General features: G+C 41.9%; 3 protein-coding genes and 2 pseudogenes across 4 annotated transcripts; 4 read left to right on the top strand and 1 right to left on the bottom strand.

Annotated features, from left to right (window-relative positions):
• The first annotated feature begins 37,804 nt into the window (after positions 1–37,804).
• Positions 37,805–37,921, top strand: LOC145415784 (5S ribosomal RNA; annotated as a pseudogene).
• Positions 37,922–39,062: 1,141 nt separating this feature from the next.
• Positions 39,063–39,878, top strand: LOC145415587 (histone-lysine N-methyltransferase SETMAR-like). Its single transcript, XM_080284808.1, has one exon. The coding sequence runs from the start codon at positions 39,063–39,065 to the stop codon at positions 39,876–39,878; it is 816 nt and encodes a 271-aa protein (XP_080140934.1).
• Positions 39,879–41,313: 1,435 nt separating this feature from the next.
• Positions 41,314–110,838, bottom strand: LOC145415534 (uncharacterized). The gene is made up of 6 exons (XM_080284758.1): positions 110,750–110,838; positions 91,391–91,542; positions 75,953–76,105; positions 74,789–75,033; positions 59,702–60,914; positions 41,314–42,339 (listed from the first exon to the last, which is right to left on the bottom strand). The coding sequence occupies exons 2-6, from the start codon at positions 91,522–91,524 to the stop codon at positions 41,823–41,825; spliced, it is 2,262 nt and encodes a 753-aa protein (XP_080140884.1). The 5' UTR covers positions 91,525–91,542; positions 110,750–110,838; the 3' UTR covers positions 41,314–41,822.
• A 219-nt stretch (positions 110,839–111,057) lies between these two features.
• Ppox (protoporphyrinogen oxidase) lies at positions 111,058–143,117 on the top strand. Of its 2 annotated transcripts, none has more exons than XM_080284813.1 (4): positions 111,058–111,075; positions 114,318–114,515; positions 123,328–123,442; positions 141,992–143,117. In XM_080284813.1, the coding sequence occupies exons 2-4, from the start codon at positions 114,334–114,336 to the stop codon at positions 143,099–143,101; spliced, it is 1,407 nt and encodes a 468-aa protein (XP_080140939.1). In that variant the 5' UTR covers positions 111,058–111,075; positions 114,318–114,333; the 3' UTR covers positions 143,102–143,117. The 2 variants fall into 2 exon arrangements, with proteins under 2 accessions (XP_080140939.1, XP_080140940.1); XM_080284814.1 differs by having other exon boundaries at positions 111,067–111,075; positions 114,332–114,515.
• LOC145415795 (5S ribosomal RNA) lies at positions 123,852–123,970 on the top strand (annotated as a pseudogene).
• Positions 143,118–144,179: the final 1,062 nt, after the last annotated feature.

Raw genomic sequence — 144,179 nt, 5'->3', positions numbered from 1 at the left:
TGTGGTAGTCCCCCCTTCAGTTTTGTTTCTGTGGGATTTCATTTCTTGCGCCTTTGTTAGCTGGGTGTACCGACAGACTTGCTAACTCTGTCGTTAATCTAGTCATCTGTCTATTTACCAGTATATCGAGTTTCTATCCTACTCAATTGCCCATACAATTTTCTAACGGTGTACCGAACACAATCATAACCTACTATACGGTAATATCAACCTAACTAGCCTAAAGGAAAGTCAGATAAAATAGGGCCAACATCAAGACATGTTCAATGGAAATCCCTGGGCACATCGTATTACTCTGAGAGGAGGTCGTATGAAATGGGAGAGACAGACTAAGGAAAATTGTTTCACAGCTGACAAGTTTCACCGTAGCAATAAAGAACGCGATTAAAGGGAGTTGGTGAGAGCAAGCTGAGGAGACGAAACCCTTTAACTTCAACTTATATAACCCCTTCAGTCCCATCACACAATTTTCTGCTTTCCTTGGGGGAAGCAGCCTAGGTATATAGATAGATAGATAGACTTGTTGTTACCTTCAGATTATTTTTATCAACTTAGATAGAACCCATAGTAGTGAATAATTCTGTTCAACATAGACAGACCCTTAGTACGGAAGACGTTAGTGAAGACTATCAAATCCTTTTACATCGAAAAATGTTACTCCATTGAATAAAGTCGTCTGGATATAGCATGAATATACTTTAAAATGTCACCGACGTGAAGGCTTTAAAAGTAGAGAATTTCCATCCCCCCTCCCCCGGCCTCTTACATGAGAGCTCAACTCCTCTACACACTTGGGCGAATGACGCTCCTCTACTGAGTTTGCAGCAGTAAAAGAGCTAAATAAAGAACAAATTGTTTAATTACGGTACATATAACCTCTGAGAAGCTGATTCGCAGGAGAAATACCAATAACTGCTTGTCCACGACCGATCACGATAAACAGGGATACCATAAATGCCGAGAGATGATGAAAGACGCTATGAAGCTTTCGTGGTATAGCGCTCGCATTCTGTTCTGCATTTAATTAATTCTGGCCATCATTTCCCCAGTGGAAATGATCCAGTCCCACAGAAGACCATATATGGACTGACAAAGACAATGCAAGAGTTCAGTTGTGTGATGCTAAAAGTAAGGGGACAACATTATATCGTGGTGACGGCGAAAAAAAAAAAAAAAAAAAAATTCTCCTTTTCTCCTTCACCACACTGACGCTTTTTCTTATTTCATTAGTGGTACCGCAAGAAAAATTTACTCAAGTTAGGGGAAGCTTCTCGTCGTGAAGGTGTTAATGACTTCCAAAATACCACCCTTTTTACTAACCCCACCAAACCTGTCTGTCTACCAACATGCCAGCCTAACCTTACCAATCCATTAACCTATCCGTTTATCCTACTATGGTAACTAACACCCTACCATCCAAACCGCTTACCTGCCAACTAACCAACCCAAACACAGTACCTCTCCATCTACCTACCACAGCACCAAAAAGTCAGTTTACCTACCTACCAAGTAATTAACCTACATTCCTAGCTAATCTACCCTCCTACCACCATCCCTACCTGTCTACCTATCAACTAGGAGTCATCTTTAATACCTGTCTCTCTCCCGACCAACAAATCAGCCTACACACTTATGTAATCTAACTGTTTACCTACCCACCTATCAAAAAAACAACCAACTTACCTACCTGCCAATATACTAGCCTACACAGCTATCTATCCTACCTCTCTACCTACTGTACATGCCTATCAAATAACCAACCTACATACCTGCAGTCTATTCCATTCACTTTAACTAGGCATAAAACTGGCATCTCTCCACCGTGAAAGATAAGATGTAACAAGAAATTAACACTTGATTATGGTGCCAGTCACGAAAAAAAGTTATGTAAAGATGTAGAGCTGTAGTAGTTGTCCCATTTTGCCACTGAGCTACGGGAAATAAGCTGCAAAAGGTAAATAAATTTCCTCCTACTTCAGTGAATGAACCACACTTGTCTACGTTCGTTTTAAGATATCCTTCACCTGTAGTGAAGGCCGGGCCATACATTAGCCCGGTACTTGTCTACCTACATGCCACCTAATCAGAACAGGTTTATATACATGCCTATACCTGTCTGCCTACCTGCCTGCATATCTACCTATCCACTCGCCATTAGACGCCTGGTGATCTAGCGGTTGGGCAGTTAAGTCTGTTGTGAATGTCGTGCCCTACTCACAACACTCAGGTGACTTGAGGTTTATCTATCATGTCAGTCTTCTACCACTACCTCAGTCGGTCCGAGTATGCCATTTTCATTTCATTCTTGCGAACACCAATTTTTTCAGTTCAGGACAGTCACCTTGTATGTTGCTTTTGTTCTAGTTCGGCCTGACAGAGCCATCTCCATGCTGCATGCTCAGTTGTAATACTTTATAAATACTAAAAGCTGGTGCTAGTTATGAAGAAGTGGCATGGGAAGAATGCATGGCCACAGCAGTCTTTTTTCCTGCCACTGAGTTACTAAAAGAAAAAGAAAAAAAAATCTAGGTCGTGTGTAAAAGACCAATAGTGAAAGGGTTCAAATGAAACCTGCGTCTAACCTCAAAGTTTCTCGAAAGCTGTATAAATCATTTAGTGGTACCAAAAATATAAATGAATAAAAATGTACTAGGGTTGAATGGGTGAATTATCTGGAGGCCGGTAGACAAGCCCCAAAGTCCCTACATACACCATAAAGACTTATAGAACTGGCTGTTACCGTTTTACTGTTCATCATTACCACTTTCTGTAATACCCCGAAGTTTTAACAGGATTTTTTATTTTTTGTCTGCCTAATCATCACTGACTCTCTCTCTCTCTCTCTCTCTCTCTCTCTCTCTCTCTCTCTCTCTCATTACCGCTGCTTCTCCCTGACTCACATTTTACCAGCGAGCTCGGATTAAATGCACTCCCCTCGCCACTTTCTTTCACTATTTTTCGTTCACTCCAGAAACAGATAAGCAGTATACAGTATATTCATTTTTAACTGGTATTAATTTTACACACACACACACACACACACACACAAAGGAAGATATAAACAAGATTGAGAGAATACAAAGAACAGCAACCAAGATGGTCCCCAGTCTGGCAGATCTGTCATACAGAGAGAGGCTGGAAAAACTGGATTTGTCTTCCTTAGAGGAAAGGAGAAAGAGGGGAGACATGATTGTAGTGTTCAGGACCATGGTGGGAGTAGATAAAATTGACAAAGAAGATCTGTTTGTATGGGATAAGAGAGCAACAAGAGGACACGGAATGAAATGGAAAAAGTCAAGCTGCTTGAAGGATATCAAGAAATATAGCTTTCCTTACAGAAGTATAGACTTATGGAATAGCCTGGACAAAGAGATCGTCCAGTCTAGAAACTTAAACGAGTTTAAAGCTAAATTTGACTTATTGAGAAACAGCGACGGAAACCCACGAGCACAGTACATTCCGTGTACCGGGTATATCACAATTCGGTATATTAGGTAAATACCGGTACTTAAATATTTGGAACGACTTAGACAAAGAGGTGGTGCATGAGAAAAACATTCATGTGTGTAAAGGTAGACTTGATAAATGTGGATATGGAGACAGGACAACACGAGCATTGCTCAATTCCTGTATACTACAAATAGGTAAATACAAATAGGTAAATACACACGAAGACCACAACACAATGAGAAATAGTTGCAGTATTCCACGAGTCCTGACATGTGGCTGTAGGTGACTTGTGTTCTACGTAACCTGTGAAGTGCTGCAAATGTAAGAGAGCTGGGAGGTGCTGTAAGTGAAGTGTGAAGTGTTGTTCGTGACCTGTGAAGTGTTGTAAGTGACCTATGAGTTGTTGTAAGTGTGAGTGACCTGTGAAGTGTTGTAAGTGTAAGTGACCTGTGAAGTGTTGTAAGTGTAACTGATCTGTGACGTGTTGTATGCGTAAGTGACCAGTGAGGTGTTGTACATGTAAGTGATATGTGATGTGATGTAAATTTACGAGACCCATGAAGTGTTGTAAGTGATCTGTTACATTTTGTAAGTCACATGTGAAGTGATGTAAGTGTAAGTGACCTGTGAAGTAAATGACCTGTGAAATGTTGTAAGCGTAAGTTACATGTGAAGCTTTGCAAGGTACGCTAAACTGGGATAAAACTTGCTAAACTTGCTAAATCAGGAAAAAAAAAAAAAAAAAAAAAGGGGGGGGTTGCACATGCTCGGCTACACAACTAAGTAACACTTTTACTTGCAAAAGAAAAAAGAAAAAAAAGAACAGGGTGAATTTTACTACATTTCCGACGCCAGTTGGGCTGAAGTTCTCTCTCTCTCTCTCTCTCTCTCTCTCTCTCTCGGCATGTTGCACGTTCGGCACCATTCATTTCTGTCGTGATTTTTGCTGTAATATTTTCACTGGCATTTGTTGTCACGCTTGCTTACGCTGTCGTTTACTGCTGAGAGAGAGAGAGAGAGAGAGAAAGAGAGAGAGAGAGAGACTTTTTTGGCCCCTCCCATATGATGCCGTCTTTTTGTTATATTTTATGTTTCCTTCAGACGATTTTCCTCAGCTTAGGAGACGCCTCGTAATGAAGGAGTTAGCCTCCATTAATCCTTTCAACTCGAAGACGTTTTATTTTTTTATTATTATTACTTTAGTTTCTTCGTGCTACCCACAGACGATTTTAATTTGAGTAGGGTAGACGTTTCGAACTGAATGGGTTAACTAAAGCCTTAACTAACCCTTCACGAGTTGGGATCATTTCTAAGTTTAATCACGCCGTTCTTATGCAGGAAGGACAGAATAAGATTATGTCGTCTAAGTTAAGCTGTAAACCCCTCCACTACGATACTGTTATTTTTATTTTTATGTATTTGTTTATTTATTATCCTCAGCCGATTTTAACTATTCCAGTCCTTCGCAAAAATTACACCTTTTTATATCCTGCTACATCCAGATTATATTTTTTAACTTCGGAAAAAAATCTTTTATAATGAAGATATTAATGATGAGTAAAAAAAAAAAAAACTAATTAAACTCCAGGCTGAATAAAGTGTAATCGGTAACAACTAAAACGTCATTCTCACGCACAACGACACTGTTGAATTTAAACTGGAAAATAACTCCCTGAAGTGACATTTCCCAAATCAGCCGACATTCCTCACATGAACGGGATGAACGTGCACAATCCTCGACATTTCCTGATCGATTTACATGGTTTACAAAGAGAGGTTAACGAGAAAAAAAAAATGCTGTTATAACTTTCTTACCTGTACATTTCCTAACTGATTTTGGGTTACACAGCTTACAAAGGGAGGTTAACGAGGAAAATACTGTTATAATCGCAATATCGGTACTTACCTTGGCATTTCCTAATTGATTTACACAGTTTACGAAGGGAGGTTAAGGAGGAAAATGCTGTTATAGATGCAATACTTACCTCGACATTTTCTGATTTACAAAGCCAGATTTACAAGGAAAAAGCTGTTGCAATTGCAATAATTGCCTCGATATTTCCTAACTGATTTGCACGGTTTACAAATGGAGGCTAACGAGAAAAATGCCGTTATTATTACTATACTTCACCTCTACATTTCCTAATTAATTTACACGATTTGCAAAGGGAGGTTAACAAGGAAAATGCTGTTGTAATTGCAATACTTACCTCGATATTTCTTAATTGATTTACACGCTTTACAAAGGGAGGCTAACGAGAAAAATTCCGTTATAATTACAATACTTAACTCTACATTTCCTAACTGATTTACGGTACATGGTTTACAAAGGAAGGAACGAGGAAAATGCTGTCATAACTGCAGTTCTTCACCTCTACTCATTTGAACTCTCTCATGGCCGGTAAAACTTGAGTACTTTCATCCAGCTCACGTCAGACGATTTCATTCAGCGGAGTGTTGCACGGGAGTCTGGTGTTAGTACGGTCATGAACGCCTCTCATGGTCAGGGCAAGTCTAGTACTCTATTCCAGCTAACACCAGACGATTTTTTATGACGATTTTTCATGTAGCAGACGGTGAGTCAAGGCAGCCGGTGTTAGTAGTCACCATGAACTCTTATGCTGGAGACAAATCTATGGTCGGTTGGTTTTCATTTGTGGGAACTGGGCAACTCTCAACTTGAATACTGAGTCGTGGTTGCATGAAATCCGATGAGCCTTAATTATGAAACACGAATACGTCACCTTGGTTACTAATCTGATCATCCCTCCTGTCTGACTACGCTCGGAAATTAACCGATCTGAAAGCAGTTAAGGGTCAATGTCATACGAAAACAAACTGCCTACAGTACTGTACTCAATCCTAGCTCACTCTACATGATTTATTCAGGTGAAAGTGGGTCATAACAGCCAGAGTTTTAAGTCGGTTTGGTGTTTCACGTTAAGTTATAAAACCCTATGGTCGATATTTTTGTTGCGTGAGGTGAATTAGTCTGAGCAAAGGCAATGACTGACTCTGCATTACTCGACATCTCTCAGTTCACATAATCATAGCACAGAGAGAAGTTAGTGAACAAGACAGGAAACCTTTTTCTTTCTTTCTTTCTTTTTTTCTCCGGACTCTGGGCACAGCCTGACAGCCCGTTCCCGCTGACTCACCAATTCAGGTGGCAATTGAAGGTTTATATTTGACCTCTCAAATCGAAAAGTATCCCATAAACTGAATAAAATTGTCTGGAAGTACCAAAAAAATAGAAACGACGTCACCGAGCTCAAGAACTGAAAAACTTGTTAAAAATGTTGGTAAATACTATGGAGGATTATTTTTGAGGAAAAGGGTATGTAAAAAAAAAAAAAAAAAAAAAAGTCTTGAAATTACATTTGTTGTGTAATTATGTAATATCATATCACTTATCAGCAACCGATTGTGTTTTTTACAATCTGCTTTAAATTGCTAATTATACCTTCAAAAATCATTTTTACAGACAATTAATTTAACGCTGACATCTTAAAATCACCGTTTTTTCACCACAGCGAAGACAGATTTCGAATATCTTGCCTCTAGGACTTTTTAAATGTTCTTATTTTCCCCGCTACTCCGGTGGACTTTGCTCATAATACTGTGTGTGTGGGGGGGGGGGGTCTCCGCTTCTTTCGCCCAATCCGACCCCCAATTCTTTTTCACCCTCCCTTTGCCTCATTCCCTTTCTGATTTTGTCCTTGTTAGGCAAATCGCTTCGCTACAAGAGGCCTTCCCAAGCTGAATAAAATCGTCTGGCAGCAGCATGAATAAAATGTCAGTTAAAAAGAGCGTCATCGTACTTGGAAGGTTAACAGACAGCTTCATGCCCCTTCATTACCTGGGATCTCTAAGCTTAATAAAACTGTGGTAGCAAGAAGAGTGCCGTCATCGTACTAGCAAGAAGGAAGAATGTCGTCATCGTACTAACAAGAATGATGGAAGAATGCCGTCACCGTACTAGCACGAAGGAAGAATGCCGTCACCGTACCAGCATGAAGGAAGAATGCCGTCACCGTACCAGCATGAAGAAAGAATGTCGTCATCGTTCCAGCAAGAATGAAGGAAGAATGCCGTCATCGTACTAGTATGAAGGAAGAATGCCGTCATCGTACCAGCATGAATGAAGAATGCCGTCATAATCCTAGCATGATGGAAGTAAGAATGTCGTCATCATACTGGCAGGGATGATGTAGCTTAGATGTTACCCCGTTAATCTTCTTTCCCAGTTTCTACCATATTTTTCTCAGCGACCCAGGAAACTATTCACTACGATGGGTGGTAACCATATAACTAACAATACGAGTAGACGTCTGGTGGGCTAGTGGGTTAAGGTGGTCCAACTATATGTAACCTATAAAGGGTTTAAACTGAAGGGATAATTAGGGCTTATTACGAACACTGTGCCACTCAGGGAAGGGCGACTGGTCATTTTCGTCTTAAATGTCTTGAATAAGTTGCCTAACCCCAGGTCCCTACACTTGTTATGGGGTAATACAGGTATAAAGCCCTAACATCCTCGTTCATCCCCTTCCACCACCTCTCTCTCTCTCTCTCTCCACTTCCTTTCTCTTGTCCACTCTCTTTTTTCTTTTCCTTCTCTTCCCTTCCTCTCTGCTCCATCTTTTCTCTTCTGTGTCATCCTCACTTCCTTCTTTCTCTACTCCTTTTCCAAGATTCTCTTCCTCCCTCTTTTTTTTTTTTTCCTTTTTTTCTCCTTCTTTCCTCTCCACTGTATCTTTTCCCTTCCATCGTATCCACACTTCCCCTCTCTTCTTTTTCTTTCTATCCCTTTCCTACTCTTCCTCTTTTTTACCACTTCCTCCTTTAGTCCATCACGTTCCCTTCCTTCCTTGCCCTTTCAGTTATCTATACTTCATCTTTCCCCACCCACATCCGTCCTTCCCTACTCTTCTTATCTCTTTTTTCGCATTCCTTCTTCTCACCCTTTCCCTTCCTCCATTTTCCCCTTCTTTCTTCTTTCCCTCTTTCCTGCCTAAATCGTCCTTTTTCGATTTCCTTCTCCTTCTTCTTTTCCTTTCCTTTCCTTCCTTTTCTCTTCTTTCTTGTTTCTTTCTTTTCTATTTCTTATTTTTGCCCATTACTCTTATCCAAATTCGTCCACTCTCTTATCCCTTTCCCTCTCATTATTCCCTTTTCCCTCCCTATTCTTCCTCACACTGTGTCTCTTTTTCTCTTCCTTTCTGTCGTACTTCTCTCTCATCCCTCATCTTACTTCTGTCATTTCCTTTCTCTTCTCAATCAAACATTCCTTTCCTGTACATTCCGTCCGTCTTCTCTCTTCCTCCCTTTCCCTCTCCCTTACTCCTTCCTTACTCTTTCTTATTCCTTCTTCCTTTACTACTATACCTATATCTTCTTTCTCTTTATTCCTTCATTTCTCTTTATTTTCCATTCTTCCTTTACTACCCCTACCTTCCTCTCTCCTTATTCCTTCATTACTCATTCTTATCCCTTCTTCCTTTACTACCTATATCTGATCTCCTTATTCCTTCTTTACTCTTTCTTATCCCTTCTTCCCTTGCTGCTTGTATCTTCAACTCACAGTATCAGATGCCTCAGTCAAAATCTTAAAACAGACAGCCGCAGAAAACACCATTAGGTCTATCGCTGTCTCCTTTCCTTTGTACTGTTACAGACTACTTTCCTTTCCGCTTCTTTCATAATATCATCTCCTCAATTTACTCTTCTATTCCTCTTTTTCCACTCCACTTTCATTTCTGTTTTCCTTCCTTTTCCTTCCCTGTATATCCATATTTATCCCTACTCTTACTCCTTTTCCTTCCTTCTTTCTCTTCCCGTTCTCTCAGTCATTCTCTTGATCTCCAAGCCTTCTTTATCTTTCAATCCCTTTTCCATACTTTCCTTCCTCCCTCTGTTTACATGTCTATTTTTCCTTTCCCTTTCTCTTTATTCATAGTCCCCGTCCCTTTCATTTCTCACTAACCTTTTCCTTCCCTTTCTTTTCTTCCTCCCACCTCATAACCCTGATACTTCTCCCCTTTTCTCTGCTTCCTTTCCATTCTCCCTTCCCTACCGCATTCTTCATATCCTTTCTCCCGTCTCTACCTCCATTTTCTACTTTTCCATTTCCTCTCCTTTCTCTCCTCCCTCCTTTCCTTTATCCCTCTTTTACCTTTCTCTTCTTTTCTCTCCCTCTTTTCCATTCCATTCCATCTTCTCCCTTTCTACGCTGTTCTTCCCTTCTCACTTTCCCCCCTCCTCCTTCGCTTCCCTGTTCTTACCTCTCCTTTTCCTTTCTCCCTTTCCCTCCTTCCCATTACTTCATCCTAACTCAGCTCTTCATTTCCTTATTCCTTCCTGCTTTACCTGGTCTTCTCTTTTCTTCATCCAAATCTTGATTTTCCCATTCCTTTTCCTTCACTTCTTCCCTTCCCTTCCCTTTCCTTTATCCTTACCTCTTCTCTCCCTTTCTCTTTCCTTCCTCCCTTCCTTTTCTTTTCTCTCTCCATATTATCTATATTTCCCCCTTCTCTTCCTCCCTCTTGTCCTCCCTCCTCCCTTTCCTGCATATCCCTTTCCTTTCACTTCACCAGACCTTCCTTATCTCCTCACTGCTTTCTCGCTACCCTACCCTCTTTCCCTCTTCTCTCACCACTGTTTCCTTTATTTTCTTCACTTTGCCCCTTCCCCTATCCTTCTAAACCCGTATCTCCATTCTCTCCCTCCCTTTCCTTCCATTATTCCCTTCCTTTTGTTTCTGTTCAATCTTTCTCCTTCCCTTTTCTTCTTCTTCTCTCTCTCTCTTTCTCTGAAGGGGCCAGCTCATTTGTTGTGGAAGCAGGCATCCGCAGCTTTAGTATTTATGCTTAGTTGAATCTGTTGCTGTTTCATGCATATTCTTATGGTGTGTCCCTGACGTAGTGTATGAAATTTAATATTAGATGACTGTTTCAATTTGCATTATTAGGTTGTTATCTATGCAGATACATATCTGTCTATATTTTAGCTATCGTTATTCTGCTTTTACTCCTTTTTGTATGGCGGCAGCGACCTTTCTTGTTACGCTACCACGATCTTTAATCAATCCCCCCACCTCTCTCTCTTCCCGTACCCATACATGGTTTATAGGTTTTCCCCGCTATATATTATCAATATTTTATAAGTGATTGCACAGCGCTCAGTATTGGGAAACCAGGTGTGATGTGAAGGCATTTCCTCTTATTCGTTTCAGTCAGCGGTCCAATGCAATAAAATTTTCCAGAGACAGCCACACTAAACAGAAGTCATCGAACTGTTATCTCCAGTTAAGGAAAAGCAGGAACGGTCTCAAGGAAGGAAGGAAAGAGTTTGTATAAATGTTACTCAAAATTTCTTGGAATTATATTAGGTATCCCAGTCATTCAGTCATAGGCTCGTATTCTCGTCGGCTTAAGACGCTTTTTAACACTTCTTCAGCGATTTATTTTGTACAAGGTTTACCAGGTATGGTGCTTATGTGGTGGTGTTAACTGCCAGGTAATTATAGTGATGGTAGGTAGTATTTAGTCTTATGGTGATGTTATTGAGGTGGTGTTACGATGATGTGGTGGTGCTTATATGTGGTGGTGTATGACCATGTGGTGGTGACTATCTGGTGGCCTTTATGTAGTGATGTAAGACTATGTAGTGGCCTTTATGTAACAGTGTATGGCTGTGGTGATGTGCATGTGGTGTATATGAACATGTGCTGGTGTTTATGAGCATGTAGTGGTTTTTGTGGTCATAAAATGTTGTTTATGTAGTGGTATTTATGAACACACAGTGGGGTATATATGGTAGTGTTTATGCTGTGGTGCTCGAGTGTGTGTGGGGGGGGGAGAGGGTATACTGCACTCGTACGTTGGGAAGGATGGAGGAAGACGAATAGTACGCGTTAGATTTTGCTCAGTATTTATGATATTTCAAATGAAAAATATACAATCTAATTAAAGAAGGAGGGGACAGTGGTGGGGCGGGGTGGGGTGGGATGGGGATGGGTGTGGAATAGTGCGGGTCGAAAAGGAACCAACTTAGGGCTGCCAGGTTGAAACATAGAATGGTGCTCCTTTACCATGACAATAACACTACGAAAAAAAAAATATTTCGATATACTGTACATGTGCCCATTCCAGCAACTTGGACTTGAAAATAGTTATTTCTAAAAAAAAAAAAATGAAACATGCTATTTTTTCGGATTAACTGAAATGCAATTTCTTTATTTTTTCATCTAAAAATAAAAGTAACAGTTGAAATAAATGTATTCAAATCATATAAAAGGCATTATTTCATGAAAAAGAAAAACAACAGTAGGAATGGCATGAACAGTTGAACACATCAGAAGTCTTGTTTATTTTCACGCTTCGGGAACAAGCTGCGGGATCGCGTACACTGGACGAGCATACCATGACTTGATTCACGTCAAAATACTCTACTTGTGGTGGATATGACGTCCTTGATGCAGCGTTACACTCCTTGGGAATGGCAAGGGTACACGTCCAATACCGTATGATGGGTTGGCTTTCTTCCATTTGGTCCAGTCTGTTCTTCAGCAGTGGAGGAACTGTGGTAGAAGAAGGCTCTACCAGCTCAGTGTACTTCTTGGAATCGAAGTTTATCTTCAGTGCCGATTTTTCAAATATTCTAACTGCGGCTTGGTCATCATTCTCATTCATCTCTGCCTGTTTCATCAACCTGGATCGCTCTCGGGCGTACTCCAACATCTTCATCAGCAACAGCCGACAACAGGATGTTCTCTGGGTGACAGAAGTAGCTGTTATTGGCAAGCACAGGGCGAATGATCGCCTGATCCTCCAACGGCAGCTTATGAAAGAGCTCCACCATGAAGAAATTTTTGACTCCATCCTGACAAAAGCTGTTGGCTTTTGTGTGTGTGTGTGTGTGTGTGTGTGTGTGTGAACCACACAGGACCATAGTAGTTCACAATGAATGAAACGAAACGTTTTAGAGTTGGTGACATGTAAAGTCGCAGCACGCGATTAGCTTTCGTATGCCACCTGGCATGATTTAGCGGTCCTGGTTGTGCAGATGGTCTCACACCTTCACTAGTATCTCCACTTGGCAACTGCACTGCCAAACATGCACGGTACAGGTAGCCCTGATGTTTGTTGAGATCACTTACAACTCCTTCTGGGAGAATACAAGTTCTCTTCGGCAGCCTCGCGGACCTGTTGTCGAACCATCAACTGCCCCGAAATACCTTTGAAAAATGATTTCAGCAAGATGCAACAAACAAACAAGCCACTATAATGGTCTGCCAAGCTGTGTTTCGAGCTCACGGATCACTCCTTTCTCTTTCCAGTATTGACATTTTTCCCATCACAGACGATAGCATGCAACGAATATGTTGAATCCGTTTCTCGAATGACAGACATGACATCCTTGGCAATATCTGCTGCTCTTCCACTTTCGGGAGAAATGAAATGTGGTCGATGTAACCGGCGTCAGGAAAAGCAACTACTCGTAGCTACTGAGTAGTGATCTTCCTTCCCGATGCTCTGACAATCTGTCTTCTTGAGCGTCTGATTGATTTTTTCATTGAAACCGATGCAAACGATTTCCGTCATTATGGAGAATGTGAGTGCATTCAAGTACTTGGGTAGTGTGATGAGTAAGGATGGAACTCTGGGGGATGAAGTACGTGAAAGGGTACAGCAGGGAAGAAAGGTTGTTGGTACACTGAAAGCAGTGATGAGAAATAGGGAGGTGAGTATGGAAGTTAAGAAGTCACTGCTTGATGGTATTGTGATCCCTACCCTGACGTATGGAAGCGAGGCGTGGACCTTGCAAGAGTGGAACAAGTCAAGAGTGAGAGCAGTGGAAATGAGTTACTTGAGAGGAGCATGTGGAGTGACGTGGAGGGACAGGTTGACGAATGAAGAAGTGAAGGAACGTTGTGGGGTAGATGTGGATGTGGTTGAAAAGATTAGGAGAAATACACTGAGGTGGTTTGGACATGTGGAGAGAATGGAGAATGAAAGACTGACTAAGAGGGTGTATGTAGGTGAGGTGGAGGGAGGGAGAGGGAGGGGTAGACCGAGGATGAGGTGGAGGGATGGAGTTGAGAGGTATATGAGGGAGGGGGGGGTGAGTTGGGGGGAGGGGAGTCAAATGGTGGGTGACAGAGTGACTTGGAGGCGTTTTGTCTGTGGCCACCCTTTGCGGGATTAGGGCGTCGGGCTATAGATAGATAGATAGTGTGACATCTCTCCAGTATTTTCTCTGACGGTGGACTTTACTGGGACCAACTTTGTTTTCTTCACAAAGAATATTCATATTGTTACGTCTCTGTCCCCACACTGCCACAGGCTCCAACAGCAGTAGTTCAGTTTAGGAAGGACGTTGCCCAGTGAGTTGTTATTCCTATGGTCAGCCTTCAGGTGTGCAGTACACAAGATCAGCTGAGGCGAAAATAAACACTGGCTCCTTAAAGTTCACTGTCTTTATTTTCCAAATAATTCCACTTAATTCTTTCCAACTCCACTTCACTGTTCTCACAAGCACTGGAGCTATATACACTTTACTTATTGCTGCTACACTTAATGCTTAACAACACTTCACAGTTATTACACTTCACTGTTTTCTCAAGTACCAATGATATACATACTTCAGTAACTCGTCACTCTTTGCAACTGTTTTTACAAGTACCGAAAGTACACAATCTTCACTGACACCACACTGACACTGCACTACACCAAAACCGACTGCACTTCACACAAACTGACCTGAAACCCGACTGAACTCGTAATGTTGTTGATGATTCTCTCCTCAATTCGAGGAGACCGGGCCTTGCTGTAGCCCGGTTGCTGGTGGTTGTCTTGAGTAAAGGTAAGGGGGAAGACAGGGCCTGGGGAATGCCCAGCACACACGCCCTGTCTCCTGGCTGAGTTGCGGTGTGTGTGAACTCGTAATAAACTCTACCCCATCTTATATAAACTTGCATTGTTCGAGAATGATCTGTACATTCCACGAGAACAACAGTTGCCAATTCGGAGACAACCAAAACATAGGCCTTCCACAGTTTTCTTACATTACATAACACCCTAAATCATTTACCATACGAACTTATACTACATAATTTAACAAGCAATCACTTAAATAAAACATTACAGAGAAAAAGAGCATAAAAATAAATGGATGTTTAATTTACGAAATAACTACGCTCACAAACAACAGGCAAACTGGCAACTCTGATGACTCGTACTGGAACTAACGGTAAGAGAAACGTCTCGAAGGTACGAGACTACCTAACTGGCAAATCCCCCTTCATAACAATATCTTTTAGTGCTGAATTCACAATGGAGCAGTCTATATAGTAAAGCTTCGAACCGCCAACAACAAAATAATCATCTTTCGAGATCAACCCCCTAACTCCTTTCAGCCAGATACTATGGCTCAAAACTGAAAAAAAAAAAAAAAAAAAAAGGTTCACAAAAAAAAAAAAAAATACAGTACATTACAGTACTGTGCATCAAACGGTAAAGGACGAGCCAACATCCCTTGACGATTGACTGAAATGCCTCCAGTCACATCTTGGTAATCAAACCTATGCAAGGACGTCACTTCGACTTGGGTATTGTAAAGGGACCCATACACAGTCAATTATGACTGTACAAACATGGTGCATGTGTGACTGAAGGTTTTAGAAAATGATGGAAGGGTATCCATCACGGTTTGATATTTTCTCGTCAATCATTACACTTGTATAATAATGCCTGACGGTGTACGGGAATGATAGTGCATGCTGTAAAAGGGTCTCATATGTGACTTTTGATCTATTTTGTATTGTTTTTAATCCACACTTTCTTTTCTTCTACGGCTCTATTGAACTAGAACATGGGCGTTGCTTGGGTTTTAAAAATGGGGGGACCAAGTGGTTGCCATGTCTAGTTGCGGGGTCACTGGGGTGGCCCATGGAAAACTCGGGGGGAGGCTGGGATATTCCCCCGGAGATTTAGGGTGGCCAGCAGGCCAGGAATATTTCATGGGTGGCTAGTGTCACCATCGCCACCCCTCTGGCTACGTCAATGCTCATTACCAAGAATTATTGATATCATTACTGTGCTACATACGATAACTGAAGATTGCACAATAGGCTAATCGTTACCTTACTGTATATGGCAAAAATCAATGATTGCACAACCACCATGGTTGCGCAATCATGACTGACATTTATGGGCCCTTGTTAACCATTACGCCACAGGTCCCAGTGTACTATCAGAGCTATAAGTTTTTTCAGACTTAACCTTGGACTTCCTCCACTCACTGAAGTAGAAAAGCTTATGACAGGGATTACGTCTGTTCATTGTGTTGTTTGTGACACTCAAAAATTTTAAAATCATTTTCAATGCCAAGGTTCGGACCAAAGAATGTTGCCATCACAGAAGGAATACAATACCGTATTATATAAAAACTAAATTTTCAACGTTTTCATGATTCTCCTACGAAGAGTTCTGCATCACAGTTATAAAATTATTCCAGTAAGAATTTAACCAGCCTATTACAAAGAGGTTAGTTACCTACAAAAACTAAGTTAAACGAGAAAAATGAGCACGCTCTTGAATAAACAGGAACTTGTTTCAGTCTAACAGAAAAAAAGCTAATAAACAGGAACTAGTTTCACAGTCTAACAGAAAAAAAAGTTAATAAACAAGAACTTGTTCCATAGTCTAACAGAAAAAAAAAAAAAAGAGGCCAATTTAACGAACTTTCAATGACGTGACATTAAAAGAAGAGATTTTACATGGGTGGAGAGGAATCATATTAAAACTAAGTGTGGGCGGGTTAGGATGAACACAGAGAAGCCGCAAACTAATTTACACGTGCTACGACAATGAAAATAGAAGTAGGGGAGGAGTGTTGGTGGAGCCTGGAGATGGCAAGAGACAGATATTGGTGGAGAGTTCATCGAGACCCCATTCTTCCCGTGGGGTGCCACAGGATATGATTTTTTGACTGACCCAAAATACAATATACAGGACACACTTCTGCCCCTTTACCGTCCACTATAAACTATACGTGGAAAGTTAACAAATATAACAGAGCCTTTGGCCTACTTACCAAGGTTGCTGAACTTCCGACGTATTTCCCGTGTAAAACAGGTGTCTGCACATGTGGAGATCTGACATAATCCCTTAGACACTGCTGACCGTACTGTACATTTTTCAAAGCTAGACTATCAGCATCACTGGTTGTATCTCACCAGTCACCAGACTCCGTAAGACGTCGTTCACAAACCCGAGCAAATGGGTTTCCCAACTTTCCCTGTTTTTCGTTCTTGAAACCTATCACCTTTATCCAACCACAGATAATTATTATTGTGCATTTTAAAAACCAACTCCATATGACGCAAAATTAAAATAAAGGGAGGGAGATAGAGATATCCCCAAATCCAAGACTGTCAATAGCCGAAACCGAGTGTCGATTTCTTCTGAGGGTTCCAGTAGTTTTCACAGACATTACAGCTGGTACATGGAGTAGTTTTTATACCTTAATGACAGATGATTGTATATTAGCGTATGATTCAAGGCCTGTCCATCGCAGTACCCTCCTATTAAAACATTCCAACACTGTACTGTTCATTTGCCTTTAGTACGAGACTTTTGGTTATATTGCTCACTGATTTTCATACCTAGCATGTACAGTACAGTATTCATAAATAAGATAATCAGAACAGCAACAGTTAACTTCAAAAATCGCATAGTACCCTCAAACTAGTTTGGGCAATGAACGGGTAAACATAGCTGCACCAAATATAGTTTTTCTTATAATCACAGCAGTAATAATGGATACATACTGTCAGTCTAAACTGGCATTTTTGTTTAATGTTTCTTATCCTATTAATTCCAAAATTCATCGTCATTTTTTATGACACTGAAACAGCAAAACTCAGTTCAAGCAGCAGTATACGAAAATCAGCATAAAATATCGTCGAATATTGGGGCTGGGACAATCTTGTATTACCTGATTACAGTACCTTGAAGAATGTACAATATAGTACTTAAAGAAGGTACTGAGCAGTAGTGCTGTAAATGGGTAAAGGATGAAACAGGATATAAAAACATCAAACCATCGAAAATAAAACTTGTAGTACAGTATCTGATTACAGTGTCTTGAAGATAATACAGTATAGTACTCCAAAAAGAAGCTGAATAGTACAGTAAATGGATAAGTATGAATAGTGTGTGGTGGTGACCATCATCCACTCACTTTTTGAACTGCTGCCTATTTATTCCTTTACCTTAAGTCCTTTATCATTCTTTTTCTGTGTCTGCCTTCCTCTCTTCCTATTCCTCCTATCTTTTCTGTCACTTTTTATTTTTGTTTTTCTTTTTCAGGTTGCTTTACACTGAGTGACAAGCCTACCATTTACAATGCTGGATGGTAACCATATAACCAAACCATATGTGTTCCTTATGTGTCAACAAGTGGATTGGCAGAGAGTTAGTGCTCTCCCCATAAAACAACCAACTCAGAGACAAATGGCCACCCCTTAAGGAAATATGGCATCTGGAAAAAGATAGATAGACAGGAAGACAGGGTAAAATGGTGTGACTGAAAGTGAGGTAGTTCTTAAAGAAGGTGGGAGAAAAGGGTAGAGCATTGAGTTATTGAGAGTTAGTATTAATGAAATAATGATGCTCCAGTGAATAAACATCTTTCATGTCCATATTCCCAAGAGGATGCAAGGTCTACAGACATTTACATTACTAGTATTTTAAAAGGCAGTGTTCCACTCATGCACAGACCAGCATTGCTAACCTGACAGCTTTCCAAGTTGCACTGTTCCCTGACGCATCTCGGTCATGTCCCGCGACACTGCAGTCCCTCCTTAAAATCCCATTCCAGGTTTTACTTATCTTCTCAGATGGCTAACATTTCACTGTTACTTTTATACACTCTGTTTATATGTCCCAAACATTTCCCATCTTTATGCATCACTTCATTAATACACTCAATACCCATGAGTCCTGTTAATTCTCTACATCCTTTTGTACGTTCGTGTGATATTACATGTTCATCTCACCATTATTATTTCAATATGCTCAAATCTGTGGATGTCATCCTTTACTGCTTCAATTTCACTTCTCACATGTAAAGCATATATTTTCACATCTCACATGTAAAGCATACAATTTCCTTACTTTGGCAGTCTGAATCCCTTCATTATTAGTAAGGACAGCATCCCTGTAACTTTAATCAAGCCACTTCTGACTTATGTAACAGCTAGTACACCACCCCCACACTAATCACATCGGCTAGGAAGCAAAACATTTTCAGTCTATGCAAGAGCTACATCCAAACTGATAACTTCCTCTGGCCTTGAGTGGTACACATGATCCTCCTTGCATAAAAAATGGGAGAAATGGAGTTCCCCCGAGCTAAGCCCTGTATTGGACTATATAGCCCCGCTAGGGTTACAGGAGCGAGCTACCACTCCCAGCATGGCAGCCCGGGCGAGGCTCAAACTCGCAATCCCCCGATTACGAGTCCAGTGCGCTACCACTGTGCTACCGCGCTCCCCCCTCCTTGCATAAGACACAGGCATACCTGATTTTATGTACAAGCTACCTTTCATACCACTGTATCTCTCAAATACACATCCCCTACAAACATTACACAAAATGTAGTTGCCACCAACCCCTTTCCAGCATATGGCACAAGGCAACCGACTACTGCCTCATTCCACTTACCATAACTTTTGTCTTTCCCATTATCTCTCTCGGCTTTGTGCTAGGTGATATAGGCACTTTGTAGCAACTTTTTCTGCGCAATTTGTTGTGTGTACTGGACTACACCCTGATATTCTTTTTTATGTTATTTTTATGTTCCTAGAACCAACATAGTTTGCTTCAGTAATAAACAAAATGGAAAAGAATGTACTGTACAATGGAAAACTAATCAATAAGAATGTTCTAAGTCTCCTATGCTACCAAAAATACAGCCTTCAGTCTCAAAACCCTAGACTGCATACAGGGTAATTATACTTCCTTCATTTCCTGTCCTGCTACTTCAGACCACCTTCCTTGAGTATTGTACTGGAATTCAGAATCACATCTGCAGACACCAACTCCTACATCATATCAGGCCTGGTGTCCCATGTCAGTACTGTACTTCAAAAACTTTTCATAATAATAATGAAGTGGGGTCACAAGACAGACCCCTGATGCACACTTACTTTCAACCCTTTCTCTATGACTGACACAACTGGGTATTTTATTCAAACTAACAACAGAAAGCTATACAACTGAAAGAAATCCTAGCAACCTAAGGCATCAACAGTTATCTTGGGTAACCTTTTCTCAGCTGTTACTACATCTAATCTTATTATGGTCAATACTAAGTGACTTAGTCAAAAGAAATCCTAGCAATCAAAGAGTAATCACTGTACACCCCACTTTCACACAAGTTCCTGAACCATCTTATGGTACCTTATTACCACATAAACCAGCCAATCTTCATTTCCAAAGCTGTTTATTGCTCACTGTATGGTTCTCTGGGCATCTCATCAAATGACTTTGATTGACAAGACTTCATTTCCTTACCAAAACTGTCTGGTGTTACCTAAAAAAAGGTTCTGAAATATATCAACAGTAGAAAAAGGGTTGTCTGAGATAATTTACAAGACCTTTAACAGCTAGAATTTCACTCATCTGAAGAGAATTTAGTGTTCATGTAAATACCTAAGTGTAATAAGTTAATAACCATAATTAATAGGTTCCAGGTTGTATCTTGTCGAGTGTCATTCCCTCCTTAATCATGTTCTTCCAGTCCCTCTCAGCAACTGTCATTCCTGTATATAGTGACAGCTTCAAATTCCAACAGCTGCCAAGCTAAGGTGCATCTCCCTGCTTCTTGTAAACATTCACAAAATCATCAACCATTCATCCAACACAGTCCTCTCTTACCTTTGGACTACAGTAATTAATTCAGTTACTATCCTCACATTTGCACTGCCTGAAACCTTTAACCTGAATACATCATTATTCAATTTTTGCTGCGATCAGGCAATTTCATATAGCTTAGGATTTTCCCTAGTAGTGAATGGGTTAACAAGGGTTAAACCCCTCATTTTCAAAAATTCAAGTCACTCCCAGGGTTAATAAAATAATTTTCAGATAACACAAAGGGGCTAATTTTTCAATGACTAAGAGCTACATCTCTATCTATCTATTGCCAGATGCCTTAAACCCGTAAGGGGTGGCCACAAACAAATCGCCTCCATGTCGCCTTGTCCCCCGCCAATTCACTGCCCTGCTCCCAGCTCACACCCCTCTCTCTCATATACCTCTCCACTCCAACCCTCCATCTCATCCTTGGCCTACCCCTCCCTGTCCCCCCCTCCACCTCACTCACATATACAGTACTTGTAAGTAGACCTAGTCGAGGGGTGTAATTATGCAGAGAAGGTTATCTGGCCACCAATCTCAATAGCGTGGTTTTAGGTACTTGTAGTGAGATAGGGCACTTGATTATGGATCATTATGCTCAGCCAGAATTAAGTAGTGAGACGTAGGATCAACGAGGTGAGTTACAGCACTCTTGGGTTACAAAGTTTATTGCACAAAGTTATAAAAAAGGTGAGCTACAGTTTAGTAGAGCGTGATACTAACGTCGGACCTTCTCACCAGAACTTCTCTCCCCTTTCTCTCTCTAACCCCATTCTGATCCGAAGGGAATCTCTCCGACATTATATAGAGCGTGGAGAGGATGTGTATGGTAAATTTCCTATCACGTGGACTAACTGGCTAGGGCTGGTTACTCCACGTGTTTGGATACGTCGTGAAATTCTTGTTCGTCTGGCCCACGAGGAAGTTTGAGATACATCGTATGTTAAGAATTCTTGATGGTCTGAGACAACAAGGGTTGTGGATATACATTATATGAATTGACATTCCTGGTTTGTCTAGGCAAGGGGATGTGTTCTTTAACTCTTCCTGGAGGACTCAGACATAACTACCTGTTTTACATATTGTTACCTATAGCTATATACAGTAGTTACATATAGTACTGTGTTATATTATGCCTACATATCGCTCGGTCACACGAAACTGGCGTACCATCGACAGTAAATGGTCATAACATATTAATGGATACTAGATACACATTACAGTCAAATTGTAAGCAAAATACATAATACTGTGAAGGTTACATTATTGGGATAATGTAGTTATTGTTGTTATGAAATTGTACATGTGTAATTAAAATAATACAATGGCAAGTCTACTGTAGTCAATTATGCAATATATATATATATATATATATATATATATATATATATATATATATATATATATATATGATAGTATAATTAAAGTAAGCCTATATTATATTACTGGTAGGTGGTGGTGACCATTATCCAATCACTTGATGTAGTGCTGCCTACTTCTTCCTTAGCCTTTATCATTCTTTTTGTGCCTGCCCTCCTCTCTTCCTATTTCTCCCATCTTTCCCGTCACTTCTTATTGCTTTTCCTTCCATTACAGGTGGCTTTACATTGAGTGACAAGCCAAATGGTTTCCTGTAAGCCAAGAAACCATTTACAACGCTCGTTGGTAACCATATAACCAAACCATATGTGCTCCCTACGTGTCAACAAGTGGGTTGGTGGAGGGTTAGGGCTCCTCCCTGTAAAACAAATAAAGTCAGATGGCCAACCCTTACGGGATTATGGCGTCTGGCAATAGATAGATAGACTATATTATGTGTAACCCATATTTTGTATTTTATATAAAATATATATACAATATTTATAATATTTACTCAGTTTTGTCTCACTTGTACAGAACAATTCCTAAACACTGATTCCAGGTTAGCAATCCTTGCTTACATTCTGTGCAACGCCAAAATTAATACAGTAAATATGATGGAGAAAATTACAAAGATGACTGGAGCTGGGCTGTATACATAATTTGGGTTAAACACAATCCTACTGTATTTTTCCCAAGGTTGTATTGTCTGATTTATTAATTGCATGGTTTCTTACTTGGGTGAAGTCAACTTAATGTATGCACTTACATTTAAGTTCATCCTAGGCAGTGGCTGGAAATATTTGTGTGTGTGGTTAAGAATGGCATAATGGTTTTTAGTGGGCAAGGTGGATAGTGTAGGTGTCAGGACTGCACAGTAATGTGGTGAGATGTATAAACCAGATGCTGACGTATGGGCTGGAGGTGTGTCTGGGCAAGTCACAAAAACTGATGTATTTCGAGTGAAACAGAAGTACTGTGAGTGTCCAATGCATTGATGATGGATGAAGGAGCAAATGTGAAGTTGCAATGATGAGGGATGTCATGATCTTTTATGATGGCCATTTCACGAGGGACTGTCTCAGCTGGCTGAAACGTGAAGATGTACGCAGGACAAAGGTGAAATTCATGTAATGATGTGCAACATTTGTGTTCAATTGTTGTTTCACTAATGAAAGTGACAGCATCTTGTTTCTTGGAGACCATGATGACTTCTGTTTTGATGCTGACTGTGACTAGTGAGTCATCTTTCTTAGAAGGAAAAGAGTATTTATGACAGACTGTGAAAAAATCATCCATTACAAATGGTACATGAACTACTAATGATGTTGTTGTGAGTGTTGCTTCCAAATATGGATAATATAACATCAGATTTTTTTCCTCAAACAAAGGTTTCAATCCATGCTTTTGTATGCCTTGACTAATTATTTGCCGGAGGTTTTGAATGGGTAGTAAATTAATGGTGATCTTTCCATTACCAGCATTAGCATTTCCTTTCATGGAGGCCTGATACAGTACTGAGCTCTAGTATTGTCTAACTGTTCTACATATCATTACCTATAGCTATATACAGTAGTTACATATAGTATTGTGTTATATTATGCCTACACATTCTCCTCGTCAATCTCTTGCTCTCCATCCTCTCCACATGTCCAAACCACCTCACATGGGGCTAATATTCAGTGACTCAAAGAGCTGGAACCCACACTGTCATTTTCTCATTTTATATACTGTACTGGTAATGATTTCTTTACACTGTGACACTCATATATGAAAGGCACTGTACTGGTACTACTCAGTCAAAACTATAAGTCCTAGTTAAATCCCACATACAGCAGTTTGGTATAATGTTCCCTCCTAGCAATCCCAAAATCTGCTTTTTGAATAATTTCTCTACATACATTAACCCGCCGCATACTGGCTATTTTTAGCCCTCTGGGTCACCCCAGTGCTGGCCATTTTTCGACTTTTTTTTTTTTTTTGGCTAAAATTATAATTTTGATGTGGAAACAACGAATTTCGCCATTAACATGCTCATCGAGGCTCGGAAATGAATTTTATTGAGTCCGGCATACTCATGTACAGGTATAGCCACTTTCTCACGCTCACCACATACGTGAGAGAAAGCCGTTTTCTATGTAAGGTATACTCAGGTATTTATGCTAAGAAGGTATAGCAATGTCCAGTACACTTTTCTGATCACTTATTATTTCAGCACCTATTACAAAATGCGTGTCTTTCTCACTGTGAATGCATTATCTTACACTTACTTGAAATAGGTACAAGCTGACTTCATTACGTACAGTTCTGGCACTTACAAGAAGGTATTTACAACTTGACTTCACTATATAGTCCTTACACTTACAAGAAAATATTTACAACTTACACTTACATGAAAATATTTACAAAATGCCTTCACTATGTACAGCACTGGGTGAGGCACACACACAGAGTGAGGCAGAGCGAGCGTGAGCGGGGGAGCGAATGAGTGTATGGCCTTGACAGCCTGGGGGATGGTCGAGGAACAGTTGCCTTACATGCCTGCCAATTTTTACCTGTGAATCTTGAAAAATGCAGTCACAGTGAACTTTTTTTATTTTAGACTGATTGAAAATGGCACTGGCACTGGCCGTGGCATTATGTTAGACCGTTTCAAAACGGCACTGGCATGCGGCGGGTTAATCATGGAAGGGTGGCTTAAACAAATCTTTACCAGATGCTCCCATCAATCAAAATGTACCTAAATAATTTTTCATGCTGTTCATCAACTTTGTCTGTTCTACTGTACAGTACTAACTATAACTGTATTTGTCTTACTGTCCTCCACTTCACCATTTCCATGTGTTACTCAGTTGTTTATAAGATTATCCTGTGTCACTTTTTTAACTATTATTTGTTTGCCTAAGGGCTATGCATTTACTAGCAAGGTACTATTGTGTACATATATACAGGACTGTATATTGTTTCACTTCCTTACAGCAAATAACAAGACAGTGTGCAATTATATTTTGAAACCTGACAAAAATACTTTCAGAACCTACCAAACTTCTTGGAAACTTATACACAAGTTTCATAAGTTTAACTAAATCATGGAATGGTATTATTGTCCATACCTTTACATCAGCTTACTGTCATCCATTTGCCAGGCATGAAATGATAATTGTTAACCTATTCTGCCACGGTATGTCATCGTGATTTTATCGTTGCTACTGCCAGACTACAGTACAGAATTTCATTCAACTTCAGAAAGACCTTTTGGTGTCAATGGCTTTTTTTTTTTAATTAATTCAGCCCCTCCAATTCAGGAAGTTTCTCTGTAGCTAAATAAATAAATATAGTTAGAAAACAAAAAGTAAAAATTATATCCTCTGGCTGAAGAGGTTGATCAACTGTATCATTCCACCACCACAGATATTGTACCTGGATGGTTTCTCAGTCCAGTCACAGAATGCATTGCTTAAACTCCTTCAGTCCAATGATGTACAGTATTCTATAGTTTATTCCTGCTGTCTTCAGATCGTTATATTCAGCAAGTGAGATTGAGCTGATGCTTATTTCTCTCGGTATGTGTGATCCTTTACAAAGTGGCTTCAGTACAATAGGCAACCCATTGATATAAACTGCAGTTTGCCAAAAGGGCGTGGGAAGTAATTCCATCTTGTGCGGTGTGTGTGATAAATGGGTTCATAAGAGATGTAGTGGTATCAGAGGTAGACTGCGAGATAATGCTGATTTTATGTGTACGGTGTGCCAGGGTGAGCAGGTGGAGATTGTCAGACGTGAAAGGATTGAACTTGCTGGTGAATCTCTTGAGTGCGTGGAAGAGTTTTGTTATTTGGGAGACATGTTGTGTGCTGGAGGTGGGGCTGGAGCTAGCTCTGTGGCTAGTGTGAGAAGTGGTTGGAAGAAGTTCAGGGAGCTCTTGCCTCTCCTGACATTGAGAGGGCTCTCCCTACGTGCTAAGGGGTCTTTGTATGCAGCATGTGTTAGGAGTGTAATGCTGTATGGCAGTGAGACCTGGGCAGTGAAGGAGGAAGATATTCGCCGGCTCAGACGTACAGAAATGACAATGATTAGGTGGATATGCAGTGCGTCCCTGCGTCCAAGGCCTGGAGGGGCTGGGTTTACAATGGAAGAGTTGAGAGGTAGGATGGGACTGGAGTGTATTGGTGTTGTGATGAGGAGAGGTAGACTGAGGTGGTTTGGGCATGTGGAGAGGATGGGGGATGATAATTGGGTGAGGAAGGTGAGAAGTGTTAATATTGGGGGTGGGGTTATGAGGGGTAGACCGAGAAAGACATGGGACGAGGTCATTAAGTGTGACCTTAGGGTTAAGGGACTGAACAGGGAGGCTGCAATGGATCGTGCAGCGTGGAGAGCCGCCATTAGGTGACCAAGGCCGACACATGCAAGCATGTTGGAGCCTTTAAAAACGAAACAAAACGAAAACACAGCTTGAGCCTGCAATCCACCAGGTTCATCTTCAAATGAGCCTGGGGTCACATCAACAATGAGAAACCTTTCCTAACTTGAATAAAACTGCATCGGAGTCAGAAGAATAAAATTTTTACATATGCCAATCGAACAGGTTAAGGACTTCATATTTTAGCTTACCTCTGGTCCTGATGGCATGTGCACTGTTTTATGTAATTTCTTACAGTGCAAATCTTTGCACATATACATACTGTGTATATATATATATATATATATATATATATATATATATATATATATATATATACAGTAATCCCTCATTATACGATGGGGTTCCATTCCTGAAAACCCCATCATAAAGCGATCCATCGTACAGCAATCCCATTATAACATGAAGTCAATGGGGATACGTTCCCAGACGTGCCTAAACTCTCACATACACACACCTTAGCACTCACATACATGAAATATCATTATGTTTAAACATTTAAAGTAACACATTAATAGTGAATAAAGAGAAAAAAACATGAAAACTACAGTATACAGTAGTCCTTACCTTTACTGAAGCAAGCAAGGGTTGTTTATGTGGTTCCTAGACAATTCGCCATGAAGTCGACAATTCGCTGTCATAATATGGACGTTCCCCGTCAGGACAATTCCCCGTCATTCTATAAATATACTTATTACTGATTAACTGATACTTTAATAACTAATTTGCAGGGGGATCTATCAAAGTCTATTTTCATTCAATAGCAATGGCTTTGGATATCATTTGTAAGTTGCACTTTTTGACAATATTTAACTTGTTTCTACCTTGCTGTAGTTGACTTTGAATTATGTTCTAGCATCACCCATTTCCACTGGTACTACAACATCCTGGGTATATTAAAATGACTTTGAAGAGGTACAAGTACAGTACTAAAAAACTAGTGTGCTTCCTAAATAAACTGATAAGAAAATAAATGATGGGGAATCATCCTGACAACTAAAAGTCCCGATGGCAAACTGTCTTGTTATTGTTGTGATGGCGAATTGACTTGATGGCGAATTGTCCCAAAACATTTATATAGACGTAATATGAAGATTATTTGTATAATTCCAAAGTATGTCGATCGTTCACTTAAGGTAATTAGGCATTTATATAAATGCCAATGTCTCGTATGTAGCCTTATGCTAAGATGAAGGAACGATAATAAATCAGCTGACTCACGTTTAAATATATTATTATTTTTCATTTAATGCCCATGATTTGATGCCATATTTTACATTTACTATATAAACAATAAACCACCATCACTTTTATAACTTACATAATTAAAAAACTAGTGTACTTGCTAAATAAACTGATACGTAAATAAATGACGGGGAATCGTCCTGACGGCGAATTGTCCCGACTCGGCCTCACAGTCACAGCCCTCACTCATCAATGTCAGAACTGGCTGGCTGGGCAGGGCTAGCTAATGAGGCTGGACCGGTGGACAAGTGTGTGTGGTCCAATGCCAACAGTGTGAGGACATTTTTGTTGCGTTTGCACATTCGCTGTTCACTGTGCCGCGGATGATCCATCATTGTAGCAAATTGTTCCCATTGTATAGTGGGCATAGGGTACTAAAATTTTGACACTGTATATGCGAAATATTGTATAAAGAGGCATTGTATAATGCGGGATTACTGTATATACAGTCAAGTAGCCTATGGCGCGGACTTCTATGCCATGGTTTTCTATGGCACGGCAAGGTGCCAGACCTCCCAAAAATGAACCATGCACATAAACTACCTATGACGCAGGCGCGGCAAGGTTTGAAACGCACGGGCAAATTCCTCTGGCAGCGCATTCCCCTGTTTGTAAACAAAGAAGATGGCAACCACTTCAGCTCCATACTACAGATGCTCCAACTGTGGCCTATTTTGTCACTTATAAGGAGGTTAAACTGCACCAAATTCATTGTGTTAACCCCTACACCGCGGGCTTGTTTACCAATGACTTGCATGTCCCGCGGGGTTATTTGGGCTCCGACAGACTATCAAAAAATATTTGCCAAAAATCAGTTATTAGTCCTAGAATAATAAAATTAAATATGCTTATGGCACATACCTTCAGCTTTCTCCTGGAATGATTGTTGAGCCTTCGTCGGTTACCGTAGGACTTGTGGAGACCTCTGAAGTAGGGTAACGAAGTCTCCACTTAACACTTCCCGACAACCCGTAATATGATTACCACAGCCAGATACAAACACTATAAACACTATTCTACAATTTTCAAGTAGTTGGGATCCATACTCAAAAAAAAAAACACTGTGAAAGCAATGGAAATTACGAGCGCGTCTGATCGTCGCACTGGCACTAGTTCGCTCTTAGTACTCTGTCATTTATTATTCATAAAACCCCTCACACTTTATATTTCTATTACTATATAACACTTATATATATCTACAGTCTTTATCCATAAGTTTCCTTCAGTAGTATTAGTTTATTGTCACTGTAGGGATTCAATTTCTTTCAGTAAAATACGTAGCATTCACTTTCTCGTCCTGTATACTAGCATTGAGAGTGAATGTCACTTTCATCTTCACTCTCATAACTCACAGCATTCAGACATGCTAGAGTGAAACTTTCACTTTCATTACTCCTAGGGTATATACTCGTATTCTTATAATACTACTCATTTACATTTCTATTTACGTTCTCTATTTTATTTATGTTATTTACATTTCTATTTTATTTACACTGTGTTATGCACTGTCACTTGAAGTAACTTATAAAACTATTTTCCATTGTTCACGTATATTTACATTCATTACTTTCACTTGCTGTTTACACATTATTTACACATTATTTACAATTCCACTTGCACTGTTTTACTCAATAGAAAGATCGTAGTCACTCTTTTATCAATTGTCAGCCCTTTACCTCTTTCCACACGAGGTTTAGTAGGGGGTAAAGGTCACAGGGCCCTTTGCATGGGGGTGAAAAAAGTCCTTGAAGTCAGCAAGAAGAAACATACGTACCCTCACTTCGGAAGATGAGAGTAAACTGATAACGGAGGGCCGGGGTGGAGGCCTACTTAGGGGTTATTCAGAGCTACCAATGTTAGCTCTTGAAACAGCTATGTCTAGCACTGAAATGATTGGCAGGAAATCTAGACAATACATTATAAATTAGGTAGTTCCAGGTGAATGTAAATATCACTTAGGCTTCTCCCTTCCCTCCTTACATGTATATTTATTATGAAAATAGATTAGAGGCCTACTTAGGGGATATTCAGAGCTACCAATGTTAGCTCTTGAAACAGCTATGTCTAGCACTGAAATGACTGGCAGGAAATCTAGACAATACATTATAAATTAGGTAGTTCCTGGTGAATGTAAATATCACTTAGGCTTCTCCCTTCCCTCCTTACATGTATATTTATTACGAAAATAGATTATACGGCATATTTCAAGGGGAAAAAAAAAACGAAAATTAGCGAACGAGTGCACGTGAGGTGTTGTCAGGTGATAATTAGCCAATTCCAGGTGTATGGCACTCTCACTTACCTTATTTCTTTCTTGTATATATTATTTGGTATAAGAATAGGACATAGGGCTTATTTCAATGGATGAAATCAGTGAAAAATTCCAGGGAAGATTTACTTAGCGTAGCACGGCCGGGCAGGAGAGAGGATAGGGTAATGGAGGGGGGGTACGGAGGGGAGTCAAGAACGGGGAGAAATGGCTAAATTGTCAACAATGGATGGGAGTACAGATGAGATTAGGAGTGCTGACTAGTGTTGGACATTGGCAGTACTGATAGATGATACAAGCCCCCACTTGGAAGCCCGGGTGAATTCAAAATAACACAGAATCACAAAAGCGACGCCCTGCGGTATGATCCCTTGCTCCCAAGCGTCACGAAAGTGACGCCCCGCGGTTAAGGGGTTAAGTAATGAAACATTAAAGATACTTTGGGTATTGTGACTAGTTTATAGGTTTGTTCGTAAACCCGCTATGAACGGGTCAGTGACGAAGCACCTATCTCTGAGCTAAGACGAAGTATAATGCCTCCCATCATCATCATCATGTATATAAGAATGATTATTAATGTGTTAAATGTGAGCTTTGTTGACACTTGAGCATAAAAACTTTATCAAATAAAGTTCTTCAATCAGTGCTTGACCAGGCAGCCTCCGCCATCTTTAATGTTTTGGTCGGTCAGCTGATCTGTGTCTACTTGGCCGACCTTTTTTTCGCTCGATCTGCAGTGCGTGGTATTGCCCAAGTAGACACAAGGCTGATCACCCTCCCATTTTTTGTGCCTATTGTTACGTGTTATACATGCTTTGACTGACTGCTTCATTGTGTGCATGTGTAAAGTGTGGAAAAATGGGGTGATAAGGAGGACTTTGGGTGAATGTCCAGAACCAAATTCCATTTTTCCCATAGGTTTAGTTATCTGTATGGCACGATTTTCTATGGCACGGGCACGGTCCAGAACCAATTAGCCGTGCCTTAGACGATTTGACTGTATGTATGTATATATATATATATATATATATATATATATATATATATATATACACTCAACTCCCTGCTATCGCGCGTTCAGCTATTGCGGTTACCTGCTATCGCGCACAAATCAAATGCACAACCATACATGCTATCACGCACCCCAAGACTGCTATCACGCGTTGAGTTTGAAGACAGGCTAAGTGAAACTTATTCACACGGCACTTCATACAAGGTTTGCTGAGGATACGATGGTTAATCGGAAGAGTAATGTGGTAAAATTGCCGATGATACCACGGGCACTTGGAATGCATCTGAATGGATTCCTGCCGAGGATACGATGGGCAAAACAGTGTGACCAAAACCCAGGCGACTCGACAGAATACATCGGACTGCAACATTGAAATTGAGCCTAATACTGAATACTGATTAATAATGTATTTTAGAATAAATATCAATCGTTTTGAAACCCTTATAAAGAGTTAATATTTCCTATGCCGAGAAAACTGTGATGTCGATAAAGTAATCATGTGTTTACAACTGAGACGGGGCTCTGGCAACAACATGAGGAACGTGTGTGATAGCATCCAAGTTTTGTTCCACTTAAATCTTCCTCTACCATTCCTGATACGATGTACCGTGTGATACCCCCTTTAGCTGTGGACCCTAAGAAATCATGGAGACAACTAAAGAGATCTGGCAGCAACTAAGCCACTTCCAAGCCTCGGAACCCTTCAAACCATCCAAGCCTTAATCCTTATTAAAGTTTGATGGCCTTTTATGTTGTTTATTCATTCATTATAATATTATTATTATAATAATGCTTTATTTCACGTTGGAGGAGAGATTGGCAAGAAATCGTAGGCATAAAGTGGTTAAAACTTAGATAAATGGGCCCAACGAAAAACCAATTAGAAATATTCCCATTGATTGTTCAGTTCAGCTATTACGAATTCAGCTATCACGCGTGTTTGCTGTAACCAATTAGGCGCAATAGCAGGGGTTGAGTGTGTGTATATATATATATATATAGTACAGTAATCCCTTAATTCACACGAACTTTTTTCAAGCGATTTCGGTTATCCATTAATTTTTTCATACAATGATTAAAACAAAATTATAGTATTCAAATAAATAATCTTAATATATGAGAGAAATTTCATTCATTTCATTCATTGCCAGACGCCATGTATCCCAAACGGGGTGGCCAAAGGCGTGGAGTTAATAGTTTTAAAAGAAAAAAATAAAATATAAAAATGCCTACCCGCTGCCCTTGCACATACATGTGTGTGTGTGTGTGTGTGTGTGTGTGTGTGTGTGAGAGGTCGGTCTACCACGCACCACACAGTCAGTTTGAATCAGATGGTCAAACCGTGTGTGAATCGCAAATCGTTATTTGTGGCTTATTTTTCTGCCTTCCAGTGACTGCTTGCCTTGTTTGCCAACATGGGGCCAAAGTGTAGTGTTAGTGATGCATGTGATAACACACCAAAGCGGGCTGGTAAAGTGATGTCGCTGACAGAGAAAATTAAAGTGCTGGACAAACTTAGGGAAGGAATGTCAGCGACAATTCGTTGTTAGGACAATTCCCTGTCATTTATTTACATACCAGTTTATTTAGCAAGTACTGTACTGTACACTAGTTTTTTCAGTGTTAAATTTCTTACATTTTTGTTGTTTTTCATACTTTATGCCAGTTTATTAGGTGTATGTAGTGCATAAACAGTATTATTCAGATGTAATACACTGTAATACACATGCGTAATAACGGGCACACATGCGCAGAACGTATACACGAATTTACCACATACACGAAGGGTCTGGGAACGTAACCCTCACATAAAGTAAGGGATTACTGTATATATATATATATATATATATATATATATATATATATATATATATACATACAGAGTATAGAGAGAGAGAGAGAGAGAGAGAGAGAGAGAGATACTAGCAGGGATACTCGGCATTGGCCGGGCCAAAAAGGCGAACACTCTAAGCCTATTTGTTCTAGTTCAATATTTCTTTCTACTCCAGAAAGACTATGTACCTCTTACCCTTTTGAAGAGGGATTATAAGAGGTCTAGGAACTACCTAGTTCAGCTTTCGCAAACTAACGCACAGTATTTGTGCACACCTGTTTATTATTACTGATGACCTCAAATGACCTCTGACCAGTGACCTCAAAGGACCTCAGAGGTCAACCTCACATAGCCTATGTCTGAACTGGAGGTCATGTGAGTCTCCAAGCCAAAAACTGAGCTGCAGTGTCCAGTCATTTGAGCATGTATTACTGATACCCTCAAATGACCTTAGAGGTCAACCTCACATAGCCTATGTCTGAACTGGAGGTCAAGTGAGTCTCCATGCCAAAAACTGGGCTGCTGGGTCCAGTAGTTAGAGCATCTATTACCGGTTACCTCAAGTGACCTCCAACCGGTGACCTCAAATGGCCTCAGAGGTCAAACTCAGGCATCCCATGTCCAAACTGGAGGTAATGTGAGTCTCTGTGCCAAAAATTGGGCTGCATGGGTACCCAGCACTGCCTGGGCCACAAATGCAAACAATTTACTGGTGACTTCAAATGACCCAGATCTGAATTTTGACCCCCTAAAACCATCCTTGGGTTATCTTGATTCAGAATATCTATGGGTCTGGAGGTTGGGGGTCTCTGGCCATTGGTTTAGGCGTGACTGAAGGACAAACAAATAATGTGGCTCTTTTATATATATATATATATATATATATATATATATATATATATATCTATATATATATAAACTCGTAGGGATACCCGGCATTGCTGGGCCAAAGAGGCGAACACTGTAATCCTATTTGTTCTAGTTCAACCTTTCTTTCTACTCCAGAAAGATCATGTACATCTTATGCTTCTGTAGAGAGATTACAGTATAAAAGGTCCAGGAACTTTCTATTCAAGCTTTCACAGACTACTGCACAGTATTTGTGTGCACGTGTTTACTATTACCGGTGACCTCAAATGACCTCAGAGGTCAACCTCACATAGCCTATGTCCGAACTGGAGCTCTTAAGTCTCCGAGCCAAATTTTCGGCTGTTGGGTCCAGTCAGTCGAGTTTGTATTGCAGGTGACCTCAAACAACCTCCAACTGGTGACCTTAACCCCTAATGTGCAGCCATGGACAGCCGACCCCCCCCGGGTGGCGGCGTTCGATCGTGGTCTGAGTACCTGTAGGAAAATATTAGCCAAAAATCAGAGATGAACCCTAGAACATTATACTTGGTATGGCAGATAGTACTTACATTCAGCTTTCTCCAGAGACAGGTGTTGAGCCTTCACGGACTACCCAAGGACTTGTGGAGACTTGCAAAGTTGGGTAACAAAATCTTCACTTTCACACCTCCAGCAACCCGGTTTCCCCTCTACCACAGCCTCATTCTGTCACAGTAAACTTTATACTACAACGTACAGGTAGTTTGGAATCCGTATTTGTACAATAAGTACTGAAAATAAGGCTAAAATCAACGAAGTGTACGGGCGACATGCAGCACGGCAGCGGTCTTCCCATCACTCAACAAACATTTCCATTTTCACAGCTAAAAACACGTATACTACATTATTTTCAATCATATTACTTCCCAAAAGATCACCGCAGCGCGCTTTTTATTCTGCCTTACGCCCATCACTTTATTCTTGTTCCTGTCGGCCGCTCGCACTGACTCGGAAGAGCTAGAACTCGCCATAATGTCACTTTGAAAGACTGCGGTAAACTGACGCTAAACAGGGGCAAACCGTGCGAAAAAAAGCTAGTGTTACAACTGGGGAAACAAGCGTTTCCTATTAGCATAAACTGCTTGTGAGAGGAGAGCGCAGATTTACAGTTCTGAGCAGTCAGAGCACTGCCATGTATCACAGCCAGGCTGGCCGGGCCGTGGTGGGGGGGGGAGGGGGGGAAAAACGCGATACTTGGCAACAACGGAGGTCAGTAGTACAAAGGTAAAGTATGTTAATTGTAGCTAAAGGGTGGTGGTACTGATAGACAATACCAACTGGAACATCCTTGCCCGCGTTTATTCAAAATTAACTCGAATCACAAACGCGACGCTCCGCCGTTATGTCCTTTTCGGCGAGCGTCGCAAACGCAACGCCCCGCGTTTTAGGGGTTAAATGACCCCGGAGGTCAACCTCATATAGCCTATGATTGAACTGGAGGTCAAGTGAGTCTCCATGCCAAAAATTGGGCTACTGTGTCCAGTCAGTCGATTGTGTATTACCAGTGACCTCAAATGACCTCCAACTGGTGACCTCAAATGACCTCAGAGGTCAACCTCACATAGCCTATGTCCGAACTGGAGGTCATGTGAGTCTCCATGCCAAAATTTGGGCTGCAGGGGTATCTGGCATTGCCTGGGCCAAAAAGCTGAACACTCTACTGATAACCTTAAATGACCCAGATCTGAATTTTGACCCTCTTAAAACCATCCTTAGGTCACCCTGATTCAGAATATATATGGGTTTGGGGGCTTCTGGAACTTGGTTTGGGTGTGACTGAAAGACAAACAAACCATCAACGTGGCTCTTTTATATATACTGTATATAATATATATATATATATATATATATACTGTATATAATATATATATATATATATATATATATATATATATATAATATGTGAAGAGGATGGACAGCGAGAGATTGATGAAAAGAATGTATGTGAGTAAGGAGGAAAGGGGAAGAGGGAGGAGGAGGCCAAGGATGAGATGGAGGGATGGAGTGGAGAGTGATATGAGAGAGGGGGGGGTGTGAGCTGGGAGCAGGGCAGTGAAATGGAGAGGAACAGGGCAACATGGAGGCGATTAATTTACGGCCACCCCTTACGGGATTAAGGCGTCTGGCAATATATATATATATACTGTATATAAATATAAATATATATACAGTACCCTCGCGTCCAACACAGTAATATTGTCATGCACAGGTCCCGTGTTGGACCAAAAACGAGTTGGACAAACAACAGAGCTTATGGGGAAAAATGAATTATGTCAGCAACCCTCGGAAAAGTCACCGTAAATACCTACCATATACCTTTACATATATTGGTACTAATGTAATTATAATAAATGGTACTGTACTATGAATGATACCTAACCTTTTAGGATAGTGTTGGTGGGCTTGCTGGGAATGGAAGGTGGTATCCGAGGCTGTAGGTAGTCCTAATGGGTCCCCAGAGGATGGCAGCTGGAGTCACTAGCGGGTAATGGCTGCTGCTCCTCCTCAACCTCCCTCATAAATCCTGCGAAATCACACTCAGAATCACTATCCTCATCCACATCCATGGAAAGGCCTGCTTCTTCCTGTCCTAGCACTCCGTAAGCCTTCACTGCTGCCAGGATCTTGTCTTGGTGTTTTATTATGGTCCTCACGCTGGCTTCATTCACGTCGTAGGCCTTGGCGATGTCCACTTTCCTCTCCTTTTTCTTCTTCCTCTCGATGATTTCTAGCTTGGTGGCCTGAGGGAGGTGCCGCCACTTCTTGGGGTTCTCAGAAGGCTTCCTAGGCATCGTGAGCAGGATAAAATGCAGTTGCAAGGGCAGAAAATGCAGCGAGAAAAAAGCACCTTCCAATGCGAATTATGTGACTGAGTGGCACTGTGGTGGGAGAAATTTAAACAAAACATCACGTGAGAGCAGAAGCATTTTTTATTGGGCGACATCTCGATCACATCACGATAGCGGGTGGGGAAGGCAACTTGATCAGAAGTTTTGATTGGCTGTCAGCATCACAGGAACGTCCAGTATGACCGTGTTGGACCAGGGGTGATCGTGCTAGAGGCGAACTCTGAGGATTTCGCCCAATTCTCGGAGGTCCGTGCGTGTTATGCTAATGCACACGTTACAGTAATTAAATTGTATTAAATCATACTAATTTTTTGCTCTCCGTGCTGGACGCGAATTGTGCTGGACAAACGCGTGTTGGACGCAAGGGTACTGTATGTATATATATATATATATATATATATATACACAGTAATCCCTCCACTTTCCGATGTAACAGAGCCAAAAGCATGTCCGGAAAGTGGTCCCATCCGGAAAGTGGGCCCAAGCCTCCTGGACTTGTACTTATGGACCCTAACCTACCCTGACTCAGAAAAACACCTATACAACTCCATACTGGACATGCATAGCACCTATTTAAGACCCAAATCATACCAATAAGGGACATAAAAGACTGAAATAAATGCAAAAGAACCAGAGAATGAGGTTTTAGAGGTGAGTTTATACAATATTAAACATTCTGGGTACTTACAACAAGTCCCTGGCTCCTGGACTGGTACTTAAGGACCCTAACCCAGCCTAACTTTGAAAGCCACCTAAATAACTCCCTACCAGACATGCATAGCACATATTTAAACCTATTTAAGACCCTATTCACACCAATAATGGACATAAAGCATGAAATAAATTAAAAGGAACCAAAGAATGAGGAATCAGAAGTGGCTGTACCTCAGCCAGGGTACTTACAGCACATCTGTGGCTGCCTTCTCTGGCTTTGGCAGGGGTGAAAATGCTCTTGAAGCACGTACAGTAATCCAGCGTTGTGCTGCACTTACAGTAATTCTTTGCACTGTGAGTTATAATTGTTTAACACTGCACACTGTTAATTGCACCACACCAGTTTCAACCACCAGTTTGCACCCCACAGTTAATCCTTTGCACTCTAAAGTCTAATTTCTTCACACTGCACAACACTGTAAATTCCTGTGTGGTCTAGTGGCAAGGTATTGCAGTTTACTCACTGTTTATTCACAAAAACGAGTACATGTGGCTTCCATTACGATAAGCATCTGCTCTCGATCAGAGTTAGGCTGTGACTGTTGATGATGGGGTAACAGAGTTGCCAGATCGCAACGGGCCACATTACCAAACTTCTCAATTTTCATTACCAAATATAGCTTTTCATTACCAAATTCATAAAGCTAGCATTTATTCTTCGCTAATTATATATACAAGTGGAAATACATGTAACCACACTTCTTATAATTAACAGCATGTTGATTATTTTCACACTATATAGGCTAGCAGATTAATCAGATAGAGCAAACAATCCACCATTTCCATCCTGTGTATCCTCACACATGTGAAAAATCTGTTTGGTATTGCATTATTCTGATTCATACCACGTTGAGTACACCGCTTCCCATCCGATCAGCGAAGTTAAGCAACGTTGGGTCTGGTTAGTACTTGGATGGGTGACCGCCTGGGAACACCAGATGCTGTTGGCATAACGTTCTCCCTACGTGTCAAGTGGGGTTGGAGGAGGATTAGTGCCCCTCCCTGTAAAACAATTAACTCTAAGCCCTTGGCCACCCCGTTTGGGATACATGGCGTCTGGCAATGAATGAATGAATGAAAAATTACCAAATGAATTTTTCATTACCAAATTGGCCCACATTGGCAACCCTGACAGGGGAGGGGGGAAGAGGGAGGAAGGAAGGGGTGAAGGGTCCATGGTGTAACAGCTGTTCAGCGCCACGCGGCAATTTCAAATTATGGGTGCGAAAAAATTCTGATTTTGGGGGGATTTTTTCCCTTTCTTGGCCATTTTTGGGTTCCGAAGGTCCAGGCCCACAATGTCCGGTAAGTGGGGTGTCCGGAAAGTGGGCGTCTGGAAAGTACAGGGATTACTGTATGTGTAATTCACCGGGTCGGTCAGGATCACTTGATGGTCGTGATCGTCAGCTTTTACCCTCCCGGAAGGGAGCTGAGAGCTCATATAGTCTGATCTAAGGGCAAGGCTGTGACCTTCACACACGCACACACCCGTCCCCTTGCTCGAGGGGGACAGTAACCACCCACTTCGTCAGTGAAACTTTTCGCAACCTGAGCGAGGCGCGAACTCCCGTCTACCAGATGGCAAGTGAGAACGCTACCACTGCGCCAGCGAGCAGTGTGTGTGTGTGTGTGTGTGTATATAGACAGATAGATAGATAGACAGATAGATAGATATACATATATACATACGAAGGTGGATCAATAAGTCCTCATCCTACCCTGGTTGCAACTATGGTACACCCATCGTATTTTGATTTGTTGTAGGGTCAACCTTTACATGTTCTAGGTCAAAATTTAAGTTCCTAACCCAAATATTTTTTCATTTGCAGGCCACTGAGTGACATGCGATATGGTCATTTCTGAAAATGGAACCTTCTGAATACCGTGCAGTGATAAAGTATCTCATGAAAAAAATCAAACACAAAAGAAGTCTATGATGATTTGGTGACTACTTTGGGTGACTAGACTTTGTACTCCACAGTGAAGAAATGGTGTCATGAGTTTAAGCTGGGCAGGGAGTTGTGTGATGATGCCCCACGTCCAGGTCGCCCCAGCACAGTGACTAATGAAAATGTTAACAGGGTGCACGATATGATTATGGCTGACAGGAGACTGACTATATGCAAAATAGCAGAGGATATAGGGGTGTCATATGGCACAGTACAATCAATTTTGGTTGATGTTTTGGACATGAGAAAATTGTCGGCCCAGTGGGTTCCCCGAATGTTGACAGCCGATCAGAAGAGACAGTGGGTGGTCACTTCTCAAGAGCTCCTGTCCAAGATTCAGCGTAATCCAGATGACTTCTACAAGCGGTTTGTGACAATGGACGAGACCTGGATTCACCACTTCGATTCCGAGACAAAAAAGCAATCCATGGAGTGGAAACACCATGGTTCCAATGTCACTTGCAAATTCCATCAACAACCCAGTGCAGGCAAGATTATGACATCGGTCTTCTGGGAATCTGAGAGTATTCTCATGATTGACTACTTGCATCGTGGACAGACCATCACATGTGACTACTACGCCACCTTGATCAAAAACGTGAGAGAAGCAATCAAAGAGAAGAGGCGGGGAAGGTTGAGGCGCAGAGTCCTGTTCCACCAGGAAAATGCACCAGCCCACAAGTCAGCTGTTGCGATGGCTCCCATAAATGAAGCTGGCTTCGAAATTGTGCATCACCCACCATATTCACCTGACCTGGTCCCGAGTGATTTTTACCTATTTCCCAATTTGAAAGATCACTTACGAGGAAAGAGATTTGAGCGCGATAATGATGTCGTGTCTGCCGTTGAAGCATATCTGAACTGTCGAGAGAAAGAATTTTTCTTCAAGGGCAGTAAGATGTTAGAGCACAGGTTCTCTAAGTGCACTGAGGTTAAGGGAGATTATGTTGAGAAATAAAAAATAAACCACAGCTCTATATTTTTCTTCTACCTGAGGCCGAGAATTTATTGATCCACCCTCATATGTATATATATATATATATATATATATATATATATAAAAGAAAATGCAGTTTTAAGACCATGTTATGAGTGTGATGCTGTATGGAAGTGAAACCTGGGCAGTAAATTATGTTATTCATAGGCTCAAACATAAAGAAATGACAATGATTAAGTGGATATGCAGTGCATCCCTGGATGCAAGGCCTGGGGGGGTTGGTTTGTGATGGAAGAGTTGGGAGGAAGGATGGGACTGGTGTGTATTGGTTTTGTGACAAGGAGGGGTAGATTGAGATGGTTTGGGCATGTGGAGAGGATGGAAGGTGATTTTTTTTTTTTTTTTTTTTTTTTTTTATGTTAGGAAGAAGGAACCAATGGCTGGAAGCCTGCAAGATTATTCCCTCCAAGGAAAAATAAACACAAGATACTGTAACAGAGAGCCTAATTAAAGATCCATACACCTCAAGATGCCTGGACACACTGAGGTTGAAAGACTGGAGGTCATATGCAGTAAGAAATAAAGACAGAGGAAGACAGCTTCAGAGATGATCTGTTGCATACATGAAGGACTGGGAGTAACAGTTAACTCTTGGGAGCAGAGAGTGTTGGGGTAGGGGTGCAAGAGGCAGACCAAAAGACCTGGGACAAGGTCAAAGAGTGTGGCCTCAGGGATAAGGAACTGAGTAAGAAGGCTGCCAGAGATCGACCAGCATTGAGAACTGTCATTAGGTGACCAAGGCAGATGCATCCAGGCATGTTGGAGCCTTTGTAAACAAAACAAAAGCACAATTCTGGCACCAGTATGGAGGATGGTTATATATGGAGAAAAAAAAAAATCAGCACTGAAAGGGTTAACCCGCGCCGTCCCGTCGACGTATGGGTACGTTGCAACGATTTACATTTGCCAGTCCCGGTGACGTACCGGTACGTCGTGCAATTGCAAGGTCCCTAATTTGCACAATTTTCAATTTTCGCGCGTGATTTTTCGTATGTATACACGGGACACCTTCCTCTATTCCTCTATAAGATGCCAAGCAGGGACAATGCCTTACACCGCATAACCTCCCCCCCCCCACGCCATTGTCTCAGCAATTCACCTGTTACCAATGACCTGGCTAGTAAAGATATTCAGGGCCAGAGTGATTCCCCAATCGATGACAATGTGGAGGACAATGTTTACATAGCATTAGAAGAAGAAACAGCCAGAAATAATGATCAGGTAATGTAGCAAAAAAAGGTCAGGTATGGTGATTAGTTAGTGAGTGAAACAATGCTTATAATGCCTTTATTGCTGCTTGAAAACCAATATACTCTCATACTACATATACATTTGTACATTTGAGTGGATAAAATAGTTACCCTCTCATAGAACTTGTTTTCTTTGGTGCCAGCATGTTAGAAAACCCAGTCAGGTAAGGAGGAACTCCTACCTGGATTGGGTATTTTAAACCTCAGGTGAGCGATTTCTCTATGAATTTTCGATGTTTCTCACCAAAAGCGAAGGTTTTAGCCAAAAAAAATTTTTTCGAAAATACCTCGGGACTGGGGGATGTCGGAGGTGCGGAAAACCTCGGGACGTGACGGGTTAATAAGCAATTTTCTTTATCAGGACTTTACCCCTTCAATCTGATGCAATATTTTATAGTTTATACTTGCTATCATCAAACAATTTTATTCATCTTACAAAAAAACTGTTGTAGTGCAGTAAATGAGTTAAATAAGCATATTACCTAGTCACTTAACTTCAAACAGTATCTCCCAATTGAATGATATCATCTAGTGTTAGGGAAATTAAACTGAAAAATATGTATTTAAGCTGAACAGGTTAACAACAACAAAAGAATTTCAAAGGAGTCAACTCATAACAAGGACTTCCTGTACAGTAAACCTATTTCCATGCCTCTCAGTCCTTCTTGCGTTTGTGCTGCTGCCCAGCTTGAGCCCACCACAAAGTAAACAGTTGACCTGGTTCAGTTTGCACTCCAGCAGCCAACACAAGGAAGCTTTCCTGTGCTAGCTTAAGATCCACTTGCCTATCTTTAATTCTCTTCTCTGACTCACATTTCTGCTGCCGAGATAAAAATCGTTTTGGGGATAAATTTGGAGAGGCCAGATATTCTCCTGTCAATGAGTGAGGGTTGCTGTCAAAACAAGGGTTTATGGCATGGTAATCTGATGGAGGTCTGCGATGTAAATGGTCACCTAGAACCCACTCGCCCACCTGCTCTTGGCTGGATGTAACATTTGTGGACACTAGATTCTCAAAACTAACTCGTTCTAACATACAGTTCATGCATGTCTTTGATTTTTTCTCTGCTTCCAATGCTGGGGCTAGAGGAGGCTCAGGTAGGTGTGGCCCTAAACCATTCAACCACTCCACTTCACCCACCACTATCTGGGCTCCATCTGGTGTTGTCATCCTGAAAATAGCATAAAAATTAGAGCCAGTTACCTTATACAGCCAGAAAATGCCATTTTCATTCTATTCTTTATTACTTTATTAGTTTAGGATAGATTTTCAAACTGGGAGAGTTTGATACAGCCTTACTAAACCTCCCAAAATACAAGAGGATTTTTCCAAACTGAATAAAATAACTTTGTAACAGAGAGAATAAACCAATAAATGACATCACCTGGAATAAAGCAATTAAAATTGTAGTCCTTGTGTTCCTACTAAAGGGAAGAAAACAATATTACCTCTTTACACTAGTTTAGATTCTATTCATCAGTTTTTACTTTGCAGGGGAATATTGCTTAAATTTAGGTACATGATAAGCACTATAATCTGATTTCCCCTTACCATAACAGTAGGCAGCAATAGGACCAACAAACAAGAATACAAGATTAAAAAGAAAAAAGCGAACCTATCAACAGACCGCCAAGTGAGGACACGCATACAACCATACTGTCATCATTCAAGCCTTTATACTGTATTTCTCAGTGACAGTGCATCATACAATCAGGGCCGGCTTTAAGCCAACTGGATCAATTGCTCCCAGTTGGGCCCCATGCCTAAGGGGGCCCTGCACTAGGGAGCTATGGTAGCCAAATCTACTCTAGTCTTGTCAAGTACACACAACAACACATTGCAACTTAGAATTGATGTAAATTCTACCCAGTCCCACATTAATGACTCAGTACTAGCTGGTATGGATTTATTCATACCAAATCAACAGTTCACTAACAGATCCGACTCTCGAAAATGGTTCAATAGCAACTGTGCCAGAGAAACGGCCCAAAAGTCATTAGCATATAACTCTCACTTAAAATAAAAAACATCTGAATCACTGTCAATTTTAAATTGCTAGAAACCATGCAAAAGCTACAATAAATCTTGCTAAATCAAACTTTCTTCAAAATCATCAAAACTACTTAACAACCCTAATGAGAACAGAATACTCTGGTCAACTCTCAATTCTGTCAATAATAACTTTAACAAGTCATCATCCATTCCCCCACTAAAATCTTCAGATGGCAATATTGCAAATGACTCATGTGGGAAAGTGAATATCAGTACATTTGCAAGAAATTCTACCTTAAAGGAAGTCAGCCAGAACATCCCAGTACTAGAACTTGACTCCTGAAATTGTTCCACTTAAAATACTGACTAGATACGTAAAATCCATCCTAGACAATTTACCAACCAACAAAGCTCCGGACCCAGATGGAATTCCTCCAATTGTTTTGAAAGAGTATACCTCAGAACTTGCCTCTGTTCTAGCTAACTTATTCAGACTATGCATATGTACTTCTTCATTCTCTAATTCATGGAAAGAAGCCAATATCACCCAATTCCAAAGAAAGGAAGTTTCTCCAACCCCTCTGATTACAGACCAATAGCTATCACATCATCTCTTGGTAAAGTATTTGAAATTGTAATTAATAAGCAACCAGTACGTCAACAACCCTGACACAGACAGAGGGCTGGTACTACAATCCCAAACAGATAATCTTTTCATACTCAATAATCTCCATCAACATACCCATATCCCACACCAAGCCCTCTTCCTCTCATCATCCCCAGACATCACCTTTTGCTACCCAAACCTCATCCCCACAACATCCTGGAGAGTGTGGTCAAAATCCTTGATTCTGACCACCTCCCGATCATCATCACTACCAAAACCAGAATCTTCCCAGCTGGCCACAGACACACATACATTAATTATAAGAGAGCCAACTGGAAGGCCTTCACAATTGAAACAGAACAACACTTTGAAACATTAAACAGTACACCCATCACAAACATCAACATCTCTGTGCACACTTTCAACACAATTATTCAAAATGCAGACAAAAGACACATCCCCAGAGGCAACAGAAAGAGACACAACCCTAATTTCAGTCAACGGGACACACTACAACACTCCCCAACACTCCATACACAAGACACCGTACAACAAATACGAGAACTCAACACTCAGATAACCAATAAAATATCAGAACAGCAAACACTAAATTGGAATAATTATCTCTAAATACTTGATCACAAAAGAACACCAGCAAACTCTACAAAACACTAAACAGAAACATTACACAATCAAACACTGCCATCACAGCAACAGACACCATACCTTCAAACAAACAACTAGCAAACACTCTCATCAATCACTTTTCACATGTCAGCCATCTAAACCCCCATCATGATGATCGACGTGTCATCCGACGCAAGAGATAGTTCCCCACAGACCCAGACTTCGCACCTTTCACTTACAACCAGATGAACTACATCATTAGCAACCTTAAGCACTCATCTGCCTGTGGACCAAACATCATAAGCAACATACACCTTAAACACCTTGGACCACAAGGCAAACAAGCACTCACCAACATACCAAACTACAACTACTCACACAACATAACACCCAACATCTGGAAGCATGGCACCATCATCACTATCCCCAAACCCAACAACGACCCCACATTGCCTTCCTCACACCACCCCATCACACTCTTTTGCATCCCCTCCAAAGTCACTGAACGACTGGTATTACAACTAGTTACACCTCATACTCCCCTAAGCCCCATCACAACATGGTTTTAGGCCACTACACTCCACGAACACACTTCTTACAGACCTTGCACAGAGAGTTTTTGATGGCATGAATTCAGCTAAGCCACCACACAGAACACTCCTAGTCACACTAGACAATAGCAAAGCATTTGATGTGATCCCCCGCCACAACCTCACAAACAAAATATTCAACACAAACATGCACAATAACACTAAAAGATGGATGGCAAACTATTAAGCAGGCAGATGTGCACATGTAACATTTGCTGGACAATCTTTGAACATCAGAAACTGCAGAAATGGTGTCCCCCAAGGATCTGTTTTGTCCTCTACTTTCTTTAACTTATACATGCATGACATAACCACATCTCACACACCACAAATACACATAGCCTCCTACGCAGACGACGGAACACTTGCATGTACACACCAAAATGCAAACACAGCAGCACACATCCTCCAACCATACCTCAGCACATTACATGAATGGTTCACCAAAAACAGGCTCAAAATAGCCCCAGCCAAATCTACAGTGACCCTTCTCACCAACTGGACAGAAGCATAGTCACATTCCACACCTCACCATAAACAACACTCCCCTACCACACACACACACACAAAATTCTTGGTGTAACATACAATACATCAGTGTCATTCAAACAACACATCACAAACACTAGAGATAAATTAACACCAAGTCAACAACTTGAGGTCACTTGCCCATACAACATTTGGACACAACAAAGAAACCACCACCACAGTATACAAACAATACACACATTCAGTGATGAAACATGCAAGCCCTGCTTGGGCTTCTAACCTCTCTAAAACACACTACAATATCCTACAGACCATACAGAACATGGCCTTAAAAATAATCACAAACTGCACAGCTACTACACCCACAGACCACCTACACCAAGAAACCAAACTCCTCAAAGTCAAGGATCATCTAGACATGAGAGGCACACAAACTTTCGCTGCAGCCTCCACAAACCCACACCATCCACTATAATACATGGCAGAACATCCACATACACCAAGGAATAGCAAAACAACAACTAGCACATGATTACACAAATACTGTCATCTACCCCCTCACCCACCTCAGACCAGCTTCCAGAAGTATATCTATATTCAAATCACTCGTCGCTCCATTCAGTCACTCAAAGACAACACACAGCTGCATGCATGGCCTCCTGATATCCACCCTTCGGAATCCTATCTCCCTTGTGAGGACAGGGTCCACCTGGACAGGCGGAGATGTGGGCATCATCCAGCCCTCATGAGTTATCAGAAGAGGTTGGATGACTCTGTCGCTGATGCCTGTCCAGGATGCAACACAGCACCCCATACTATTAAGCACATTATGGAAGACTGCATTGCACACAATCACCTGCACCAACAACACAACATACACTCCTTGAGAGCTCTGTGGGAAAGCCCAGCTCGCCCGTGGCCTTCCTTAGGGACTCAAGATCGTTCAGCCAGACTGCCTAGGGAACACCTACTACTTATACTACTACACCTTGAATCCAACAACTTAATTAGTGATAGACAATATGGTTTTCACCATGAAAGATCCACCACTGACATACTCAATCTCCTGACTCATACCATCCATCAACCAATTGACCAACATGGAGAAACTCATGTAGAAGTCCTTGATATTTCTGAAGCTTTTGACAGAGTGTGGCACCATTCCCCGATGTCCAAACTCCCTTCCTATGGACTAACGTCTCTTGTTCCTCGGCTTTCCTCATATCTCAGCGACAGAAATATCAGTAAAAGCAGATGATGTATATTCCAATTACCACTCAATTAACTCTGGCATGCCACAAAGATCAGTTCTGGTGCCAACCCTATTCCTAGTTCATATTAATGGTCTCTTATCTGTCACCCACAATCCCATCCATTCATATGCAGATGAATCAACACTTCACAGTTCATTCACACTAAAACACCAATTTACAAAGTTTAATATCTCTAACTCTCAACTTAGTACAGCCATCTCCATGAATCAAGACTTATCTAAGATCAATGAATGAGGACAAAATAACCTTGTCTCATTTAATGCTAGTAAAACCAAATACAGTATATACAATTTACTAATAGACAGATATTGCCAGATTCATATATTACCTTCAATGCGAATAATATTCCTATCTCCAAAAGTACTGCAATTCTAGGTGTTTCACTTAACAATGCCCTCAACTGGACCTCTCATGTTAGATCACTTGCTAAAACCGCCTCAAAGAAACTTGGATTATTGTACAGTCTGTAACTTCTTCACTGACGAGCAGTTAGCTATAATTTATAAGTCATGTGTGCTCTCAGCCTGAATATTGCTCATCCTTGTGGAATGGATGTGGAGAGGTTGCACTAAAACAACTAGACAAAATTCAGAACAAAGTTGTTGGAATTATTAATAACCCTGCTATTATGAATAAAATACCTCCCCTACAAGTAAGAAGGAATGTTGCCTCCCTTGCATTATTTTACAGATACTTTTATGGCAAATGCTGAGACAAAGTTGCATTCACTGTGCCATATCTCCATGCCTTGCCTTGTGCTACACAGGCATCTGGTAGCGCTCATGACTGGAATGTCACACAGCCATATTGCAGAACTTCTGCCTATCAGAATTCTTTTATTCTCCGAACTGAATCTCTCTGGAGCTTGCTTCCCCGAAGTTGTTTCCCCACAAACTTCAACACACAGCTGTTCAAGTCCAACTGTTACAGACATTTTATGAATGGAGGACACTAGTACTCTGGTGTATGAATTATTTTTTTAATTCATTTGTTTTTCCTTCCTCTGTTCTGTTAAAAAAAAAAAAAAAAAAAACACTAACACCACACTGCAGATTTTACAGGGAACAGCAACTTAAGAGGTAAAGAGAGTTAGACAGGCTGTTTAATAAATCAGTTGAGGAGAGAAAGATAAAAATGGTAGGTTACTTTTGGAGAAGGGAGAAAAAATGAGCAAATGGAGAGAACACATTAGGGAACTGCTGAACATAGAGAATGAAAATAATGTAAATATAAATGGCTGGGGAATGGCTGGGAGAAGGAGGGATGTGAGAAGAGAGTAAGAAATCAGTAGGAAGGAAGTTGTGGAAGCGATGAAGAAAGTCAAAATGGGGAAAGCCCCACGAATTAATGGAGTGTGTGGTGAAACGCTGAAGCACGGGGGAGAGATAGTAGTAGAATGGATGTGAAAGATGTACAAATTGGCCTGGGAGGAAGGTAAAGTCCTGGAGGATTGGAGGTCAGATATAACTATTCCCCTGTACAAAGGAAAAGGGGAAAAAGAAGTGTGTGGTAATCATAGGGGCATTTGTTTTCTTAGTGTAACAGGAAAAGTATATGGTAGGACACTTTTTGACAGAGTTTGGGATATAACAGAGGAATTAATTGGAGAAGAACAGGGAGGTTTTAGCAAGGAAATAGGTTGTGCAGATCAGATATTCATTCTTTGGTCTTTAGTGGAAAAGCTTCTAGAGATGGAAAAGAAGCTGTATGCGGCCTTCATGGATTTGGAGACAGCATATGGCAGGGTGGATAGACAAGGAATGTGGAAAGTATTAATATATGGAGTACATGGGAAGCTGCTGAATGCCATGAAGACTAGGTATGAGGGTGCTAAGGCTGCAATGCGTGTAAACAGTGAACTGAGTGAATTTTTCTATTTGAAGGATGGACTGAAACAGGGATGTGTCATGTCTCCATGGTTGTTCAATCTGTATATGGATGGGGCTATAAAAGAGGTATAAAGTAGGACAGTGAATGTTGGAGCAGCCCTAATGAGACAGGGCAGTGTGTGCAAACTACGTGTTCTGTTGTTTGCAGATGATACTGTGTTGTTAAGAGAAGATGAAGGGGAGCTGCAAGGCTTGGTGAATGAGTTTGGGAGAGTGTGTAAAAAGTGGAATGTAAAGATGAATGTAGGGAAGAGTAAAGTTATGGTGTTCAAGAGAAATGAAGTCAGTGAATGTACAGTGAGGTTGGATGAGGAGGAAATGGGAAATGTGAGTGTGTTTAAGTACTTAGGTAGTATGATGAGTAAGGACGGAAGTCTAGAGTGTGAAGTGCTTTAAAGGGGGATAAGAAACAGAGAAGTGAGCATGGAAGTGAAAAAGTTACTGCATGACAGTATTGTGATACCAACTCTAACGTACGGAAGTGAAGCTTGGACCTTGTTGGAGGGACACAAGTTACGAGTCAGAGCAGTGGAAATGAGTTATGTGAGAGGAGCAAGTGGAGTCACATGGAGAGTCAGACTGACAAATGAGAAAGTGAAGGAGCGTTGTGATGTGAATGTGGATGTGATGGGAAGCGTTAGTAGAAACACACTGAGGTGATTTGGCCATGTGGAAAGGATGGAAAGCGAGAGACTGACGAGGAGAGCGAATGTGAGTGAGGTGGAGGGGGAAAGAGGGAGGGCGAGGCCAAGGATGAGATGGAGGGACGGAATGGAGAGGTATATGAGAGAGGGGGGGTGTAAGCTAGGAGCAGGGCAGTGAAATGAGCGACATGGAGGCAATTTGTTTGTGGCCATCCCTTATGGGATTAAGGTGTCTGGCAACAGATAGATAGCAACAATTATAAATTTCTTCTATATTCTTAAAAAGTCAGTAGTATCTGTTTATACTGTTTATATTTCGTGGTTGGTGGGGACACTCACCGTCCACTCACGTGATGTAGTGTTGCTCTCAGGTGCTTGCACTTTCCTTCCTTCTTCCCATCCTTCCTCATCTGTCTTTCTTTCCTTCATTCTTTCCTCTTCCTTCTGTCTACGGGTGACTCTACACCGAGTGACAAGCCAAATAGTTTCCTGTACACCAGGAAACCATTTACCCTGCTGGATGGTAACCATATAACCAAATTATGGCACCTGGTGGCTTAGTGGGCAATTAAGGAGCTCCAATCAGACTGAGCCAGTGCAGGTTTATATCCAAGTGGTGGTTGGGGTTTATTGCTCATGTAATGCCACTCGGGGATTAGTGAGGCTGGTCACACTCATCTTAAATGTCAGGATCAACTTGCCTAGCCCTGGGCTCCTATGCTTCCCATAGGGCAACACTGGATTAGGTGATGAATGAATGATGAATATTATGAAATTTTTTTACTGCACTTGAATTAAATATGTTAATTAATTACAGAACAGCGTAAACACTTATTTCTCTGAGAAAGTTAATCATCATCATCATCATCAGCTAATCCTGTGTTGCCCCATGAGGAATGTAGGAGCCTGGGGCTAGGCAAGTTGGTCCTGACATTTGAGATGAGAGTGACCAGCCTCTCTCATCCGCATAATGTGAGCAATAAACCCCAACCATCCCTCGGATTAAACCTGCACTGGCTTCATCTAATTGGAGTGCTTTAATTGCCCACTAAACCACTAGGAGCCATAATTTGGTTATATGGTTACCACCCAACATAGTAAGTGGTTTCCTGGTGTACATGAAATCATTTGGCTTGTCACTCAGTGTAAAGTCACCCATAGACAGAAGGAAGAGGAAAGAATAAAGGAAAGAATGACAGAAAGGAAGGAAGGAAGAGAGGAAATGGCAGTCACCCAAGAGCAGCACTACACCGAGTGAAAGGATGGTGAGCACCCAAGACAAATATTTTTTAAAAATCATTTCACAGTCACTAAAACAAGTGGTTTTGTAACTATGTACTTTTCAAAGGATATACACATTTTGTTTGTTTACTTGTAGACTTACATGCGGTAGGTGGGGGCGCTCACCATCCACTCACTCGATGTAGTGCTGCTCTTGGGTGTCTGGCCTTTCCTCTCCTCCCTCCTTTCCTTCCTTCCTCTTCTGTCTTTCTTTATTTCATTCTTTCCTCATCCTTCTGGCTACAGGTGACTTTACACTCCCTCTTTTGTCTTTCTTTCCTTCATTCTTTCCTGTTCCTTCTGCCTATGGGTGACTCTACACTGAGTGACAAGCCGAATGGTTTCCTGTACACCAGGAAACCATTTACGATGCTGGGTGGTAACCATATAACCAAATTATGGTGCCTGGTGGTTTAGTGGGTAATTGCAGTGCTCCAATCAGACAGAGCTGGTGAAGGTTTATATCCAAGGGGTGGTTCGGGTTATTGCTCACATAATGCCACTCAGGGATGAGTGAGGCTGGTCACTCTCATCTTAAATGTCAGGACCAACTTACCTAGCCCTGGGCCCCTATGCTCCACATGGGGCAACATAGGATTGGATGATAGACAGACAGATAGATACAGTAGATAGACAGATGTAGCTTAGATCTATTTGGTCCATTAACTCACATGCACTTTTTAAGTGCACACTTTGATTGCTTTCCATTCTACCACGTGATATAAAGTTTATAACAGACTTTATGTATATCTCTATGACTCTACAGACCTTGGCTGTGAACCTGGGGGCCCCACCAAAACTGTTCCCAGTTGGGTCCCCGCAGCTCCTTAGGCTGGTCCTGCATACAATGCTGCAATGTGCATGAGCTACAAGAAGCAAACATATTTGGGAAATCTGTAAATGATACAGTATTGGGAATAATGCATCATGAACCTTTAAATATTGATATACATTACTCACTGCATATGGCCACATATTGGCTTAATTTTAAAAAATTTTATTGGCGCAAGCTTACATCACCCTGTTGAAAAAGGCTCACTCAGCGCTCTAGCCCCCTCCACCTCCCACCCACTGGGAGGGCTACCACCGTCAAATGTGATGACCCCCTCATATACAATGACTTGATTCAAACACTGAATACCGTACCATACTGCAAAGAGTCTTTATGATAGAAATGATGCATGTGTTAGTGTAGCTGGATGTCCCAATGAGTAGTTCAGTATCAATGTTTGAGTGAGACAGAGGTGTGCGATGTCCCCAGAGCTATTTACTATAGTATACAGTGTATGGATTGAGTTATGAGAGAGTCTGAAGTATTTCTAACCTACAAATGCAGATGGTGCTTTGCTGCTTGCATGTAATGAACAGAATATTTGCATAATGATTCTGAGTTCTGTGATGTCTGCAGGCAGTATGGCTTGGAAGTAAATGAAGATAAGAGTGAAGTGAAGGATGTACAGAGATAACATGACTCACAGTGAGCTGTGCTGGAAAACTGAGTGAGACTTGAATTGGTGGAAGAGTTTAAGTATCCTGGCACAATAGCAGAAAAGTTCGATGTATACAGGAACCGTAGGCTACAAAGGCTCAAGGAAAAAAGGTGACTGGGGCTATGAAGGCCTTAATACAAATCAAAGACCTGCACATACAGGCTGGAATATAAGTGCATCTATGTATGTTAATGCCTACCAGTACACTATGGATGTGAGACTTTGGTACAGTACGACGTAACTGTAAAAAATCAAGAATAAGTGGAAATGGGACTTTAACTCCTTAAACGCGGATCGTCTCGTTTGCGACGCTCGGCCAAAAGGACATAACGGCGGATCGTCGCGTTTGCGATTCTAGTAAATTTTGAATAACCGCGGGCAAGCAGGCTCCAGCTGGTATTGTCTATCAGTACCGCCACCCTTTGGCTACTTTTAGCACACTTGACCTTTGTACTACTGACCTCGGTTGTTGCCAAGTATCATTTTTTTTACCCACCCACGCACCGCTGCCCGGCCCTCCCTCGTCGTGCGATATGGCAGCGCGCGGACAGCTCAAACGTGTCAATCTGCGCCTTCCTCTCGCAAGCACTTTATGCTAATTGGAAACGCTTGTTTCCCCAGTTGTCACACTAGCATTTTTTCCCGCGGTTTGCCCCTGTTTAGCGTCAGACTACCAGAATCTTTGAAGGTGACACCATGTCAAACTCAAGCTCTTCCGAGTCTGTGCCTTCCAGCCCTCCGAAAAAGGGCTTTGTGACCTCCACCCCGTACAAACCCTTACAAGGAACTGCTAAGGGCCTTAGTGACTCGGCTATAGGGTTTGAATTATTGAAAGCATCCATGGATTATGGTAGTGACATCGGTGTGTTATCTAGCCTTGCCGAGTCAGACACTCTATCGAGTGCTGAGTCTGAGGTGCCAGAAGTGACAATTCCTGTGCCCAGCACCTCAACAGGCAAGGCTCCAGTGAAAAGGGGCCTAGTGTATGGAAAGGGGGCCAAGAGGAGACGAAGTGGTGACCCAGCTTCCCAGCCATTGTCTTCCTCAGACCGGCCATTGTCCCCTACACCAGGTCACGCTGCCGCCATCCCGCCACGCACTCCCAGCCCCATTCTCTCGTCGTCATCTTCAGCTGCACTTTCTCCGGAGTCTTCTGAGTCTCCTTCACCACCTCGGAAGGGAAGTAGGCAGTCTGGTTTACGTAGAGGTTTCCGTAGGCCCAGTGTCCGTGCTAGTAGGAGTAGAAAATTGTCTCCTAGTGTAAGAGTTAGTGCTAAGGTTACTCGCACTAGGCAACTCACCAGTCAGGCCACTGCGAGTGACCTTGAACCTTCGCGTTATCTCCCCACCACCACCACCACCACACCGACACGACCTAGCACAGCCTCTGCCACACGGCCTGCCTCACCCACTGCCTCACCGCCTGCCTCACCCACTGCCACACGGCCTGCCTCACCCCCCGCCGCCCCCACCACCTCCCAGCCTAGGCAGGGCACTCTGAATGCCTTCGTGTGGTCTGAGGGCTCAGATTTTGTGCCAGAAGATCTGCCCTTTGATGCCAGTGGGTGTGGGATACAGGCTGACTTCCCTGTCCCAGAGGATGGTGAATTTCTGGACTACCTGTTGGCCTTCCTTGATAACGAAGTAATGGAGCAGATTTGTACCGAGACGAACAGGTACGAGGGGCAATCTGCTGCAGTTCATGAAGGTGAAGGTGAAGCTGCAACGCCATCCACGTCGCGGATGGCAGCATGGGTTCCTGTAACGATCAGGGAACTATTTGTATTTATCGGCTTGATGCTTCTTATGCCACATAACTGGAAGCACAAGCTCGAGGAATACTGGAGTGCTGACGATCTTTGCCCCACACCCATCTTCAACAAATACATGAGTCGCAATCGTTTCAGGCAACTCATGACTTACCTTCACTTTGCGAACAACGATGAGCCTTCCCAAATTGACCCACTATGGAAAGTGAGGGGAATCCTGAACCTGATCAAGGATAAGTTTACGACGTTCCTTCGGTCCTTCAAGAAAGTTGTGATTGACGAGTCCTTGGTTTTGTTCAGGGGCCGTCTTCGGTTCGTGCAGTATATTCCTAGCAAACGCCACCGCTTTAGAATAAAGTTTTTCGTGCTGTGCGACTGCAAGGCGGGGTTCATCCTAGACTTCGTTATCTACACCGCCAGCAATGTGGACTTGGACAAGACTGACCCCCTTGGATTCTCTGGTTCTGTGGTGAAAGTGCTTTTGGAAAAGTGCTTTGGTGGGAATCATGTCCTGTATACGGACAATTATTATACAGCTCCCAAACTCGCCAAGTACCTTTCAGAACACGGCGTCGGATCCTGTGGCACTGTCCGTAGCAATAGGGCACACTACCCTGCCTTCCCCGAGGCTGAAGGATCAAAGCGGGGAGACGTGCACCTGAAAAAACTGACAAAATGCTGGCGATCAGGTGGCACGATAAGAGAATCGTCAATGTGCTCACCACAGTTCACAAGGGGGAAATGCAAGCCACAGGGAAGGTCGACAGAAGGACTGGCGATCCTGTGATGAAGCCTGATGCTGTGATTGACTACAACGTCAATATGCGGCTGGTGGACAAGTCTGACATGATGATCGGAGAGATAGACTGCCTGAGGAGGAACCGTCGCTGGTACAGGAAGGTGTTCTTGCACTTGCTTGATATGTGCATGCTGAACGCCTTCATCCTGTATAAGATCAAGAACAGGAAGCCAGCAAACTACTCTCTCCGGCGTTTTTCTAAGACTTGTGTGTACCAGCTGCTTCAGAATTTTTGGGCAGGTACTGCCATCAGGTCCCAGGCGCCACTCACACACACCTCCAGACCGCCTACAGTGTCAGGACTACCTTCAGCGACACTGCCTGGAGCCACTGCCTGCCACTGCCAAGAGGGGAAAAGCACTCAGGAGGTGTCATGTGTGCAGCCACACTACCAGGCAGGACAGAACATTTAGGCGCACCTCCTTGCAGTGCAAAGAGTGCAAAATTCCCCTCTGCGCTTACCCGTGTTTCTTTGACTACCACAGCCTGACTAGATATTGAAAATAAGGGTAAGAATCTTGAAAATAATACTGAGAGTGACAGTGATACTAGTGTTTAGTTTTCTTTTACGTACTGACAGTGACAGTCTGATGAGTGTAAATTAGTGTATGTAGTTGTAAAAGCACTGACAATGACAGTGATTTCAGTGTAAATAATTGTACATAGTAATAATATAAGTATTGAGAGTGACAGTCACTCCAGTGTAAGAAGTTGAAAGCATATGTTTCTATTCTATGTTCTGACAGTGACAGTTTGTTGTGTATAAAATATTATTTTTATAACAAATGACAGTGACACTGATGAATAAGGCAAAAAACTGACAGCTAGAGTGAAAGTGAGCGATAGAAATGAAGTGCGAGTGGCCGACAAGAGCGAGAATAAAGTGCCTGCCGTAAGGCAGAATAAACTCGCGCTGCGGTGGTCTTCCTCATTCCCGTTTCACAATACTGGCAGTGACAGTGATTTTTAGGGCTGTAATAGTGCCAAGCGAGCCTTTGCGAAGTACTATGAAGGAAAATAATGTAGTATACGTGTTTTTAGCTGTGAAAAGGGAAATGTGTGTTCAGTGACGGGAAGATCGCCGCCCGCTGCATGTCGGCCGTACGCTCCGTTCATTATAGCCTTATTTTCAGTGCTTATTGTACAAATACGGATTCCAAACTACCTGAACGTTGTTGTATAAAGTGTACTGTGACAGATTGAGGTTGTGGTAGAAAGAAAACCGGGTTTCTGGAGGTGTGAAAGTGAAGACTTTGTTACCCAACTTTGCAAGTCTTCACAAGTCCTTTGGTAGTCCACGAAGGCTCAACATCTGTCTCAGGAGAAAGCTGAATGTAAGTACTATATGCCATAAAAATTTTAATGTTCTAGGGTTAATCTCTGATTTTTGGCAAATATTTTCCCACAGGTACTCAGACCCCCTACAACCCCGCCACATGGGGGGGATCGGCCGTACACGGCCGCGTTAAAGGGGTTAATTCTACAGACCTGATACGATAAGAAACAGATTAATTAAAGATGTGAAATAAGAACATCTACTGATAAAATGGTGAGAATGTGTTTAGAGGCAATACCACAGTAAAAAGGGTACTGTATATATGAGCGAGTTGAAAAGTGGTATGAGGCACAGTAACCTACAGAAAGAACAGATATGATAAAATGAGTGTGTGTGTGTGTGTGTGTGTGTGTGTGTGTGTGTGTGTGTGTGTGAAAGTTCTTGCAGTTGTTGTTGCTGCTTAACCATGGTCTGCCTAGCTGAGCAGACCTGTCAATCACAGGCAAGCAACTGATACTGCAGGGCCATTTTACAGGTACAGTGCAGTACATACACAGTGTAGAGAACACCCCCTTGTGGTAATGCCTCACCAGGATTGACCCAAGGATCCTTCCCCATGGTAAAGTGCAGAGAAATACAGTGCTCGTCAGAAGTATCGAGCGCCCTGCATCCCTCCTACGAAACAAACCTTTCATCATTGAAAAAACATATAAATAATGCATTTTATTAACCTTTAGTGCTTTGTAGGGTATCCTTTACACTTCTTCACGGACCTGAGACGTCTTGGAAGTGAAAGGGCAAGGTTCCTGAGGTGCTGGAGGGGTATATTGTCCCAGGAGTCACGAATGGTGGCTTCCAGCTTAGGCAGAGAGCTCACGTCCTTCCCTTGGAGATTCTTCTTTACGAGGTACCAGAGGTTTTCAATCGGGTTGAGGTCTGGGCTATTTCCTGGCCAGTCATTCATGAATGATACCTCGCAGTCACGAAGCCAATTGGTGACTGATTTGGCCTTATGAGCAGGTGCACCTGAAACACTCATGCACCTGTTAGCTCAAATGACTCAGGTAAATAATCACACAGAAGCTCCAGATAAACATCCTGATTCACTCGGCAGTTTTTGGGATGCACAACAAGCTTCCCCAAACCCTTACCAGCAAAACAACCCCATACCATGAGTGAATCAGGATGTTTAACAGTGCTTTCAACATACCATGGGTCAAGTGGGTCACTACCTTTGCGCCGGTACACACGTGCTGCTCTGTTACAGGTTACACTAAACGTTGCCTCATCAGACCACAACACTGACAACCATTGCTCCTCACTCCAATTAAGGTATCTGTTAGCAAAGGCAAGCCTACGAAGTCACTGGTTGCTAGAGAGAAGAGGCTTTCTCACAGGCCTGTGACTTGTGTAACCAAGTTCATGGACCCTTCGAGACAATGTGCGCACAGAAACCTCACCAAACACTTCCGGGTTGCTCTTCTTTATTTTCCTTGCACTCACACAAGGATTAGACTCCACTGCACGTTTTAAAACATTAACAGACCTTGGGGAAGTTTTCCTAGGCCTACCAGACAGCAGTTTCTTTGTGGGAACGTCACCACTGTTTTCCACTCGAAACCGCGCGCACCACCTACGCACTGTCGATCGAGCCATGCCAACCAATTCATTAATTTCCTTCATTTGGTGGCCTGCCTCCTTTAGAGCAATGATCTGGGATATGATCTCACTCGATAGTTCACGGGTAGGTGCCATAACGAAGAGGCAAAAGCCAAAACACTGCGGGACACTCGGTAAAACATAGCGCAAAAAGAGAGAGAGACACAGCGGAGTTCCTCTCTCTCATGCAGCCCGTAGGCAACTGAGGCGGGAACCAACCAGCGCGTATGAAAGCCTCAGGGTACTGTGACGTCATGCTAGCGCCACAAACTTGTGGCTCAATTTTTACTACCAAAAACGGGTGATTCTTTTTTGGCCCTAAGTATTGCGCGCCCGGCCACAGGCTCTCGATACTTCTGACGTGTATGAGGAGGTTTGGGTCCGGGGTAGATGCCACAGTTGCTTTGCTCTACTCTGGGTATACAGCACCACCAGGTGTAACTTCTTGTCAGTGCCTGTGTGAGAAAATGAGGCATGATGTTAAGGACGCTATGCAACTGACAAGGAATCAAAATGGACAAATTATGCACAAGGGGGCACATTACTGGGGTCTGGCACCCCCATTTTTAACTTGGTAGCTAATGAAATGACAATTCTATAGGTTTATATTAAGTGCATCTGTAAAACACACACACACACAAAGTGCAGATGGTGTTGCTAGTGAGGTACACCCAGAATTTCTAAGAATTTTATGATGTGTGTGACGAAATGTGTGTTCCATTTTACTGGGCATCCTATTTGGTAGCACTCATGCATGTATGCTTTCTACCGTATTTCTGTTTCTGGATCCTTCATCCTAATACAGGTGGGAATTAGGGATGATGATGATGATCATGATGATGATCATGATATGACAACAATGATGATGAACAACTGTCTACCAGTGTACTGTATGCAGTGGTGGAATACTCACAATGTTAAATAATTCATTTTTTTTTAAATACATCTTCAATACTGAAATAAATAATAAGTTAATAATACTGTACATCATTCATGGTAGGTTCTGGTGACTTAAATGCCATCATATACTGTACAGTAAGATCTTTCTTTATATGAGGCAAGTGTTTCAAAATATCACCACTTTTCTTATACAACTGGTAATGTTAAACTGGACAAAACTGGTAACTCAGTTTTACAAATAATAGTGGAAATTTATTAAGCATAGCTTATGAAATTTACTGTGTACCAACGAGAGTGTACAGTTCTCTGTTACACCTAATGCCAGCTGATTTTATTCAGCTGTGAGTCACTGTCTACAAGCATTACCATAATACTGTTCCTCTCATGGCTTGAAGAACTCTAGCATTCAACTAATGCCAGACATATTTGTTCAGCTGAATCAAAGGAGTTTGCATCCATCCATCCATCATCCAACCCTACATTGCCCCATGAGGAGCGTAGGAGCCCAGGGCTAGGCAGTTGGTCCCGACATTTAAGATGAGAGTGACCAACCCCACTCATCCCTGAGTGGTATTACATGAGCACTCAACCCCAACCACCCCAGGGATATAAACCTTCACCAGCTCAATCCATTTGGAGTGCAATAATTACCCACTAAACCACCAGGTGCCAAAATTTGGTTACATGGTTACCACCCAGCATAGTAAATGGTTTCCTGGTGTACAGGAAACCATTTGGCTTGTCACTCAGTGTAGAGTCACCCACAGGCAGAAGGAAGAGAAAAGAACGAAGGAAAGAAAAACAGAAGAAAGAGTGTAAAGTTACCCGTAGGCAGAAGGACAAGGAAAGAATGAAGGAAAGGAAGACAGAAGAGGATGGAAGGAAAGAAGGATGAAGGAGAGGAAAGAGTAGACACCCGACAGCAGCACTATATCGAGTGAGTGGATGGTGAGCGTCCCCAAATACCATATTTCCATGTCAGTAAATACAGTGTTATTAGTAAAATGATATATGTGCCACCCTACAGGTACAGTAAGCTTCCATTATGTGATGCCCTTTTTTTTATTTTTTTTTTAGCTTTTTATCTATCAGGCCACAATAAATTAGGAAAAACTGTCATATGCAACCTCCTTTATTTCTTATACTATTTCCGCTAATTTAAAGCATCAAGGGTATGGAAAAACTTGAGATATTTTGAAAACATCCCAGATATATTACAAGGACCGCCTATATTCAGACTTACGTACTTGGAATGTGGTACAGTGCAGCTCCCTGCCAGTTTCCCAGTCACCACATCAAGGACTCTCAGGGTAGAGGTATAGAGGACTGAGCCAGGGGTAAGGAGGAGTGCATAGCGATCACCTAGTGCAAGTAATTTCTTCACTTTAAACCCTAGAGGCAAGGAATGTAGGCGTGCCAGGGTTTCCACATCAAACAAGTGGAGTCGAGAACTTTTTTCATTCACATCCTGCTGTACGAGGGCTATATATTTTCTTGACATCTGCAGGCCCGGAGTGAATATCACATTATCACCATATGTTAGATCAATACCCCCTTCTTCTAATATTTCATTTAGGTTTCCAAACCTACTCGCTGGTGAGACTTGTTGAAAAGTATCATTATCATCTCCGTTTGCTCTTGCTGAAAAATTCACATTACTTTCACTAGTTCCACTAGAATTATTGCTGACGGTACCAAGTTTACAATCCAGTCTATTGGATGTGTTTCTGGCACAGTTATTAGCATCTTTTTTACTATGACCTAATTTAACACCATTTTCATCTGCCAATGACCCACCCTCTGCCCTCAAACTCTCATTCTGCTCTATATATGCAGCTGGCCAGCTTATCTTTGCCACCCGTTGCCGAGTCATGTAGAGAACCTTGTGTCGTGCTACTTTCTTGGAAGCCAAGACTGAACCAGATGGGACAGAGGAGGATGAGACACAGGTATCAAGGGCGGGCAACAGCTTGACCCGCAGCACCCAGTGACTCCGTGCAGCCAAGGAGTGTAGTAGAAGGCCTGATGAGAGAGACCAAAGTTTGAGGCACTCATCTGCACCTCCACTCACCAGCAAATCAAGGTCATCAGAAAAGTCGCATGAGAAAACTGGTCCTGCATGCATCTTAAATTTACTTTTCAAGACACCAGCTTCTGGCTGAGATGAACTATGAAAAGAGAGAGTCTGAGATTCTCCTGAGCTTGTGGTGGGTGAGGAAGAATGGTGAGGACTGGAAGAAGAGGAACAGGGAGGCTCAGAGCTTGCTGGACCCTTGATGTTTTGGGTAGGGCGAGGCATGGTGGCTAGGTCCCACGAGGTAAGGATGCCGGTGAAGTGGCCACACACCAGGAGGGATGTGGGGTGCAAGCACAAACATGACACAGTGCGCTGACAAGGGAATGTCAGCACCGCCACGTTCAGTCCCAGATGCCAGATGGTAACTTGATCCGCTTCAGATACTGCCAGAATAGATTCAGTCAGTATACATCTACCACCTAAGTAGTCTTTCTAACGAATTATTAATCAATCAGTAACATACAGTCAGGATATAGTAAAAAAAAAAAATTCATAAATATACATCAAAATTAAAAATTTAGCTTCCCTCAAATCATACTGAAAGTAAAATTCTAGAAAAACTGGTCATAAACACTGTCACCGCTTACTTATAAACACCACCACATGGCCATAAACACTAATACTGTACATGGCCATAAATTACAGGTATATTCCAATCACAAACATCAATCATAAGTAGCACACGCAGGATCACAGTCCCCTTTTGATTTATCAAGTATCTTTGCCACTGTTGTTGAGAGAGAGGGCGACTCCCATTGTCATGTGATGATGAATGAAAAGGGACTCAAACTGGTGACCAAGATGGCCCTGACAAAAAAAAAGGGGGCTGGGGGATATGAGTTTGGCAGCTGCATGAGACTTGCATGAGGGAGTACTGTATTTGTGTCTACACTAACATAATGGTGTGAAACCTTACTAAAGTATGAATCAAGAGTAACAGCTGTGGAAATTTTTCCCCCACTGACAGGTGTCCTGCATGAGAGTGGTAAATGTGTGCCTCTTGGACATAACTGGCATAGTTAAAAGCAAAGGATTTAACCACAAAATGATGAACTGATGTTCTAAGTGCTTTTGAAACCTAAGAACTAGCACTCCTCTTGTTCATTAATGGTTTCTTAAAAATACTATTAAATAAAATGCTGCTGCATCTTACATAATAGATAATTATACAGTAATTAAAATGTACAAGATTTATATAAAACAGGATAATTAAAGATTGTAATGTATGGAAATTAATATCTGATGTGTTATAATTCAAGAATTAGCATCTGCCGCGTTGCAACTTTCTAGCGAGAAAACAGAGAGAGGTCCAATAATATCAGTATTGAAACTGGCTTTAGTTTATACATAAAATTAATTTAGGCTCATGAATTTATGTTTATGCTGTTAATTTCGTGAGGTAATAAATCGTGGTTTTAATAATTCATGTAAATTATTAAACTGGTAATTGGCAACTCCATGTGAACTCAAAGGAAGCCGCCATTTCAATTCAAGAGGGTTTGGAAGAGACAAGACCCATTAGACACACACTCGATGGAAAGCACGAGTTCTGACATAGCAATTCCGGACCCATCGTCATCTGGGAGCAGGAACCACTCCATTCTCGAGATAAGTCATTTCTATATTTACTACTCACCTAATTAGACTAATTTATCTCAACCAGGAGTGGTTAAACCCTTTGGAACCATGATGTATATCAAGCATCACAATAGTCCAGGTATGCCAGGCTGTGACATATGTCAAACACCAACCATTCATGTAGTGTACAGAGGAGAGCCGGGAGGGTAAGCTCCCCAGGCTACTGTTTTGCTTCTCCCATTTCTGATGTTCACCCAGTCATTTCCTATGTTGGTGTCTCATGACTTTTGTTGCCTGGACACAACTGCCTGGACATGATAAATTTCAGCTGATGAGAAAGGTGGAACAGTAGCCACTTTGCACCAGAAAGGGCTGTGTTTGAGCATTTTTTCATGTAATTTTTAACCCATTTTCCCTCAAGAGAAATTGTTTAAATTTTGAGTGATGAGTATCTGCCAGGTGAAGCTGAAGTTGACAGTGATGATGATTTTTCTGAGAGTAATATAAATGTAGAAGGTACTTTAGAAGAGCGGGAAGTGGAGGGTGGCTGGACGCTTGTGCCAAACGTGTTAGAAGACTGTCATCCAAAACCCAAGCCACAATTTATGGATAGGTTCTCAAGCATAAATCCTGTGTTCTGCCCCATACCTTTTCTCATTGCAGGTGATGCATATAAATATTTTTTGATGATAGTGGTAAAAAAAAAAAAAAAAAAACTGATTAGTTCTTACGTAACTTTCACAGGTGTTGGAATCCACATGATGCAACACATACTCCAAGGTAAGACACACTTCTGACTAAGATATGTAAGATAACATACAGCATTATATTATTTTTACTATAACTTGGCCAAAAACTGCCAACTCTATCATGACTGAATTGTGATAACAGCTGATGGGTTGGTGGTGAGTTAGTACCCCTCCTCATAAAACACCTAATTTACAGACCACCCCTTACAGGATTATGGTGTCTGGCTACAGATGGATAGATAGATGGATGGATTACACTCTTTTTACAATAACTTGACCTAAAACTGCCATCTTCATCATGAATGCTGAGCTGTGATAACAGATTACCATAAGAATACGATGCAAGTTAAGAAGTGATAAAGAAAGGATATACAGTGCCCTCGCACAGTAAACGTGTTCAGAGTAAACGATTCACCTAGTGAACGAGTAGGGGGTAATCAGGTCCATAAAACCATGATGAACGAGTTGAACCCTGAGTGAACGAAATTGGGGGAAAGAGTAGGCCATTGCTCCAGCCTCCACAAACCCACAACATCCACTATATTACATGGCAGCACATCCACCCACACCAAGGAACATCAAAACAACACCCAGCACATGATACCATACACAAATACTGTCATCTCTACCCCCTCGCCCACCTCAGACCAGCTTCCAGAAGCATATCCACACTCAAATCACTCGCCGCTCCATTCAGTCACTTAAAGACAACACACAGCTGAATGCATGGCCTCCTGACATCCACCCTTCTGAATCCTATCTCCCTCATGAGGACAGGGTCCACCTGGCCAGGCTGGAATGTGGGCACCATCCAGCCCTCTTAAGCTACCAGAAGAGGCTGGATGACTCCGTTGTTGATGCCTGTCCAGGATGCGACACAGCACCCCATACTATTAAGCACATTATGGAAGACAGCATTGCACACAATCACCTACACCAACAACACAACATACAATCTTTGAGAGCTCTGTGGGAAAGCCCGGTCTCGGCCATGGCCTTCCTAAGGGACTCGGGGCTGTTCGCCCAGACTGCCTAGGGAACAACTACTACCACTACCGCCATCTCCCATATTGAACGATCCCTCCCCCCCAGTAGACGCTGCACAAGAGGCCAGATCCAAGCAATCTTTTGAGCAGAATCCAATGGGGGACGAAGATTTCGAAGATTTGCCTACGTCTACTTACCTAAGATCAGTAAAATTCTAGCAGCAATGTATGTTCTGAAAGAGGTCAAGGCAATTGAAACCAGCTTCCTTAGGACACAGGAAGTACTCAGTGGAGTAGAAACCACTTTTCGTCATTACATTGAAAGGCACAATATGGAAGTCAACAGAAGAAAACAAACACTTATCACAAGCTACTAACGAACTCAAGAACAATAGGAGCCAGTTGCCTCTACATCATCTGCTAAACTTCCTAGGGAAGACGATGATGTGATGTCAGTGGTGTCATCTTTGGACTCTGAAGGTTTTATGGGGGAGGTGAATGAGGTACAGACACATGGGGAAGTGGTTCAGGCAGGTGATGAGGGCGGGACTGGTGACGGGAACGAAGGAGTGGAAGGTGATGTAGCGGGGACACCCTAAGTGCATCTCCCTGCCTCAGAACCACCTGTATTCAAGCCAATCAGGGCTGCGCTTCATTTAAGGTAAATAACCATGTGTTTTATATTTTATATATCTGTACTGCATGTGTTTGAAATGTGCCCTTTAGTACATCTCTGTGGCTCAAAAAGTGGACTTTGAGGGAGCAGTGTCACCCATTTGCTATTTTTCCCATAAGGTGTGTTGTTCACAGTGAACTAATCCATTTTGAACAAGCTTGTCTGCAGCCCAGAAAATCATTCACTATGTGAGGGCACTGTACTGTACAGCCACAGCACTGTCATTTTCTACCACTCAGTTACATGAAACAGGTTGCAAAAGGACAAAAATCTAGGTCAAGTTAAGGTAATAAGGGTACAGTTGATCTATGTAGCTATATATACTCAGACAAAGGAAAGTACATACTGAGGATTTTTTGTGCTTTCGTATTATTATTATTATTATTAAAGCAACGTTGGGTCTGGTTAGTACTTGGATGGGTGACCGCCTGGGAACACCAGATGCTGTTGGCATCCCTACGTGTCAAGTGGGGTTGGTGAAGAATTAGTGCCCCTCCCTGTAAAACAATTAACTCTAAGCCGTTGGCCACCCCGTTTGGGATACATGGCGTCTGGCAATGAATGAATGAAAAATTATTATTATTATTATTATTACAGTATTATTATTATTATTATTATTACAGTATTATTATTATTATTATTATTATTATTACAGTATTATTATTATTATTATTATTATTATTATTACAGTATTATTATTATTATTACTATTATTATTATTATTATTTACTTCTCTCTGACCACCACTTGGTGGTGGTGAGTCAAGGTACAAATGCAATGGATGATAAGAAGAGGACAGGTGGAAGCAGTACTGTACATACAAAGAGAGTAGAAAGGTTGCAGAAGGATGAAAGAAAGGTAGAATATACGAGAGAAGTGGAGGAGCAATTGAGTAAAATGGATTTGGTGCAGACGGGGGAGCTGGAAGGTGTGTTCAAGGTATTCACAGAAGAAATCTGTGCAGCATGTGAGGTGGTGTGTGGGGTGAAGAGAAGATGAATGGAGGTGCAAGGAACAGCATGGTGGGATGAAAAGGTGAGACATGCTGCAGTGCAAAAGAAGAAAGCAAGGCAGAGGGATGGAGAAGGTTGAGAGACATAATAGAGAGTTATAAGCAGAGAAGATGAAAGAGGTGAAAATAGTAGTATGAGAGAGTAAGACGAGAGTGGATGAGGAGTTTGGAAGGAATTTGAGTGTAAAGTGGAGGGACTGTAAGAAAATGTTTTGGATGGAGGTTAAGAGAGTAAGACTGGGTGATAAAGAAAGTAGTAGGGGAGCGAAAGATAAAAATGGCAGATTGCCAGTGGAGAAGGGAGAAAAGTGAGCAGATAGAGAGAGCACTTTAAGGAACTGTAAAACATAAAGAATGAAAGTAATGCAAGTATAAGTGGCTGGGGAATGGGTGGGAGGAGGAGGGAGATGAGAGGGGAGGAAGAGATTAGCAGGATGGAAGCAAAAGATGCAATGAAGAGAGTCAAAATGGGGAAAGCCCCAGGAATTGATGGAGTGTGTGGTGAATGCTGACACATGAGGGAACGCCTGTAGTAAAATGGATGTGGAAGCTGAGCATACTGGCCTGAGAGTAAGGTAGAGTCCCAGAGGATTGGAAGTTAGGTATAATTATTCCCTTGTACAAAGGAAAGGAGAAAAAGAAAAGTGTGGTAATAATAAGGGCATTTGTCTTCTTAGTGTAATAGGAAAAGTATATGGTAGGATACTTACTGACAGAGTTAGGGAAATAGCTGAGGAATTAGTTAGAGAAGAGCAGGGACGTTTCAGGAAAGGAGGAGGTTGTGCATACAGTACAGTGTTAAGTGGATAAGTTTCTAGAGATGGGAAAGAAGTTGTATGCAGCCTTCATGGATTTGGAGAATGCATATGACAGAGTGGATAGACAAAGTACAAAAAACTCTCAATTATCCGGCGTAATTCAGCCAAACCCTACGTCGAATAACATGGAACGCCAGATATTGCATGGCATCTGCCATCAGCTCAATATTCAGCATTGAGCTGGATACTGCATTACTATCCATCTCAACCATCTATCCTAAAAACTTTCCCATGAATAAAAGTTGAAAATTAGGCATAAAATACAATAAAGTAATGATACAGTACAGTAATACAGTGCCGGTTGGCTACCGTTTACAAAATGGTTGATACACCTCAACGCTGGATATTGCATAGAATCGCTGGTTATGTTCCGCTTCAATGCCGGACATTGCATAATTTTGCCGGATATTGCCTTAACAGAGCTGAACCAGCAGTGCCGAATATTGCACTGGGCCGGATAATGAGGTGACGATAATTGAGAGTTTACTGTACTGTATGTCGAAAATTTTAAAAATATATGGAGTAAATGGAAAGCTGTAGAATACTGTGAAGAGTATGTATGAGGACACATGGGCTGTAGTGCATGTGGATGGTGAACTTAGTAAACTTTTCTATCTGAATTTTGGATTGAAACAGATATGTCATGTCTCCACGGTTATTCAATTTGTATATGGATGGAGTAATAAAAGAGATATAAGGTAGGGCAGTGGATGTTGCAGCGGCCCTAATGAAGGAGGATAGCTTTTGGAAACTTTCTGTTCCGCTGTTTGCAGATGATACTTCACTGTTAAAGTGAAGACGAAGGGGAGCTGCAGGCTTGGTGAATGAGTTTGGGAGAGTGTGTAAGAAACTGAATCTAAAGGTGAACGTAGGAAGATGTAAAGTTGTGGTCTTCGAGAGAAATGAAGTCACTGACTGCACAGTAAGGCTGGATGGTGAGGAAATGGAAACTGTTAGTGCATTTAAGTACACTCAAACCTCAATTTAAGGGACTAAACGGGGAATCAACTTGTCCCTTACTTGAAAATGTCCCTTACTTGAAAATGTCCATTGTTTTACCACATGTAAAGACAATCTTATTATGAAATGCAATGATTGTTTCAGTTATTTATATGATTATGAATATCATTTTACTGGTACTGTATAAAGAAACATATTAATGTGTATAACCTAGACAATGAGTATCATTTTTTAATGGTCTTGTCCGATTGTCGGGTTGAATATTGAGTCCCTAAAATCCGAAATCCCTTAAATGGAGGTCCCTTAAATCGAGGTTTGAGTGTACTGTACTTAGGTAATGTGATGAGTAAGGATGGAAGTTTAGAGGGTGAAATGCTTGAAAGGGTACAAAAAGGAAGAAAGATTGCTGGTTCCTTGAAAACAGTGATAATAAACAGGGAAGTGGGCATGGAAGTGAAAAAGTTACTGCATGACAGTATTGTGATACCAACTCTAACGTATGGAAGCCAAGCTTGGACCCTGTTGGAGGGACACAAGTCAAGAGTGAGAGCAGTGGAAATGAGTTATCTAAGAGGAGCATGTCGAGTCACATGGAGAGACAGACTGACAAATAAGGAAGTTAAGGAGCCTTTTGGTGTGGATGTGGATGTGATAGGAAGTGTTAGGAGAAGCACACTGAGGTGGTTTGGCCATGTGGAGAGGATGGAGAGCCAGAGACTGACGAGGAGAGTGTATGTGGGTGAGGTGGAGTGAGGGAGAGGGATGGTGAGGCCAAGGATGAGATGGAGGGATGAAGTGGAAAGGTATATATGAGAGGGGGGTATGAGCTGGAAGCAGGGCAGTGAAATGGCAGAGGACAGGGCGACAAGGAGGCAATTTGTTTGTGGCCACCCCTTACGGGATTAAGACATCTGGCAATCGACTAATAGATATATTGGTATGGTCACCAAATTAAAAGAATGATATAAGAAGGACTGAAAGAATACAAAGGGCAGCAACGATGATGGTACCTGGCTTGAGAGAATTACTGTACGAGAAAAGACTGTTGAGACTAAATCTACCAACCCTAGAAAAAAAGAAGGATATGGGGAGATCTGATTGATGTGTACAAAGTATCCAAGGGAACGGAGAAGCTTGATAGGGAGGACCTGTTTTTGTGGGACGAAAGAGAAACGAGAGGTCGTGGATAAAAATTTGAAAAGGACCACATGGAAGGGAGACATCAAGAAATATAGCTTCCAATACAGAACTACTGAAGCACAGAATAACCTGGATAAAGAGGTGATAAATGCCAAGGATATTCACAATTTCAAAACCAAGCTGGACGTTAGTAGCTATGGAGACAGGACAGTACGAGCATAGCTTCCCTCCCTTAAATCACAACTAGGTAAATACACACACACACACACACACACACACACACACACACACACACACACACACACACACACACACACACACACACACACACACACAAACACACACACACTGCTCGCTGGCTCAGTGGCAATGCTCTCGCCTAGCACCTGCTAAGACGGGGGTTTGTGCCTTGCTCAGGATGCGAAAAGTTTCACTGACGAAGCGGGTGGGTACTGTCCCCCTTGAGCAAGGGGATAGGTGTGCATGTGTGAAGGTCAAGGCTTTGCCCTAAGATCGAACTATATGAGCTCTCAGCTCTCTTCCGGGAAGGTAAAACGCTGATGATCACAACCATCACGTGATCCTGACCGACCCGGTGAATTACACACACACACACACACACACACACACACAGAACTATTGAAGCGCGGAATCCATCCATCCATCCATCATCCAATCCTACATTGCCCCATGAGGAGCGTAGGAGACCGGGGCTAGGTACTTGGTCCTGACATTTAAGATGAAAGTGACCAGCCTCACTCATCCCTGAGTGGCACTGCATGAGCAATCAACCCCAACCATCCCTTGGATATAAACCTTCACCAGCTCAATCCAACTGGAGTGCAATAATTACCCACTAAACAACCAGGCGCCAAAATTTGGTGGTTACCACCCAGCATAGTAAATGGTTTCCTGGTGTACAGGAAACCATTTGGCCTGTCACTCAGTGTAGCGTCACCCAAAGGTAGAAGGAGGAGGAAAGAATGAAGGAAAGAAAGACAAAAGAGGAAATGTACTGTCACCCATAGGCAGAAGGACACGGAAAAAATGAAGAAAAGAAAGACAGAAGAGGATAGAAGGAAAGAAGGATGGAGGAGAGGAAAGGGCAGACACCCAACAGCAGCACTACATTGAGTGAGTGGATGGTAAGTGCCCCCACCTACCAACTTGGATAAAGAGGTGATACATGCCAAGGATATTCACGATTTCAAAACGAAGCTGGACATTAGTAGTTATGGAGACGGAAGAGTACGGGCATGGCTCCTTTCCCATAAATCACAACTAGGTAAATGCACACACACACACACACACACACACACACACACACACACACACACACACACACCACTCGCCAGCTCAGTGGTAATGCTCTCGCCTAGCATCTGCTAAGACAGGGGTTCATGCCTTGCTCAGGATGTGCATAGTTTCACCAATGAAGCAGGTGGGTACTGTCCCCCTTGAGCAAGGGAATGGGTGTGTGCATGTGTGATGATCAAGGCTTTGCCCTTAGGTCAGATTATATGAGCTCTCAGCTCTCTTCCGGGAGGGTAAAAAGCTGATGATCACAACCATCATGTAATCCTGACCTACCCGGTGAATTACACACACACACACACACACACACACACACACACATACACACACACACACTCACATTTGGGAGACATGGGGGTGGAGGAGGGTGGGGGGGATGGGGAGGGAGACAACTGGGGGAGGGGGAGGATGGGGGGACAGGGAGGGAGACAACCAGGAGTGGGGGAGGGTGGGGGATGGGAAGGCAGACACTCCTGGCAGTGCTGAGAGTGGTGGGGGATGGAGGAGGGGCAGGGGTAGGAGAGAGGGGATTGAGGGAGGACAGGGAGAGCCACGTGCACCACCACATCCGCATTCAGAGGCACTCATTTCCAATCTAGGGAGCAGTGGAAAGTTCGGACTAGCAAATCAACTATCATTCAGATAGTGGGAATGTTCCCCAATTTCTTTTGTTCTATGTAGAGAGCTGTTGGTTATCGATGCACCGGATATTAGGGTATGCCTGTACTAATAATAATAATAATACCATCACCAATTTTTTTTTTAACATACATAAACTCTACTGTAGTGAGACCTGGGCAATAACAAAGGAGGACATTCATAGGCTTAAACATACAGAAATGACACTGATTAGATAGGTGTAGTCCATCCTTGAACATGAGGGCTGGGGGAGGCTAGGATTGCAACTAAAGAGTTGAATGGAAGGATGAGACTTAAATGTATTGGTTTTGTGACAAGAAGACGTAGACTGAGCTGGTTTTGGTATGTTGAGAGGATGGAAGATAATTGGGCACAGATGGTGAGAAGTGGGAACATCGGGGGTAAGGTTGCAAGAGGCAGACCAAAAAAGACCTGGAATGAGGTCACTCTCGTTGGTGCCTTTATAAAAGATATGATACAAAACAATAAAAAATCTATCCATTTACAACCAGACACCTGAATCTCATTAGGGGTGGCCACAAACAAATCATCTTCGTCACCCTGTCTCCTGTCATTTGGCTGCCCTTCCTCCAACTCACACTCCTTTCTCTAATATACCTCTAGTATACCTTTCCACTCCATCTCTCTATTTCCCCCTCCACCTCACTGAAATACACTCTTCTAGTCAATCTCTCGTTCTCCATCCTCTTGGCATGGTCAAACAGTTTTACAATACTCCTCTCAATACTTTCAGTGATGTTTTGTTTCATTTTGTTTATGAAGGTTCCAACATGCTTGCATGCATCGACCTTGGTCACCTAGTGGCGGCTCTCCATGCTGCTCAACATCTGGCAACCTCCCTATTCAATCCCTTATCCCTGAGGTCACACTCTATGACCTCGTCCGAGGTCTTTTTCAATCTGCTCCTGGCAAAGCTACCCCTAGTGTTCACACTTCTCACATTCTGCACCCATTTGTCATCCCCCATCCTCTCCACATGCCCAAACTATCTCAATATACCTCCCCTCACCAAAACACCAACACACTCCAGTCCCATCTTTCCTCTTAACTCTTCCATCATAAACCTAGCCTCCTCCAGGCTTCGCATTCAAGGACGCACTCTGCATCCATTTAATCATTGTCATTTCTGAATGTTTGAGCCTGCGAATATCTTCTTCCTTTAATGTCCAGGTTTCACTACCATACAGCATTATGCTCCTACCACATGGTGCATACAAAGATCCCTCTCAATGTTAGGAGAGGCAACAGCTCCCTCAACTTCTTCCAACCACATATGAAATCAGCATTACTTTACAGTCTACCCTTAATACCACTGCAGATCTTGTGCACCCAACTATCAAAAACACTGCATAAGATGGAATTACTTCCAACGCCCTCGTGGCAAACCGCACATGGCCATTCTCCATCTTCTTTGACAATACCACCACCAACCCTAGATACATCACCTTTGTTTTATCTGCATTTACTCTCAAGCCCTTTTGCCCCATACCATCTCTCCACTTCCTAAATCTCTCCTCCATCTCCCTTTCATTCTCTGCAATCAACACCAAATCATTGGCATATAACATCTCCCATGGAAGACCATTTTTGAAGTCATGCGAGTGGCATATAACATCTCCCATGGAAGACCATTTTTGAAGTCATGCGAGAGAGTTTCAAGCACCATGATAAACAGTAAGGGGCTCAAGACTGACCCCCGATGCACACCAAGATTCACGGAAAACTAATCACTCAAATCTCCGTTCACTCTTACCTGGGTGTGAGCACCTACATACATAACCATAAACAATCTAACCAGCCACTCCTCAATCCCAAGCTTTTGCACTGCCCACTTTACCACTTCTCTAGGGACTGTCATAGACCTCCTCCAAATCAACAAAAACAAAGTACAGATCCCTCTTCTTTCCTATCTATTTCTCCCGAAGCTGCTGAACAATGAAAATGGCATCAGTGGTCCCATTGCCTGGCATGAACCCACATTTCATCTCATCAAAATACACTCTCATCATACCTTCTAGAACTCTCTCCATTACCTTCATTATCTGGTCCAAAAGTTTTACGCCTCTACAGTTTCCTCTTTCCAATGCATCATCCTTTCCCATGTACACATTTACAATCATTCTTTAGCCAATCATCTGGGACAATGCACTCATTCAATTAATTTCATTCAGTTTTCGAAGGCTCCAACTTGCTTGCATGTGTCAGCCTTGGTCATCAGATGGGGGCTTTCCATGGTGCTCGATCTTTGGCAGCTTCACTATTCAGTCCCTTATCCCTGAGGTCACACTCAATGACCTCAGCCCAGGTCTTTTTTGGTCTACCTCTCACAACCCTACCCCTAACATTAACACTTCTCACCTTCTGCACCCAATTATCATCCCCCATCCTCTTCACGTGCTCAAACCACCTCAATCTACCTCTCCTTATCACAACACCAATACACTCTAGTCCCACCCTATCTCTCGGCTCTTCTATCATAAACTCAGCCCCCCCAAGCATCACACTCAAAGATGCACTGCACATCCACTTAACCACTGCCATTTCTGCAAGTCTGAGCCTGTGAATATCCTCTTCCTTCATTGCCCAAGTCTCACTACCATACAGTACAGTACAGCATTACAGTCCTAACACATGCCGTATATAAAGATCCCTTAACATGGAGGGGGAGCCCTCTCAATGTCAGGAGAGGCAACAGCTCCCTGAACTTCTTCCAACCACTCCTCACTCTAGCCACAGACCTAGCTCCAGCCCCACCTCCAGCACATAACATCTCCCAAATAACAAAACTCTTCCACACACTCAAGAAACTCTCTGGCAAGTTCAATCCTTTCGTGCCTGGCAATCTCCACATGCTCTCCCCGACACACTGCACATATGATATCAGTGTTATCTCCCAGTCTACCCTAATACCACTACATCTCTTATGCACCCACTTTTCACAGGCACTTAACAAGATGGAATTACTTCCCACACCCTTGTGGCAAATCACACATGACCTCTCTCCCTGTTCTTTGACAGTACCACCACCTGCCTTGGATATTATCACTTTCGTTTTATATGCGTTTACTCTTAACCCCTTATGCCCCATACCATCTCTCCACTTCCTAAATCTTTCCTCCGCCTCCCTTTCATTGTCTGCAATCAACACCAAATCATCAGCATACAACAACTCCCACAGAAGCCCTTTTCTGAAGTCACGTGAGAGGGCTTCAAGTACCACGATAAACAACAAGGGGCTCAAAACTGACCCCTGGTGCACATCAACATTCACAGAAAACTCATCACTCAAATCTCCATTCACCCTTACCTGGGTGCAAGCACCCACATACATGGCCATAATGACCCTAACCAGTCACTCCTCGATTCCAAGGTTTCTCATTGCCCATTCACCACCTCTCTGGGGACTGTCATATCGTAATTATGAAATCAGTAACTAACCCCACTCCTATATCTCCTAAGGTCTCCAGCATTTCAGAAATCAACCCAGACACACCTGCTGACTTCCCCACCTGCATCCTGCCTATTGCCCTGCTCACAGTAGTGGCATCAATCAACGGCCAAGAGCCAAACACTGGATCTGCTGACTTCAAATCCTCCCTGTTCCAGTAAAACTCCTTATTCAGCAACCAGTTACAATGCTCTCTCCAGGAATCTTTAATATCCTCATTGCTCAACACACTGTTCATCATTCTTCACATACTGCTCACCTATGATAACCTTGTTTTCCTTCTTCATCCACATCAATACAACACTCCTTTATTTCCTGATTTGTCTGTTTGTCTCTCCATGTAACTCCACATACTCCTTACAAATAAATAATTTCCACTGCACTCACTGTAGATCAGTGTCCTTCCAACAAGATCCAGGCTTCACTTCTATCCGTTGGAGTGAGAATCACAATACTGTCATGCAGCAACTCTTTTACTTCTGGCCCACTTTCCTATTCCTTATCACTGTTTCCAGTAAACCAGAAACCTGTCTTCCCTGCTATACCCTTTAAAAAGCTTCATCCTCTAACCTTCCATTCTTACTCATCACAATGGCTAAGCTGAATATACTTACATTCTCCATTTCCTCATGGTCCAACCTCACAGTTCAATCTGTGACTTAATTTCACTCAAAGAAAATACTGTACAACTGATAAGCTGTAAATGTGAACATAAAATGGAAAATGTAGTTTGTCAACCAATGATAATCTGTATCATACTTGTATGGGAAAAATAAACATAACAGCCATGAAAATATAAAATCTATACATTTAAAATATACTAATCTGAGTGTGAAAAACTAACTGTCCTGCTTGGCTAACAGGAGTAACACCGGCGGACTCGCCCCTAATTTTATACACGCAAAGAGGGACTCACCAGTACAAAGATAACCATCTCTGTAATCAACAGCCTTGACTGGTGTACGACAGTTATGGAGGTGAAGTGAGCGCTGTGTGAAAGCCTGGCCACACTTGAGAGCAGCATCCTGTCGGGCCAAGGCCACATACACTTGCTGCCAGTCTGGGGGGTGAGGCGGGCTGGGGTACGGCAGGGAGGGAGTGAAGTTCATCCCCAGGTGGCAACATTTTTCCAACCATAGTTGTTGGTGACTCTTGATGAGGCTATTAAAACAGGATTACAAAAACACCACAGAATTCAGTGCAAACTCTCATATCCATTTACTGTATTCATTTTCCAAAAGTCTCCACTTTCCAAAATACAGTATTTTTATGTGAAGAAGGTGTTGATATCATCTGTCCTCACATACTAAATGCATAATTGGACAACAACAAAAATGCAGGAACTCCATAAGAATAGATTTAATATTCCAAAAATTTTAATTTTCCATAAGGCTTTTGGATTAATGCCTTTTGGACTTGAGAGTTTGTAAAGAATTACAAAAAAGCAAAAAATTACAAAAATGCAAAAAAATGATTACAATGTATTATAAGGCATCAAAACACTAATACCTCATCCATTGTTGCTGGTGGGTCCTGATGTGGCTATCAAACAATGATTACTGGTTATTAAAAATAAAAAATAAAAAAAAATAATAATAATAATACATAAGTAAACCCACAGATGTTGGTGGCTTCTGACTGAGCTATTAAACAAAAAAAGGTTACAGGATACATCATCATCATCCAGACCTCCTTTCCCACCCTTTGGCAGGGTGAGGAGTAGCAATGTCCAGATAGCCCAAATTTGCCCAATCCAATGGGCCACATTTCCATTCACTCATCATTCAAGCCCCCAGATTCCTGGCTCTATCGCATACACCAAAAACATTCACCACATTCTGTAGCTTCACATAAATGTATCTGATAGAGGATACAGATACAGTAATATGAAACAGCAAAACAATAACGGCTTGTCTGAAAAGGACTGCCTGTAATAAAATGGTGAATGGAGACTGTTTCTAAACCTTTCATTAGAATGGGTCTCTACTAAGCAGAATAAAACTGACTGGCAAACAGAATGAGTACAATACCAATGTGATCATCAAAAAGAAGAGGTTAACATTCTCTCTCTCTCTCTTACCTGTGCCAGCCGCGAGATACAAGTGATGCCCGCAGGAGACTGGGCCCATCAACAAATGACAGTGCAGCCAGCTGTAACTCTGGTGGCAGAAGTGTCACCAGGTCTGGGGTGTCATGAGAGCTAAGCAAGCATGACACACGCCACTTGACATACCTGGGGAGTTGTACAATGAAATGAGATGACAGAAAAAAAAAGGGGGAGTAAAATCAGGATTCTGGCTGGTTAAATGATGTGTGAATAAGCAAGTGTCCGGCCTATTTCACTTCAGATGCTGTTGATAGTTCATCCAATTCTGTACTCTATCATTCCTTGCTTTCTTTATTCTACCTTATTCCATGATTATGTGGGAAAAAAAGGTCATGATCATAAAAGATGATGATAATGATTATGACAATGAAGACAGCAATGACAAGAACAATGACAATGACAACAAAATAATATGATGATGATAATGATGATGATGACAACAAAGACAGCAATGAAATGAACGATGATGATGACAACAAATATGATAATGAAAATGATGATGTGAGAATAAAGAGTATTAATACGAGATAATCACAGGGGAGAAAGAGTACTAGAATGAGATATGATAAAGACCCAAAGACACAAAGAGAAGGATATTCAGAAAAAGCATAAACCTATCCCACTTCTTCATTCTGGAAAAGGGTGGAAGGATAAAAAAAGAAAGTCTCTCTCTCTCTCTCTAATATATATATATATATATATATATATATATATATATATACCCTGGGGGTAGGGGGGGTTTTCAAGAATACTCCCCCAGTATCCCTGTTTGTTGTAAAAGGCGACTAAAAGGGTTGGCGGTGGGTTAGTGCCCCTCCCCAGAAAACAACTAACTAAAAAAACAAACAATAAGCCTCGGACAAGGACTGACCAAACGATGACGACCAAGGACCGGACAAAGGACATGGTTATCGGAACGTTGAACGTAAGGGGAGCGAATGATGAGGTGAAAGAGAAAGAGATTGTCCAAGTGCTTGAGGGTGCGAAAGTGGATGTATGTGGAATAACTGAAACAAAATGGAGAGGAGAAAGTGTGAGAGAATGGGAGTATGGATGGGGTATATGTGCAGGAGTAGGTGAGAATGAGAGGGCAAAGGAAGGAGTATGTATAGTTGTGAGTAAAAGATGGAAGAAGAGCATAAGACAGTATGGATCAGTTGGGTCAAGGATTGTGTGGGTAAAGTTGAAAGTTGGAATACAAATGTGGGCTACTGTGTGTGTGTATGCGCCAACGCAAGATCGTGCTAGAAGAGTGAGAGAAGAGTTCTGGACAAATGTAGAAGTGTGCATGGAAAAGTTTGGAAAGAATGTGAGAGTGTTTTTGATTGGTGATATGAATGGTAAAGTTGGGAATGTGAAGGTGGATGGAATAGTTGGTGAGTGGGGTGTGCCTGCTGAGACAGATGAGAATGGCAGTGCGTTAGTGGACATTTGCGCTGGGAGGGGGTTGGTGATAGCCAATACCCTCTTCAGGCATAAAATGATCCACAGGTATACATGGCGAGTGATGAGAAGGGTGGGTGGTGAACTGAATGAAAGGAAGGCAATGATTGATTATGTGTGTGTGGATGAAAGGATGCGAAGATGTGTAATGGATGCAAGAGCTCATAGAGGTTGGGGGAGTGGACTTTCTGACCACTACTTGGTGGTGGCCAGAATTAGAATTCAAGTAAGATGGAGGAATAGAAGAAGGGAAAGACGAGAGGAAGGAGTAGTTGCAAGGAGACTGGAAAGGTTACAAGAGGATGAGAAAAAGGCAGAGTATAAGAGAGAAGTGGAGGAACGATTGGGCAAATATGAATTGGAGCAGATGGGAGACGTGGAAGGTGTGTGTAGGATATTTACAAAAGAAATATGTGCAGCATGTGATATAGTGTGTGGAAGGAAGAGAAGACGGAGGGGGGGTGCAAGGAACAGCGTGGTGGACTGAAGAGGTGAGACAGGCTGTGGCACAAAAGAAGAAAGCATACAATGAATGGATGAGAAATAGGGGCGTGGAAGAAGTTGAGAGGCGGAAGAGAGAGTTATGTGTAGAAAGAAAGAGAGAGGTGAAAAGATTAGTAAGAGAGAGTAAGAAGAGTGTGGATGAGGAATTTGGAAGGAATTTGAATGTAAAGTGGAGGGACTGTAAGAAAATGTTCTGGAAAGAGGTGAAAAGAGTAAGACAGGGTGGAAGTGAAGTTAGCAGGGGAGTGAAAGATAAAAATGGTAGATTACTAGTGGAGAAGGAAGAAAAAGTGAGCAGATGGAGAGAACACTTTAAGGAATTGTTGAACATAGAGGATGGAAGTAATGCGAGTATAAGTGGCTGGGGAATGGCTGGGAGAAGGAGGGAGGTGAGAAGACAGGAAGAAATCAGTAGGATAGAAGTTGTGGAAGCAATGAAGAAAGTTAAATCGGGGAAAGCCCCAGGAAATGATGGAGTGTGTGGTGAAATGCTGAAGCATGGGGCAGAGATTGTAGTAGAATGGATGTGGAAGATGTGCAGATTGGCCTGGGAGGAAGGTAGAGTCCCGGAGGATTGGAAGTCAGGTATAATTATTCCCTTGTACAAAGGAAAAGGGGAAAAAGAAGTGTGTGGTAATCATAGGGGCATTTGTCTTCTTAGTATAATAGGAAAAGTGTATGGTAGGATACTTATTGACAGAGTTAGAGAAAGAACAGAGATATTAGTTGGAGAAGAACAGGGAGGCTTTAGGAAGGGAAGAGGTTGTGTAGATCAGATATTCAATCTTAGATCTTTAGTGGAAAAGTTTCTAGAGAAGGGAAAGAAGTTGTATGCGGCTTTCATGGATTTGGAGAAAGCACATGACAAGGTGACTAGACAAGGATTGTGGAAAGTGTTAAGAATATATGGAGTAGATGGGAAGTTGTTGAATGCTGTGAAGAGTATGTACGATGGTGCGAAGGCTGCAGTGCGTGTGGATGGTGAACTAAGTGAATTTTTCTCTTTGAAAGTTGGGTTGAAACAGGGATGTGTCATGTCTCCATGGATGTTCAATCTGTACATGGATGGGGTAATAAAAGAGGTACAAGGTAGGGTAGTGGATGTTGGAGTGGCCCTGGTGAGAGAGGATAGTGTTTGGAAACTCCCTGTACTGTTGTTTGCAGATGATACTGTGTTGTTGAGTGAAGACGAAGGGGAGCTGCAAGGCTTGGTGGATGAGTTTGGGAGAGTGTGTAAGAAACGGAATCTAAAGATGAATGTAGGGAAGAGTAAAGTGATGGTCTTTGAGAGAGGGGAAGTCAGTGAATGTACAGCGAGGTTGGATGGTGAGGAATTGGAAAATGTGAGTACGTTTAAGTACTTGGGTAGTGTGATGAGTAAGGATGGAGGTTTGGAGGGTGAAGTGCGTGAAAGGGTACAGCAGGGAAGAAAGGTTGCTGGTTCTTTGAAAGCAGTGATAAGAAACAGGGAAGTGAGCATGGAAGTGAAAAAGTTACTACATGACAGTATTGTGATACCAACTCTAACGTACGGAAGTGAAGCTTGGACGTTGTTGGAAGGACACAAGTCAAGAGTGAGAGCAGTGGAAATGAGTTATTTAAGAGGAGCCTGTGGAGTCACATGGAGAGACAGGCTGACGAATGAGAATATAAAAGAGCGTTGTGGTGTGGATGTGGATGTGATAGGAAGCATTATGAGGAACACACTGAGGTGGTTTGGCCATGTGGAGAGGATGGAGGGTGAAAGACTGACGAAGAGAGTGTATGTGAGTGAGGTGGAGGGGGAGGCCGAGGATGAGATGGAGGGATGGGGTGGGGGTGTGTGAGTTGGGAGCAGGGCAGTGAGATGGCGGGGGACAGGGCGACTTGGAGGCGATTTGTTTGTGGTCACCCCAAACGGGATTGAGGCGTCTGACGATATATATATATATATATATATATATATATATATATATATATATATATATTTCTTTCCTTTACAGGTGGCTTTACATTGAGTGACAAGCCAAATGGATTCCTGTAAGCCACGAAACCATTTACAACGCTGGGTGGTAACCATATAACCAAACCATATGTGCTCCCAACGTGTCAACAAGTTGGTTGGGGGAGGGTTAGTGCCCCTCCCTGTAAAACAAATAACTCCGAGTCAAATGGCCACCCCTTACGGGATTATGGCATCTGGCAATAGATAGACGGATAGATAGATATATATATTAGGTACAGTGAGTTTGTATAACCAGTGATTTCATGAAATCCCTAGTCAATTTGTGAAATGACTGTGAACTGGGATGGGTTAATTTAGGGTTGGATAATTTATGCTGTGGTCTGGTTAGGCTGGGATAATTTAGGTTATGGTTAGGTTACATTAATTTAGAATAGTTAGTTTAGGTTAGGTTAGGTAAATTTAAATGAACATTACATAATGTTAACCGTTCATCTAAATTAACCTAAACTAACGTACCTAACCTACCTTCTAACCTAAGCTTAACCTAGATTATTGCAGCCTATGCCAACTGCAGCCTATGCCCACTGCAGCCTAAATTCATCCATCCCAATTCACACCCATTTCACGAAATGACTAGAGATTTCAAGAATTCACTGGTTACACAAATTCACTGTAACATACATAATGTACATATACAACATCATCATCATCAGCTAATCCTGTGTTGCCCATGAGAAGTGTAGGACCATGGGGCTAGGCAAGTTGGTCCTGACATTTAAAATGAGAGTGACTGACCTCACTTATCCCTGAGTGGCATTATGTGAGCAATATGCCCCAATCACCCCTTGGATATAAATGTACATAGGCTCAATCAGACTGGAGCACCTTAATTACCCACTAAACCACCAGCCACCATAATCTGGTTATATGGTTACCACCCAGAACAGTAAATGGCTTCCTAGTGAACTGGAAACCATCTGGCTTGTCACTCTGTGTAGAATCACCCATAAGCAGAAGGAAAAGGAAAGGATGAAGGAAAAAGGCAGAAGAGGGAGTGCAAAGTCACTCGCAGGCAGAAGGAAGAGGAAAGAATGACAGAAGAGGAAGGAAGGAAGAGAGGAAAGGGCAGATACCCAAAGCAGCACTACACTGGTTGAGTGGATGGTGAGCACCGCCACCTACCAACATAATACAATAGATATATATACAGTACCCTCACGTCCAGTACAGTATTTTTGTCAGACAGTACTACCGTACTGGACTGGATCCGACAAACAGCAGACCTTATGAGAAAAACGAAAAATGTCAGACAAGCCTGGAAAAAGTCCCCTCAAAATTGAACTTAACTACATTTTGACACAAATAAGATTTTACCAACCTTTAAGGTGAGTGGTGATGGGCTTGGGGGGAAAGAGGGAGGGGTTAAAGAGGCTGTAGAAGGTCCTACTGACCCCCTGGAATAGGGCCTTCAGCATCCTGAGGAGGCCTCTTTGCCTCAATCTCCCTCAAAAATCCCTCAGTCACACACTGACACATCGCCATTGTCGTCATCAGGGGGAAGTGCTGCTGCTTCTGCCTGTTGTTGAGGTTCCCCCAAGGCTCTCCTCTCATCATCTAAACACTCAAAGAACCTTGTGATAAGGGTTTGCCTCCTCTGATTGAAGTGCTGTCTGTGTAAATCCACATAGAACTGGACACTGTTTTCCACATTAGCAAACACTTCCTTTTGGTGCACTTCGTTGGTATCCCTGTTCATTTCCTCCTTCAGTATCTCCACAGCATGTACGACGTCCGTGGGTTGTAGTACTTGACGCAGCATATCAGTACTAGAGAAGAACTCCTCGGATTTGGCGCACTTTGCGCGGCTGATCCGTACTAGCCCAACAAATCTGTACTATCCATGTATCTATATACCTAGGCAGCTTCCCCCAAGGAAAGGGAGATAGCCGAGACAGGACGACACACTCCCCATTTACTCATCCATTCAAACACATTCATTCGCATCTTAGGCCCAAAGGGGAGAACTGACAGATCCTCACCGCACCACACCGCACAAGGGTCAACTGCGCAGTGCAATCAGTGACATCCGCAGCAGGACCCGACAGCAGAGCTGGTTTACCCCTGCCACATCATAACAGACCCATCCCCTTACCCGCACCTGACCTGACTAGCTGATCAGACCAAATGCGGGAGAATATCCCCTCAGGGCTGCGTCATCACTTATTCATTCACAGTTTCTCTCCATTTATTTCTGTCATGCACAGCCACTCTTCCTTGCTCAACAGACATTCCTCTCGCATCCAGCGCTCTCTTCACACTGTCCATCCATCCTATTCGTAGTCTTCCTCTCAGCCTTACACCTCACACATCAGATCTAGTTATCTTTTTCACCAATTGCTCATTATCCATTCTCTCCATACCATTCTCTCCAAACCATCGCAACACCCTCTGCTCAACTCTACCAGCCATCTCCCGAACAACTCCAGTTCTCCTTCGCACTTCATCATTTCGCACTCGATCCATACGCGTCACTCCACACATACTCCTCAGACACCTCATCTCCATTACATTCAAACTTTTCCTCTCTGCTACACCCATATTCCATGTTTCAGCCCCATATAACGCAGTCGGTACCACAACACCCTCATACAGCCTTCTCTTTACATCCATTCTAAGCGAATGACATCTAAACACTTTTTTCATTCCTCCCAGCACCTTCCCTACTTCATTTATTCTAAACTTCACTTCTGCATCTATTCTTCCATCCACAGCAACATGTGACCCTAGATATTTAAAACACTCTACCTCCTCAAGCAACTCGCCATTCAAAACTATATTCATCCCCCTACCATCTACCAACCTCGTACACTTCATCACTTTACTCTTATTCTCATTTACTTTCAATTTCCTCCTTTCACACACCCTTCCAAACTCCTCTACCAACTGTCTCAATCTCTCCTCTGAATCAGCCACCAATGCAGTATCATCTGCAAACAGCAGCTACTTCAGATTCCACTCTCCACCATCAACATTCACCAGACTCAGACCTCCGCCTAAAACTCTTGCATTCACCTCCCTTACAACACCATCCATGTAAATATTAAACAACCAAGGCGACATCACACATCCCTGTCGCAGCCCCACTCTCACGGGAACACAATCACTCACAGCAATTCCCATTCTTACACACGCTCTACTATTTACATAAAAACTTTTCACCCCTTTTAGTAACCTACCATCAAGTCCATACAATCTTAAAACAGTCCACAAAGCCTCCCTATCAATTCTATCATACGCTTTCTCTAAATCCATAAATGCCCAAAACACATCCTTGCCTTTCGCTAAATACTTTTCACACACTTGTCTCACAGCAAACACCTGATCCACGCATCCCCTCCCTCTCCTAAAGCCTCACTGCTCATCACCAATCACTCCCTCTGTACCCTCTCTAACTCTCATAATTAACACTCTACCATACACCTTACCTACAACGCTCAACAGACTTATACGCCTAAAGCTAGTACATTCATACTTATCACCCTTGCCTTTATACAACAGGACCACACAAGCACCTGCCCAGTCAATTGGCACCATACCTTTCACAAAGCACACATTCAACAATCTTATTAACCAGTCAAAAATAGTCACTCCACCACCCCTCAGGCATTCCACAGCACACCCATCCATACCTGCAGCTTTCCCTGTTTTCATCTCCTTTACCGCCTTCTCCACTTCCTCCTTCGTGATCAAAGAATCATTAAACTCTCCCAACACATTTATTCCTTACACCCTTCCATCCGTCACAATCTCAGCCACCCTTTCCTCCTCTAAATTTAACAATCTTTCAAAATACTCTGCCCATCTCTTCCTTACTGCATCCACCTCAATTAACATCCTTCCATCCTCTACTTTTACTCATTCTTCCTTCCCAGACTCTCCCTTTCGAACCCTTTTCACCTCCTTCCAAAACATTTTCTTATTCTGTTGAAAATTTTCTGTCAGCCGTCTAACCCACCTCTCATCTGCTGCCACTTTAGCATCACGCACAGCTGTTCTTGCCCTATTCCTCTTTTCCTTATACCTTTCATATGACATCTCATCCTTCCTCTGCAGCCACACTTCATATGTACGTCTCTTCTCAGCCACAGCCATACTTACTTCCTCGCACCACCATTCACTTCCGTTTCTTACACCACCAACCACACGTCTCACACCACACACCTCTTCTGCATGCCCCACCACAGCACTCTTAAACAACTGCCATTCCTCCTCCACACTGCCATTTTCCTGATCTTTCACTGCGTTCCACTCATCGTTCAATTTCTCCTGATACTCTATCTTTTTCTCTCTTTTATCCAACTCACTCACTTTCAAAACCTCCCTGCCACACCTAACCCTCCTAGCTCTCACCCATCTCTTACCTACTCTTAACTTTCCCTCCACCAGGTAGTGGTCAGACATACCTCCACCCTCCCCTCTCAGAACTCTCACATCCAACAATCTTCCTATTACATTCCTAGACACAACCACATAGTCCATCAAAGCTCTATCAAGAACCCTTCCACCCTCCTGTCTCACCCATGTATACTTATAAATATCTTTTTTCTCAAACATCGTATTTTCAATCACCATCTCTCGCTCAACACACTTCGCTATCATTTGTTCCCCATTTTCATTTCTTCCAGGCACACCATGCATACCAACTACACCTTCAACTGCTACAATTCCCACTCTAGCATTCAGATCTCCCATCATTACCACATTCACATTCGCTCCAAAACTCAGCAGAAACTCATCAACATCATTCCAGAAAGACTCCCTCTCTTCTTCATCCCTTTCACTACCAGGCCCACATGCACTCACAAACACCCACAACTCACGTTCAAATTTTGCTTTCACCCACATCAGTCTCGATGACACCTCCTTCCATTCAATCACACACTGCTGTACTTCTGGACTCACTAACAAGGCCACACCTTCTCTTGCCCTTCCTCTATCAACACCTGACAATCTTCCATTCACACTTCCAAACATAGACTCACCCTTCCCATTCATCTTCGTTTCACTCAAAGCTAACACATCCAACTTTCTTCTCACAAACATTCTGCCAATCTCCTCCCTTTTAGCCTCAATCGTACTACATCCACGCACATTCATAGACCCAATCTTCAGGGTACGGGGATAACTCCATCCCCCATCCCTTTCTCTGGCCTGTCTCTTTTTAGGAACTAAAAAACAGAGGAGGAGGTCCCTAGTCCCCTCACCCTGCCCCTTTTAGTCGCCTTTTACGACACGCAGGGAATACGGTGGCAGTATTCTTCCTAACATAATTTATTTCTGTACTACAGAAATAAATTATTTTAGTTTTTTGCCGACTGTACAAGACGCGAATAATACTGGACAAGCACATACTGGACGCAAGGGTACTATATATATATATATATATATATATATATATATATATATATACTGTATATATATATGTATATATATATATATATATATATATATATATATATATATATATGTATATATATATGTATATGTATATATATATATATATATATATATATATATATATATATATATATATATATAGTAATTACAGTAAAACCTCGATATCACGGACTCCAAGAGACTGGAATTTGCTTTTATCGGACTTGAGGAGCTACCAGACTAAATTCCTGTACAGTAGTACCTGCAATATCCGGACGCCCAATTCCCGGACACCCCAATTTACGGACATTTTGGGCCCGGGATTTCGGAACCCCCAAATTGCCAAAAAAACGTAATAAAAAAAAAAAAAATCTGAATTTTTTCCCCCCATAATTTGAACTTGGTGCGCAACACGGACCAGCTGTGTTTTGCAGCATAGTCCACCAACGTTCGGCAGGGGGACACTGCTTCCTCCCCATTTCCAGCCCGTCTTTCATTGTGAGTGCACGCTTATCACAATGGCCGCCCATGTGCTCGCTTTTGTGGTGGTTCCCTACCTGCTGCAGGCTCTGCTGTTCCTCTCTTGCCTCTTCTTCATGTGTACGATGATGGCAATGCCGCACAAGAAGAGTAAATGAGTGGTTCTGACTCTGGAGAAGAAATGGGAGATATTGGACAAGGTTGACGCCGGATAATTGACGTCATGCATCCTCCATGAATTCAACCTGGCCCGCTCTACATTGTTTGATATCAAGAAATCCCGCGACAAGCTTACCCAGTACATGGCTGACTTCGCATCGAAGACCAAACTCAACATGGAAAGGAAGGTTATGTACCCTCCCAGGTTTGCAGAAATCGACTGCTCCATGCTGATTTGGTATCATCAATAATGTGCTGCTGGTGTGCTGGTGCATGGTATGGAGCTGAAGGCTGCTGCTGAGAAGTTCCCAAGGCTCCACGAAGCCCCATACCTCAAAGCATCCGAGGGTTGGCTCTTCGCTTTCAAGTAATGGCATGGACATACCAACCATAAGGCCCATGGCGAAGCTCTGGACGCCAATGAGGATTGAGTAGAGAAGTTTCGGCAGAAGGTGAAGGGCTTGATTGATAGGGAGGGCCTCACTCTTGGCCAAGTCTACAATACTGACAAAACTGGTCTATTCTATCACTCGATGCCAATGAACATTCTAGCTGAGGAGACAGAGAAGCGTGTACCTGGCTGCAAGCTTTGCAAGCAACGGATATCTGCTTTGTGTTGTGCCAATGCTAACGGCATGCACCGGCTCAAGCCTGTTATTGTTGGCCGTGCAAAGCAGCCTCGGTGTCTTCGTGGGGTGATGGACGTCCTTCCTGTCATGTGGTACCTTTCTGTGAAGGCTTGGTTCACAGCCAAGATCTTCAAAGACTGGTTTCACCAGCACTTCGTCAAGGAGGTCATCCATTACCAGACGAAAACACTGGGAATCCCACGCGACCTGGCAAAGGCCCTCCTTCTTCTGGACAATGCACCTGCACATCCGTCCGACAAGGAGTTGGTGGCTGAGAATGGCCACATTAGGTGCATGTTTCTGCCACCTAATATGACTGCTCTCATCCAACCAATGGACCAAGGAGTGATCGTGGCAATGAAGAGGCTGTACCGTCAGAAGTTCCTGGATGAGGTGATGGTTGTTCTCAAGGACGAGGACGAGCGCAGGGAGGGACAGGACACGCGAGACCAGCAGACTTTTGAAAACATTTGCCATTACAACATCGTCTGCCATCTACAACTGGGCCAGTGCATGGAAGGAAGTCTCTGTCAAGACTCTGGAAAATGGTTGGTCTTGTCTGCTTCTCGGAGCCAATGTGGTGCACGATTTTCTAGATTCTGATATGGATGACTTCCATGCACGTCTTCATGCAGCTGGCGATGATGTTGATGTGGATGAAGTGCATGAGTGGTTGGATGACGACAAGGGCAATCCTGGGTATCAGATCATGTCTGATATCGAGATCACATCTTTAGTTGCAGGTACAAGTACCGTACTTGGAGATTCCCACGAGGAAAGCGATGATGATGTGGACTTCTCTTAGTGTGCCACTATTCCAGCCATTCCCAAGCTGAGCACACTTTGAGAGCACGTTGAGTTCATTCTCGACTATCTGAAACACCTGGACTGCGACAGGGAGATAGGGCCCTTGGGACTCGTGGAGGAAGTGCACACTTTCAGGCAATGCATCATCAATCACCAGAATCGTCATTCCTTGCATCAATCAACCACTGACAGTTTTTTCAGGCCCATTACCCCCGCCATGCCCAGCCCTGGCTCCACACTGCTGCCTCCCCATGACAGGCCTTCCACCTCCGTGCCACAGCCCAGCACATCAGCCACGGTGGAGTTGCCACTGGACACAAGTTTGCGCCTCTCTTCAGAGTCGTCTGCAGTGGGTAGTCCATCACCATGTCCCAGTGACCTGCCCCTAGGCCACCTGCATCACCTACTCTCGGACTCCGACAGTGAATAAACAGCAAGAACTCGCCACTAGACCACAGGGAAATTTACAGTGTTGTGCAGTGTAAAGAACAGTGCACAGTGTTAAGAAATTAGAATTCAGAGCGCAAAGACTTAAGTGCAGAGTGCAACACTGGTTACAGGAAAGTACAACAGAGCGCAAGTGAGAAAAGAAGGCGCAGTGTTAAGAAATTAGAATTCAGAGTGCAAAGACTTAAGTGCAGAGTGCAACACTGGTTACAGGAAAGTACAATAGAGCTCAAGTGAGAAAAGAATGCGCAGTGTTAAGAAATTTGAAGTCAGAGTGCAAATGACTAAGTGCAGTACAAGACCTGATAACTGTAGGTGCTTCAGAGACATCTTTTTACTGTCAGAGTCTGAGAGGAGACGGGTTATTCATCGAGATGGCCAGGGACTTGTCGTAAGTACCCGGAATAATGTTCAATAGTGTACTGTATTTTCCATACTGACCTCTAAAACCTCATTCTCTGGTTCCTTTGCATTTATATCACTATTTTATGTCCCTTATTGGTGTGAATAGGCCCTTAAATAGGTGCTATGCATGCCCAGTTGGGAGTTATGTACTGTAGGTGTTTTTCTGAGTTAGGCTGGGTTAGGGTCCATAAGTACCAGTCCAGCAGGCAGGGGCCCAATATCCAGACAGGCCCAATTTCCGGACATGCCTTTGGCTGTATTACATTGGATATTGGGAAGATTACTGTATATCAGAAAGAGTCCGATAAAACCAGCAGTCCGGACTGCCTGACCACTTCAGCTATGTTCACCACAATAAGATCAATAAAAGACATGTTTATCAGTGTATAGTACTTTATATATATTATACCATTTGATTAATGTAGTGATGTTATAACACATTACAGTACCGCAATGGTAGTCAAAACAGTTTTAAAACTGTTCATGGATCCGGACTAATGTCTAATATATAGGAAAAAGTCCGAATTAGCAGGGGAAAGTCTGGATGTCTTTTATCAGAATTTCGCATTTTTCAGAACAGTTTGGGCCCCAATTAGTCTGTTATAGTGAGATCTTACTGTATTTCTAAATTATAAAATTCTCAAATCGCAGCACATGCCCAGTCTCGTAAGACCGCAATTTAGGAGATACCACTGTATATACTTTGGAACTACTTGTAACATCGAGATCCCCCTGTACACGATGAAATTTAATCATGTTTATTACAGTATTTAAAGTTGTTTTCCTATGTCTGAACAGTTATATAGTACAGGTATAGGGTTTTCAAGAGGGTTAGACCTTTCCTGGGGGGTTGGGGAGCGTACTGTATATCATTATCCATCAATACATCAACTACCAGCACCCCTTGCCAACTTTACACCAGAAATGAGAGTTCACTGTTCTGTGCATAATCACTCAGACTTCTTTAAACACTCACCAGTCTCTTGATACCATGAAAATTTATGTATAAGTTACAGCAAAATTCCATTTTAACAAATGAGTAAGAGTGAAGTTATTCCTTAAGGTCAGCAGTCTTATGAAAATCTGATTCTTACCTATAACACTGTACTACAATTGCATCCTTACAGATTGCACAAATGCTATGTGCTGTCTTTCAGTCAATAAAATCAACTACTTGTCATATTCCTTGAGATAATACTGTACCTCCATAGCCACTCATTCCCCTCTGCTATTTATCATTCACAAACAGACCAACTCTCTCTTTACTCAGTCTGGTGCTAATATCTGACTGCATGCATGTCACATCTTCCCATCATCCAGTTCAGTTCCTCCTGTCTTTGCCTCACACAGCATCATATCGATATCTTCATTCCTTAAACACCATCAGTACTTGTACTTCCCATCTTTGCCTTACACAATTTCATTGTATCAATATCTTCATTCTTTTAGCACTTTCACTATCTTCTAATCTCCATTTATGCCTCCAACATTCCACACAACTACATGAATACCTTGGTATCTAAATTACGGTGGCCTGAGCTGGAATGGCTTCTGTAACATTTTTTGAGTAGCTATATAGAGAGCAGTGGGTGTCATGCACCACCACTCCTTCCTAAATAGTCACCAATATAACACAATTTTTCATTTTTCCACCAGCTTTGGGGATAGCTACCTGCTGTTAGCAGGTACCTATGACAGAAATCTGAAATGTGTATGAAGATCTGTCAATGTATAAGATGAGAATTTCATCCTGAACTTTGAGTCTGTGTACCTATGGTTATGTTTCCTGCCTGAGGGTGAATGACTGCATAGGTAGTTACCAAGACTGAAGCCATGTGTCACTTTTATGGTATCAGTAGGACCGGTGGTAACAGGTCACTTGCTTTAATACCCACTACCAATAACAGGTTGGCAAACTTGGATAAATAAGGCAGGTAAAGTGCAGAACATGGTAACAAAGAAGCACTTTATTTAAATACAAGGCTACCAATCAATATTTCCACCCATCCATCACCCAATCCTATGTTGCCCCATGAGAAGCGTAAAAGCCCGGGGCTATGCAAGTTGGTCCTGACATTTAAGATGAGAGTGACAGCCTCACTCATCCCTGAGTGGCATTATGTGAGCAATAAACCCAAAAACTCCTTGGATATAAACCTGCACAGGATCAATCCAACTGGAGCGCCTTAATTACCCACTAAACCACAAGCACCATAATTTGGTTGTATGGTTATCACTCAGCGTAGTAAATGGCAGGAAACCATCTGGCTTCTCATTCAGTGTAGTCATCCACAGGCAGAAGAAAGAGGAAAGAATGAAAGAAAGAAAGATAAAGGAGAGAGTTTAAAGTCACACATAGGCAAAAGGAAGAGGAAAGAATGCAGGAAAGAAAGACAGAAGAGGAAGGAAGGAAGAGAGGAAAGGGCAGACATCCAAAGCAGCACTACAGTACATTGAGTGAGTGGATGGTGAGCACCCCTACCTACCACTAATGCCTCCACATATATACAGTATATCCATCCATCCATTATCCAATCCTATGTCGCCCCACAGAGGGGCATAGGAACCTGGGGCGAGGCAAATTGGTCCTGATATTTAAGACGAGAGTGACCAGTCTCACTCATCCCTGAGTGGCCTTATGTGAGCAATAATCCCCAACCACCCCTTGGATATAAACCTGCACCAGCTCAATCCGACTGGAGCACCTTAATTACCCACTAAACTACCAGTTGCCATAATTTGGTTTTATGGTTGCCACCCAGCAAAGTAAATGGTTTCCTAGTGTACAGGAAACCATTTGGCTTGTCACTCAGTGTAGAGTCACCCATAGGCAGAAAGATGAGGAAAGATTGAAGGAAAGAAAGACAGAAACGGGAGTGTAAAGTCACCCGTAGGCAGAAGAAAGAGGAAAAAATGAAGGAAAGACAGAAGAAGAAGGATGGAAGAGAGGAAAGGGCAGACACCCAAAAAGATAAGATGGATAGATAGATTGATGGCTAGATAGATGAACAGACAGATAGACAGATGTATATTATATATTTATTTTCTGTTGCATTGCTCCATAATTTATTATAAACAGAATACTTATTACTATTAATCACATCTGCGGTTGTACTGTACTTAGTACGATTTTCTCCCTCCCTCCCTCTTTCATACCCAGGTGCAGCTGAGAGAACAGGAACAAGCAGTGAGAGCTGTGTGTCTGCTGGGTGTGAGAACAGAAGACCCAGCAACAGATGCCTCTGTTCATTAACATCCAGACGTCTGACTGCTTCCAGGATGTCCTCCATTGCTTGGCTACGGCCAATCTGGAATAAAAATAAATAAGAAATAATATACGAATAAACCATCCATCCATCCATCATCCAATCCTACATTGCTTCATGAGAAGGAGTTGGTCCTTATATTTAAGATAAGTGTGTCCAGCCTCACTCGTCCCCGAATGGTATTACGTAAGCAATAAACCCCAACCACCCCTTGGATATAAATCTTCATTGGCTCAATCCGACTGGAGTGCCCTAATAACTCACTAAACCACCAGGTGCCAAAATTTGGTTATATGGTTACCACCCAGCATAGTAAATGGTTTCCTGGTGCACAGGAAACCATGTGGCTTGTCACTCAGTGTAGAGTCACCCACAGGCAGAAGGAAGAGGAAAGAATGGAGGAAAGAAAGACTGAAGAGAGAGCATAAAGTCACCTGTGGGCAGAAGGATGAGGAAGAATGAAGGAAAGAAAGACAGAAGTGGATGAAAGGAAAAAAAGATGGAGGAGAGGAAAGGATAGACACCCGAGAACAGTACTACACTGCGTGAACTGCTGGTGAGCACCCCCACCCACCATACAAATAAACAAATTTTAAAATTGGTTTCATGGTGACCTCTTCAATCTGACAACATAATTTACTGATTTATCCTCACTGCTGCATATGATACTGTACTCTGAACAGACCTCTAGTGGTGCAAAAGTCAACTGATACACCAGCCCTTGACTTAAGCAACTGGTCTGAAACTTTTCCCCTAAATCAGTATTCCTTTCACCTATACCTTCAGTCTTCTAAATGGAATGTGTCGACATCTTAAAATGAATGACTCTTCATTCTAGTTCTCTTCTGTTAAAGTTTTCATGGAAGGGCAACTTTTTTAAACTGCCACTTTTAAGTTTTTCTTTTTCTGCATTAAAAAAAATTATAAACATACCTCTACTACTGATGGACCAGTCTGTGAAAGCTGGTCCATACTAGAGAATGACTGAAGCACAAAAGGTCCTAGGCTATATTTCTAGAAGTGGAGAGGTATCATATATGAGTGAATGAGGTATAAGATGGAAAAAGGTCAGACTGATAGTGGAGGACAAAATGACATGGAGGCAATTTGTTTGTGCCCACCCTTTCTAGGATTAAAGCACCTGGCAACAGACAGATAGATCAACTGATAGACAGATACATACATTCAGTACATAGCCTACATACATACATACAAACATACATACATATACATACATACATATATGGACAGGTATTACCAGTACTCTGAATGTCCTATAGGTATTACTACCATATCTATTCTTCTTATATCCATCCATCCATCATCCAATCCTATGTTGCCCCATGAGGAGCGTAAGAGCCCAGGGTTAGGCAAGTCCTGACATTTAAGATGCGAGTGAAAGCCAGATGCTACTGGCATTGAGTTTTCACTCTCATCTTAAATGTCGGGACCAACTTGCCTAGCCCCAGGCTCCTTCGCTCCTTATGGGGCAACATAGAACTGGATGATGGATGGGTGGATGGAGATAGAAGAATCGATAGTAATACCTGTAGGACATTCAAAGTACTGGTAATATTACAGCTTTATCTTGATTTCTTCGGTCTCCCAAGAAATTAGACAATATGGTGCACGTTTGATCTCCATGCTACAAAAAGAATATTCAGTAAATTCATTAGAAAATGTACAGAGAAGAAGGACAAATATCATTCATAACCTAAGATGCCTTTCATATATATAATTACATTTAATTTCCATCCATCATCCAATCCTACATTGACCCATGAGGAGAGTAGGAGCCCGGGGCTAGGCAGTTGGTCCTGACATTTAAGATGAGAGTGACCAACCTCACTCATCCCTGAGTGGTACTACGTGAGCAATAAACCCCAACCACCCCTTGGATATAAACCTCTACCGGCTCAATTCGATTGGAGCATAATAATTACCCACTAAACCACCAGGTGCCAAAATTTGGTTATATGGTTACCACCCAGCATAGTAAATGGTTTCCTGGTGTACAGGAAACCATTTGGCTTGTCACTCAGTGTAGAGTCACCCACAGGCAGAAGGAAGAGGAAAGAATGAAGGAATGAAAGACAGAAAAGGGAGCGTAAAGTCACTCATAGGCAGAATGACGAGGAATGAATGAAGGAAAGAAAGATAGAAGATGTCGGAGGAGAGGACAGGGCAGACACCGAGAGCAGCGCTACATTGAGTGAGTGGATGGTCAGCTACTTAGTAGAAAAGCACAGAGTAAGAAATTATTTCACTACAGTGTTCAAGTGGATGAAAACATCAAATAAAGGTGGTACAGGGGTATTACTAAGGTCTTAAAAGTGACCAGACAGGACAGAACTCAAATAAATAATTTCAAACCAGAAATATTGTTTCAATAAGGAAACAGGAGGGAAACTGTCTGAAAATGAGTATTTATCCAGTAGAATAAATGATCCAGTGTTGTAAAGGGTACCCTCACTGTTGATATTTTCAAGAATATGCTAGAAGGGTATATGACTGGAAAGGGTTGGATTTAACTGAACTGAATAATGGGTCGTTAGTGCCGAGCCTCAAAGACTAGATGGCACTAATTCAAGGCAAAGATATATGCGTAGCAATAGAACAGAAAAGGGGAAGAAGATGTAGAAGAGGTTTTGGCATAGAAGGGGTCCTGGTGTAGAACTGATCTTGGCATAGAAGTGGTCGTGGTGTACAGGTGGTTTTGGGGAGGAAGTGGTCTTGGTGTGGAAGTGGTCTTGGCATAGGAATGGTCATGATGTAGAAGAGATTTTGGCAAAGAAGTGATTTTGGAGTTGAAGTGGATTGGCGATGCAGTGATTTGATGTTAAAGTAGCTTGTTGATGAAGTGGCTTGGCAATGAAGTGGCTTGGTGATGAGGTGGCTTGATTGGTCAGCTGGTTGAAGGTTTGACCCAGGAAGAAATTGAAGGTCGACATCAATGGGTCGTCCTTTACCTACTCATGTCACGGAACCAAATGTCTAACCTGGCAGGAATGGAGGGAAAATAAAAGGCTGGAAAAAAAAGAAAAACAGAAATACCAAGACGAAAAGTAGGACAGAAGAGGAGATCAGTATGAAAAGAAAGATTAGCGACAAAAAGGGCCATTTTAGTTGCCTCTTACGACAAACAGGGATACTGGGGAAGGGTGAATCCTCTGAGCTAAGACCAACTGACCACATAGCTCTGCAGAGCAAGGAGAGATCCTTGGAGAGACCATTGCATCTCTCACCAGAAATATGCTACCAAGGTGCGGGCTCAAACTGCCAACCCTACAATCATGAACCACGAGCGTTACCATTGAGCTATTCTGGCCCCGGATACTGAGGAAACACCCTCCCCCTCCTCCTCAAGGGGTGGGTTGGATGTAAGGCTTGTCCCAGTAACTACATCACTCCAGAGAAAACTTTTAAAATTTATATTTCCAAGTTCCTGTAAGATTTTCAAGTCTTCCTTGTAACCCCAAAGGAACTGCCTAAAACTGACCAGATTGTCTACTGTAGTTACCCTCTTTCTGGATAAATGATACTGAACAAAAAAAATTACATCCAGCAGGTAGTATCCGTCAACACAATTCACTTTTCTTCCATGGCATTTCTTTAGTCACTGCATTATAAAGGAGATCACAAATGCAAAGTACTGTATCAAAAACTTAAAGTCTGAGTTAACTTTTCATAAATTGATTTTCCATCCATCCATCATCCAATCCAACATTGCCTCGTGAGGAGTGTAAGAGCCCGGGGCTAGGCAAGTTGGTCCTGACATTTAGGATGAGAGTGAATTTAAGATGAGTGATTTTCAAGACACAAATAAAACTGTAGGTTACAATACAGTATAACCAACATCCTTCAAGACCAACCTTGATAGTTTTAATTACTAAGGTTAGAACCATATCATGTGGCGTTCAGATACAGTAAGTTCCATTTGGTTTGATCTATTATGCTCATTAAAAGTTAAGCCCAAACAATGCCAAGGTTTGGACTGGAAAAAATGGCAGTGAATACATAGCTCTCTTACCTACAAAACAATAGTTTTTATTTTTACATAAAATACAACTCAATTAACAAATTTATAGGTTTTTAAAAAGTTCTGGAAATGTGTACTTTGGGGTTACAAAACCTCATAAATCTTACATGCAAACCAAGCCTAACTGGACTAAGCCTAAGAAAGCTGTATACTTCAAAGCCAACCTTTCACAATTTCCATGGACTTGGGTGTTATGCATAAATTATAATATGATGAAGGGGGACAGGGCGACTTGGAGGCAATTTGTTTGTGGCCACCCCAAACGGGATTGAGGCGTCTGGCAATAGACAGATAGATAGATAGAGATTAATCCTTGTCATAAACTGAACATCTGCATGGGGAGCTCTTCTAACTTCACTGTTCAAACGTGAAAACCTGAGGAAACTTGATTCTGTAATACAGTACAGGTATTATGATTTTTATGGTAAATGTAAATTTTACTTTATGCAGCAGATGATCCTTACCAGTTCAATTGCTATTACTCCAGATTGTTTTCTGTATTTTTCTATTTTCATGATGGTAAACAACTGTTTTCAGCTGACTTTTTTCCCCTTGTTGTTATTACTGTATCATGCTCCTTATGCCCCACCAACTTTTGTAATGGCACACTTGCTAAAACTGTACTTGAATCTTGGTTAAGTTAGGTTAGGTTAGGTTAAAGTGCTAGATTAGGTAAGGATAAATTGCTAGGTTAGCCAGAATGTCCCAGCACTAGAACTTGACTCTCCCAAAATTGCTCCATTTAAAATACAGACAAGGTAAATGAAATCCATCCTAGACAATTTACCTACCAACAAAGCTCCAGGCCCAGATGGAATTCCACCAATTGTTTTGAAAAGTGTTCCCCAGAACTTGCCTCTGTTCTTCCTAAATTATTCAGACTATGCATACATACTTTTTCATTCCCTAATTCATGTAAAGAAGCCAATATCCACCCAATTCCAGAGAAAGGAAGTTCCTCTGACCCCTCTGATTACAGACCAATAGCTGTCACATCTTCTCTTGGTAAGGTGTTTGAAACTGTAATTAATAAGCACATAGTTAAACATCTTCAATCCAACAACTTAATTAGTGACAGACAATATGGTTTTCACCAAGAAAGATCCACCATTGACATATTTAATCTCCTGACTCATACCATCCATCAATCAGTTGACCTACAAGGAGAAACTTATGCAGTAGCCCTGGGTATTTCTAAAGCTTTTGACAGAGTGTGGCACCGTTCCCTGTTGTCCAAACTCCCTTGCTATGGACTAAACTCTTTTGTTCCTTTGATTTCCTCATATCTCAGCAACAGAAAAATAAGAGTAAAAGTAGATGATGTATATTCCAATTTCCACTCAATTAACGCCGGCGTGCCACAGGGATCAGTTCTGGCACCAACCCTGTTCCTCGTTCATATTAATGATATCTTATGTCACCCACAATCCCATCCATTCATATGCAGATGACTCAACACTGCATAGTTCATTCACACTCACACATCCATTTACAAAGTCTATCTCTAACTCTCAACTCAGTACAGCCATCTCTTTAAATCAAGACTTATCCATGATCTGTGAACAGGGACAAAATAACCTTGTCTCATTTAAAGCTAGTAAAACTAAATGTATACAATTTACTAATAGACAGGTATTGCCAGAATCGTATATTACCTTCAATGCTACAAATATTCCCATTTCCAAGGTACTGAAATTCTCGGCATCTCACTTAACAATGCCCTCAGCTGGACCTCTCATGTCACATCACTTGCTAAAACCGCCTCAAAGAAACTTGGATTATTGTACAGGGTCTGTAACTTCTTCACTGACGAGCAGTCAGCTATAATTTATAAGAATCATGTGTGCTCTCAGTTTGAATACTGCTCACCCTTGTGGAAAGGATGTGGAGAGGTTGCATTAAAACAACAAGACAAAATTCAGAACAAAGCTGTTAGAATTATTAATAATCCTGCTATTACTAATAAACTACCTCCCCAACAAGTAAGAAGGAATGTTGCCTCCCTTGCAATATTTTACAGATATTTTTACGGCAAATGCTCAGATGAAGTTGCATCCATTGTGCCACCTCTCCATGCCTTCCATCGTGCTACACGGGCATCTGGCAGCCCTCATGACTGGAATGTCACTCAGCCATACTGCAGAACTTCTGCCTATCAGAATTCTTTCGTTCTCTGAACTGCATCTCTCTGGAACTCGCTTCCCCAGAGTTGTTTCCCTCCAAACTTCAACCTACAGTTGTTCAAGTCTAATTGTTACAGATATTTTATGAACAAAGGACACCAGTAATCTGGTGTATGGATTTTTTTTTTATTCATTTGTTTTTCCTTCCTCTGTTCTGCTATTAAAAAAAAAAAAAAAAAAAAAAAAAAATAGCTAGATTAGGTTAGGTTAAAATGTAAGGTTAGGAAGAGGAACTACAAGGCAACCAGCTTGTATTTCATAAGTGTCTGCCATTACACTCAAGAAACAGTTGATACAGTGGAAGGAATATGACTAAAACAATTGGGAAAGAAATTTACCATGAAACATTCATTTACCGCCCAAAAAAGTGGCCAGAAAAATATAAAAAACTATCAGAAAGAAAAAGAATTAATTTGGTAAGGTGCTTCTGCTGCTTGGTAAAGTATATAATCACCATTTTTAGTATAGCCTGATAATCAATGACATAAGGGTAAATGTAAACATTACTTTGAGCAGCAGAAAGACCTTACCAATTCAATTCATATTCCTCAAATCTGTTTTCTGTATTTTTCACCCTTTGAGATTCCGATGACATTTTTGCACATCACATGAAATCCAACCTCAGAGATTCCAATGATGCGGCTGTGCGTCATTTGATATCTAACCTCAAAGATTCCGATGACGCATCCACATGTCATGTGTAATCACTAGAAACTTGTGTATGCTTTTTCTGGTGCTTTATTGTGCAACAGCTGGCATAAATAACAATAAACTACATATCATTCGAATGGCAATTTATCATGGTTTTTCATGGTGCAGAAAAAAAGATTCTATATCTCTATTACATTATTTCTAGTGAGTATTCTTTTATGGCAAAGTACAGTATAGACATTTTTATTTACTTAACTCCTCATTTTGACTTATTTTCCCCTTTTTTTTTTAACATACAACGATAAAGTACTGTACAACTACTCTGCTTTAAAGTAACACCAAAATCAGTATCCCATCATGGAAAGTAAATTTACACAGACCGATCAAAGAAAAATATCGCTAAGCGAAAAAGCAGCAGAGATTCATTAAAAAATACTGTATTGCATTTTTCTTTTGCATTACTGCACAATAATTGGCATAAATAGCCATAAATTATATATATATCACTTGAAAGGCAATTTATCATAGTTTTGCATGGTGCAAAAAAATTATGCAGAATATTACTACTGATTAATTTTGGCAAATATTTTTCTACTGGTAAGTATAAAATTTTTTGTTTTCGGCTACCTTCCACTCATCATGTTGGCTTTATATTTTTTTCCTTTTTTTGAACATACTAAGATAAAGTAAAACTATTCAGCTTTAAAATGACACAAAAATCAGCAACCTATCATGAAAAGTAAATTTACATGGATCGATCAGAAAAATATCACTATGAGAAAATGCGATCAGCATGAAAACAGGCGAATATGAGACAGACATAATTTGACCAGAGCTGAAACCTCACAGGGTTTATTATCAGGGTGGTAAATGACTTTCTCCTGCTGAAAAATTTTCACTTTGTTATTATCATCACGTTCCTTAACCCCTCCGTGGCCGAAGGCCCGGAATTTACCATGCATGCCAGGCCGAAGCAGGGGCCATTTTTTGAAGATTCGAAAAAAAAAATTTTTCTTACCATATTGAAGAGAAAGTTCAGATGCATTTAACAGTACAAATCCCAGCTTCCTTGACGGATTTTATGGCTTGCAATGGAGCACAGACGTTGCAGAAATATCGGCAACTGATATCCGCCACCCAGGGGCACTGCCGCAACGCAAATAGGCAGGTGTTGTTATTTATTTTTTTTTTTTACCTCCAAAAACAATACGAATGGTGCTGAAATGTTGTGCACACATGAGATATGATGATATCAAATGATTTCAGTACTTAATCTGTTAGGAACTGCTGGAAAAAAACCTGTTATGAATATTTTTTCACCATTTTCATATAAAATATGTTTATAGTAGTTTCGATTTTTTTTAAGTTATCGTTGTGGCCATGCTTGGAAAAGGGAACAAAAGAGTTGAATTTTCGGTCCTAAATGAGAAAACTGCACGTCTTCCAAGGTTAGACTCTGCCACAGGATAATAAAGTGGAGGGTGAGATCCGATTAGCAATACAGATGTTGAGTCGCAACTTCGAGCTCCCACACCACGAGCATGGCTAAATATAGAATCGTAATGCAGTTTCAGAAGTCTAATTATTCTGAATACAGATACAAAGCAGAAATAAGTAAGTTAACAGAAGGGGGAAAATGTATTTTTTCCGTAATAACATGTTCATCTTTCTCTATCATTTTACATTCATCTTTATCATTTTACCTTGTTATTTTCGCAATATATATTGCTGTCTCGTAAACAGGGCGGTTGAATGTGTTCTGCAAGGGAGGAAAAAGACTGTATTTTCTGAGTCGAGATAATGGGTGTAACTGTGTTTTTAGGCATGGCCACGAGCGAAAAAATCGTACATCCACTTGTCATGACAGCAGGTAGTGAACTGACAAATGATATGTGAGAGGGTGAAGTCACGGTCAGTCTCATGTCCCAGATTTTCGTTCACTTCCCGAAGGTTTTCACAGTTTTCTATAAGTTGCGCTGCATCAAATGATCCAAACCATTACAGCAAACCTGAGCAAATAGGTAAAGATGCCAAGACAAAAATGTATTTTTCACTTATTATCATGTCTTTTTTGTATGTGCCTGTATTACTTCATAATCGTAAACAGGTGGTTGTGTGTGTTTTGCAAGAGAGGACAAAGATGATATGTTCTACCTGGGTGGAGATAATGGGTGTAGTTGTGCTTGTTTAGGCATGGCTAGGAGTGAAAAAATCGAAAATCCACTCATCACAGCAGCAGGCTTTGAACTGCTTGATGAGGTGTATGGGAGTGTAGTGTAGGTCAGTGTGACGACGTTCAGAACATTAGTTCAGTTCCCCAAAATTTTTGCAGTCTTTTATAGGCCGCACTCAAACGACACCTGTGGCCACTGATCGGCTAAACGTCATTCGATGCCAGCAGCCACGGAGGGGTTAGGCCATACTAACAGTTGTTTGTTTCCAGCACAGCCTAATGGAAGAATCTTACTCAACGTACGGTACTCAATGATGGATTTCTTTTCCCATCTCCCAACAGGAGGTTAAGTTAGGTTAGGTTAGGTTAGGTTAGGTTAGGTAAGGTAAGGTTAGATTAGGTTAGGTTAGGTTAAGTTAAACTGTTAGGTTAAGACAGTCGCTTACATCATCACACTGATGAATCACGAGCTGTCATGGCAAAACATAGCTGAAACTGATTTTACAAGAAACGTTTATTTACCACCTCAGAAATCTATCTAGCTATTGCCAGATGCCTAAATCCCATAAGGGGTGACCACAAACAAATCGCCTCCATGTCGCCAGGTCCCCTGCCATTTCACTGCCCTGCTGCCAGCTCACACCCCCCTCTCTCATATACCTCTCCACTCCATCCCTCCATCTCATACCTGGCCTCCCCCTTCCTCTACCTCCCTCCACCTCACTCACATACACTCTCCTCCTTAGTCTCTTGCTCTCCTCTCCACATGGCCAAACCACCTCAACGTATTTCTCTTAACACTTTCTATCACATCCACAGCCACACCACAATGCTCCTTCACTTCCTGATTTGTCAGTCTGTCTCTCCATGTAACCCCACATGCTCCTCTCAGATAACTCATTTCCACTGCTCTCACTCTTGATTTGTGTCCTTCCAACAAGGTCCATGCTTCGCTTCCATACTGCAGAATTGGTATCACAATACTGTCATGCAGTGACTTTTTTACTTCCATGCTCACTTCCCTGTTTCTTATCACTGGTTTCAATGAACCAGCAATCTTTCTTCCTTGTTGTACCCTTTCAAACACTTCACCCCCCAAACTTCCATCCTTATTCATCACATTACCCAAGTACTCAAATAAACTTGCATTATCCATTTCCTCATCATCCAACATCACTGTACATCCGGTGACTTCATTTCTCTCAAAGACCATAATTTTACTCTTCACAACATTCACCTTTAGATTCTATTTCTTACACACTCTTCTAAACTCATTCACCAAGCCTTGCAATCCCTGCTCATTTTCACTTAACAATACAGTATCACCTGCAAACAACATTACAGGGAGTTTCCACACACTGCCCTCTCTCTTTAAAGCTGCTCCAATATCCACTGCCCTACCTTGTATCTCTTTTACAACCCCATTCATATATAATGTACACTGAAAAACCCTGGAGGCATGACACATTCCTGTTTCAATCCAACATTCAAAAAGAAAACTTCATTCGCTACCCACACGCACTTCAGCCTAGCCCCCTCATACATACTCTTCATGGCATTCAACAACTTCCAGTTTACTCCATATACTCCTAATATTTTCCACATTCCTTGTCTATCCACCCTGTCATACCAGTATGCTTTCTCTGAATCCATGGAGGCCGTATACAACTTCTTTCCTTTCCCTAGAAACTTTTCCACTGAAGACCTACGAATGAATATCTGATCCATGCAACCTCTTCCCTTCCTAAAACCTCCCTGTTCTTCAGCAACTACTTCTTCTGTTATTTCCCTAACTCGGTCAACAAGTATCCTGCCATACACTTTTCCTATTACACTAAGCAGACAAATGCCCCTATAACTACCACACACTTCTTTTTCCCCGTTTCCTTTGTACAGGGGAGTAATCATACCTGATTTCCAATCCTCCAGGACTCTACCTACCCCCCAGGCCAATATGTGCATCTTCCATATCCATTCTGCTATCTCTCCCCCATGCTTCAGCATTTCATCACACACTCCATCAATTCCTGGGGTTTTCCCCATTTTGACTTTTTTCATTACTTCCACTACTTCCATCCTGCTGATTTCATCCTCTCTTCTCGAGAAACCTCCCTTCTTCTCCAAGCCATTCCCCAGCCACATATATTCACATCACTTTCATTCTCCATGTTTAACAGTTCCTGAAAGCGTTCTCTCCATCTGTTCACTTTTTCTCCCTTCTCCATAAGCAATCTACCATTTTTATCTTTTACTCCCCAACTAACTTCTTTATCACCCTGTCTTACTCTCTTTACTTTATGTTCCCTCTATTTTACACTCAAATTCCTTCCAAATTCTACAACCACTCTCTTCTTACTCTCTCTTACTAACATTTTCACCTCTCACTTCCTCTCTACATATAACTCTCTCTTCTATTTCTCAACTTCCTCCATGTCGCTGCTTCCCATCCACTCACTATATGCTTTCTTCTTTTGTGCCACAGCTTCTCACCTCTTCATTCCACCATGCTGTTCCTTGCACCCCCTTCAGTCTTCTCTTCACCCCACACATCACATCACAAGCTGAACATATTTCTTCTGTGTATATCTTGCACACACCTTCCACCTCCCCCATCTGCTCCAAATCATTCTTACCCAATCCCTCCTCCACTTCCCTCTTATATTCTGCCTTTTTTCCAACCTCTTGCATCCTTTGTACCCTCCTTGTATGGACTACTTCTTCCTGTCCTTCCCTCCTTCTATTCCTCCATTGCACTTGAACCATGACTTTTGCCACCACCACATGGTGGTCAGAAAGTCCACTCCTCCAACCTCTGTATGCTCATGCATCCATTACACACCTTCTCATTCTGTCATTCACACACACATAATCAATCACTGCCTTCTGTTCATTCAGTTCACCACCCACCTTTCTCATTACTCGCCACGTATACCTGTGAATAATTTTGTGTTTAAAGAGGGTATTGGCTATCACCAACCCCCTCCTTTCACAAATGTCCACTAGAGCTCAGCACTGCCATTCTTGTCCACTTCTGCTGCAGGCACACCCCACTCACCGACTACTGCATCCACATTCACATTCCCAACTTTTCCATTTATAACTCCAAATCAAAAACACTGACGAGGAGAGAGTATGTGAGTGAGGTGGGGGAAGAGAGAGGGAGGGGAAGGCCGAGGATGAGATGAAGGGAAGGAGTGGAGAGGTATATGAGAGAGGAGGGTGTGCACTGGGAGCAGGGCAGTGAAATGGAGGGGGACAGGGTGATGTGGAGGCGATTTGTTTGTGGCCACCCCGTCTAAGGGATTGAGGTGTCTGGCAACAGAGAGATAGATAGAAAAACACTCTCTCATTCCATTCAAACTTTTCCATGCGCACTTCCACATTTGCCCAGAACTCTTTTCACTCTACTTGCATGATCTTGTGTTGGTACATACAGACGACAATCACCCACATTTGTAGTCCTACTTTCAATCTTACCCACACATTCCTTGAGCAGAATGATTTATATTATTTTTTATCCTCCTTCCATCTCTTGCACAAAACAATACATACTCCTTCTTTAGCCCTCTCATTCTCACCTACTCCTACACATATAGTCCATCCATACTCCTAGTCTCACCTCTCTATTTAGTATGTTATTCCACATATGTCCACTTTTGCACCCTCAAGCACTTGGACAATCTCTCTCTCTTTCATCTCATAATTCGCACCCCTTACAGTCCATGTCATAATCCGTACCATGTCTTTTGTTGGTCCTTTGTCGTCACCTTTTGGTCAGTCCTGGTCCGAGGCTTCATGTTTGTATTTTTGGATAGCTGTCTTCCAGAGATGGATACTAACCCTTTGCCAACCCACTTGCTGTCATGTAGGGAACACATGCTGGTTGGTTGTTAGGTCACTGCCCAGTGTTGTAAATAAATAATACAAGACTATCAGGAAGAAGAATTGATTTGGTATGGTGCTTCTGGAACTTAAAGTAATGTGTACGTTTACTGAAATGGACTTAAAAGATACAGGAAAAATAATTTTGGGGTTAACTAGCCTTCAAGAAATCATCGGGATTTATACTCGTGACAGTGGGAGGTGGCGGAGAAGCGCCTCCCTCAGGAAGAAGTAGGGAAAAGGCTTTCCTTCTCTCGTCCCTGATTGGTCTATGGAGATGAGCAGAATGGGGAGGTGTGACAGCGCTTATATTTCCCTCTAGTACTGTCACCAAATTGATTGCCACTGTTCGAAGCTATATTTATTGGTTACAACGGTTAATATGCATACATAGAATATTACCTATGGTGTATTACGATACAAACAGGTGTGCATGTTGACATTCTAGAATATGAAAGACTAGTAAAAATATATAAGGAGTAAAACATTACAATGGGCAGTATAGTAATCATAAGCCAAAATCAGGAAGGGAGGAGAGAGAGAGAGAGAGACAGAGAGAGAGAAGAATGAGTGTACGTGATCATTAACCCGCCCCGTCCCGACCACTTTTTCACCACTGGTACCCCCCAATTCCGACCATTTTTGGACCCAAATTTTTTTTGCTAAAACTTTCGCTTTTGGTCAGAAACAATGGTCAGTCACGAAGAAAGTGTTCACCGGGGACCATAAGTTGCCTAAACAGGTATACCTTCGTCACACCTGGTACCGTGTTCTCTGTAGGTGGTCTGAGGCTCTCACGTTTTCTATGGTATTATAAGTCTGGGAAACCAATGAAAGTAAGTAGATATGTATTTATTACAAACATAAAAACATGTGATACAAGAGTAAATTGGATTTTATACAAAAATAGAGGTGAAATAAGTATTGTACCATCGGGCGAACCGAGCGAAATCGGCCAAACTGTTCACGATGAATCGCTAACATTGCTGAATCATGATACATATCATTTTTTCTACTTACATAATACATCTCCAATAACATTATACCATTTTACATTTTATTGAACTGTTTTTACGTATTCACAGGCCTTTCGATAACATTTAGCGTAATGTTAGCGCTTATTTACGTAGTGAGTGAACTCGCTGTGACTGTTGTTTCAACTCGTATTGTGTTTTTTCAACTTACATAATACTTTCCTAATAACATTATACACTTTTCCACTTTAGAGAACTGTTTTGAGATAGTTTCAGGCCTTACGTAAATATTTAGCGTAATAATAGCGCATAATAACACAGAGGGTGAAGTCGCTATGAGTATTATTTCAACTTACAACCTATTTTTGTACTTATATAATACTTCTCCACTAACATTACACATGTTTCCACTTGATATAATTGCTGTCACATAATAGGAGACCTTACTATTCTACTGAGCGTCATATTATCGCATATTTACACAGTGAGTGTTATCGCGATATCATTTGTTTCATCTTACACTAGTATTCAACTTATAAATTACTTTCCTACTAACATTACACCCTTTTCCACTTTATATCATTCCTATCACATACTTACAGACCAGAATGTTCTACTGAGCGTAATATTTTCGCATATTTACACAGTGGGTGTACTTGTGACATCATTTGTTACAACTTACACTATTTTTCAACTTATACGTTACTTTCCTGCTAACATTACACCCGTTTCCACTTTATATTCTTGCTATCACATATTTACTAACCAGAGAGTTATACTGAGCGTCATATTTTCGCAGATTTACACAGTGGGTGTAGTTTTGATATCACTTCTTTCAACTTACACTATTTCTCAACTTATACATTACTTTCCTGCACACATTACACCCGTTTCAACTTTATATAAGACTTAGAAAATACTGACTGGCCTTACCATTATACTGAGCGTCCCACACAGTTTCAGTAGTGTAGGAAGTTATGGTACTCTCTGAAACATGGCTGAAGGCACAACGCAACATTGGTGGTGGTGGGGGAGGTTGGGGAGGTGGAGAGCGGCGCCTTTCATCACTCGCACTTCTCTTCCCTCTCCCTTTTCCTTTACCCTTTCCCTTCCCTTTCCTTCCTTTCCCCACATCCTGGGGCTGTGGGGAGGAAGTTTGGGAATATTGTGTGGCAAAAGACGTGCTGGGGAGTGGCTCCACTTCCTCTCCCCTAGGCCTACGTGCACCATGTGCTCATGCTGCCTCCCTCACACCACTTTCCCTTTCACCCCGCACTCCCGCCACACCACTTTCCCTTTCACCCCGTGCTCCCGCCACACCACTTTCCCTTTCACCCCGCACTCCCACCACACCACTTTCACCTTCCCCAGACAAAACACTAGGACCATACCTTATTTGCCTTCTCGCCCCACCTTCTGATCCTCAGGGTGAGATTTTTTCCTTCCCCAACCATGAGGCAACATCACATCCTAAGCCGCCATCCTCATCCTCGTCCTCATCAGAATCTTTCTCTAGGCGATGGAGAGAGGTCCGTGCAGGTAGTTTGGGTGCAGGCTGGCCTTCCCTTGCCTTACGATATGTCACATACCGCTTTTTCCGGGGCGAAGGGACCTCCTCATCACTGCTTGTTATTTCTTCCTCTGGCTGGATGTAATCTCGATCCACCACATCATCATCAAGTGGAGAATCACTATCTCCAGTGAAGGCCTCCAGGGCGGATGCTATTTCATCATCTGAGAGACCTTTCTGCGCCATGTCTGACCTGGGTCACTGCTAACAGGTGAGTGACCGAGACAAGGGCGAGCGCGGGTCACGTGGGGTCTGGGATGCTGCCCGCCTGGCGGCAGGTAGGGGAGGCTTGGGTAGGTGGGCGAATCGAAAATCTCGCGCGAATTTTGAAAATTGTGGAAATTATGAACCTTGCAATTGCAGGACGTTGAAGTACGTCAACAGGATTGGCAGTGACAAAACGTGAGGACATGGAAGTACGTCGACGGGACGCCGCGGGTTAAATAATCTTTGTAAGCTTTGTCTTTTCACTTTAACAGTGGACGAAACTTGAAATAATTCTTAAGTAAAATTCTCATGCTTATGAATCTCAACTATTTTTCTCAACAAACCATAAAGAAGGATTTATGTTCCATATCTATCTATCTATCTACAGCCCGACGCCGTAATCCCGCAAAGGGTGGCCGCAGACAAAATGCCTCCAAGTCACTCTGTCACCCACCAATTGACTACCCTCCCCCCAACTCACCCCCCCCTCCCTCATATACCTCTCAACTCCATCCCTCCACCTCATCCTCGGTCTACCCCTCCCTCTCCCTCCCTCCACGTCACCTACATACACCCTCTTAGTCAGTCTTTCATTCTCCATTCTCTCCACATGTCCATATGGTTGGGAAATATTCATTCAGAATAAACTGGCTTAACCCGCCCCATCCCGACGTTTTCTGGGCAGTGGTACGCCCCAGTCCCGACATTTTTGGACCTTTTTTTTTTTTTGGCTCAAACATCCACTTTTGGTGAGAAACATCGAAAATTCATAGAGAAATCGCTCACCTGAGGTTTAAAATACTCAATTTAGGTACGAGTACTTCCTTACCTGACTGGGTTTTCTAACAGGCTGGCACCAAAGAAAACGAGTTCTATGGGAGGGTAACTATTTTATCCACTCATAAACGGTATTTATCTATTTACTTGGTACGAATTTATATGTAGTACAAGAGTATATTGGTTTTCAAACAGTAATATAGGCATTATAAGCATTGTTTCACTCACTAACTCATCACCATTCATGACCTTTTTTTTCCCACATTACCTGATCATCATTTCTGACTGTTTCTTCCTCTAATGCTATGTAAACTTTGTCCTCCACATTGCCATCGATTGGGGAATCACTCTGGCCCTGAATGTCTTTATTGGCCAGGTCACTGGTAACAGGTGAATTGCCGAGACAATGGCGTGCAACGGGGGGGAAAGGTTATGTGGTGTAAGGCATTGTCCCTGCTTGGCATCTTGTAGAGGAGTAGAGGAAGGTGTCCCGTGTATACATGCCAAAAATCACTTGCGAAAATTGAAAATTGTGCAAATTAGGGACCTTGCAATGTTGTCGCGTTAATTCACGTTGCCGGGACATGAGTGCACATCATGTGCGGACGTTAATTCACGTCGCCGGGACGGCGCGGGTTAAACCAACACAAACAGGAGCATCGCTCTTTGTGAAAGCATTGTTCACCCGTGTCAAGATTTTTTATTTTTTTAATCGAGTGTACTGAATGCTGGTATGCTAAGTCAATATTTTAGGAGTAAAGCATTAGAAAGAACATACAGTATACATCCTAAGCCAAAAGCAAAGCATTCCGTCGGACAAGCAGATAAAGTGGCTGGACGGTGAGGTGAAGAGGCATGATGCAAAATACAGTAAGACCTCACTATAATGGACTAATTGGGGCCAAAGCCAGTCTGAAAAACGTGAAATTCCAATAAAAGCGATATCCGGACTTCCCCCTGCTAATCCGGACTTTTTCTGATATATCAGACATTAGTCCGGATTGCATGAACGGTTTTTAAACTGTTTTGACTACCATTGCGGTAATGTACTGTTATAACTTCACTATATTAATCAAATGGTATAATATATATAATAATACTGTACGGTACTGTACACTGATAAACATGTCTTTTATTTAACTTATTGTGATGAACATACCTGGTACCTGAAGTGGTCAGGCAATCCAGACTGCTTCTGACTTTACTGGACTTTTTCTGATATATTGTATAGGAATTTAGTCTGGTAGCTCCTCAAGTCCGATAAAAGCGAATTCTGGTCTATTGAAGTCTGTTATATTGAGATTTTACTGTACAGAGGAAACAATGGAAAACATTCCCTCATGCTATATGCTCACGTCCCTGGGGATTTTCATGGAGGGCTGAAGGGATTCCCTGGCCATAATTGCCACTCCTAAACCCCTTTCTTCCCTCCGTTGCTCTTTCTCTCTCTGAGAGAGAGAGAGAGGGAGAGAGACAGACAGACAGACAGAAAGGGAGAAGTGTTGGGAGAGGACGGGACAAAAGGAATGAGGCACTGTACGCCGGTACACTACGTTTAAGAGACACTGACAGGAGTGAAAAACTGGGGGAAAATAAAAACTGAGTGAAAGAACAGTGGAAGTGAAGGGATGGCACATATTGGTAATGAACTTACTGACGTGGAACAGAGTGTATGAGTCCTGGAGTATGATACAGGGACACACACACACACACACACACACACACACACACACACATACACACACACACACACACACACCAGATTATATTGTCCTTTAAGAATTAGTCTCCCTCCTCAGGTCACACACACTCCTGGCTACCTTCGATTTTGGCTTCCCTCTTCCTTATGTATTATGAAACTTATCTATGAGTGGCAGGTGGTGGCGACCATCATCCACTCACTTCATGTAGTGCTGCCTACTTCTTTCTTAGCCTTTATCATTCTTTTTCTGTGCCTGCTCTCCTTTCTTCCTATTTCACCCATCTTTCCTGTCACTTCTTATTGCTTTTCTTTCCTATACAGGTGGCTTTACATTGACTGACAAGCCAAATGGTTTCCTGTAAGCCAAGAAACCATTTACATTGCTGAGTGGTAACCATATAACCAAACCATATGTGCTCCGTACATGTCATCAAGTGGGTTGGTGGAGGGGCAGTGTCCCTCCATGTAAAAGAAATAACTCAAAGTCAAATGGCCACCCCTTAAGGGATTATGGCGTCTGGCAATAAATAGATAGATAGATTTACATCAACTCCTTTATCAATACTCCTCTTATGTTTCCTTTTCTTGCTCGACAGAGAAAGAGAGAGTGAGAGATGGGTTGAAGGGAGAGGCTGGTACTGTACATTTAAGGTTATTAAATATGGTGATGAATCACAGATGACTTAATAAGCCTTATAAAGAGATACTGATGGGTTTAAGTGCACTATGATAAATACAATATTTTCTTTTGTATTTCAAGACCATGAAAAATGGGGATTAGAAAATATAATGGACACACACCACAACAAAATGTATGAAAAAAATGTACATACATACATACAAAGTGTGAGAGAGAGAGAGAGAGAGAGTAGCACCAGACAGGTGAAGATGTCTTTCCAAATTAGACGATACACCTATACTGGTCATCAAATGGACTCCTAACCTCACCCACACACCTCCCACCCCGCCATCCACCAATCACAGACATTCCAGTGGGAAGAGAGTGGGATGAGCTTCGCTACCTCTCGCTGTCCCGACTATAGTTAATAAACTGGCAACGACGCAAAATTTTCCTAGCCTCTTAAATGTACCTCCACTTTCCTTCATATCTTGTAATTGTAGTGAACTTCCTGTATCTAAATTAACTTAGGCTAATCACAAACATCTATGTAGCAGTGTGTTGCGCAAACCTTACAAATGTTAACGCAACATTTACCTGTCACTGGGAGTAAATAATTATACACATGATCCTTTTCACTTTTGTTGCCGTAAATGCTTTAAAAATGCATTCGTATATATAGATAGATAGATAGGTAGATAGTTAATTTTTTTCATTCATTGTGGTGACCACCTTTCACCTTCTTAGAGATTATGAGTATAATCCAATCTTGCCCAAGAATAAGCAATAAGGAGAAGAGTAAGTGTAGCTTAGAGAGTTGTATCTCCTTTTGAGTTATTAAAGATGTGGTATTCCGTGACTGAAATGACCTATACGATTTTCATGTTACATTCGCCCAGTAACGGAGAAGAACGTATGCCGATTGTACTTTCTTTCCAGCTGATGACTGCTGTTTGGGAAACTACCCTCTCAGTTATATCTCCTGATATTCTTAATTGCTACCAAAGAGGGCAGGGATTTGAAAAAGGAAAAATTTAGAGTTAGAATATCCATACTAGTCGCTGTTGGTCCACCTTAGTCTGTCTGGCCAAGCAGACCTTTCAGTCAGTTGAAAACAGGAAACTCTATATATACTGTACAGTCTACTAACGAAGAAGCACCGTTGTAAAGGCTAAGCTTCTGAACACCATCACATTGCATCAAATCGCAGTGCAAATTGACCATCTAGCCGAACCTTAATCATCTTAACCAACCTAACTGCAAATAAACTGAACTCTTGATTGGATTATGTGTACTGCAACCCCACTTTTCCCTTTTCAGAACCATTCTGTAGCCAATAACAGGAAAAAGGGTCTATAGGTTTAAACAGCATTCCAGCCCTCCCCCCTCAGTAATCATCACTGCCATCTGACTTATGGTACATAAAAATAACAATAAAGAATAGAATCTAGGACAGCCACCATTCACAGATGTGTAAAGGTTATGACAATGATTCATTATTGTCTAGTTTATGATACCCAAATTCTGGGGAAACAATGTGATTACAGTAAAAGTCCTGTAATCTAAATGGCAGGGGATTGAGGGTCTTTTGACCGGTGTTTTTTTTCAGACTATTAGGAGGGACCTCTGAAAACATTAGAAATAAGTACATGATCATTAAATAAATACATGAAATTATATGGGTTATTGTTTTACTCAGTGGAAATGCATAGAAGTGTAGCTGAATGGTTCCTGGCAGATATATACTGTACATCCAACAGCATGTTCAAGCCAGATAAATCCATTGATAAGCCCACAGAAAATTCCACCTGTTTTACTTAGTTTTCGCTTCATTCACTTAACAGTAACTTACTGTAATTCACTTAATTTTCACTCAGTACACTTAAAAATATTACTTAAAATTATCTGCCGCCTTGAAAAATTCGGAGTATTGGGATATTTGGATTATTGGTGGTTGGATTAAAGGATTTTTACTGTAGTATGAAGTCCAGGACCAAAGAATGTTGCTTTCAGAGAAGGGCTACAGTCCTGATGAGTTTGGTTTGTATGTAAAACTGCTGAAATTCAGCTAAAAATGTAAAAATTGCATATTTCTGCTTCCTGTTAAACTTGTCATGATAGTGTATTCATCCATCCATCCATCCATCATCCAATCCTACGTTGCCCCGTGAGGCATAGGAAGATTATATTTAATATATCTTGTCCTGCAGATTTAAAGGGTGTGTGGTAGGTGGTGCGAGTGTGGTAGATGGTGGCAACCATCATGTATTCACTTGATATAGTGCAGCCTACTTTGTCCTCCACCTTTATCTTTCTTTTTCTGTGTCTGCCCTCCCCTCTTCCTATTTTTATCATCTTTCCTCTCACTATTTTTTATTGCTTTCCTTCTTAGGTGGCTTTACACTGAGCGACAAGCCTAATGGTTTCTTAAAAGCCAGGAAGTCATTTACAGTGCTGGGTGGTAACCATAGAACCAACCAATATGTGTTCCTTACGTATCAGCAAGTGTGTTGGTGGAGGATTATTGCCCCTCCCCATAGAACAACTAATTCGGAGTCAAATGGCCACCCCTTGTGGAATTATGATGTCTAGCAATAGATAGTTAGATCAGTCAGGGGATGGTTTTTACAACTCCCCTACCAATGCAGTAGTAACAATCTATCTATCTATTGCCAGATGCCATAATCCTGCAAGGGGTGGCCATTTGACTTTGAGTTGGTTGTTTTACAGGGAGGGGCACTAACCCTCCACCAACCCACTTGTTGACATGTAGGGAGCACATATGGTTTGGTTATATGGTTACCACCCATTGTTGTAAATGGTTTCTTGGCTTACATGAAACCATTTGTAGTTAGTTAATGTAAATCAAATTGTGGGTATGAGGCCCAGAGAATAAAAAGTTGCATAGAAGTTTGAAGACTCGTGCCACCAGGGCCACCCCACCAAGGAGTGTTTTCAGAGGGAAGTGTCATACTCCCAAAGCACCCAGTTTGTCCTTCAGGATACACCTCACTATACAGTTGCGAGGACAAGCCAGCAAAACGTGGGTAATGGTTTTGATTTGTCTACACCAGATGCAAGACTATTTTTTCAGCTTAGAAGAGACTTTTGGGATGAAAGGGACTGAAGGAGCTCATGGCAGTGATGAATATGTTAGATGATTTTTCAAGATAACTAACATCATTATCATCATCCTACCCTCCCCTCCCCCTTTTTTTTTTTTTTTTCTGTAGGATGGGATGGTGGCAACCTTCATCTGCTCACTTGATGTAATGATGACTACTACTTCCTTCACCTTGATTATTCTTTTTCTGTGTCTGCTGCCGCTCTTCCTATTTCTCCACTCTTTCTTGTCACTTTTTATTATTCTTCATTCCTTTTCAGGTGGCTTTACATTGACTGGCAAGCCTGATGGTTTCTTATAAGCCAGGCTACCATTTACGGTGCTGGATGGTAACCATATAACCAACCCATACATGTTCCCTATGTGTCAACACATGGGTTGGCAGAGGGACAGTGCCCCTCCCATAAAACAACTACTTCAAACAGCCACCCCTTACAGGATTATGGCATCTGGCAATACATGGATAGGGTGGGGTGAGGTAGAGTCCAGAAAACAAGGAAAGCAAAAGCATGAATTTTTCAGTACATTCAGCAACATGCCCAGTGAAAGAGGCCAGACACTTAATCACACAAATTTCATGCCCTAGAATCTTGGCTTCATCTCACAGACACAGTCATCTGCATATTGCATTTTTCATTATGGATATGGGGTACAACAAAAAATATTTAATACAAACCATAATACAGTTGCTGCTGTCCTCAATTTACAAGTAACACAGATTTTCGGGTTCAGGAGGAGGATTCATTAATCTGATGATACTGATATAACTGAGTGACTCTAGTGCTTAGCTATACAAATATCCCTCATCTTCCTCTCTATTTCTCTGAAAGGAGGATATTGAACTGCAGGAAAGGGGTAACTTCTGCATGCAGTCCATCAGCTTCACATTCAGATGAGCCTGGAATCACAACAACAGATCTTCTGTTGTAGGCATGGCAGTGGCAGTACTGGGTGGAGGCGTTAGCGGACTGGCTGCTGCTCACTATCTGCATATGGGCCATGCACAAACGGGCAGAGTGGTGGTGGTGGAGGCCACCAACAGACTGGGTGGATGGATTAACACAACAACTCACAGTGATGGAGTTGTTTATGAGCATGGACCTCGCACACTGAGGTACAGCTGTACAGTATATTGTTCAAGTCTTGCTTATCTTTACATGACTTATGTAATAGGTCCATTATTTCACTACATTATGCCATTTACATAAAACTGCCAGCATATCCAGATCAATTCCAGTTATAACCTAAATAAGCCATTTAATTACATATTAAGTTTTGTGTTACTTAGTTTGTCAAAAGAAAATCAATATTGTACCATTAACCCCTGTAAAATATCTGTTGCAAATTTGTCTCAGTTACTGTCACACAGACAAGCAGTTTATTATATACAGTGCGGTAATTCCTCACTTAATACTGTAGGTGTGTCTAGAAACTACTGCATTAAATGAAAATATTTTAAAGTACGGATTATATTCCCTCAAGAAAAATTGTCTTTTCAAATATTATTATCATACTCAAGGTTGCAAATTAGTATAAAAATGTATTTGATGTTGTGATTGGTTGTATAAATATATATGTATTAAAATTTTGCTACACTCCACAAGCATATACTGAGTAATTTCTAATGGTGTACTGTATGAAGAAAACTGCTTGTAATGTATTTAAATACTAGTGATTAACCCCGATCATTTGCAGCACATTCTGAACACACAACAGTGAGCAGTGATGTGTTATGTCAAGTGTTCCTGTGTTGATTAACATAGTGGAGATTATATTAAGAGAAGTGAGCCTTCTAATTCACTTTTTCTTTTTCTCAAGAATATACCATTATACTATACTAATTTATATTAATAATTACTTTTTATTTGATGTAATCTGTCATCATCATCATCATTATTCCCATGTTCTCATGAGCTGTGGAGATAATAATGATAATAAAAATAACAGTACTATCTATCTATTTATCTATTGCCAGACGCCTCAATCCCGTTCGGGGTGGCCACAAACAAATCACCTCCACGTCACCCTGTCCCCCACCATTTCACTGCCCTGCTCCCAACTCACACCCACCTCTCTCACATACCTCTCCACCCCATCCCTCCATCTCATCCTCGGCCTCCCCCTCCCTCTCCCCCCCTCCACCTCACTCACATACACTCTCTTCGTCAGTCTTTCACCTTCCATCCTCTCCACATGGCCAAACCACCTCAGTGTATTCCTCCTAACGCTTCCTATCACATCCACATCCACACAACAACGCTCCTTTATATCCTCATTTGTCAGCCTGTCTCTCCATGTGACTCCACAGGCTCCTCTTAAATAACTCATTTCCACTGCTCTCACTCTTGACTTGTGCCCTTCCAACAACATCCAAGCTTCACTTCCATACGTTAGAGTTGGTATCACAATACTGTCATGTAGTAACTTTTTCACTTCCATGCTCCCTTCCCTGTTTCTTATCACTGCTTTCAAGGAACCAGCAACCTTTCTTCCCTGCTGTACCCTTTCAAGCACTTCACCCTCCAAACCTCCATCCTTACTCATCACACTACCCAAGTACTTAAACGTACTCACATTTGCCAATTCCTTACCATCCAACCTCACTGTACATTCGCTGACTTCACCTCTCTCAAAGACCATCACTTTACTCTTCCCTACATTCACCTTTAGATTCCATTTCTTACACACTCTCCCAAACTCATCCACCAAGCCTTGCAACTCTCCTTCGTCTTCACTCAACAACACAGTACCGGGTATCATCTGCAAACAACAGTACAGGGAGTTTCCAAACACTACCCTCTCTCACCAGGTCCACTCCAACATCCACTGCCCTACCTTGTACCTCTTTTATTACCCCATCCATGTACAGCTTCAACAACCATGGAGACATGACATCCCTATTTCAACCCAAGCTTCAAAGAGAAAAATTCACTCAGTTCACCATCCACACGCACTGCAGCCTTAGCACCATCATACATACTCTTCACGGCATTCAACAACTTCCCATCTACTCCATATATTCTTAATACTTTCCACAATACTTGTCTCTCCACCCTGTCATATGCTTTCTCCAAATCCATGAAAGCCACATACAACTTCTTTCCCTTCTCTAGAAACTTTTTCACTAAAGATCTAAGAATGAATATCTGATCTACACAACCTCTTCCCTTCCTAAAGCCTCCCTGTTCTTCTCCAACTAATTCCTCTGTTCTTTCCCTAACTCTGTCAATAAGTATCCTACCATACACTTTTCCTGTTATGCTAAGAAGACAAATGCCCCTATGATTACCACACACTTCTTTTTCCCCTTTTCCTTTGTGCAAGGGAATAATTATACCTGACTTCCAATCCTCCGGAACTCTATCTTCCTCCCAGGCCAATCTGCACATCTTCCACATCCATTCTGCTACTATCTCTCCCCCATGCTTCAGCATTTCACCACACACTCCATCAATTCCTGGGGCTTTCCCCAATTTAACTTTCTTCATTGCTTCCACAACTTCTGTCCTACTGATTTCTTCCTGTCTTCTCACCTCCCTCCTTCTCCCAGCCATTCCCCAGCCACTTATACTTGCATCACTTCCATCCTCTATGTTCAACAATTCTTTAAAGTGTTCTCTCCATCTGCTCACTTTTTCTCCCTTCTCCTCTAGTAATCTACCATTTTTATCTTTCACTTCCCTGCTTACTTCACTTCCACCCTGTCTTACTCTTTTCACCTCATTCCAGAACATTTTCTTACAGTCCCTCCACTTTACACTCAAATTCCTTCCAGATTCCTCAGCCTCTCTCTTCTTACTCTCTCTTACTAATCTTTTCACCTCTCTCTTTCTTTCTACATATATCTCTCTCTTCTGTCTCTCAACTTCTTCCACGCCCTTATTTCTCATCCATTCATTGTATGCTTTCTTCTTTTGTGCCACAGCCTGTCTCACCTCTTCTTTCCACCATGCTGTTCCTTGCACCCCCCTCCATCTTCTCTTCATCCCACACACCACATCACATGCTGCTCATATTTCTTCTGTGAATATCCTGCACACACCTTTCACATCCCCCATCAGTTCCAATTCATATTTGCCCAATCATTCCTCCACTTCTTTCTTATATTCTGCCTTTTTCTCATCCTCTTGTAACCTTTCCACTCTCCTTGCAAATACTCCTTCTTCCCGTCCTTCCCTTCTTCTATTTCTCCATCTTCTTTGGATCTTGATTCTGGCCACCACCAAATAGTGGTCAGAAAGTCCACTCCCCCAACCTCTATAAGCTCTTGCATCCATTACATATTTTCCCATCCTTTCATCCACACACACAATCAATCATTGCCTTCCTTTCATTCATTTCACCACCCACCCTTCTCATCACTTGCCATGTATACCTGTGGATCATTTTAAGTCTGAAGAGGGTATTGGCTATCACCATCCCCCTCCCAGCACAAATGTCCACTAACGCACTGCCATTCTCATGTATCTCAGCAGGCACACCCAACTCATCAACTATTCCATCCATCTTCACAATCCCTACTTTACCATTCATATAACCGATCAAAAACACTCTATCATTCCTTCCAAACTTCTCCATGCACACTTCCACATTTGTCCAGAACTCTTCTCTAACTCTGCTTGCACGATCCTGCGTTGGCGCATAGACACACACACAGTTGCCCACATTTGTAGTCCAACTTTCAATCTTACCCACACAATCCTTGACCCAACTGATCCATACTCTCTTATGTTCTTCTTCCATCTTTTACTCACAACTATACACACTCCAATACAATACTGTATTATAATATTAATACTACTACTACTACTACTAATAATAATAAAAATAATAATCTTGTTCGGAAAAGTGCGAGTTCTTCTTAAGGAATTCTCTAGCACATGACACTCATTTACCTTTTACAATGACGAGAATTGTGAAATTACTCATATACAGTACAAACTTTATCAGAAAAAAAAAAAAGTAACAGCAATTAAACGCTGTCATCGTCCATTGCAACACCTCTCCCCAAATTGTAGTTTTTTGAAAGAGAACGCTTTGAGTTGCCCAGTAAAAGATTCAACAGAAGTCAGTAGTTTCATGAATAATGGCAATTTATTATATAACCTAGGGGCTGAATAGGAGAATGACCACTCAGAGAACAATTGATGAACAGCTACAGGCTCATCGAGGCACAAGGAATCATCTTCACTTCTTAACATAACACTTGGGCATGCCGAAGTAAATTTAACAATTCAGCAAAATACCTTGGTATGTCAAACTTAAGAACCTTGAAAGTAATAAAACAGTTTAACCCCTTAACCGCGGGGCATCACTTTCGTGACGCTTGGAAGCAAGGGATCATACCGCGGGGCGTCACTTTTGTGATTTTGTGTTATTTTGAATTTGCCCAGGCTTTCAACTGGTGGCTTGTATCATCTATCAGTACTGCCAATGTCCAACACTAGTCAGCACTCCTAATCTCATCTGTACCTCATCCATTGTTGACAATTTAGCCATTTCTCCCCGTTCTTGACTTCCCTCCCTACCTCCCCCTCATTACCCTCTTCTCTCGCCTGCCCGGCCGTGCTACGCTAAGTAAATCTTCCCTGGAATTTTCCACTGATTTCATCCATTGAAATAAGCCCTATGCCCTATTCTTATATCAAATTATATATACAAAAAAGAAATAAGGTAAGTGATAGTGCCATACACCTGGAATTGGCTAATTATCACCTGACAACACCTCAGGTGCACTCGTTCGCTAATTTTCACTCTTTATTTCCCCTTGAAATGTGCCATATAATCTATTCTCATAATAAAAATATATATAAGAAGGGAAGGGAGAAGCCTAAGTGATATTTACATTCACCTGGAACTACCTAATTTATTATGTATTGTCTAGATTGGCATCCCTACGTCAAGTGGGGTTGGTGGAGGATTGGTGCCCCTCCCTGTAAAACAATTAACTCTAAGCCCTTGGCCATCCCGTCTGGGATACATGGCGTCTGGCAATGAATGAATGGAATGAACTAGATTTCCTGCCAATCATTTCATTGTGTATATATTAGCAGCTGTCACCAAGCTGACATTGGCAGCATTGCACTCCCCCTAGGCAGGCCACCACACTGTATTCAGTTTACCGTCGTCTTTCAAGGTGAAAGCACGTCGGATTTGCGCCTGTCCAATTCCGCCGCTTTTTAGCCCCATGCAAAGGGTCCTGTGACCTCTACCCCCTACTAAACCTCGTGTGGAAAGGAGTAAAGGGTTAAGTGACTGCTGTGGAACATGAACTGGCTAATTTGTCAATGAAAATTATAGACAGTGACTACGATCTTTGTGGCGAGTAAAACGGTGCAAGTGGAAATGTAAATAATGTGTAAATAATGTGTAAACAGCAAGTGAAGGCAGTGAACATAAATATAAGTGAACAGTGGAAAATAGTTTTATAAGTTACTGCAGGTGACAATGCATAACACAGTATAAATAAAACAGAAATGTAACTAATGTAAATAAAACAGAGAATGTAAATAGAAATGTAAATGAGTAGTAATATAAGAATACGAGTATATATGCTAGGAGTAATGAAAGTGAAAGTTTCACTCTAGCATGTATGAATACTATGAGTTATGAAAGTGAAAGTGAAAGAGACAGATTCACTCTCAATGCTAGTATACAGGACGAGAAAGTGAATGCTACGTACTTTACTGACAGAGAAATTGAATGTCTACAGTGACGATAAACTACTGTTACTGAAGGAAACATGGATAAAGACTGTAGATATATACAAGTGTTATATAGTAATAGAAATATAAAGTGTGAGTGTTTTTTTGAATAATAAATGACAAAACACCAGCAGTGAATGATCGCAAGTGGGAAGGTCATACGTGCTCGTAATTTTCATTGCTTTCACAATGTTGTTTTTCTTGGAGTATGTATTCCAAACTATTTGAGAATCATAGAATTGTGTTTCTAGTGATAATATCAGGCTGTGGTAATCATATTACGGGTTGCCGGGGAAGTTAAAGTGGAGACTTCGTTACCCAACTTCAGAGGTCTCCACAAGTCCCACGGTACTCGACAAAGGCTCAACAAACATCCCAGGAGAAAGCTGAAGGTATGTGCCATATGCATATATAATTTTATTATTCTAGGACTAATAACTGATTTTTGGCAAATATTTTTAGAGAGTCTGTCGGAGCGCGAATATGCCCGCGAGACACGCAGGTCAAGCAAAAACAACCCCGCGGCTTGGGGTTAAGAATGAGTTGTAGCCTTGAATGGTGGCCAGAGCAACGCAGTTAGAAATGAGGTGGCCAGGGTTCTTGGGGGAAGGCCAAAGATAAGCCACGCTGCTCTGTTCAACACAGACTGAACCATCTTTCAATAGATTATTTGGGAGACCAATCTATAATGAATTACAATAATCAGCATGAGACAAGACCAAAGCATGGACCAGTTTTAAAGAGGCAACATCTGTTCACCAGCTGTCTCACAGAGTATAGCTTTCTGATGTGTAGATTGCACCCCCTGACAACTTGATTACCTGTAGTGCGTTCTTTATAATTTAGTTTTGAAATAAAATATATACCCAAGTTTCAGATAAAACTAGCTGGATGAAGCTGTGGCTCACCAGTCATCTGAGTCAGGGCATTATCAGCATTATCACTCTACCCGTTTCCTTGAATACTGTACGCTTAATTTCTGTTTTACTATCATTCAGCTATGTCTCCACTTTGTCATCCATATTTTAATATCAATCATCAGGGGTTCCAGTTTATTCATGGTATCATTATTAATATCTGTCATCTGAACATGAAGTAGAGTGTCATCAGCATAAAAATGGTAGGACACATCATGTGTGTCAAGAGGAGACAATAAACTACACACATAAACTTTGAATAGAACTGGATCTAAACAGATCCTTGAGGAACTCCAAACAGAAGGGGAACTGAGCACAGGTAAATGTTGTCGACAACCACTATGATTTTCTCTGAGGTCTATCAGACAGATACAACTTAAGAAGTGAAAGAGCATCATAATGGACACTATAAAAATGCAGGTCATTTAGCTGTAGTTCATGATCTACTGTGTCAAAAGCTGCAGACAGATCCAACAGAACCAAGAGAAAGGATATGCCCTCACAGGTGTTTAGAACCAAATTTTCATGAATGTTCTTTAGTGCAGAGTCAGCTGAGTGGAATTTCCTGTATGCCGACCAAACGGAAGAAACAACTCTTTTGTTCCAGTAATGGTACAAGTTGATCTAGTATAGGCCGCTGAATACTCTTGGATAAAAATGACAAGTTGGATACAGGACAGTACTTTAACATTATTCTGAACATCAAAACCAGGCTTCTTATGTAGGGACTGGAGCAAGGCATGTTTTTCAGACTGCACAACTACCTTTTAAGAAGTATCTATTTACTATTTTACAAATAAAGTCTGCTGCTTGTTCATACACATCTGGCAACTGTGTCTCACTGAATGGATCAAATAGCAGTATGTTTTATTAAGACTTCATCTCAGGTGTAACATTTAACTTTGTTCACATCCAGTTCATGAAGTGATTGAAGCACATGGCCTCTGTGCACCGTGATTGGAATTCAACTGAGAATTCGTAATTCACTTCTTATGCACAATATCTTAGTTGTGATGGAATGAAATAAAATCAGAAGCCAGTTAGGCATCAGGTACTGAAATTGGTTTATCAGTTACAATACAGTTTTCTGATTGATTAGATTATTCATGACTGCATCCTTTTTTTTTTTTTTTTCCCTACCACATAAGACAACTTTATCCTGATAATACATTGCCTTTTGGGTTTTTACAGAATTGACAGCAGCCCTTCTTACCAACATGTAACGTAAATGATTCTGTTCAGTCCAATGCAAGCGCCATCCTCGTTGTGCTTTCATATATTGTCTGTGCAAAGAATTGATAGTTGGACCATACCACAGAGAATTATCATGTATAATGGTTATCTTTACTTCTTCAGGGCAGTGATGGTCAAAGATAGACCCAAGCTCATTATTATATATACAGTATTCACCAGATCATCAGAAGAAAGATCGTAAGAATCAGTGTTGTGTAAATGCTGATCAGCTTCACACATCAGAGGATGGTCAGTATTCCTGTATACAATATAAACTAAAGCTCTTTTACCCCTTTAGGGATGTAACTCTAAAAGGGAACAAGACGCAGTCTTAGTTTCCCTAACACCACAATCCGTGGGCTAGATTCATGAACAGACATGTGATCACCCCCCCTCTCATAACTTAGTGTTGTTTTTGTAGGAAGGACAAAGACTATTTAGTAGAACTTTCCCATGCCTGTTATTCTTTATAAACAAGTATACAGGTGTCATAGGTACAGGAGAAAAATTATCATTAGTCATTTTTTACTTAAGAGGAAAGGACAAGGGAAGGAGAGAGCTGAAAACTTCTATGTCTTTTGTTATACCTGCAAATTAAAACCTGAGCTATGTGAGGGAGCTTATTATAAATTTGTTTGTGAACTGAGCCATGGTCCATAGAAACTGCTGTACCCGATTGCTTCTAAGAAAATACTGGGTAAGTGGAGTTGCCATAGCTCTGTGTCAGTAGAAAAACCTGAAGGTTTTAGCTCCCCATTAATTTCTCTCTTAGCCACCTTTTACAACACAAAGAGGATACACCATTTGTTTACCATATCACTGCATCTGTTTAGCCTTATTCCCAGTCAGAACTGACTGTTCTTATGTATCCTGTCCAACACTTCTCAATCATGTCCTTTTCCCACATACCTACAGATGTTCTAACATCTCTCTCCACACCATCTTTCCATTTGAATCTCTATCTCCTTTGAGCCCTCACACCCCTAGCTGGCTTCTTCTATACCATAATCAGTTCTTATTCTGTGCCTCTGCATGGACCATAATAATATTCTACACTTATTCTTATTGCCAGAGTGATGGGCAATGCTGGAGCCAACACCTTGGCCTTGGCAGAGTCATTAGGACTAACTGACAGAGTGGTTGCAGTGCCCTACTCTCATCCCTCCGCACGGAACCGTATGATCCTGGTATGCTGCACAAATAAAATAAAGTAAAGTACAGTACTTCATATGAGGCGCTCTGAGCCAGAGTTGCGACTGTGCATTTTGCTTATTTGCTTTGACATCTAATTACCAAATTGTAATATACTTAAAACACGTCATGTTTATCACCATTTTAATCATCGTGGCTAGCACTTCCATGCTAAACAATACAATGCATATAAGTATAATTTTACCATTGTATAATTAGCCATGTCAGAGTTTAACAACTAATTACTGAAAATAAGCAAAATGCACGGTCGCCCCTCTGGCTCAGAGCACCTCATATAACATGGGTAATATTGGATTGCAGGATTATACTGAATATGAACTGCAAATGAATATTTGGTTGTTATATATATTATATATATATATATATATATATATATATATATATATATATATATATACCACGCTGAGTACACCGCTTCCCGTCCGATCAGCGAAGTTAAGCAACGTTGGGTCTGGTTAGTACTTGGATGGGTGACCGCCTGGGAACACCAGATGCTGTTGGCATCCCTACGTGTCAAGTGGGGTTGGTGGAGGATTAGTGCCCCTCCCTGTAAAACAATTAACTCTAAGCCGTTGGCCACCCCGTTTGGGATACATGGCGTCTGGCAATGAATGAATGATGAATATATATATGTATACAGTAACCCCTCCAATATCCGGATCAATAGAGCCATAGGCAGGTCCGGATAGTGGTCCTGTCCGGATATTGGGCCCCAGCTTATGGACTTGTACTTACGGACCCTAACTCTGAAAAACACCTATACAACTCCCTCTGGACATGCATTGCACCTATTTAAGACCCAAATCACACCAATAAGGGACATAAAAGACTGAAATAAATGCAAAAGAACCATAAAATGAGGTTTTAGAGGTGAGTTTATACAATATTAAACATTCTGGGTACTTACAAGTCCCTTGCTCTTGGACTGGTTTGAACCGCCAGTTTGCAGTCCACAGTTAATCCTCTGCACTCTAAATTCTAATTTCTTAACACTGCACAACACTGTAAATTCCTGTGTGTTCTAGTGGCAAGGTATTGAAGTTTATTCACTGTTTATTCACTAATAACAAGCACCTGTGGCTTGCACTGTTATGAGTATCTGCTCTCCATCGGAGTTAAGCTGTGACTGTTGATGTTGGTGGGGTAACAGAGTTGCCAGATCACAACAGCCACATTACCAATCTCCTCAACTTTCATTGTCAAATATAACTTTTCATTACCAAATTCAGTAAAGCTAGCATATATTCTTCACTAATTATATATACAAGTGGAAATACATGTAATCACTCTCCTTATAACTAACACCATGTTGATTATTTTCACACTACAGTATGTAGGGTAGCAGATTAATCAGAGAGAGCAAACAATCCACCATCTCCATCCTGTGTATCCTCATACATGTGAAAAATCCATTTGGTAATGCATTATTCTAATGCATTACCAAACGAATTTTTCATTATCAAATTGGCCCACACTTGGTAATGAAAAATACCAAATGGCAACCTGACAGGGGAGGGGGGAGGGGGAGGAAGGAAGGGGTGAAGGGACCATGGTGTAACAGCTGTTTGGCGCCAGGCGGGAATTTCAAATTATGGGAGGGAAAAAAGTCAGATTTTTTTCGAATTTTTTGCGGTTTTTGGCCCATTTTGGGAATATTGGATCCCAGGAGGATTATGTCCGGTTAGTGGGGATGTTCGGATATTGGGCGTTCGGATATTAGAGGGATTACTGTATATGTATATACAGTCAATCCTTGTAAATCGCGTGTTCATAAATCACGGCTAAGTGGCTGCCAGACTGCCAGCACCCTTAAATCACTGTTAATTCACGAAAATCGCGGACCTAGGCACCCAAGTGGGCCTTTTCCGAGGAGAATCGTAAACCGCGCCACTCAACCCAACAACCAATCACCACGCATCCCTGGTGGCAAGTGTGCATTCTAATGCCGCCATGTTGTTGTTGTTCTTGTCCCGCCAGTCCGCACACTACAGACCGTCGCCGTGGAGTACAAGAGTTACCTGCCTTTTTTGTGCAACTTCCCCTCACCTTCTACCTGCCATGGCCCATCCCGACCCCCCAATGAAGTGCTCTAAACAGTATGGCATCAAGAAGCTGCCGCAGTTGTCGTACAGTCAACGTTTGGAGCTCATTTGTCGTGTTGAGAGGGGAGAGAAGTTTTCAAAGCTGGTGAAAGAGTTTGGGAAGAACAAGTGCTGAGAGGTTCTAAGTTCTTCCCAACACCACCCCACTCCATTCACTTAAGCAATTTCATCATAGGATTAAGGTGAGATCCCTTAATATGTGCAGTGAATATTCCTAAATTTGTATGATTGTGTTTGATGGTGCCTAGATAGGTGTAGGTAGGGTGCTGTGGGGGCGAGCTGGCCAAAGTCCAGACCCAAATTAATTTTTCACATAAGAGTTATTATTCATAAATCACAGAATTCATAAATCATGGCAGTGGTCCAGACCCAAATTGCCGCGATTTACGAGGATTGAGTGTTGAACGTAGAGGATGGAAGTAATGCGAGTATAAGTGGCTGGGGAATGGCTGGGAGAAGGAGGGAGGTGAGAAGACAGGAAGAAATCAGTAGGATAGAAGTTGTGGAAGCATTGAAGAAAGTTAAATCGGGGAAAGCCCCAGGAATTGATGGAGTGTGTGGTGAAATGCTGAAGCATGGGGGAGAGATAGTAGTAGAATGGATGTGGAAGATGTGCAGATTGGCCTGGGAGGAAGGTAGAGTCCCGGAGGATTGGAAGTCAGGTATAATTATTCCCTTGTACAAGGGAAAAGGGGAAAAAGAAGTGTGTGATAATCATAGGGGCATTTGTCTTCTTAGTATAATAGGAAAAGTGTATGGTAGGATACTTATAGACAGAGTTAGAGAAAGAACAGAGAAATTAGTTGGAGAAGAACAGGGAGGCTTTAGGAAGGGAAGAGGTTGTGTAGATCAGATATTCATTCTTAGATCTTTAGTGGAAAAGTTTCTAGAGAAGGGAAAGAAGTTGTATGTGGCTTTCATGGATTTGGAGAAAGCATATGACAGGGTGGATAGACAAGGATTGTGGAAAGTGTTAAGAATATATGGAGTAGATGGGAAGTTGTTGAATGCTGTGAAGAGTATGTACGATGGTGCGAAGGCTGCAGTGCGTGTGGATGGTGAACTAAGTGAATTTTTCTCTTTGAAAGTTGGGTTGAAACAGGGATGTGTCATGTCTCCATGGTTGTTCAATCTGTACATGGATGGGGTAATAAAAGAGGTACAAGGTAGGGTAGTGGATGTTGGAGTAGCCCTGGTGAGAGAGGATAGTGTTTGGAAACTCCCTGTACTGTTGTTTGCAGATGATACTGTGTTGTTGAGTGAAGACGAAGGGGAGCTGCAAGGCTTGGTGGATGAGTTTGAGAGTGTGTGTAAGAAACGGAATCTAAATGTGAATGTAGGGAAGAGTAAAGTGATGGTCTTTGAGAGGGGTGAAGTTAGTGAATGTACAGCGAGGTTGGATGGTGAGGAATTGGAAAATGTGAGTACGTTTAAGTACTTGGGTAGTGTGATGAGTAAGGATGGAGGTTTGGAGGGTGAAGTGTTTGAAAGGGTACAGCAGGGAAGAAAGGTTGCTGGTTCTTTGAAAGCAGTGATAAGAAACAGGGAAGTGAGCATGGAAGTGAAAAAGTTACTACATGACAGTATTGTGATACCAACTCTAACGTATGGAAGTGAAGCTTGGACATTGTTGGAAGGACACAAGTCAAGAGTGAGAGCAGTGGAAATGAGTTATTTAAGAGAAGCCTGTGGAGTCACATGGAGAGACAGGCTGACGAATGAGGATATAAAGGAGCGTTGTGGTGTGGATGTGGATGTGATAGGAAGCGTTATGAGGAACACACTGAGGTGGTTTGGCCATGTGGAGAGGATGGAGGGTGAAAGACTGACGAAGAGAGTGTATGTGAGTGAGGTGGAGGGGGGAAGAGGGAGGGGGAGGCCAAGGATGAGATGGAGGGATGGGGTGGAGAGGTATATGAGAGAGGGGGGTGTGAGTTGGGAGCAGGGCAGTGAAATGGCGGGGGACAGGGCGACTTGGAGGCGATTTGTTTGTGGCCACCCTAAACGGGATTGAGGCGTCTGGCAATCGATAGATAGATAGAGTGTATACAGTATATATGTATTTACTTTAAATATATATAGGGGGTTTATTGCCCACGTAATGCCACTCAGGGATGAATGAGGCTGATCACTCTTATTTTAAATGCGAGGACCAATTTGCCTAGCCCCGGGCTCCTCCACTTCTCATGAGGCAACATAGGAGTGGATGATGGATGGATGGATGGATAGGGAAGTTGGGGTCAGGTTAACACATTAGATATATTATAATGGGTTTAACCCTTTAACCGCGGGTGTCATCCCAGAATGACATTGCAAAAACTGGACCAAACCGCGGGTGTCATTCTGGAATGTTTGTGAATATTTTGAATACTGCGCGTTGTTTCCGCGCGCCAATTGTTTCAAGGGAGAGTAGCTATTAAGTTCTTTCACTCCAGCCGACCCCCACCTCCCTCCTCCCACCCCCCGGGCCCCCACCTCCCACCCCCCGGGCCCCCCACCCCACCCCTGACCAAACACGCATCAGTATCTGTCCAGCTGTGTGAGTGACAACACCACTGATGTGGCAGTGAAGTGCGGGCAATTACAGTGCCTTTTACCTGCCTCAGTGAACACAGAGTGGGTGTTTATCGTTTGCGCAGTGTTCATATATGTTTATAGTATTATTATCAGAATGAGGTTGGCATTTGGTAATGGTGTGTGAGTGAAAAATAGTGATTTTAGATCGCTCACTTCTAATGGCACTGCCCATCCAGTGATAGTCAACGAAATCATGAAACCTACATCATTGCAAAGCCGAAGGTTAGTACTTTCTAATGGTACCTTATTTTTCGCTCTAGATTTATTCTGTGCAGAGTTATAAAGGTTTAAAGTTTGTTTACATTTTGGCTGGAACCCCCGCGGGGGGGGCCAGTTGGGTCAAAATAATGCCCGCGGTTAAAGGGTTAAAGGAGTCTTTGTACATAGATTCTAAATAAATGGATGTCTAGGCTGACTCTTTTAATCATGCATGCAGAGGGCCTCCTGTAACTTGTGATGTTACTTCACAAAACCAGCTAGATGGAGAAAAATGTTAAACAGTTTTTGATGAAAGAGTTCACAAGATGAAGGGAATTCTGAGGGAGAGAAATGTAAAGACATGGTATCTTAGTGACTTATAGTCACTCATCATGGCTGTGGACTGTGCCTAGCCATGAACATGAACACCTCTAAGGAGGCAATATAGGATTGGCTGTTACCTTTTATATGCAGTATATACACACAAACATACAGTGTGTTCATTCATTTATAATTCACATTTAGATATTTCCATGAGCACCTTATAACCAGAAACTATTTTGTAAGTACATACAAAGATCAGGGCAAGGTGGATTTTAAAGCAGCTTTAAGATAAAGTTATAGTTTAAGTTATTGGGCATTGTGACACCATACAAGTATTTTCTCAGCTTAGTACAGCGACCTCACGTCCAGTACTGTAATTAGGATCAGACTTCACTGCCATAATGGACTAATTCTGTACAGAACAAATAATAAACCTATCTATTGCCAGACACCTTAATCCCATAAGGGGTGGCCACAAACAAATCGCCTCCAGGTCTCCCCAGGTCTCCCTGTCCCCAGCCATTTTACTGCCCTGCTCCCAGCTCACAACCCCCTCTCTCATATACCTCTCCACTCCATCCCTCCATCTCATCCTTGGCCTCCACCTCACTCACATACACTCCTTGTTAGTCTCTTTCTCTCCATCCTCTCCACATGGCCAGACCACCACAGTGTATTTCTTCCAATGCTTTCTATCACATCCACATCCACACCACAACACTCCTTCACTTCCTCATTTGTCAGTCTGTCTCTCCATTGAGGTGCTCCCTACAGAAGTGAGGTAAGTGACCTGGAGGTCAAAACTGAGTTATCACTTGCACCAGCCTGGAATTGGTGTATAGAGTCTCTCTGTGTAGAAATTTGCCTCGAAATGGAACCAGAAAGATCTTTAAGGGTTATATTCCAGAAAAAAAAAAAAAAAAATCAATGTGTAACATTATTACCAAAGCAAGTGACAGCTGAGAAAAGTGGTTGACAGCAGAGTGTATCCCAGAGTCTTGAGCAACTTGATGCAGTAGTGAGGCAATGGTTGACCCAGACTCCGAGATACCCAAAAGTTCAATCCGCTGTTTTCTCGGGTTTTTGTTGGTGTCACTTGCCTCACTTCTGCAGGGAGTGCCTCAATTCCACATGCTCCTTTCAAATAAATCATTTCCAATGGTCTCACTCCCAATTTGTGTCCTTCCAACAAGGTCCATGCTTCACTTCCATATGTTAGAGTTGGTATCACAATACTATCATGTAGCAACTTTTTTTTTACTTCCATGCTCACTTTTCTATTTCCTGTCACTGCTTTCAAAGAGCCAGCAACCTTTCTTCCTTGTTGTACCCTTTCAATTACTTCATCCTCCAAACTTCCATCCTTACCCATCACACTACCTAAGTATTTAATTGTACTCACATTTCCATTTCCTCATCATCCAACATCACTGTACATTCAGTGACTATTTTTCTTGAAGACCATAACCTTACTCTTCCCTACATTCACCTTTAGATTCCGTTTCTTACAAACTCTCCCAAAATGGGGAAAATTATTTAGATCAGACGGAACTGTATTAAGACACAAAATCCCTAGAATGTAAACATTGATGAATAAGGACAGGTAGCACGCACGCATGCACACACACACACACACACACACACGAACAGCCAGAGAGAGCGGACGTCCCAGGCATCGCTCCTAACCTTGAGTAGTTTCAGGAATTTTGTCTGTCCTGTCTCCTAGGGTCTTTCTTTAAATTTAAAATAATGAAAGTTAGTAGACTACCAAAAATGTAAAGATTTGTTGGCAATAGTATACATGAATGTTTGTGGCTTATTCGGTAACAGCTGTTTAGGTACTTTACATTAACCCTTTAACCGCGGGTATTGTTTTGGTCTGACTGTCCTCTCCCGCGGGGGTTTCAGCCAAATGTAAACAAACCTTTTAACCTTAATAACTCTGCACAGAATAAAGCTAGAGAAAAAAATAAGGTACCATTAGAAAGTACTAACCTTCAGCTTTCCATTGATGTAGGTTTCATGACTTCGTTGACTTTCACAGGACGGGCAGTGCCGTTAGATGTGAGGGGTGTAAAATCAATATTTTTCGCTCACACATCATTACCTTCGCTCATACACCATTACCAAATGCCAACCTCATTCTGATAATAATACTATAAACATATATGAACACTGCACATACGATAAACACCCACTCTGTGTTCACTGAGGCAGGTAAAAGGCACTGTAATTGCCTGCACTTCACTGCCACATCAGCGGTGTTGTAATCACTATTTTTCGCTCACACACCATTACCAAATGCCAATCACTTTCTGATAATAATACTATAAACATATATGAACACTGCACATACGATAAACACCCACTCTGTGTTCACTGAGACAGGTAAAAGGCACTGTAATTGCCTGCACTTCACTGCCACATCAACATGTGTTGTCACTCACACAGCTGGACAGATACTGATGCGCGCTTGGTCAGGGGTGGGGTGGGGGGCCCAGGGGGTGGGAGGTGGGGCCCCAGGGGGGGGAAGAGGGAGGTGGGGGTCGGCTGGAGTGAAAGAACTTAATAGCTACTCTCCCTTGAAACAATTGGCGCACGGAAAAAACGCGGGGTATTCAAAATATTCACAAACATTCGAGAATGACACCCGCGGTTTGGTCCAGTTTTTGCAACGTCATTCTGGAATGACACCCGCGGTTAAAGAGTTAAACATGACCGAAAATGTAAACAATGAGGGAATGGAATTTCAAGGATTTGATGCTAATACTAATGTCATGGACCTGGTGAAAACATTAATTATGAGGATTAGTGAACTCGAAAAAAAAGTAGAGAATCTAGTGATAAAGGATGTGTCAGGAAATACGGAAACCACCATACAGAGTCTAATCCAGTCCAACGAAACAGCCAGTGAAGAGATTAGGAATTTGAAGAGGGAAAATGTTGAACTGAGGAGGAAACTTGAAGAGAGTACTAATAAAACGGAGAAGGTGAGTAATGTATTAGAAGAACATAAGGCAAAGTGGGCACACGTAGAAGAAGAACAGAAAGAAGTGGTCAGCTTAAGAGAGATCATCCAGGAAGAAAGGGAAATGAACAAGAAAGAAATGGAAGAAAATGTAGTGAAAATACTGAAGAAAAAAGAGAAAATAGTGAGAGAAACTGTAGGAAGGAACAGATGTGTGGTAGTATTTGGAAACAGGGAAGAGGAAGAAAAGGTTAGGTTCGCAAGACTCGAGAGAGACACGAACATGGTGAGAGGAATATTAGGCAAGATTGACCCCGAAGGAGACAAGTGGGTAAAAGAAATTGAGGAAGTAAGGAGGATAGGGCCTTATAAGAAAGGGGAAACAAGACCAATGAGAGTCAAGTTTACATCAGAAAGTGTAAAAAATGAGATACTTAAAGTGACCTGGAAATTAAGCAAAGAGGCGGGGATGGAAAATATTATAATAAGAAAAGATCTGAATGAAGAAGAAAGACAAGTTTTAAAATCATTAAAGGAAGAAGTAAAGGAAAAAAATGATAAGAGGACAGAGGAAGAACGTAATACTTTTTTTTGGAGAGTATTGGATATGAAAGTAAGGAAATGGTATTTAAGGAAATAGAAGTGAAGGAAACTAGGGGGGATGGTTGTGAAAGATCAGAAGTTGAGGAAGTGGTACGGACAGAGAGTAGGAGAGAAGAGGGTATTAATAATGTCAAAAATAATTTGAAGGTGATATATACTAATGTTGATGGTTTCATATCGACAAGGATCAAAATTAATGATTTCTTGAGAGAACATGAACCTGATGTCATGTGCTTTATAGAGACCAAATTAAGAGAAGATATTGATGTTCATTTGGGAGATGGTAAATACAAACTGTGGAGAAAAGACAGAAAAGAAAAAAAGGGAGGAGGAGTGATGATAGCAGTGAAGAACAACATAAATGTAGATACTGTGGAAATGGGAGAAGGCAGGGCTGAAGTGATATATATGAAATTAGAAACTGGAGAGAATGTTAAGAGAGATATGGCGGTAGTGTATGTTCCCCCAAAGACGAGAGCATGGAAGGATGACGAATACCATGAGATGTTGTCAGATAAGGCTAGCTACTTGCAAAAAATAATTGAGAAAAGCAATAATATAATTTTGGTGGGTGACTTTAATTGTAAAGAGGTGAACTGGGAGGAATGGTAGTCGGGAGGCGGCGAGGATTCGTGGGGTACTATGTTATTAAATATAATAATGAATAATGTGATGACGCAGTGGGTCAAAGAAGAGACACGGTTTCGAGGTGAGGACACACCAGCAAGGTTAGATTTACTGTTCACCAAAGAACCCGATGTAATAGAATCATTGGAATATCTCTGTCCTTTGGGAAAAAGTGATCACGTGGTCATTGAGTTCCAGATGTTAATAGGAAACGTTGAGCCAAGAGACGAGCTTCATAGACAGGGAAGATACAACTTTGGGAAAGCAAATTTTACAGGATTGAGAAACTTTTTTGAAAATGCGGATTGGAGAAAATTCAGAGAAACAAGAGAGATACAGAGGATGTGGGATATCTTTCTAGACCTCTATAATTTGGGAGTGGAAAAATTTGTACCAAGAGTAAGAGGGAAAGAAAACAGGAAAAAGGAGTGGTTTAATAGAAGGTGTATGATAGCCAAAAAAAAGAGAGATAAGGCGTGGAACAATTGGAGAAAGAGAGGTAACGACAGAACAAAGGAAGAATATAAAAGAACAAGAAACGAATACACAAGAATACGTAGGGAAGAAGAAAGGAATTTTGAAAAAGGTATAATTGACAAATGCAAGGATGAACCCAACCTGTTTTATAGATTTGTTAATGGCAAACTGAAACAAAAAGAAGGAATCACCAAGCTGAAAGTAGATGAAGAGGTCTTTAAGGATGCGGCAATGCAAGCAGAAATAATGAACAAACGTTTCCAGTCAGTTTTCACTAAAGAAAAGGAGCTTGTGGAAGGGGAGGGAGTGATTAGAAATGTTCCGGTGATGAAAGATATAAAAGTGGAGGTGCAGGAAGTGTATAAATTACTGGAAACTCAAGATGTAAGGAAAGCCCCAGGACCTGATGGAATTTCTAATTGGGTACTGAAGGAATGCAGAGAACAACTGGTGGATAAAATTCACAGCTTAATTGTATGCTCACTGGAAGAGGGGAAAGTGCCAAAAGAATGGAAGAGGGCAAATGTGGTACCAATTTACAAGGGAGGAAACAGGGAAGAACCCCTGAATTATAGACCAGTGTCTCTAACCAGCATGGTCGCAAAATTGTGTGAGAGAATCCTGAAAGACAGATGGATAAAATATCCGGAAGAGATGAATATTTTGGCTGAATGTCAGTTTGGATTCAGAAGTGGAAGGTCATGTGTTTCAAACTTGTTGAGCTTTTACTCAAGAGCAATTGATGTGGTACAGGAGAGAGATGGTTGGGTGGATTGTGTGTACTTAGACTTAGAGAAGGCCTTTGACAAGGTACCTCATAAGAGACTAATGTGGAAACTAGAATATATAGGAGGACTAAAGGGGAAACTTCTGGAATGGATGAGAGACTTTTTGAGAGACAGACAAATGAGGACAGTAATAAAGGAAAAGATGTCTGGATGGAGGGAAGTAACAAGTGGAGTCCCTCAAGGCTCAGTGTTGGCGCCAGTAATGTTCCTGATTTACGTAAATGATATGGTAGATGGAGTGAACAGTTATGCGAGTCTGTTTGCTGATGATGTAAAGATCTTGAGGAAGATAGAGGTTGAGGAGGATTGTAAAATACTGCAGGAGGATTTGGATAGGATACACAATTGGAGCCGGACGTGGGAAATGAAATTTAATGTAAAGAAATGTAAAATATTGGAAATGGGTAAAAGTACCAGGAGACCATCACTGAATTATTTTTTGGGTAATGAATTAATCACAAAAAGGAGAGAAGAGAAAGATTTGGGAGTGCTGGTCCAAGATAGTTTGTCACCAGAAAAGCACATTAACAAGATAGTTGGAGAGACTTATAAGCTCTTGACTAACATAAGAGTAGCATTTCATTATATGGATGAGGAAATGATGAAAAAATTGATAGTGGCCATGATCCGCCCCAGGTTAGAATATGCAGCGGTAGTGTGGTCCCCACACAAAAAGAAAGATATAAACAAGATTGAGAGAATACAAAGAACAGCAACCAAGATGGTCCCCAGTCTGACAGACCTGTCATACAGAGAGAGGCTGGAAAAACTGGATTTGCCTTCATTAGAGGAAAGGAGAAAGAGGGGAGACATGATTGCGGTGTTCAGGACCATGGTGGGAGTAGATAAAATTGACAAAGAAGATCTGTTTGTATGGAATAAGAGAGCAACAAGAGGACATGGAATGAAATTGAAAAAGTCAAGCTGCTTGAAGGATATCAAGAAATATAGCTTTCCTTACAGAAGTATAGACTTATGGAATAGCCTGGACAAAGAGATCGTCCAGTCTAAAAACTTAAACGAGTTTAAAGTTAAATTCGACTTATTGAGAAACAGCGACGGAAACCCACGAGCATAGTACATTCCGTGTATATCACAATTAGGTATATTCTTAAATATTTAGAACGACTCAGACAAAGAGGTGGTGCATGAGAAAAACATTCATGTGTGTAAAGGTAGACTTGATAAATGTGGATATGGAGACAGGACAACACGAGCATTGCTCAATTCCTGTATACTACAAATAGGTACATACAAATAGGTAAATACACACACACACACACACACACACACACACACACACACACACACACACACACACACATCAAAATAATTTGAAGGTGATATATACTAATGTTGATGGTTTAATATCGGTAAGGCTCGAAATTAACGATTTCTTGAGAGAACATGAACCTGATGTCATGTGCTTTGTAGAGACTAAATTAAGAGAAGATATTGATGTTCATTTGGGAGATGATAAATACAAACTGTGGAGGAAAGACAGAAAGGAAAAAACGGGAAGAGTGATGATAGCAGTGAAGAACAACATAAATGTAGATACTGTGGAAATGGGAGAAGGCAGGGCTGAAGTGATATATATGAAATTAGAAACTGGAGAGAATGTTAAGAGAGATATGGCGGTAGTGTATGTTCCCCCTAAGACGAGAGCATGGAAGGATGACGAATACCAGGAGATGTTGTCAAATATGGCTAGCTATTTACAAAAAATAATTGAGAAAAGTAATAATACAATTTTGGTGGGTGACTTTAACTGCAAAGAGGTGAACTGGGAGGACTGGTACTCGGGAGGTGGCGAAGATTCGTGGGGCACTATGTTATTACAGTAATCCCTCCAATATCCGGATCAATAGAGCCATCGGTAGGTTCGGTTATTGGTTTCATCCGGATATTGGGCCCCAGCTTATGGACTTGTACTTATGGACCCTAACTCAGAGAAACACCTATACAACTCCCTCTGGACATGCATAGCACCTATTTAACACCCAAATCACACCAATAAGGCACATAAATGACTGAAATAAATGCAAAAGAAACATAAAATGAGGGTTTAGAAGTATGTTCATACATTAATAAACATTCTGGGACTTATGGACCCTAACCTAGCCTAACTCAGAAAAACACATTCCTACTGCACATGCATGAGGTAAGTATAGTATGGAAAAAAGTACAGTATGAAACATTCTGGTAAGTATAGTATGGAAAAAAGTACAATATGAAACATTCTGGCTACTTACAGCAAGTCCCTGGCCACTTCGATGAATAACCGCCTCCTCTCGGACTCTGACAGTAAGAACGATTTCCTGAAGCACTTGCAGTACACTCTTCCTGAAGTCTTGCACTGAACTTAGTCAATAACACACAGAAGTCCGTTCTCTTCACAGTGTTCACTTTAGTCCAAATAATGTTCCAGTAAAATTTAGTGTTGCACATTAACTTTTCCCAATCTTTTCAAAATTTCCAAAGCCAAAACAAAGTTACGTTAAATTTTGTTTCCACTGAGTCTTTTCTCTCATTTCGAAAACCTTAACACAACACACTGTTTTTTTCACTGCACAACACTCGAAATTCCCGTGTGGTCTAGTGGAGAAGTTCTTGCTGTTTATTCACTGTCAGAGTCCGAGAGTATCACTGGCAGGCGACCAAGGGGTGCATCGCTGGGTCGTGGTGATGGCGTACCGACTACAGAAGACTCTGAGGAAAGCCGCAAACTCACATCGAGCGGTGACTCCACTGTAGCTGATGTGCTGGGCTGTGGCTCGGAGCATGAGGGCCTGTCTTGGGGAGGCAACGGAGTGGAGCCAGGGCTTGGCACAGCGGGGGTCACGGGCCTGAAAAAACTGTCAATCGTTGACTGACGCAAGGACCGACGATTCTGGCGATTGATGATGCGCTGCCGGAAAGCACGCACTTCCTCCACGAGTCCCAAGGGCCCCATCTCCCTGTCGCAGTCCGGGTGTTCCAGGTAGTCTAGGACGAACTCTAGATGTTCCCGGAGTGCGCTTAGCTTGGGGATGGCTGGAGTAGTGTCCTGCTGAGAGGAGTCTGCATCATCGTCGCCTTCGTTGTCGGAATCTACTGACACCAGCAACCGAAGACGCAATCTCGATATCAGACAACGTCTGATACCCAGGATCGCCCTCGTCGTCGTCCAACCACTCACGTACATCGTCCACATCAACAACGTCGCCGTGCGTACGTAGCCGTGCATGGAAGTCATCCACATCAAAGCCCAGAAAATCGTACTCCACATCTGTTCCGAGAAGCAGACGAGACCAACCATTTTCAAGAGTTTTCACAGGGACTTCCTTCCATGCACTAGCCCAGTTGTACAGCGCAGACTTGGATGTTGTAGCGGCGAAGGTTTTCCAAAGTCCGCTTGCCTCAAGTGTCACGTCCTTCCCTGCGCTCGTCCTCGTCCTTGAGAACAACCATCACCTCGTCCAGGAACTTCCGACGGTACAGGCACTTTGTTGCCACAATCACTCCTTGGTCCATGGGTTGAATGAGAGCAGTCGTATTAGGTGGCAGAAACATGCATCTAATACGGCCATTCTCAACAACCAAGTCCTTGTCGCACGGGTGGGCAGGTGCATTGTCGAGCAGAAGGAGAGCCTTTACCTGGTCGCGAGGGATTCCCAGTGTCTTCGTCTGGTACTGGATGACCTCCTTGACGAAGTGACGGTGAAACCAGTCTTTGAAAATCACAGCTATGAACCATGCTTTCAAAGAATGGTACCATACGACAGGAAGGACATCCAGCACCCCACGAAGGCACCGAGGCTGCTTTGCACGGCCAACAACAACGGGCTTAAGCCGGTGCATGCCGTTAGCACTGGCACAACACAAAGCAGATATCCGTTCCTTAGAAAGCTTGCGGCCAGGTACACGCTTCTCCGTCTCATCGGCTAGAGTGTTCGTTGGCACCGAGCGATAGAATAGGCCAGTTTCGTCTGCGTTATAGACTTGACCGAGAGTGAGGCCCTCCCTGTCGATCAAGCCTTTCACCTTGTGCCGAAACTTGTCAACTCCATCCTCGTTAGCGTCCAATGCTTCGCCATGTGCTTTACGGTTAGTAAGGCCATGTCGCAACTTGAACGCGAAGAGCCAACCCTCGGATGCCTTGAAGTCTAGGGCGTCGTGAAGCCTTGCAAACTTCTCAGCAGCAGCCTTCAGCTCCGTTCCACGTACCATCACACCAGCTGCACGTTGCTGTCAGTACCAAATCAACGTGGATCGGTCGATTTCTGCAAACTTGGGGGTAAACATAACCTTCCTTTCCATGTTGCGTTTGCTTCTCGACGAGAAGTCAGCCATGTACTGCATGAGTTTGTCTCGGGAACGTTTGATATCGAACAAAGTCGACCTGGCCAGGTTAAACTCACGGAGAATGCGTGAAGAAGACCAACCCGCATCAACTTTCTCCAATATCTCCCTCTTCTTTTCCAGAGTCAACACCACTCTCTTCCTTTTCTCAGGTGGCGGGGCCATCATCACACACACTAAGAGGAGGGCAGAGAGCAGCAGCAGGCCTTGCAGCAAGTACGGCACCACCACAAAAGCGAGCACGTGGGCAGCCATTGCGAAGAGCGTAGGTCCAGTTGCGGTGAGAGACAGGCGGGAAGTGGGGAGGATGCAGCGGCGCTCTATCGGACGTCGGAGGAATGACGAACCAAAACAATGCTCTCCTGCGGCGCGCGCGGCAAGTTCAAATTACGGACGGCAAAAAATCGATTTTTTTTTTTTGGGTTTTCGGACCATTTTGGGAATGTTGGATCCCAGGACAATAAGGTCCGGGTAGTGGGGATGTTCGGTTATTGGGCGTCCAGATATTAGAGTGATTACTGTAAATATAATAATGAATAATGTGATGACGCAATGGGTCAAAGAAGAGACACGGTTTCAAGGTGAGGACACACCAGCAAGATTAGATTTACTGTTTACCAAAGAACCCGATGTAATAGAATCAATGAAATATCTCTGTCCTTTAGGAAAAAGTGATCATGTGGTCACTGAGTTCCAGATGATAATAGGGAACATCGAGCCAAGAGACGAGCTTCATAGACAGGGAAGATACAACTTTGGGAAAGCAAATTTTACAGGATTGAGAAACTTTTTTGAAAATGCAGATTGGAGAAAATTCAGAGAAACAAGAGAGATACAGAGGAAGTGGGATATCTTTCTAGACCTCTATTATTTGGGAGTAGAAAAATTTGTACCAAGAGTAAGAGGGAAAGAAAACAGGAAAAAGGAGTGGTTTAATAGAAGGTGTATGATAGCAAAAAAAGAGCGAGATAAGGCGTGGAACAATTGGAGAAAGAGAGGTAACAACAGAACAAAGGAAGAATATAAAAGAATTAGAAATGAATACACAAGAATACGTAGAGAAGAAAGAAATTTTGAAAAAGGTATAATGGACAAATTTAAGGACGAACCCAAACTGTTTTACAGATTTGTCAATGGCAAACTGAAACAAAAGGAAGGAATCACCAAACTGAAAGTAAAAGGAGAGGTCTATACAGATGCGGCAATGCAAGCTGAAATAATGAACAAATGTTTCCAATCGGTTTTCACTAATGAAAAAGAGTTTGTGGAAGGGGAGGGAGTGATTAGAAATGTACCGGTGCTAAAAGATATAAAAGTGGAGGTACAGGAAGTGTATAAATTACTGGAAACTCAGGATATAAGGAAAGCCCCCGGACCTGATGGAATTTCTAATTGGGTACTGAAGGAATGCAGAAAACAACTGGCGGATAAAAATCACAGTTTAATCGTGTGTTCTCTGGAAGAGGGGAAAGTGCCACGAGAATGGAAGAGGGCAAATGTGGTACCAATTTATAAGGGAGGAAACAGGGAAGAACCCCTGAATTATAGACCAGTGTCTCTAACCAGCATGGTCGCAAAATTGTGCGAGAGAATCCTGAAAGACAGATGGATAGAATATCCAGAAGAGATGAATATTTTGGCTGAATGTCAGTTTGGATTTAGAAGTGGAAGGTCATGTGTTTCTAACTTGTTGAGCTTTTACTCTAGAGCAATTGACGTGGTACAGGAGAGAGATGGTTGGGTGGATTGTGTGTACTTAGAGAAGGCCTTTGACAAGGTACCTCATAAGAGACTAATGTGGAAACTTGAATATAAAGGAGGATTGAAGGGAAACTTCTGGAATGGATGAGAGACTTTTTGAGAGACAGACAAATGAGGACAGTAATAAAGGATAGGATATCTGGATGGAGGGAAGTAACAAGTGGAGTCCCTCAAGGCTCGGTGTTGGCGTCAGTAATGTTCCTGATTTATGTAAATGATATGGTAGATGGAGTGAACGTTATGCAAGTCTTTTTGCTGATGATGTAAAGATCTTGAGGAAAGTAGAGGTTGAGGAGGATTGTAAAATGCTGCAGGAGGATCTGGATAGGATACACGATTGGAACCGGACGTGGGAAATGAAATTTAATGTAAAGAAATGTAAAATATTGGAAATGGGTAAAAGCACCAGGAGGCCATCACTGAATTATTTGTTGGGTAATGAATTAATCACAAAAATGAGAGAAGAGAAAGATTTGGGAGTGCTGGTCCAAGATAGTTTGTCACCAGAAAAGCACATTAACAAGATAGTTGGAGAGACTTATAAACTCTTGACTAACATAAGAGTAGCATTTCATTATATGGATGAGGAGATGATGAAAAAATTGATAGTGGCCATGATCCGCCCCAGGTTAGAATATGCAGCGGTAGTGTGGTCCCCACACAAAAAGAAAGATATTAACAAGATTGACAGAATACAAAGAACAGCAACCAAGATGGTCCCCAGTCTGGCAGACCTGTCATACCGAGAGAGGCTGGAAAAGCTGGATTTGCCTTCCTTAGAGGAAAGGAGAAAGAGGGGAGACATGATTGCAGTGTTTAGGACCATGGTGGGAGTAGATAAAATTGACAAAGAAGATCTGTTTGTATGGGATAAGAGAGCAACAAGAGGACATGGAATGAAATTGAAAAAGTCAAGCTGCTTGAAGGATATCAAGAAATATAGCTTTCCTTACTGAAGTATAGACTTATGGAATAGCCTGGACAAAGGGATCGTCCAGTCTAGAAACTTAAACGAGTTTAAAGCTAAATTCGACTTACTGAGAAACAGCGACGGAAACCCACGAGCATAGCACATTCTGTGTATATCACAATTAGGTATATTAGGTAAATACATAAATACTTGGAACGACTTAGACGAAGAGGTGGTGCATGAGAAAAACATTCATGTGTGTAAAGGTAGACTTGATAAATGTGGATTTGGAGGCAGGACAACACGAGCATTGCTCAATTCCTGTACACTACAGATAGGTAAATACAAATAGGTAAATACACACACACACACACACACACACACACACACACACACACACACACAAAAGGTACTCTTCAACATGGTATTATGGTGTTAGTATACCAAGGAGCACAAGGAGACTGATGCACCCTGACATTATGTGCAAATGAATGTTTTGATTGGCTGCTGCACTTCTCCTGGCCAATGCATGTTCTAACTGGCTGCAGCACCTCTCCAAGGACTTCCCAGAATTATGTCCTCCCCCCCCAAACTCCTCAAATTTCACACACATCTGTTGAAGCAAACTGTATCAGCATAAGTGTTCCATACTCAACTACAGTATTTTCTTTTTTTTTTCTGCCAAATATTTTGAGTGTCTGCTGTATCAACGGCGGTCATTACTAAAGGACTACATGTTGGATGTGAGGCCACAGTACATAAATATTCTATACTATACTGGTTATTACTTGGGGGAAGACTTCTGAATAAACACTAAGTTCCATGTTGTCTGTTGTATTCTACAGGTTGGTGGTAAGCTACACATGTTACCAAATAGTCTGAAAACAGCCCTCAAGAGGACCCCACCCTTCTCCCGTCCTCTAGCCCTCAGTGCACTCTCAGACCTCAAAACCAAGCCTGTTCTAAATGCTGATGAGAGTTTATTTAGCTTTGTAAGACGACGCTTTGGCCTTGAGGTGGCCAAGTATGCTATAGACCCTTTGGCCAGAGGTGTGTTTGCCGGTAACGCACGGGATCTCAGTGTTATGTCATTGGCCAAGAGACTACATCAGGTGGAACAGAAACATGGCTCAGTGCTACTGGGACTGTTGAAGGACAGAAAGAATGCAGAGAAGCCTGATTCTGAGTTAGCCAAGAGTGAGTTGGTGCAGAAAGCCAGGAAGGAGCGCTGGGCAGTATGGTCAGTGGAGGGGGGATTGGAGGAACTAGTCAAGACCCTGGAGAGGAGAAATCTTGAGGATGGGGTAGAAGTTAGAAAGAATACCAAGGTGAAAGGCATTGTGCATAGTGGTAAAAAACTTGTGGTACAGACTGATGATGAGGAGTTAGAGGTAGAAAAGGTTATTTCCTGTCTTCCTGCCAATTCTTTAAGCACTGTTGTAAAGAAAATGAATCCTGATTTAAGTCGGCTCCTGGGCTCAATTCCCTTTGTCACAGTGGGTGTTGTAAACCTTGAATACACTGGACATCTTGTTGACAAGCCAGCATTTGGATACCTTGTTCCATCTTCTGAACCTAACAGAGTGCTTGGAGTGATTTTTGACACTTGTACTTTTCCTCAGGGTGATCGAACAATCTTTACAGTAATGATGGGAGGCTACTGGTTTAATTCCATTTTTGGTGACTCTCCCACAGAACAAGACATGCTAGATGCTGCCACATATGAGATTAGACAGACACTGGGAATCACATGTGATCCAGATAGGTATGTGGTGAAGATCTTACCGGACTGTATTCCCCAGTACATTGTGGGTCACTTGGAAAATGTCTCTAATTCCAGACAGTTGCTGAGAGACCACAGGTTACCTTTGGTCCTTGCAGGGAACTCATATGATGGTGTAGGGATGAATGATACTATTATGAGTTCAAAGAGAGCAGTGTATGATTATCTGTGATGTAGTTTACCAGTCTGGCCATGAACATATCACTTTTACTTTGCCCTGGCTTTGGCCATCAGACATTCTTCTTCACCCCACTGCTCCCACTCCAGTCTCCCACCTCATCCTCTGTCTCCCACTTTCTTTCCCCACCTCATACACTTTCTTATCTTCCCCCATCCAATACACTCTCTTAATCGATCATCATTAGCTCAGTATGATCAAACCATCACAATGTACACCTAATATTTTTCAGGACATCCACATCTGCATAACAGCACATTCTAAACTTCCTCATTGTATATTTGTCTCTCCAAATAACTGCACATACTCCTTTAAGATAACTGGGTTTCACCTCACAGTTTATCAGACAAGTATTTTTGTTGGCATTATATATACAGTACTGTATTTTAGCAGTATATATACTATTTTTAACAACAGACTGATGATAAGAGCCATCATTGCTATATAGCATTCCTTTGGGGCTAAGATGTGAATGACTGTGTTTGAATGGATGAGTAAATGGGGAGTGTGTCGTCCTGTCTCAGCTACCTCCCTTTCCATGGGGGAAGCAGCCTAGGTATATAGATAGATTATCATCATCTTCATAACCCCTTCAGTCCAGTGATGTACTTTGTTCTTCCTGTATCCAAACTGTTTTATTCTCCTGAGGACAAACATTTCTTTCTGGATGGGGTAGATGTAGCCTTCCTTAACCCTTCAGTGTGAAAGGACATGCATAAACTGCTTAAAACCCTCTAGATGTAGGAAGAAAAAATGATAAAAATACGTTACCATATTGAAAGGGTTGCCCCTGTATATGATGATACAGTACATTATAGTACATATACTGTACATATATTATATTCTTTGGTAATGCACACAAAGTACACTGAGCGGTGTTGTAAGGTATTTCTTTGACAAAGCTTTCAAATTATACTCAGGGGTGTCATAAGGTATTTACTATACTTTTCAGTGATGGAAAGTAACTAGCATAACCCAGCCAAGTTTTAAGAGAAATGAACTTAAGAAAACATCCAACCAGCTTGCATTTTACCTACAGCTGGATTCTGTCTTGTATTGTTGCAACAGTACA

This window comes from Coenobita brevimanus, chromosome 103 (genome assembly GCF_032717465.1).
Source record: "Coenobita brevimanus isolate Jiangsu-jjx chromosome 103, ASM3271746v2, whole genome shotgun sequence".
NCBI classification, from domain to species: Eukaryota; Metazoa; Arthropoda; class Malacostraca; order Decapoda; family Coenobitidae; genus Coenobita; species Coenobita brevimanus.
Note: the sequence above shows the minus strand (reverse complement) of the source record. Positions and strands in the feature narration are given on the sequence as shown.

What these genes read in the sequence shown, in the direction of transcription:
- LOC145415587 (XM_080284808.1), top strand. Translation starts at nt 39,063, where the DNA reads ATGATTATGGCTGACAGGAGACTGACTATATGCAAAATAGCAGAGGAT.
- LOC145415534 (XM_080284758.1), bottom strand. Translation starts at nt 91,524, where the DNA reads ATGGAGGACATCCTGGAAGCAGTCAGACGTCTGGATGTTAATGAACAG. An exon ending in GTTCTCTCAGCTGCACCTGG is followed by an intron (nt 76,106 to 91,390) that starts GTATGAAAGAGG and finishes ACAACTCCCCAG; the next exon opens with GTATGTCAAGTGGCGTGTGT. An exon ending in TGCACTGTACCACATTCCAA is followed by an intron (nt 42,340 to 59,701) that starts GTACGTAAGTCT and finishes TGCTATTTTCAG; the next exon opens with GATGACAACACCAGATGGAG.
- Ppox (XM_080284813.1), top strand. Translation starts at nt 114,334, where the DNA reads ATGGCAGTGGCAGTACTGGGTGGAGGCGTTAGCGGACTGGCTGCTGCT. An exon ending in CATGGACCTCGCACACTGAG is followed by an intron (nt 114,516 to 123,327) that starts GTACAGCTGTAC and finishes TCTTATTGCCAG; the next exon opens with AGTGATGGGCAATGCTGGAG. An exon ending in CACGGAACCGTATGATCCTG is followed by an intron (nt 123,443 to 141,991) that starts GTATGCTGCACA and finishes TGTATTCTACAG; the next exon opens with GTTGGTGGTAAGCTACACAT.